This window comes from Anomaloglossus baeobatrachus, chromosome 11, assembly GCF_048569485.1.
Source record: "Anomaloglossus baeobatrachus isolate aAnoBae1 chromosome 11, aAnoBae1.hap1, whole genome shotgun sequence".
Taxonomy (NCBI): Eukaryota; Metazoa; Chordata; class Amphibia; order Anura; family Aromobatidae; genus Anomaloglossus; species Anomaloglossus baeobatrachus.
The window spans coordinates 39,964,690-40,108,868 of NC_134363.1; the positions used below are offsets into that span (position 1 = coordinate 39,964,690).

A 144,179-nucleotide genomic window follows, 5' to 3' on the forward strand; every position below is an offset into this window, starting at 1 on the left:
CTCCGCCCGCGACAACTTCACTTCACATCCCAGTCCCAGCTCCCCAATTATGTACTGGCTCCATTTTCCAGTCTGGGCTCCACCTTCCTGTTCCGGCTCCATATCTCAGTCCTTTTACAACCTTTTAGTTCTGATTTTATATGCCAGTCCTGGCTTCACATACCAGTCTTAGCTAAATCTTCCTGCCCTGGCTTCAAACTCCAGTCCTCTCTCTATGCTTATGTCCTGAATCAACATCCCAGTTCGGGCTCTAACTTTCCGCCTGGCTACACAGTCTAGTTCTGGCTCTGCCATCCTGTCCTTGTTTCACATCCCAGTCAAGGATCCACGTTCCAATCCTGGCTCCACATCCTAGCCATAGCTCCATCCTCCCATCCTGGCTTCACATCTTAGCCATAGCTCCATCCTCTTGTCCTGGCTCCACATCCTAGCCATGGTTCCATCCTCCTGTCCTGGCTCCACATCCCAGTTCTGATTCTACAATCATTTCCTGGTTTCTCATCCTAGTCTGTGCTCCATCCTCATTTCCTGACTTTACATCCCAGTCACAGCTCCATTTTCTGTTCTGAATCCACATCACATTCCTAGCTCTAAATAGCTATCCTTGTTTTACCTTCCTGTCCTCACTCCACATTACAACCCAGGCTTCATCATTCTAGCCTGGCTCCACATCTTATCCATTGCTCCATCCTACTGTCCTGGCTCAACATCCTAGCCATAGCTCCATCCTCCTGTCCTTGCTCAACATCCTAGCCATGGCTCTATCCTCCTATCCTGGCTCCACATCCTAGCCATAGCTCCATCCTCTTGTCCTGGCTCCACTTCCTAGCCATGGCTCCATCCTCTTGTCCTGGCTCCACATCCTAGCCATGGCTCCATGCTCCTGTCCTGGCTCTACATCCCAGTCCTGATTCTACAATCATATCCTGGTTTCTCAACCAAGTCTGGGCTCCGTCGTCATTTCTTGACTTTACATCCCAGTCATAGCTCCATTTTCCGCTCTGAATCCACATCCCAGTCCTAACTCTAAATTGCTATCCTGGTTTTACCTTCCATGTACCAATCCAAGCTCCATCATCCTGTCCTGACGCTATATCCCAATCCTGGTCTTACTCTCCTGTATTGGCTCTACGACCCTGTCTTGTTCCTCATCGCGGCTTCTTCTGGCTGCCAACTGAGAATATTCTGGGGACCTAGATATGTAGATCATCTTTTAGCAAAGACTGCACCTCCGTGCGTAAGTAAATACTATCTTTTCGCCTAAACTATCTTTTCTTGTTTCAATGTAATATTTCTCATTACTATCATCAATCCCAATTCCTTTTGGGAAATATTCTATTGGTCGGGATGTTTACCGTCAAACTACAATGTTATCTTTAAATCAGATAAAATTATTTTATATGAATACCTAGATGACATCCTAAAGAAAATTATCACCTCGTCAAAAGTCTCATTTTCTCGGTTTCATGCTTGTTTGTCAGGAACGTTTTATGTTCTAACCTTCTATTTATATCTGTTTTTCTTTACGTTGACATTTCATTAGATTTTTTCGTTTTCGATTTGTTGTCTAATTTATGTTTATTTCTGACAGATGAGTCAATTTCACACGTAACCAAAGATAGTTGCAACAAATACCCCCGGGCACCAAATATAGTCACCTGCGCTTCAAATCTGTTTTACAAAGATGACACCCTCCGCGAAAAGGTAATATTCTTGTAGGAACCCATCCCTTTTACAAGGGACCATAATTGATTGACTATCATTGGTCAAACATGGTAGCGAGCAACTGATAAATGAGTAAAACCGCCATTTGTCAGCTGATCGCATAATTTATGGTGCTTAGAAAATCAACGTAGTCTGCAGCACAGTATGTTAACAGGGGACGTGTTTCTGACAATATGCACTGTATGGGGATCGAAAGTCCTTGTGTCATGGGTTTCTGGCAATAGAAGGTCACAGCATTTGGCTGTGCAAAATGCTCCCTGACTTTCTATCGTTCCTGCTGTCAGTATTCATTGTAATAGGTAGCTTTGCTACTGATTTTGCATCTCTTCCTCTTTAAGAGCCAGCAGAGCCTGGAAGTGATGATCTGGTCCCCACAGAGCCCTAGAAGTGATGATCCAGCCTACAGAGAGCCTTGGAAGTGATGATGTGAACCCCCCCCCACACACACAGATCCCTGGAAGTGATGATCTACCCCCCACAGAGCACTGGACGTGATGATCCAGCCCCCACAGAGCCCTGAAAGTAATGATCCAGCCCCCACAGAGCCCTGAAAGTGATGATCCGCCCTCACATAGCCCTGGAAGGGATGACTCGGCCCTCACAGAGCCCTGGAAGTGATAATCCGGCATTCATAGAGCCATGGAAGTGATATTCTGGTCCCCACAAAGCCCTGGGAGTGATGATTGGGCCCCTACATAGCCTGCAAGTGATTTTTCGGCCTCCACAGAGCCCTGAAAGTGATGATCCGCCCTCACATAGCCCAAGAAGTGATGATCCGGCCCCAACAGAGCCCTGAAAGTGATGATCCAGCCCCCACAGAGCCTTGAAAGTGATGATCCGCCCTCACAGTGCCCTGGAAGTGATAATCCGGCATTCACAGAGCCATGGAAGTGATATTCTGGTCCCCACAAAGCCCTGGGAGTGATGATTGGGCCCCTACATAGCCACAAGTGATTTTTCGGCCTCCACAGAGCCCTGAAAGTGATGATCCGCCCTCACATAGCCCAAGAAGTGATGATTCGGCCCCCACAGAGCCCTGGAAGTGATAATCCGGCATTCACAGAGCCATGGAAGTGATATTCTGGTCCCCACAAAGCCCTGGAAGTGATGATTGGGCCCCTACATAGCCTGCAAGTGATTTTTCGGCCTCCACAGAGCCCTGAAAGTGATGATCTGCCCCCACATAGCCTTGAAAATGATCATCCAGCCCCCACAGAACCATGGAAGGGAAAATCCAGTCCCCACAAAGCCCCGGAAGTGATGACCGAGCCCCCACAGAGCCCTGGAAGTTATAATCCAGCCCCTACAGACCCCTTGCATCCACAGAAGATCTGTGGTTAGTTCTCCAAGATGTTGAAACCAACCTCTTGCCGTGTTTTTTTCAAAAACTGTATAGGTGTATATAGAAGAACTGATGAAGGCAAAGGGTGGTGGCCACCAAATATTGATGTGATTTGGTTCTTAAAACCATTCTTACTTTGCATTATATTTATTTATTCTTCTAGATGCATGAATTGCTATCTTAACCAAAGAAAAGCTTAACGGTTACTCTTTAACAAAGCTCCAGCCTAAATTATTGCATCTCGTTCCTTAATGGACATAACACAAATATCATCATATTTAATGCGGAATTATCCTGACGGAGAATCTCTCCGCTGAAAGCATTGCAGTTGCTTTAATCAATAGCCGCTAATGTCGTAAAAACAGTTTGACTTCCCCCATGATAAAGAGGTGTTTCCAGCTAATGCTGCATAATTAACAGCACAAACAGGAATATTAAAATGTGCACTTGAAATCAAACTCATTGTTAAAGAACTGAATGATGAAAAGATAGAAGGGGGAATTATTACAAAGCTCCCTGGGCTTGTGCCGGCGAGAGATAAGAGGAAGGCACGCGGAGAGCTAACGCACAGCGGGGGCACCTGTCGAAGATTACAAGGGGTAAAACACTTACTAAATTATTCACATAGGTTATCGTAACAAATCACTCGCTACCAAAGAGACCGTTGGCTGAAAATGTAAATCATTGGCTCCTTTTCTGTCTCTTCGCGGGTCGTCTCTTCGCGCTGACTCAGCAATAGCGGTCTTGCTCCTGGCCACTTTATGACTCGAATATATCACAACCTATATTACCGATGTTGACTCTTATGACATAAAGGGAAACACACGGAGCCAACAAAACCCTTTCAATAGATTACTGGAAGCATGAACCCGATGCAATTTATTTAATGGTTTACACCCACATTCAACCCACGACGCGAATATGAAGGTTTATGTTTCTGTGGTTAACCCTTGTCTGAAATATCGTGCTGTGCTCCAATAAACGTTGCTAATGATATGGCCATGGTACCATGCACAGCTTGTGTTCCTGCTAAGCCAGAGAACGTTTAGCTGTATTAGTATTGAATTAGCATTCAAATGGTCTTTTCAGGGAGGAAGGAGAAAAACTCTAGCGCCACCTATTGAAAGTAGCAATCCTAAAAGTCAAAAGTGACTCTCCAATGAGCCTTTTCATATGACCTAGGATTTATGCCAGATCAGAACCTTAATTTGCAGACATGGTGTTTCGTAATGATTGTCCCTCGTCAGTGCAAAGTATGAGATCTGATCTTGCTGTATGAGAAGCTCTGAGAAATATTCAAATTGTCTCTTCAGGGAGGAAGGAGACGAACTCTAGTGCCACTTATTGGAAGTAGCGATCCTAAAAGTCAAAAGTGACTCTCCAATGAGCCTTTTCATATGACCTAGGATTTATGCCAGATCAGAACCTTAATTTGCAGAAATGGTGTTTCGGAATGATTGTCCCTCATCAGTGCAAAGTATGAGATCTGATCTGGCTGTATGAGAAGCTCTACTGGGGTCCCAGGGGAATACTTTTCTCCTTGTGGAGACTGACAAACCGATCTGGCTGTCAGTGGTGAGGAGTCTTATAGCTGTAATGCTCCTCTGGGAAATATTAAATTGTCTCTTCAGGAAGGACGGAGACAAACTCTAGTGCGACCTATTGGAAGTAGCAATCCTAAAAGTCAAATCTGACTCTCCAATGAGCCTTTTCATATGACCTAGGATTTATGCCAAATCAGAACCTCAATTTGCAGACACGGTGTTTCGGGATGATTGTCCCTCGTCAATGCAAAGTATGAGATCTGATGTGGCTGAATGAGAAGCTCTACTGGGGTCTCAGAGGAAAACTTTTCTCTTTGCAGCGAGTGACAAACCGATCTGGCTGTCAGTGATGAGGAGTAGAGTTGAGCGCGGTTCGAGGTTCTCCAGTTCTAGGCTCGAGTGATTTTGGGGCCTGTTCTAGATCGAACTAGAACTCAAGCTTTTTGCAAAAGCTCGATAGTTCTAGAAACGTTCGAGAACGGTTCTAGCAGCAAAAAAAACAGCTAATTCGTAGCTGGCTTTCCGCTGTAATAGTGTAAGTCACCCTGTGACTCACACTATTATGACATTTCAGTGTATAGTGTGCGGGAACAGTGCATTCAGATCACTGCTGTATGGATAATGGCGATCGCCATTTTTTTTTTTTTTCCTTGTCTTCCTTCCCTAAGCCCGCGCATGTAGTGGGGAGGGCCAGCATGTCAGCCAATCCCAGACACACACACAGCTAAGTGGACTTTTAGCCAGAGAAGCAACGGCATGTGTGATAGGATGTCCATGTCACATGTCCCTGCCATTATCTCTTCTGCGTCCTTGGTGTCAGACATCACTGGCGCAGCTCCGTCCTTTGTCCTATCGCCGATACAGCTGTATGCGCTCCATACACAGCGCTGGACAGCTTAGGGAGAGCACTTTCTATCAGTCCTTTTAAGGGCTCGCACCGGCAGGGTCAGAGCCATAGGTGACAGGTCCTGAAAACAGAGACAGCATCTGTGTAGCTAAGGTCAGGGATTTCCTCGCTGCATTTCCCCATTAGGAGGGAATAGAAAGGCAGGCTTCCTTTCCTCTACCCAGAGCCCCACAACCCTGGCACTGTACCCTCCTGTCCTCTGCACACTCCAACTCATTATAACTAAGCCATTATACTAGCAAACACTCAGTGTACCTAGTGGCATCCTAAACGTGGCTGTTGGACTTCTGTATAGTCCCAGTAGTGCACAGATATTTGCAGCACGTCTGCCTGCATTGCACACTCCAACTCATTGTTACTAAGCCATTATACTAGCAAACACTGAGTGTACCTAGTGGCATCCTAAACGTGGCTGTTGGACTTCTGTATAGTCCCAGTAATGCACAGATATTTGCAGCACGTCTGCCTGCATTGCACACTCAAACTGATAGTTACTAAGCCATTATACTAGCAAACACTGAGTGTACCTAGTGGCATCCTAAACGTGGCTATTGGACTGTTGTCTAGTCCCACTAGTGCAAAGACATTTGCAGCACCTCTGCCTGCATTGCACACTCCAACTCATTATAACTAAGACATTATACTAGCAATTTATGCTGCCAGTTTAAGGGCCGTAGTTGCATTGTCAGGGATATTTATTATTTATTATTCTGCTGTTAATAAAGCTAGACCACCGCTGCAATCTACACCACCTCTCAATTTTTACTACCACATTTTCAGTGCACAATCTTGTCGAAATCAACATGAGTGGCAAAATGACAGATGCTGGTAGAAAGGGGAAGAGGCATGGTGGAAAAGGAAAAAAAGGGTTTGTCCGTGGGGAAGGTGGCAAAGCTCCATTATCATCTGCTGAAGATAGACCATCTACCAGCAAAAGTAAGATGTCTACTACTTACCGTGGACAATCCGATGTGCTCCCTTTTTTACGGACACGAACAACAGGAACAAAGGTAGATGATGGCCAAAAAAGGAAAATGCTTGAATGGATCTCAAGTGGTCCAACAAGTGCCCTCTCAGCCACTTCAAGTACCGCATCCAAAAAACACCAGTCCTCTGAGTTGTCATCCCAATCAAACTTGCTTTCTCCCAGCTCTGAAGTCTCCATCAGCCCTGCACAGTATGGTGGAACTGAGATGGCTGAGTCTGCAGAGCTGTTCAGTCACACTATAGCCTGGGAATCAGAGGTCTGCTCCCAAGCTACAGTGAGTACAGACCAGGAAATGGTCTGCAGTGATGCCCAGAACCTTTGTGACTCTGATTCAGGCCGTGAGGACCAAGTTTCTGAGCATAATGTTGACCCTTTGTCACAAACTGTAACACCTGTGGTTATAGACAATGAGGAACATACTGATGAAGATGAAACACAGATACCCGATTGGGATGACAACTTAAATATTCGGTCAGGGCAAGAAGAGACTCGGTCTGAGGGGGAGGGGAGTGCAAACACAACAATTGATGATGAAGTTCTAGATCCCACCTACTGTCAACCCACAGTCAGGCACTCGAGGAGGTCAACAGAGGCGGTGGAGGAGGATGCAACCGACGACGAAGTTACCTTGCGCCTTCCTGGACAGAGTCGGAGTACTGGTAGCACGTCTACAACTGCATCCTCAGCCACCACTCTGCCTCTGAGCACTAGTCGGGGTGGATCAACAGGTCGCATGCCCTCTAAGCCTTGCCTAGCCTGGTCCTTTTTTGACATAGCAAAAGATCGCCCAAATTATGTGATTTGTAAAATTTGTCATGGTTCTCTTAGTAGAGGTCAAAACCTCAGCAGTTTGACAACTTCTTCCATGAATCGTCACATGAATAAATATCATATGTCCCAGTGTGAAGCTCACCGTGCTGCAATGCGGCCTAGCGGAGCGAACCATCCACCGCCTGCCCCTTCCAGTGCATCCGCGCTCTTCATCTTCTAGGACTGTGGGGACAGCTGTCACACCTGTTTTTCCACGCACAACTTCCACCACTGTAACCACAACAGGCAGTTTGCTTGGTAGGTCGTCAGTTGGTTTGGAAGGGGAAACAAGTGAGTGTGTACAGCTCTCTCAGACATCGATAGCACCAACGTTGGATGAAGGCAACATCATGTCTCCGCCTGCACTTTCCTCACAAACCTGCATTTTTCCAGGGACACTCTACTCAACACCGTCTACACACAGCAGCCAGATCTCTGTCCCTCAGATGTAGTCAAATAAAAGGCCACTTCCTGCGACCCATGACATAGCTAAGAGGTTGACTATATCCCTCTGTAAGATCTTGGCTACCGAAATGCTGCCTTTCCGTCTAGTGGACACACAGGATTTTAGAGACCTTATGTCTGTCGCTGTGCCCCAGTACCAGATGCCTAGTCGCCACTACTTCTCTAAGAAAGGTGTGCCCGTGCTACACCAGCATGTCGCACACAACATCACCGCTTCCTTGAGAAACTCTGTGTGTCAACGGGTGCATTTCACCACCGATACTTGAACCAGTAAGCATGGACAGGGACGTTACATGTCGCTGACTGGGCACTGGGTAACTATGGTGATAGATGGTGAAGGGTCTGCTGCACAAGTCTTGCCGTCCCCACGACTTGTGTGTCAATCCTCTGTCTGTCCAAGTTCCGTCACTGCTTCTGCCTCCTCCACCTCATCTGGGTCCTCCACCTCTGCCCCAAGCCTGCCTGGTCAGGCCACCAGCGTTCTCACTGCGCAGAAGGAATCACGCACCCCTCATTACTATGCTGGCAGCAGAGCGCAACGGCATCAGGCGGTCTTTAGCTTGACATGTTTTGGGAATATGAGTCACACAGCTGAGGAGATGTGGTCAGCTCTGCGGTCCGAGTTTAATAAATGGTTGTCTCCACTCAACCTGCAGCCTGGTAAGGCCGTGTGCGACAATGCTGCAAACCTGGGTGTGGCCCTTCGCCTGGACAAGGTGACACATGTACCTTGTATGGCTTACGTGTTAAACCTTGTCGTCCAGCAATTTTTAAAACACTATCCCGGCCTAGATGGCCTTCTGAACAGGGCACGAAAACTGTCTGCTCACTTCCGCCGTTCAAGCGCCGCAGCTGAGCGACTTGCATCGCTCCAGAAGTCTTTCGGCCTGCCGGTTCATCGCCTGAAATGCGATGTGGCGACACGCTGGAATTCAACTCTCCACATGTTACAGCGACTGTGGCAGCACCGCCAAGCCCTGGTGCAATACGTCATGACGTATAGCCTGGGCCAACGAGATGCAGAGGTGGGGCAGATCACCCTGATGGATTGGTCTCAGATCAAGGACCTATGCACCCTTCTGCACAGTTTCGACATGGCGACGAATATGTTTAGCGCTGACAATGCCATTATCAGCATGACAATTCCAGTCATTTACATGCTGGAGCACACGCTAAACACTATTCGGAGTCAGGGGGTGGGACAACAGGAAGGGGAGGAACTACAGGAGGATTCATATGCGCAAGACACAACATCACCAAGGTCCAGACGTTCATCATCACCAAGGCGGCAAGCATGGGACCATGGGGGACAGGGATCAACAAGGGCGCATGGTAGCAGGCGAGATGTTGAGGAAGGTGCAGGAGAACATGAAGAAATGGAGGACGAACTGTCCATGGACATGGAAGACTCAGCAGATGAGGGAGACCTTGGTCAAATTTCAGTTGAAAGAGGTTGGGGGGAGATGTCAGAGGAAGAAAGAACGGTTAGCACCTCTATGCCACAAACACAGCGTGGACTTGGTCCGCATGGCTGCGCCAGACACATGAGTGCCTTCTTGTTGCACTACCTCCAACATGACCCTCGTATTGTCAAAATTAGAAGTGATGATGAGTACTGGATTGCCACACTATTAGATCCCCGGTACAAGTCCAAATTTTGTGACATAATTCTAGCCATAGAAAGGGACGCACGTATGCAGGAGTATCAGCAGAAGCTGTTACTCGATCTTAGCTCAGCTTTTCCACCAAACAACCGTGCAGGTGCAGGGAGTGAATCTCCCAGTTGTAACTTGACAAACATGGGACGGTCTCGTCATCTTCAACAGTCTACCCGTACCAGTAGGACCGTATTTGGTGCTGGTAACAGCAATTTTATGGAATCTTTTCATAATTTTTTTAGACCCTCCTTTGCAAGGCCACCAGAGACAACAAGTCTGACACATAGTCAACGGCTGGAGAGGATGATACAGGAGTATCTCCAAATGAACATCGATGCCATGACTTTGCAAATGGAGCCTTGCTCCTTTTGGGCTTTAAATCTAGAAAAATGGCCAGAGCTCTTCACTTACGCCTTGGAGATTTTGTCGTGTCCAGCTGCCAGCGTTGTCTCTGAACGTGTCTTCAGTGCTGCTGGGTGTGTGCTGAAGGATAAGCGCCCGCGTCTGTCCAGTGACAATGTGGACAGACTAACGTTCATCAAAATGAACAAGTCATGGATCCACAAGGAATTTACTACCCCTGTGTCATCCTGGGGAGAGTAAATGCTTGTGGATTTGGAATGTGCTTGATGCAAATCAAAACATCCTGTTTGCAACTAGGGCACAAGTGCTGCCACTGAAGGGGTGTCTGTGTGGGGCCCAATTTTTGGAAAAAAGGGAGACTCCGCTTGGAGTAACCCTTGCTTACATTGTTTTTAAAAGAAGCCAAGATGAACAGAGCTGGTGTCACGGGCGGGGAGGAGGGTGTCAGCACACCGCGCTCACCCCTTCTGCTCGGGTCCGGCAGCTGCTCCTGGTGGCTCGAGCCGTAGGCCGGATCCCGGGGTTTCTCGAGCGACACTCCTCGCCCGTGAGTGAAAGGGGGGTGTTTGTTGGGTGTGGGGATTGTTATAGTTCGTGACGCCACCCACGGTGGTGGTGATTGCACCACCGCTGCTCAGTGTGGGGGTCCCGGGGATGGTGATGCGGAGCAGCCAGGTGTTGTGTTGCCCCTCCGTGGGTAGGGGTTGGTGATCCCGGGGCCCAGTGAAGAGATGTAAAGTGTAGGGCCTGGAGGGCGCAGGGACGCGGGGGCAGCGCTGTGCCTTGCGGCACTGTGGTACTCACTCAGCCTGAGACTGGGACACAGTTTGTACGGTAAACCAAACGGCTGGTAGGACGGTCCCACAGACGGCTGAACCTGCACTCACGGTAGGTGACGGTGATGTCTCTCTTCCTTGCACCTGTGTTGACTGATGGTAGCGGTGGATTCCCTCCGGTTACCCGCTCCCCGAATGCAATCTGGGCCGGAGGAGCTCTACACTTTCCCGCAGGCGCTGGCCCTGGGGAAACTGGTGCCCTGGCGGTGGCGGTGTCTCCCCTGTAATGGTCGGGCTGTTGCCGTCAATCGGGACTTGGTTGCTGGGGGATCTACGTCCCCTTCACTGACGGATTCGGCAAATTTGGCGACTCCTAGCCTTGCCGGGGTCCGAGAGGCCCCTGCCCTGGTGCTGACTGTCCTTCGGAACACTGCTCCAGACCACCGGGCACACAGCCAACGGGGTCCTTCCAGGAACTTCCAAACGGTCCCCCTCCGGACAGTCACCGCCGTCGCTGACCTTGCTGTTCTGGCCCTACACAAAGCTGGGCTCTCAGGCGTTGCACACTCTCTGCTCTGTCACCACTTCTTGCTTTTCTCCTTTACTCCTTTTCTTTCCTCCACTTTCACTTCTTGGTTGTTTACTCTAGCCCTCAGCTAGACTTCACTCTTGCCCTCCCCGGGCTAATCTTGTTTACACAAGCTCGCCCTGAGCTCAACTGCCTGGTTTTCCCGCCTCCAGAGTTGTGAGCTCCTTGGTGGGCGGAGCCAACCGCCTGGCCCACCCCCTGGTGTGCATCAACAGACTCCTGGAGGAAGGCAACAAGGATTTCTGGTTAGCAGATGTGCCTACCTGGAGTGTGGGGTGTGGTGATGTTGTGACCTGTGTCCCCTGGCTTGCCCAGGGCGACACATTCCCCCTTAGCAAAATGCAGACCGTCCGCGGGCTGCCGTCCTACACCGGTTTTATTTTTCTGTAAAAAGGGGATAACAGGGTTAAACAAACATGCATAACATTTTTAATAACTTCTTCCCAAGACGGGAGGCACATTTACTTTTAACGTTTCAACGGTATACGGTCACGGTTTCCGCTCTCTCCCACCCAAGTAACCTGGCCCTGATGCTGCCCCTAAAGCCCAGGCAGCACCCCTTGACCCACAGTCCAGCACACGGTACCCGAGCGGGATCTGTCCTTCCCTCCAGAGGGTAGCCACCGGTTCCTTTGGTGGCTGGGCCCTGGCCTGCTCTGCTCAGGGCCCTCCCTCCAACCTGCCTCTCCGGAGGCGGCATGCGGAAACGGTAACGGTACCCAACATATTTACAAGCCACTAACGTTTGTGGTTGCCCTGCAGAGTTCACGGGCTTGTCCATGGCTAGTTCCCATGCATAAACTTTTAACGGTCCCCACGGGGACAACGGTGCCGGCTCCAGCCGGTTGCAAATCAACAAACAAATCAGGTTACTTCTTCGGTGTGATCATTTTCATTATTGGCAAAACTTTCAAACTTTTCAACTTTTTCAAACTGACAACAAACTTCTGGTGGTCCCCACGGGGACGGTGCTGCGGGCATCCATTGCCCTACTCCGGTCCTCCTGCTGCTTCATCCGAGGGAGGGGGTGCAGAGCTCACCTTGCTCTCCGGGCTGCCCCTAAGCTTCACATCCAGGGCAAACCACCCCCTCTCTCCGCAGTGCCGAGTATACCGCACCATATCTCCCGGTATTAGATTGCGGCCAGGATGCTCCTCGGGCAGATGGGCATTCACGTCCCGCCGGGCCACAAACACCTCAGCCTCCAGGCCCGGTTCGTATATGAATCCGTAGCCCCGGCGGACATCAAAGCGCCGCACCTGCCCCTCGTAGAACGGGCCCCGGACACGGAAGGTCACTTGCCGCAGGTTCTCCTTTTCCCGAATGGCTCGGGCCACCAGCTCGGCTTTCCTTCGCTCCCTCTCCGCGATCTCCAGGCCCAGCTTTGTCGGCTCCCTGTCCCAGTATGGCGCTGCTGCCAGCTCCGGCGCACGGGTTGAGCCCCGCGGGACATCCAGCACGTTACCCACTGTCAGGAAGGTGGGTAGCGTATCCCGCGGTGTCATGGCCTTGGGCGCTGCCTTGCAGCAGCAACCCGGCGCCACCTCAGCCGAGGTGTGGGGGATGGGCACAGGGGCTTTCCGCAACTGGACCTTCTGCTCGGAGCGGGACATCGGCTCCGGCTCGGGGAACTGCTCGGGGACTGTCTCTGGCACAATCTTCGGGGCCTTCCAAGGCAATGCCTCCGGTTTGCTACGGGCTCCGGCTACAGGTCGGTCCGCTGGGGCGGACGGGCTGGGTATCGCTACCGGTTGCGGTGGCAGCGGGCCTAGTGGCGGGGTCACAGCCCCCGAGACGGGTGGCGAGGGAGGCAACGGGGGGAGAGGGCTTGGACCGGGTCCCTCAGCCGCAGCGACCGGTCCCTCCGGGACATAGGGGCGTGGGTCACTCACCCTCCCTTCCTCCGCTTCCTCCTCGCGTCTCCGCACGGTGGCTATAACGTCCGCCATGTCGGTCTCCCACTCCTCCAAGAGGAGCTGCATCTTGACCTGCAGCCTTAGATGGAGCTGCGCGGTCCGGATTTCCACCCACGCTGCGGTTCCCGGTGCGGGGGCCACGGTGTTTCGGGACGGCATCCACATGGTGTCTTTGCTGTTTGCTTCCAGGAACGGTTTTCTGGCAAGGTCCTGGCGTCCCTGCTTTTATAGTGGCGACTACATGCCGCCAGCCGCCATCGCGTCCCCCTTAGCTCTTTCCGGCCCCTCCTCTCTCGGGGCGGGGTTTTGGCCTTCGCGCCTCTACTGCTCGAGAAGACGCTTGAGCGGGAACTTTTCGCGCCAAAGATGGCGGCTTCTGAAATTTTTCTGCCGGATACCTCCGGCGGTAACAAGGCGCACCTCTACCAGACGGCAGAGCGGTAAGATCCTGTTCGTGACGCCAAGTTGTCGCGGGCGGGGAGGAGGGTGTCAGCACACCGCGCTCACCCCTTCTGCTCGGGTCCGGCAGCTGCTCCTGGTGGCTCGAGCCGTAGGCCGGATCCCGGGGTTTCTCGAGCGACACTCCTCGCCCGTGAGTGAAAGGGGGGTGTTTGTTGGGTGTGGGGATTGTTATAGTTCGTGACGCCACCCACGGTGGTGGTGATTGCACCACCGCTGCTCAGTGTGGGGGTCCCGGGGATGGTGATGCGGAGCAGCCAGGTGTTGTGTTGCCCCTCCGTGGGTAGGGGTTGGTGATCCCGGGGCCCAGTGAAGAGATGTAAAGTGTAGGGCCTGGAGGGCGCAGGGACGCGGGGGCAGCGCTGTGCCTTGCGGCACTGTGGTACTCACTCAGCCTGAGACTTGGACACAGTTTGTACGGTAAACCAAACGGCTGGTAGGACGGTCCCACAGACGGCTGCACCTGCACTCCCGGTAGGTGACGGTGATGTCTCTCTTCCTTGCACCTGTGTTGACTGATGGTAGCAGTGGATTCCCTCCGGTTACCCGCTCCCCGACTGCAATCTGGGCCGGAGGAGCTCTACACTTTGCCCGCAGGCGCTGGCCCTGGGGAAACTGGTGCCCTGGCGGTGGCGGTGTCTCCCCTGTAATGGTCGGGTTGTTGCCGTCAATCGGGACTTGGTTGCTGGGGGATCTACGTCCCCTTCACTGACGGATTCGGCAAATTTGGCGACTCCTAGCCTTGCCGGGGTCCGAGAGGCCCCTGCCCTGGTGCTGACTGTCCTTCGGAACACTGCTCCAGACCACCGGGCACACAGCCAACGGGGTCCTTCCAGGAACTTCCAAACGGTCCCCCTCCGGACAGTCACCGCCGTCGCTGACCTTGCTGTTCTGGCCCTACACAAAGCTGGGCTCTCAGGCGTTGCACACTCTCTGCTCTGTCACCACTTCTTGCTTTTCTCCTTTACTCCTTTTCTTTCCTCCACTTTCACTTCTTGGTTGTTTACTCTAGCCCTCAGCTAGACTTCACTCTTGCCCTCCCCGGGCTAATCTTGTTTACACAAGCTCGCCCTGAGCTCAACTGCCTGGTTTTCCCGCCTCCAGAGTTGTGAGCTCCTTGGTGGGCGGAGCCAACCGCCTGGCCCACCCCCTGGTGTGCATCAACAGACTCCTGGAGGAAGGCAACAAGGATTTCTGGTTAGCAGATGTGCCTACCTGGAGTGTGGGGTGTGGTGATGTTGTGACCTGTGTCCCCTGGCTTGCCCAGGGCGACACACTGGGATCAGGAAAGACTTTGCTACCTACCCCGGTGTCATCCTGGGGACGGTTAATTATGGCACATTTTTGAATGTGCTTGATGCAAATCTAGCTGTGAAGTGTACAACTGGGGCACAAGTGCTGCCACTGAAGGGGTGGGTGTGTGTGGGGCCCAATTTTTGGAAAAAAGGGAGACTCCGCTTGGAGTCACCTTGCGGTGTTTTACATGATTTTAGAAGGGCGTGCCATGCCTATATCTTTGTGTCCTCCACTTTTTCCTTGTCCTGCTCTTTTGTTTTCGCATGAGTATATGTCCTTGTCACTTTCCCATGTGTTTGTGTTGTGTTGTGAGTTGTTTGTCACCTTTTGGACACCTTTGAGGGTGTTTTCTAGGTGTTTTTATGTGTTTGTGATTGCCTGCCATTGTTTCCTATGCAGATCGAGTTCGGTTCGTCGAACGTTCGACGAACCGAACTCGAACGGGACCTCCGTTCGGCGAACCGACCTCCAGCCGAACTGGGACCGGTTCGCTCATCTCTAATGAGGAGTCTTATAGATGCAATGCTCCTCTGAGAAATATTCAAATTATCTTTTCAGGGAGGAAGGAGACAAACTCTAGTGCCAACTATTGGAAGTAGCAATCCTAAAAGTCAAAAGTGACTCTCCAACGAGCCTTTTCTCCCTGGGTTCCCTGGGTCACATGAGGTGTCTGTGAAAAATTTCGTGATTGTAAATGCGTCGGTGAGGATTCCTTTAGCGGACATACATACATACATACACACATACACACATACACTCAGCTTTATATATTAGATTTTTGATATTGGTGGATTTTACACTAATGACTTTTGAAAAGGTACAAAACATTCCAAACATATGATATCACGAAAGACCCAACCGCGTTCCTTATCTTGGGATGACGGCAAAAAGTAAACAGTTCCGGCATAATGAACAACCCGCTTCCAATTTAAGTAAAAGAGATATTATAAGATCATTACAGATTATACAGCCACCGCAAATGACGAGTGGCCTCCGCATCCCATCAAGAAAAGGCAAAGGACATAAAATCTCACTTAGCATCGAAATTCTGGTAGAAAGATATTATTTGATATCTTCTCCGTGGCCCGAGGGAGCATTTCCAAACCTAGGATGTTATCTATGGTATGTAAAGTATCGTCAGTGTGATGAGATTCGTATCTCCTCCGTTACACCTTTCCTTCCCGAAAAAAAAAATATAAAAATTCAATTTTAGAAGTCATGATGTTGCTACATTTTTGCAAGTTTAGGTGCTAGATAAATATATCTGTTAATTATGTCTAATCCCGTTACTGTAAAGTGTCATCAGCCGAAACCGGCGGGAAATCCTTCCGATGCCATTTGAAGTAAAATGCCATTTAATTTATTTTTTTTTAATCTTGTAATGGAGAAACGATTCATTTCTCTCAATGGACAGAAAATCTGAGCCGGGGCTCTCTCTCCGACTCTGTGATATTATCTATAGAGCACTTGAAGTATCATAAAGGTTGAAATGTGATGAGATTCATAGCTTTCCTCCCAAGTTCCCTGTTGATGTATCTTCAAATATATTTGTCCATTAAGGGGGGACCGTTCACCTCGGATACAGATCCACTTTTGTTAACGGCCGCCTTTGAAAAGCTTGAAACAAACCACTTCTGAAAGATGAGAGGTAAATGGTTCTGGAGTCTAACTACCGTGTCTATGATGACAAATCTAGATGTACGGTATTAAAAAGTTAGGTCCCGAATAAGTAATTCCTTCTAAATATTTCCTAGTATGGCATTCGGAAGATGTTTTTTCTAAGCAACCTCATAAATAATTATATTGATAAGGTTGCTTAGAAAATACACCAGGATTACACAAGCCACGTTGCGTTGACGTTCATTGTTACATTCATCGAAAAGTCTCAGGTTGGTCAAAATCAACCCATCTCGATCAATTATAAATCATTGATTACTACAATGATTGAACCCTGGATATCAATAGTTATTTGAATAGAATCCAAATGCCACTATTGTCCTGAATCCGGCATTGTTTTCCTTTTCTTCCTGCGCCTCTTTATTCCTGAGATATGGCCCTTTATTTCCTGGATGCATATCTAGCAATTTTATCAAGTGGGTGTGATCATCAACTTTTCCTTATGGGAGTTTTCTTAAGATATGGGCTTCTGAATTTATTGTGTGCAATATGTGAATTTGCCCATCAACCAAAAGGGCGGTGTTACAGGGGGCTGTCTGATAATAAAATCTAAAGGAGTATCAGACAGTCAGGGTCCACCGTGCAAAGACTCTGCTGCAGACTATGGCAGAGTGCAATACCTCTGTTAAACTCACAGAGGAATATAATTAGTAAATAAGGCAATTCCTCCCTTACTTGGAGGGTGTGTGGAATGGTCTGTGTTAATAATCACAGAGACAAAGGCAGTGAGTGTGATATGGCACCTACCTAGGTCCGTTCCTCTAGTGGTGCCAGGAGATGGACAGCAGCGTAAGCCGCACAAAGCTCCTACCTGAGTTCGCTCCACTAGTGTGCGAGGACACGAACCACTAGATATGGCACCTGCCTAGGCCCGCTCTTCTAGTGGTGCAAAAGAGACGGACAGCAGCATAAGCTGCACAAAGCTCCTACCTATGTTCGCTCCCCTAGTGTGCGAGGATACGAACAACTGCCAGACGCAGTATAAGGAACGTTACCCTAGCGGCAACGTCCACCTACGAGTAGAATCACAAGGCCCAGCCGGACCATGTGCCTCAGGCACCTGCCTATGTCCGCTCCCCTAAGAGGTAAGGATACGGACTGCAGCCGAAGCTGTAAGGTATAAGAACGCTACCCTGCCGGTAGCGCTCACCTAGCATAGACAGAGAGATGCCTAGAGGAACGTGCACAGAGCGTCTACTCTCATGCATGAACCAAGAGGACTGAGCGGCGTGCAGCGTGCGTCAGGGTCTTATATAGACTCTGTGCCTCATCCAAGATGGAGGACACCAGAGCCAATCCGCTGCCAGAACGACAGGAATGACGTCACGCTGGCCTATCACCGAGCAAAGCGTCACAAGCACATGACCTGCGACCAATCGGCATAGAAGGTGTCAGAGACATGTTACCACGTGTCACAAGCACATGACCAGTGGCCAATCGGCATAGAAGGTGTCAGAGACATGTGACCTCGTGTCAGCGATGATGTCACCCGCACATGTGCAATGGCTCCAAGATAGGACTTAGTCTCCAGCGCTTGCACATGTGCAGTAGCAAGAAGTCTGGACATAGTCTCCAGTGCTCGCACATGTGCAGTAGCAAGAAATCTGGACATAGACTCCAGTGCCACAGCAACCGTAACAGGCGGTAACAGTTATTCTCCTCTTGGAGTGTTTACTTTCTCCCCTCTATGTTATTAGCCAGTCATGAGAAAGCAGCCTTAAAAAGTGGTAAAAATTAGTGAGGAGCGGGCACTACCATATTCCAGTGCTCAGTACTAGTAACTAGTGATGAGCGAACACTACCATGCTCGGATGCTCGGTACTAGTAACTAGTGATGAGCGAACACTACCATGCTCGGATGCTCGGTACTAGTAGCAAGCAGTTGGATGTTCAGATGGGTGCGACTCGAATACCTGAATATAATTGAAGTCAATGGGGAACTCGAGCATTTTTCCAGAAGAGATCATGGAAAAATTATCGAGTTCCCCATTCGAGCATCAAAGCATGATAGTGATCGCTCATCACTAGTAAAAGTCTAAAGGGTACTTTGCACGTTGCGACATCGCAAGCCGATGCTGCGATGCCGAGCGCGATAGTCCCCGCCCCCGTCGCAGCTGCGATATCCTTGTGATAGCTGCCGTAGCGAACATTATCGCTACGGCAGCTTCACATGGACTCACTTGTCCTGGGACGTCGCTCTGGCCGGCGACCCGCCTCCTTATTAAGGGGGTGGGTCGTACGGCGTCACTGCGACGTCACACGGCAGGCGGCCAATAGGAGCGGAGGGGCGGAGATGAGCGGGACGTAAACATCCCGCCCACCTTCTCCCTTCCGCATATCCTACGGGAGCCGCGGTGATGCCGGTAGGAGATGTTCCTCGCTCCTGCGGCTTCACACACAGCGATGTGTGCTGCTGCTGGAGCGAGGAACAACATCGGACCATCGCGTCAGCGTAATTATGGATTACGCCGATGCTACACCGATGATACGATTACGACGCTTTTGCGCTCGTTAATCGTATCATCTAGGCTTTACACACTACGATTTCGCCTGCAATGCCGGATGTGCGTTACTTTCAATTTGACCACACCGACTTCGCACCTGCAATGTCGTAGTGTGCAAAGTACCCCTAACAGCTCATGAAGATGGTCAAAACAGACATTTTCAGCATGATCAGGGAGACTTGATGTATCTCACGTGACCACTCTGAGGACTTCTCACACCCATGACTTCATGTCATTACAGTGCCGGGAGAGGAGAGCTGCAGCGTTGGAGCACTGGAGAAATGAAGATCATCATGAGAGCAGCGTTTGTGACATACAACGCTCTGAACCTAGTACAGGTGTCGATAAGTAAGGAGTTTAACAGTATTGCTTAATACCTGTAGTAGATTCAGAGCATTGAATGTGACAAATGCTGCTCTCATGATGAGTCTTCACTGCTCTGGCGCTTCAATGCTGCAGCTCGCCTCCTGTGCTGGTGCTGTAATGTCAGGGAGTAACAGGATTTAGAAGTTCTCAGTGTGGTCAATTAAGATGCATCAAGTCTCATCATACCACACTGAAAATGCCCATTATTACCTTTGTGGGAGTGTTTTCTTTTTTTCCACTGTATGACACTGCCTTTTTATGATTCGGCAACAACACAGAGGGGAAAAAGTAACCTCCTCCAGAGAAAATCTGTGCTAATGCCTCCTTGGTAAAAGGGAAAAAGTAGTGTCAAGATTCCTCTGTGTAGGGCATCTTGCACACAGGTGATGCTCTGCTGTGCCTTTCCGAATTGTCTAAGCTGGCAATGACTTGATTCCTTTGTACAGAGCATTTTGGATTTGTAGATGCTCTGCTGTGTTTCTTTGAGCACTAGCTGACAGGTTGTTGACAACACAGGATTTCATGCTGGTTCTGGGAGGTGCAGATTACTCAGGTGTTCCTCCTTCCTGGTAATTGCTCTGTTTCACTACTGAACATGCTCTCCCAGAACCTCTCCAGTCGTACTCTCTGGTTCTGCAGTTGAGCATTTGCCTTATATTTGTGCTTGTGTTCTGATCTAAGTTTATTGACTCTGGACCGTTCTTTGACTCCTCTCTGCCCACTCCCTGCTCTTGTGATTACCTCCTGACTTCTGACCTTGGACCGTTACCTGACCACCTCTCTGTCTGCTCCCTAATTTAATACGTGATTTCCTGGAATTTTGATCTTCGGCTTGTGATTTCACTGCCCACTCCCTGCTCTTGTGAATACCTCCTGGCTTCTGACCTCAGACCGTTACCTGACCACGTCTCTGTCTGCTCCCTGAATCTAATACATGATTTCCTGGAATTTTGATCTTCGGCCTGTGATTTCACTGCCCACTCCCTGCTCTTGTGATTACCTCCTGGCTTCTGACGTCGGACCGTTACCTGGCCACGTCTCTGTCTGCTCCCTGAATCTAATATGTGATCTCCTGGAATTCTGATCCTTGGCCTGTGATTTACTGCCCACTCCCTGCTCTTGTGATTACCTCTTGGCTTCTGACCTCGGACCGTTACCTGACCACCTCTCTGTCTGCTTCCTGAATCTAATACGTGATCTCCAGTAATTCTGATCCTCGGCCTATGATTGACTGCCCACTCCCTGCTCTTGTGATTACCTCTTGGCTTCTGACCTCGGACCGTTACCTGACCACTTCTCTGTCTGCTTCCTGAAACTAATACGTGATCTCCAGGAATTCTGATCCTCGGCCTGTGATTTGACTGTGTGTCTGCTTACTCCCTGTGTCCTGTTGTATCCTCCTGTTTCCTGACCCTGGCTTGTCTGACTATCCTTCCGTCTATACTATCCGTAAGTAGTGACTAGTATCACATGTAGATATTGGGTGCAGTAAAATTCAGAAGCCCATATGTCCATAACGGAGAAGATAAAAGGGAAAAAAAATAATCAGCACTTTAGTAACAAATAAAAAAGTACTGAATGATTCTATCTAACACCATGGATAGGACATAACACATTTTTTGGAGTGTAAACCTTTAGGATGATCCATTAGTAATACTGATGTCCTATGTGGCAGAGACGCCTGGGGTCCTGTGTGTGACTCCTAATCCTAAATTATGTTTGTACTAACGAGCACCAAGCCAAAGTTGGAATTTTCTGTGATTTCTGTTTGTTTGTATTTGGCTGTTCGGAGGGTAAATGGCACGTCTATCGTAAGCAAACACTGGCTGAAACCTGCTTAAAATTCCATTCACCGACTGCACCATCTGTTTGTGCTTTTAGGAGGAAAGTGCTCCCTATTTATCAGAGCGGTTTATAGTCATTTTATTTTTTGCACAAATTCTGAGAAACACATGGACTAATTTTTTGTGAATAGTCCTAGTCTTCCTAATATTTGCATTTTTTTTTCCTGAATATTCATTCTGTCAAGCTTCAGATAAAATAGGAGGTAAAACAAATTAAAATTAGATCACAAATATGAAATTGAAGAATTATTATTATTATTATTATTATTATTTATTTATAGAGCACCATTAATTCCATGGTGCTGTACATGAGAAGGGGGTTACATACAAAATACGTATACAAGTTACAGTAGACAGACTAGTACAGAGGGAAGAGGGCCCTACCCTTGCGGGCTTACATTCTATAGGATTATGGGGAGGAGACAATAGGTGGGGTGTAGGTCAGGCGGCAGCTCCGCACGGTGGTCGGGCGGCAGCTCCGCACGGTGGAGAACTTGGATCAGATCACAACATTGTGATCTAAATGTAATTAAAGGGTAATTCCCTTATTATTATTAATAATATGGATAAACAAATCAATAAGATATTAATCAAATCTTTGACGAATTTTAGGAGATTTGCTTAAATGGAATAATTTGTGATTTGATTTGTAACAAAATCCCTACTGGTAAGTGATGGACTCCAAAGGCATCTTCAGATGTTGTTTTCTGTTGGACCTTTGGAGCCAATGATCGTGTCAAAGCCACCAGGGTCCACCAGACAGTCCAAACCTGCCCTTACATTATCATGTTCTAACTAGCTGTAGTACCCGGTGTTGCCTGGGATAGTAACTGTCTGTCTCTCTCCCAGTCTCTGTCTGTCTTCCTCTTTATCTGTCTCTCTCACTCTGTCTGTGTCTGCCTGTCTGTCTCTGTCTGTCACTTTCCCTGTCTGGCTCTCTATCTCTTTCCCTGTCTGGCTCTATCTCTTTCTCTGTCTGTCTCTCTAGCTCTTTCCCTGTCTGTCTGTCTATCTATTTCCCTGTCTGTCTCTCTATTTCTTTCCCTGTCTGTCTATTTCCCTGTCTGTCTCTTTGTCTGCCTCTCTCACTCTGTCTGTGTCTACCTGTCTGCTTCTGTCTCTGTCTCTTTCCCTTTCCCTGTCTGTCTCTATCTATTTCCCTATTTGTCTCTCTATCTCTTTCCCTGTCTGTCTCTCTATCCCTTTCCCTGTCTGTCTCTCTATCTGTCTCTCTATCTCTTTCCCTGTCTGTTTCTCTATCTCTTTCCCTATCAGTCTCTCTATCTCTCTCCCTGTCTGTCTCTGCTTGTCTCTTTCCCTGTCTGTCTGTTTCAGCCTGTTGCTGTCTGTATCTTTCCCTGTCTGTCTCTTTCATTGTCTGACTGTCTCTTTCCTTGTCTGTATCTTTCTCTTTCCTTGTCCGTCTCTCTCTCTTTACTTGTCTGTCTTTGTCTGTCTCTTTCCCTGTCTGTCCGTCTGTGTCTCTCTGTCTGTGTCTGTCTCTTTGTCTGTCTCTTTGTCTGTCTTTGTCTATCCTATCTGTCTAGGTCCGTCTGTCTCTTTCCCTGGCTGCATTGTGACATGCCAACATTCACTCAAGGGTGTGGCTACGCATTGTGACACACCAACATTCTTCTGAAGTTGTGGCTGCATTGTGGCTCCCGGCTCCTTTGACTTTAATGGAGGCGGGTTTTTGGTGAATAACTGTAAATCGTGGGGTTAAAATTTTCCCTCAAAACAGTCTATGACATTCTATGAGTCAAATTTCGTGATTGTAAATGCGATGGTGCAAATTCCTTTAGTGGACATACGGACATACACACATACATGCACACATACACACATACATACATACATATACATACACACATACACTCAGCTTTATATATTACAGATAGGAGAGTCAACAATAGGTTGATCAAAGTGTTGAAGTCTTTAAAGGCTGTAATAAAATCTATTCCTAACATTTCTGATTGGTGGAGGTCTGTTTGGTGGAGGAACCTCCATAAATCTCAAGAATGGAGCTCTAAAATATCTCATTTAAATTGTGTGATGTCAAATCTCTATTCATTCTCAACCAGAAAAATAGCTAAGCGATGATGGAACATTTCTGATCTCCATTCTCGGAATTCATGGAGGACCCAGTGGTAAATGATCCTCATCGATCCCCATCATCATGAGATAACTTTTAATGGAGTTTTTAACAGGTCTTCAGAACCTTCAAAATATCTCCCATAGTCCTAGATGCCTCCAGTTGCCTATGAATGGACCAACATTAGGGTTTTTTGCTAGGTTTGTCTAGTTTTTCCTATAACTGTTTTCTAAATTTGGCTTCTTGATCTTCAATCAAAGCTTCAGCACATTTTTAGTCTCTAATCAAACCCGATAAATGTATGATATGACTAATCCTGTCATGATGGCGCCTTACACAGCGCTTTTCTTTCTGATCCGGACTGTTCAATGTTTCAGATGAGAAACTTTATTGGGGATTTAAAAATAACCTTGATTTATGCTAGCATACAATTTTTTTTTCACCTAAGGTAAATTCAGTGATTCAGAATAGATTTTCCTGCCATCCACAATGAGTCATGCTCAGTCTCGTATTTTCTTTTCTTTTTTGTCCGAAAACCATGGTTAACTAACACGAAGGAATTTATCCGCCTTGGGCCATCAAGATGAGGGTATTATCCAACTCTTGCCCAATTTATACCGCCCCTCATTCGTCTGTCACATCTCAAACCCTTGGAAAATCTCGTAGAAACAACCATAGATCATGTTGACACTCTTGGCTCGAAGACTTTCATCCAGGGCAGAGAACGAGATATACAATATAGTCACATCACCCCTTGGGAATGGATTTGCAATCATTTTCACCGTTGCATTGTGGCTTGTTAGTTTTAGAGTCAATATTATTTTTTTTGAAGATGTCTAAAATCACTCTCTATGGCAACTTCTAGAAGACATAATGGAAAAATGTAAACAAATAACAAAAAATGGTTGGTTGGGTAGAGTAGATAGTATACTTCGATATCTTGCATCACTCATTAGCTTCAGTGCTTAATTTGGTGCTACCTTCTATGTCAAAAAACATATTTAGAAGAGTATTTGGGTTTAGAGACGTTTATTGGTTAACTATGCATTGAATAGGTAATAACCAAGAGCATCACTAGGCAGGGCGTAGAGATGGTGGTAGCCATCGCATCACTGATGTGGCCAGTGATTGGTTGCGGGGTCATGTACCATCTCCGCCAAAAAAATAAAGTATCTGGACAGCAGTATGGATGAGTAACAGTAGATTGGTGTCACAGGGTACGTAATGATGGAACAGGGGCCCCTAGGCTGGCCCTCAGACTTGAGACCCTGCGTTATCCCTTATCTCAGAGGTAGGCTTAATAGTAGCCAGGTCCGAGCCCCCAGCATGTTCTACACAGCAGCCTGGGCTCTTATATACAGCATGTTAGAATGCTGTATATAAGAGCCCACTGGTGGTGGCCGCCGCAGCTTATAGTCACCAAAGCTGGTGACAGGTTCCCTTTAAAGAGGGACTCAACTTAATGACTGTAACCAAAAAATGGCAAGATGTCATCAATGTTATTGCTGAATCTAATGCATTCCAATATGATGATGTCACACAATAGAACTTCTTTGTGGTGATGTCACACAGTGTCATTCTCATTAATGCAAACTGTAAATTGATAGATAAGTCAACTCCGATATTGATTTGAGCCACCTAGGACTGCTGGCTTGACATATTTGTGGTCAGTTCCCATTAAGCTTTAATCTGGGTTTAGGATTTGTAATATGAGCCATAAAATGGCAAAACAAATATCCAGTCCACTCGACCATGAGATAGTGCTCGAAGTCTGAAGATGCAGTTCTGTAGAAGTATCCATCCAAAAGAAAAGTGTTTCGGCATCCAGGTATCATAAACAACGTCAACAAACTTATTCCAAAAGATGTAAAATCACAAAAAGGTTCCTCGAAAGCAGAGTATAAGAACCATGTAGAACACAAACGCGTTTCGGACAGGTACAATGTACAATGAATAAGCACACCTGTCCGAAACGCGTTTGTTCTACATGGTTCTTAAACCTTTTTGTGATTTTATATATTTTGGAACAAATTTGTGTTTTATGATACCTGGATGCCAGAACTCTTCTATTGGATTAATAATAATAGCCATAGGTCACAAAAACAGAGGAGCAAATTCTGAAAGAAAGTAGACCTGTTTTTCTATGTTATTTAAAGGGTTGTCCCATTTGGGACTTTTAGGACATATCGATAAATGTCAGATATTTTCAGAACTTGGTCCAGGGATGGAGAGCTGACCACACATGGTGCTGGTTGATCTTTTCACTTCTATAGGAGCTCAGAAAATTCCAAAAGTACCAAGGTCCCATTCTTCAGAAACTGTAGATGTGGGTTAAAATAGTTATACATTTATAACATATTCAATCAATATTCCATATATCTCCCCCATTTGAATACCCATTTAAAGGGGACTAGTCACTGAATATTTTTACTTAAACTGACACCCTCCTCCAATTTTCACTGTTCCCCTGATTCTGGAACAGTTTTCCTTTTTCTTCTGTGCCCTTCGGTTCCAAAGTTATGACCTCTGGAAATAAAGATGCAAATTTTCCCTTCAACAAAATGGGCGTGTACCATAAAACGCCTCTGGTGTTTTAATTGGCTAGCATCAGAGGAGAAAAATCAAATGTCTGAGGTATGCGCCCAGATGGCTGAAGGGATAACATCCACCTTCTTTATAAGGAGATATAACTTTGGAACAGAGTGGTGCAGGAAAAAAAAGAAAAACTGTTCAAGAATCAGTGGAACAGTGGCAATTGTAGGAGTTACTAGATTTAAATCAAAAGATTTGGGAATTTTTTTTATAAAGGGCTAATCTCATCTGGGATATGGAATATTGATAGAATTGTCACAATGACTGGGGGAGAGTGGGGCTCCTAGACTGGCCCTAAGACTAGGGGGGCCCTGACTATTCTTTATCTCAGAGTTACCTCTAATGGTGAGGATGTCTGGGCCGCCATCCTACCCCTACTCCTGACCAACCCTGATCTAGTACCCCCTACCCACTGAAGGAAAGGAGTGGCCGGGACAGAGATAGACAAACGGGAAACCAAAACTCTATCGCGCAACATGCTAACACAGAGTTATCAGACAACAAATGATAAGGAGAAAAACTAAGAGCAGGGAGGAAATAACCGGATGAAAGGAAGAATTGCACAGCACACCTTGCAACATACAGTAAATCACTAGCTACTTGAACGCAACAGCACACGGAGCAGTTTAGCAAAAAGCTATAGTCGAAATGGGAAGACAAATTCCTCCATCTTATAAAGGTGGAGAGAAAATGTGATAGGTCTCCCAAAACATGTGATCTAAAAGGTAACCAGAAACCTAGCAGAAATAAAGAACAGCGAGGAAATAACCAGACAATGACAGGATTTCCACAGCATATCAAGCAGCACACAAAAAAATCACCAGCTAGTGGAACGCAACAGCACACGGAGTGGTTTAGCAAAAAGCTATAGTTGGCATGAAAAGACAAATTACTCCATCTTAAAAAGGTGGTAGTAACTATGATAGGTCTCACACAACATGTGATCTAAAGGGTAATTAGCAAGCTAGCAGAAATAAAGAAGAGTAAGGAAATAACCAGATGATGAGAGGAGTTCCACAGCACATCAAGCAACATGCAGTTAATCACCAGCTACTGGAACACAACAGCACACTGAGCGGTTTAGCTAAAAGCTATAGTCGGCATGGGAACACAAATTCCTCCATCTTAAAAAGGTGGGAAGAAAACTGTGATAGGTCTACCACAACATGTGATCTAAAAGGGAACCAGCAAGCTTGCAGAAATAAAAAACAGTGACGATATAAGCAGACGATGAGAGGATTTCCACAGCACATTAAGCAATATGCAATAAATCACCAGCTACTGGAACTCAACAGCACACAGAGCGGTTTAGCAAAAAGCTATGGTCGGCATGGGAAGACAAATTCCTCCATCTTAAAAAGGTGGTAGTAACTATGATAGGTCTCACACAACATGTGATCTAAAGGGTAATCAGCAAGCTAGCAGAAATAAAGAACAGTAAGGAAATAAACAGATGATGAGAGGATTTCCACAGCATATCAAGCAGCACACAAAAAAATCACCAGCTACTGGAACGCAACAGCACACGGAGTGCTTTAGCAAAAAGCTATAGTTGGCATGGGAAGACAAATTCCTCCATCTTAAAAAGGTGGGGAGTAACTGTGATAGGTCTACCACAACATGTGATCTAAAAGGTAACGAGCAAGCTTGCAGAAATAAAAAACAGTGACGATATAAGCAGACAATGAGAGGATTTCCACAGCACATTAAGCAATATGCAGTAAATCACCAGCTACTGGAACTCAACAGCACACGGAGCGGTTTAGCAAAAAGCTATAGTCGGCATGGGAAGACAAATTCCTCCATCTTAAATAGGTGGTAGTAACTATGATAAGTCTCACACAACATGTGATCTAAAGGGTAATTAGCAAGCTAGCAGAAATAAAGAACAGTGAGGAAATAACCAAACAATGAGAGGATTTCCACAGCACACCAAGCAGCATTCAAAAAATTCCCAGTTACTGGAACGCAACTGCACACGGATTGGTTTAGCAAAAAGCTATAGTCGACATAGGAAGACAAATTCCTCCATCTTAAAAAGGTGGGGAGTAACTGTGATAGGTGTACCACAACATGTGATCCAAAAAGGCTAGCAAAAATTAACTCCTGCTAGTCTGAGCACTAATGAGCACACAGCTGGTCGATGCCCGAGCCTGCCTGTGCAACTCAGAAGCACCAAAGAAAGTATAGTGAGGAGTTTCAGAGTCTGTGGTATGAAAAGCGTCTGATTACGCCGGCGAGTTTAGAGCCAAACATCATGTGACCATAAAAAGGTCAAAATGAGTAAAACATAGATTCAAAAAATAAAATAAGAGCTCTTCCATGATCCACCACTCTGCTAAGGAGGCCTTCAGCATCCATGGTGCATATGGCTTGAAGAAGATTGAGTTATCTCGGCTCTGCCTAGAATTAATCTTCTACAAATAGGGGCCATGGATGGAAGGCAGCTGCTAATGCTCCCTGGCATCGTATCTCATTAAGGCTTCCATAAAGCTGGTAAGAAGACTGTAATGAGACGCCTTAATTAATGCCACCGTTGGCTTTGCATTTTACAATCACTGGTATTGTCAGAATGACAGGCTCCGCAATGATCCACCATTATTTTATTATTTCATGCATCATTCAAAACCTTTCTGTTCCCAGACGGAATCACAAGGTAATGTGTTTGCCATCGAAACAGCCTCTGGGTTAATCGGAGACAAGTTCGGATTGTGCTGCAGATGAGATAAGGAATAAATTAGAAGAAATTCACTAATATCAGATAAAGACTGTCATGTCTTCCCGGTATAGGTAATTGGCTTTGCCCTCAAAAGGAAACTTGGATAAAACTAAACTTTTTCTTAGTTTCTTAAAGGGACAAATACATAGTTTGTACTAAGGAGCATCATCCACATGTTAACTGGGAGGGAAGACCCTACTACTGTAGGTGAGATAGTTAACAGAGACCCTGATTCCAGCGATGTGTCACTTATTTGACTGATACAATCACTGTTTCATTTGTTACAGAAAGTTGAGCTCTTTATAACCCCGCCCACACCACTGACTGGCAGCTTTCTGTGTGCAGTGTGCATAAGCAGAAAGCAGCCAATTTGTCGTTGTGTGGACTATATGAATATAGAGGACTATATGACATCAGGTTTACTAGTCCTTTAGTGATAATTTTCTGCTGTTAAAACATTGATTCTATCAACACTGCAGCAAGCAGCCCAGTAAGTGACCCATCGATGGAATAAAGATTTCTGCCCCAAGATTAAACTGCTCTCAGGTCAGGTTAGATGGCAAAAACCTGATGACAAATTCTCCTTAAAGGGGGAACTGTCACGGGGATGTACAGATGGAACAGGGGCTTCTAGGCTGACCCTAAGACTGGGGCCACTGTGCTGTCCCTTACCTTAAAGGTAGACTTTATGGTAGTCAGGTTTGAGCCTCCAACGTGGTCCTGTGTCCTGTCCAAGCCCTGACACTACTTTCCCCCACCCAGGGAGACGGCCGGAAACCCAGTAACCAAAACCCCCACAAATAGGCACAGGCAAGGGTAAAGAGTCCGACGCCACCATGACACCCAGTGCGTACAATGCTGAACACCGCACAAAAGGAATCTTCAAAAAAACAAGTGTCACCTATCCACTCATAGATGATTACTAGTAGTTTGGAAGGGGGAAGCTTCTGAGTACTGCACCATATTGCAGAAGAGCTTGTCAAGTTTAGAGAGAACATCGGAAGACCCCAATAAGATTTATAGTCAATTTTCAGTAGGTAAGTGGGGGGAGTCCACTGTTCAGGATATCTTTCTTAAAGAGACAGTAGAGAGTTGCCACAAGAGTGTCTCTGGCTTTGGTGGACCTCCCCTGCCCTGTATTACTTAGACAACCCAACAATGTGAATCAGGTCTGTGTGCTGCATAATTCCTCCAGTGGGGACGCAGCAGGGAAATTGAAGTCGTTTTGCCATGTTTCCATGCAGAACAAAAGCTAATTCATGGGGTCCATGCAGGGGGAGGATCAGATTATCACTATTGATGGACGTTACACAATTCAAGCTTGTCGAACACTCGGAAGAGCTCTACGCGAGTAACAAGCTTTATGGAAAGTCAATGCTTGGCCTTTTCGGGTCTCTGCCCACATACAGCCAGCCATAAACAGAGCATTTCCAGTGGGAGGGAGGACGGGGGGAGAAGTTGTAACACTACATCCCGAGTCGTTTTATTCCCTGGAATGGCTCTCCCTGGGGTGCCTGCACAGATCATGAAGTGAAGCAAGCCTGTGCGTTGTGGCCATTGTTTCATGGTTGAAATATTGGAGCACCCATGAGAAGCCAAGCACCCTGATGCTCGATTGAGTAACGAGCAGTGCCGAGCATGCTTGCTCATTACTAATTGTTACTATAGGGGTTGTTCCATTTCAGAAAATTATAAACTAGAGTAGTGATATTGAAAAAAAAATTGAGTATTTCTCTCCCTCCGTGGGTCCAACACCGGAAAGTCTCCTTTGCACTGGTCTTTGTTCTTTCTTTGCTGTGTAGGTAGTGTCCCGACTGGGTACACCTTGTCGCGATGGGACGGCTTTATGCTTTTTTTTTATCAAAACAGTGTTTACTAAGTAACCTATGTTTTTTTATATGCATGATACTTTTATAAAGTTACAGCAGGATATACTTCCCTATTATTTTTGTCTTTGGTTTTCCTTAGAGTTGTTTTCTTTGCAGACAGACACACTTTTCAACTGAAGACTATCTTATGCTGCCCGCTAGGGTTCTAAGCAATTGATGTGATCAACGAACATTAAAAAAGACAAAAACAAAACTTGGAGAATGAAGAAAAAGAAAAAGAAAAGGTAGGAAAGAGGGAGACAATCGGAAAGAGGGTGTGGAGGGTAAGGAATGCCTGAGAAACCATAAAGTCTGAGATTGCTCCAGATTGAACTTGAGTAGAGATGAGCAGACCCATGGAAGTTCAAGTTCTCCTGGTGCAGATGAACTTTTTTAAAGTTCGGTTTTGGACCCAAACTTGACCCAAACTTCATTGTCATTGATTGGCAGCTCATAAACAGATCACTTCCGGGGGCAGATGGGTGGGTTTTTTACATTTTTTTTGGTGCGCACTACATTCATTAACACTGTTAGTACCCCCGGTGTGTGCCGTTATAACACTTCAAGCTGCTCACACTGGGATGAGCACCAAGTGTACCTGAGCACAGAGATGTTCACGCAAAGGTTTCCATTCATAAAGCATCAGAACTCTGGACTAGAACTTTGTTTTCTGAGTTCCTACAAAAATGCTGAACTTCAGGTTCGCTCAACACTAAACTTGGGTTGTAGGTTGGAAGAACTGCCAACAGGCTCAGGTATCTGCAACATTTTTATACTCTCCTGAGTCTTCCACAAATAATTCTTCCAATCTAATAATGTGGTTTATTTCGTTGAGTTACTAAAGAATGATTGGTGGTTCTGCCATTTGCCAGTTGTGAGGTATGACAGAAGGAGCTGCAGTGTCGGAGATTTCCTTTATTGCCAAAGATATTGGTCCAGGAATGGTGGACAAAAGCGCAATTTGGGGGTGATTTTTCTTTAGAAGATTCCACATATTCTGTATGGTAGATGTGAAACATCTTATTCCAAAAAGGTTTAAGTCTGGAAGAACTTCACCAGATGTGCGTCTTAGTACCAATCCCTCCACACTCTGTCAGTACAAGGCCAACATAGCGAAGAAACTAGAATGAAGATAGTAAGGGTCTGAAAATCATATTTGGGATTGGGTTTCTTTAAAATTTTTGCACTGTGTACCTTAGAGCCTCTGCGTTAGACGCTGAATTGTTGGCTGGAGAATAGACTCCGCCAATGAGCTCCTGACAGCTGACAGACAGTATGTAACTCCTTTATCCCTCTTCTTCTCAGCTCCTTTCAGCTGATTTTTCAGGACAGTTACATCTGCAGAGAAACAAAAAGTGTGAAAAATTCAAATGGTGAAAAAAATTCAATAGTATATCCAATAGAGGTCTCAGATCACATCTTCTGATGTCAATTTGCCTCATAATGGCCACTTTTTGTTGCAGCTTGTGTAGCTGAGGTATTAAATCTGCATGGATCAAAGGTTGAGGGCCCAAGGTCTACACCATGGCTCTATCCATCTTTTCTTCTCATATTTTCCAAAGGGACCTTTTACGCCCCCGTACGGTTTTCGTTTAGACTTTAACGCCTGCACTAGAGATGAACAAACCCAAACTTTAAAGTCTGGTATTCCAATGGAGCACAGACTTTACAAAAAAAATCAGTATTTGAGTTTGGTGGTCAGGTGGTTTACGTACTGTATGCAAACCACTTGCGCGAGCATTGCTTTGCTTGGGTGCGCTCGGAGCTCAGCCCAGTGCGATCTGCTTGTAGTCTCTGAATGGCTCAGTGTAATTGGATGCAGTGTGCGCACACAAAAAAAAAGGGAAAACCCCATCCACTGCTCCCCTGAATTACGCAGTTTATGGGTGGCTGTATGTGGGTGGAAAGCCGAACTGCTCAATTAGTGACTTCCAATTGGCTTCAGGTCAAGTTCGGAACCAAAACAGAAGTCCAGCTGAACCCGCCAAACCGAACTTCCACTGGTCTGCTCATCTCTACCCTTCAGCCAAAGCTATGCCCCTGCTCTGAAAATTTCACCTTCCATCGTTTTGGCACCAACAGGAATGTCATACAGATGCCCAATTTGGCACACATGGCTGTCTGTGACATGCTCTTGTGTACAGACCTGGGTGGATCGTTTACTCACTAAGTTCTTGCATGTATTAACCAAGGAAGTCAATTATTAAGACCTATCTGTTATGGTCAGGAGACCGCTGACATTTCCATAGATATCTCATTCAAGGGTAAACACCTTCCCTATCCATAGATAGTGGCAACCTAAGAACTAAAATCCACTACCCCAAGAGTCCAAGAGGAAAAAACCTGGTAAACTACCCAAAAAAAGCTCGAGTGGTTGGTAACTAACAGGTAGCAACCCCCTGACTATTTTATGCACAAGAAGAAATAGCGGTGGAGCGTGCCTACTCTACTTTGATGGCTTTTGAGGGACTGTGACCTTGGTTTCCTAAGCATTGGGGTGAGGAACAATGAACTTTATCCTGGATATCTGCCATCTTTTTAGCATCACTGATAGCTTCAATTCTCTTTTGTGGTCCGGGTCTATATCTAGCATGTTTACATGTACTTGTCCTCTGGACGTCCTTTCAGTAAATGAGTTAGTCACGTCTTCGAGAGCATCAGAGCCGTCCGTCATCTTCTATCACTGAGCAAAAGATCTCAGGATCGCAATGTGCTGCAAATCCTATTCGTTCAGATTTTTTTTTCCTCTTCATCTTTTATGTTTGGGGTGATCTTATTATCATGGAAATGTCTGTGGATTGTAAGACTCATTTTTTCCGGAGATAACACAATAAATATACACATGCTCATACCTAGTATTGACTTCAAGTCATAATTTATCTGAATTCTGTAAGACACTGATGTGGAACAAGACCTATGAGACTTTCTTAATAAAAACAAATTGGATAAAAAGAAAATAAATGTCTTAGCAAATGCTGCCAACCATTAAAATGCACAATTTGCCATTTTGAGGCTCAATCGATGCATTTATATATGGATTAAACTAAATGTCCCCTTGTAATTGGATCAATTAATTAATTTCTTATTTTAATTACTGAAAACTAATAAAATTGCATCCACTTTCCAGAAACAGAACCATTCATGTTGTTTCCGGTAGTGAAGTTTAGTCCTACGAATTTGAATACTGCAAAGTTGCAATACCAGACACCACCCTCTAACCCAGGGGTCTCAAACTCAGCTGGGTGTATGGGCGGCATATAGAAAAAAAAAATTAGAGGGGCCGCATTCTTTGCAGGCAAAGTGACATTTTTAATGATTTCATGTTTTTTTCCTATACACTATTGGATCACTTTTTTGAACATTTTTTGCTTATGATAACAAACCTGCACTTTTTTTGTTTAGTTAAGTTTAAATAAAAAAGCATTTTTAATGGCAAAAAAAGTCATGCTTTATTTTGAATTTTTTTTTACATTTTATCACTTTCTTGTAATATTGTTTTAAAATTAGCAGCATCATATAGTAATCTCAGCCAACATATTGTAGTAATGTCCCCATGCTGCAGTAATGTCCCTCATCTGTGTGCCCTGTAGTAAGGTGCTCATTCTTGTGGTATTGTGCCCAGTAGTATTCTGCCCATCCTTGTGCCCTGTAGCATTGTGCCCATCCGTGTGCCCTGTAGTATTGTGCCCAGTAGTATTGTTCTCATCCTTGTGGTATTGTACCCATCAGTGTGCCCTGTAGTATTGTGCCCATCCTTGTGGTATTGTGCATTGTAGTATTGTGCCCATCCGTGTGCCCTGTAGTATTGTGCCCATCCTTGTGGTATTGTGCATTGTAGTATTGTGCCCATCCTTGTGCACTGTAGTATTGTGCTCATCCTTGTGGTATTGTACCCATCCGTGTGCCCTGTAGTATTGTGCCCATCCTTGTGGTATTGGGCATTGTAGTATTGTGCTCATCCTTGTGCACTGTAGTATTGTGCTCATCCTTGTGGTATTGTGCATTGTAGTATTGTGCCCATCCTTGTGCCCTGTAGTATTGTGCCCAGTAGTATTGTTCTCATCCTTGTGGTATTGTACCCATCCGTGAGCCCTGTAGTATTGTGCCCATCCTTGTGGTATTGTGCATTGTAGTATTGTGCCCATCCGTGTGCCCTGTAGTATTGTGCTCATACTTGTGGTATTGTGCATTGTAGTATTGTTCCCATCCTTGTGCACTGTAGTATTGTGCTCATCCTTGTGGTATTGTGCCTATCTGTGTGCCTGCCCTGTAGTATTGTTCCCATCCTTGTGGTATTGTGCCCAGTAGTATTGTGCCCATTCTTATGCCCTGTAGTAGTATTGTGCTGTTTCTTGTAGTATTGTGCCCATCCTTGTGCCTTGTAGTATTGTGCTCATCCTTGTGGTTTTGTGCCTATACTTATGCCCAGTAATATTGTGTCCATCTTTGTGCCCTGTAGTATTGTGCCCAGTAGTATTGTGCCGATCCTTGTCTCCTGTAGTATTGTGCTCATCCTTGTGATATTGTGCTCATGCTTGTGCCCTGTAATATTGTGCCCAGTAGTTTTATGGCCATCCTTGTAATATTGTGCCCAGTACCTTTGTGCCCATCCTTGTAGTATTGTGCCTAGTACCCTTGTGCCATCCTTGTAGTAGTGTGCCCAGTAGTTTTGTGCCATCCTTGTAGTGGTGTGCCCAGTAGTTTTGTGCCATCCTTGTAGTGGTGTGCCCAGTAGTTTTTTGCCATCCTTGTAGTAGTGTGCCCAGTAGTTTTGTGCTATCCTTGTAGTAGTGTGCCCAGTAGTTTTGTGCTATCCTTGTAGTAGTGTGCCCAGTAGTTTTGTGCCATCCTTGTAATAGTGTGCCCAGTAGTTTTGTGCCATCGTTGTAGTGGTGTGCCCAGTAGTTTTGTGCCATCCTTGTAGCAGTGTGCCCACTAGTTTTGTGCCATCCTTGTAATAGTGTGCCCAGTAGTATTGTGCCATCCTTGTAGTAGTGTGCCCAGTAGTTTTTTGCCATCCTTGTAATAGTGTGCCCAGTAGTGTTGTGCCATCCTTGTAATAGTGTGCCCAGTAGTTTTGTGCCATCCTTGTAGTGGTGTGCCCAGTAGTTTTTTGCCATCCTTGTAGTAGTGTGCCCACTAGTTTTGTGCCATCCTTGTAGTAGTGTGCCCAGAAGTTTTGTGCCATCCTTTTAGTAGTGTGCCCAGTAGTTTTGTGCCATCCTTGTAGTAGTGTGCCCAGTAGTCTTGTGCCATCCTTATAGTGGTGTGCCCAGTAGTTTTTTGCCATCCTTGTAGTGGTGTACCCAGTAGTTTTGTGCCATCCTTGTAGTAGTGTGCCCAGAAGTTTTGTGCCATCCTTTTAGTAGTGTGCCCAGTAGTTTTGTGCTATCCTTGTAGCAGTGTGCCCAGTAGTTTTGTGCCATCCTTGTAGTGGTGTGCCCAGTAGTTTTTTGCCATCCTTGTAGTAGTGTGCCCAGAGGTTTTGTGCCATCCTTGTAGTAGTGTGCCTAGTAGTTTTGTGCCATCCTTGTAATAGTGTGCCCAGCAGTTTTGTGCCATCCTTGTAATAATGTGCCCAGTAGTTTTCTGCCATCCTTGTAGTAGTGTGTCCAGTAGTTTTGTGCCATCCTTGTAGTAACACACACACACAGTGAGGAGACCACAGCGCTCCGAACCCTGATCGCAGGCATGGGCAGCTGCGGTCTCCTGCGGAGGAGACATGCAACCCCACAGGTCAGGACCCGCGGCATCCAGGATGCAGCAAGAAATGATCATGAGCACGTACCTGCTTGTTGTGGCTCATGACGATGGCAGCTCTATGCCCGGGGCCGGGGTCAGCAGGACTTTACTAAAATCTAATCATTTGCGGTGTCGCGCAGAGGAGATGGCTGCTGGCCACCAATCAGATGCAAGGAGGTGGCGTCATACAGCAACGTCACTTCCTTGCATCTGATTGGCGACCAGCAGCCATTGGTATACGGACAGCTCCTCTGCGCGGCAACGCAAAGGATTTAATTGTAGTAACGTCCTGCCAGTGTCGGCCCCGGGCATAGGGCTGCGATGGTCATGGGATCTGCGGGCCGCAACAAGCAGCCTCAGGGGCCGCATGCGGCCTGCGGACTGTGTGTTTGAGACCTCTGCTCTAACTTTTAACCCTAACCCTGCCCTTATCAATTAATTAATTTCTAATTATTAAAGACAAATAAAATTTCATCCAATTTTCAGAAACGGAACCATTCATGTTGTTTCTGGTAGTGTAGTTTAATCTTATGAATTTGAATAGTGAAAAGTTGCGATACCAAACACCACCCTCTAACGCTAACCCTTAACCCCAACCCTAATCAATTAATTATTTCTTATTTTAAGTATTAAAAACTAATAAAATTGCATCCATTTTCCAGAAAGTGAACCATTTATGTTGTTTCTGGTGGTGTAGTTTAGTCCTATGAAAAGTTGCAATGCCAGACACCACTGTCAAGATCCAGGCCGGTATGTGCCACTGTTTTTTCACCCAGCTCCGGCCTGGTCATGTCATGGATTAACTCCTCTCTGCCTCCCTTTGGTTTCTGGGACACCATTTTCTGGTGCTGCACCTCCGGTTCAGGGCCAGTGATAGTGTATGCTCTGCAGCCTGTATTGCTGGCTCTGGTGGGTCACCTGATCTGTCCTGCGTCCCTGCTACCTGGTTCTGGCCCATACCCTCCTCAGTTCGTCTGTCTGTCCCAGTCCCTAACTACCCACTTCTGTTTACTGTGCATCCTTCCCTGTCTGTCTTATCCCAATATTGACCTGTTTGTCCTCCTCCCTTGTTTGTACTTGGACTTCCTGGAATCTGACCTGTATCCACATTCCTGACCCCGACCTCCGTCTCTCCCTTCAGCTGTATCTGTGACTTCTCGGCTTCTGACTCTTGGCTATCACCTGACCACGATTTGTCTATCCCTGTGCTATTGACGAGATATCCTGCTGCTGACCTGGTATTCCGACTACTTTATTGCCCTCTGGTGGTTTACCTGCTAACTGCACTCTTAAGTTACATTGCTTGTAACTTCAGTTTCTCCTAGTGCAGCGTGACAACTACCCTCTAACCCTAATCAATTAATTATTTTTTTTATTTTAATTACTGAAAACTAATAGAATTGCATCCATTTTCCATAAAAAGAACCATTCATGGTTTCCAGTAGTGCAGCTTAGCCCTATGAATTCGAATAGTGCAAAGTTGCAATACCAGACACCACCTTTCAACAAGAGTGGCGCTATTTCATAAAAATAATCAATTTTTTTTTTTTTAATCAGATTTCACTTCTGCTGCCATATTGACTTTATGAATGCAACATTGAATGTTAGAAATGAACAAATCAGTTCAAATAGAATCAAATTTATTTCTAATTTTCCTTAAAAACTTGGATTCACACATTTGATTCACATGTAACAGATTCAATTTAAAATTCAAACGAATATGGACATTTGAATTTTTGCAGGTTTTCTCATTTGTATTGAAATAATTCTTAAAAAGTTAACACATCTTAGTTGGAAAGGATTCTTTACAGTTAGTGTAGTCAGACTGCACTAACACGAAAAAGTGCTAACGGAAGATACTATAATAGCATTGGAGATGAGTAAATGTATTGAGTGGTATTGAATTCTCCTCGAATTTTACTATGGAGGACCTGATCAAGGGCAGGGGCGGTGGGACAAGTGAGCATTTAGACAGGAGAGTGGTTAAGTGAGAATTATTTTTTTCTTTTTTCACATCCTACTTTTGCCATGATTTGATTACATGACCCTGTATATCATTAAATATGCATTCCTCTACATCAAGTGATTGCTCTAATCCATCGATGAACGTGTGTGACTGTTTTAATCATCTACAGGACCAAAAAAACATCGATGGAGGACAACAAAAATAAGAAAACTAGGAGTAACTGGGTAATTGGAGGTAAGAGACTCACAAAACATGGAGTATTATATCAATGGCTTCCATGATTTTTATTACTGGGCATATATGTGTGCACATGTTTAAAGGGAATCTGTCAGCAGGTTTTTGCTACCTCATCAGAGAGCAGCATGATGTAGGCAAAGAGATTCTGAATCCAACGATGTATCACTTAGATTACTGGGTGCAGCCGTTCTGATAAAATCAGAATTTTTAGATTTAGCAATACAACAGAGCTGAGGGAGCAAACCCCGCCCACACCAGGCTCTCTATAAAGATATACATCGAAAAGGAGGCATGCACGTGACATAGTTTGAGCAATGAGAAGTCCTTATGTTTAAACCAACATAGCAAATAAGCAACAGATCGGACCTTGACAATACAGGCATCCCTGAATTCTCTGTGTTAACCCCTACAGCATGCTGTCTTCAGCTTACATAGCAAAAACCTACTGACGAATTCCCTTTAACTTTTATTAATGATTCCAAATTACTGATAGAAATTCTTCACTTTATTGTGACATGAACATAATGGACCTTGACAAGACAGGCATCCCTGAATTCTCTGTGTTAACCCCTACAGCATGCTGTCTTCAGCTTACATAGCAAAAACCTACTGACGAATTGCCTTTAACTTTTATTAATGATTCCAAATTACTGATAGAAGTTCTTCACTTTATTGTGACATGAACATAATGGACCTTGACAAGACAGGCATCCCTGAATTCTCTGTGTTAACCCTTGCAGCATGCTGTCTTCAGCTTACATAGCAAAAACCTGCTGACAAATTCCCTTTAACTTTTATTAATGATTCCAAATTACTGATAGAAATTCTTCACTTTATTGTGACATGAACATAATGGACCTTGACAAGACAGGCATCCCTGAATTCTCTGTGTTAACCCTTGCAGCATGCTGTCTTCAGCTTACATAGCAAAAACCTGCTGGCAGATTCCCTTTAACGCTTATGATTCTAAGTTAATGATAAAAATTATATACTTTATTGCGATGTGAGCATAAATATCACGTGTCTAGGACAGGCTCAGGGCTAACCTTTTCCTTACCATCTGAGACCATGCACTTTAAACGTGTTTTTTCCTTCAGGCACTCTTCCTCTAGTGTAGCAGCAGTTGTTGTTCAGTGGTTAGCAGTTAATCACTTTAGGCTTGGACATAAGCCCTCTGCTTCCTGGAGAGTTTGCTGGTTATTCAATTCAGTTTGGAGCTAGCCTTTAGCAGAGAGGACGTGGTTTTTGCTGTAAGGCTTTGCTCACACTAAAAAAAGGATTTTTCTCAAGAAATTTCTTAAGAGTCTGAAAGATTAGAGCACTTGCAGTTAAAAACCGAACCAATACCATACCAAAAACCGCATGCATTTTAACGCGGTTTTGTGCGGTTTTGGTGTGTTTTTTTCCGCAGGTTGGTCCCTGCGGTTTTTTACCATTATCTATTGTAAAAAACGCAGGTACCTGCAGAAAAGAAGTGATATGCACATTCTTTTTCTCAAGAAATTCTGCAGAAAGAATGTTCTTGAGAAAAAAACGCAGTGTGCGCACAGCTATTTTTTTTCCATATGTTTTGCTGGGGAATGTCTGCAGAAGGCCCTGTGCGCACGCTGCAGATTTACCGCGGATTTTTCCGCAGATTTGCCGCGGAATTGCTGCAGAAAATGTGTCTAACATTGCTGCAGTCATTCCCCAGTAAATCCTATGGGTTTTAAAAAATGCTGTCCGCACACTGCATTTTTTTATACCCGCGGATTTTCCGCTGCGGAATTAATGAGCATGTCACTTCTTTTCCGCAGGTATCTGCGTTTTTTGCCATAGATAATTGTAAAAAAAACTGCAGGCACCAACCAGTGCGGTATTGGTGAGATTTTTGACCCCAAGTGCGCTCAAATCCAACCTGCGACAAATCCAGGGTAAATCCGCGACAAACCGCAGTACAACCGCATGCGGATTTCGCTGCAGTTTTGGTGCGGTTTTTTACCGCGGGTGCGGGATTCTTTAAGAGGGTCCGGATTTTTCTTAAGAAAAGGCACTTTCAAGAGCGCACATGGCCGAAAGGTTACAACCATTTTCTTGAGAAATTTCTGCAGCAGAACCTCAAAAAAAGCGGGTAAAACCACAGTGCGTGAACAAGGCCTTACTGTTTGGTGTGAGTTGTGGTTTGTTAAAAGTAGTCTCTTTTTGTTACTTCCACCTTTCTCTTATTACCCATTCCCATATATGCTTTGGTTGCTCCGCGGTGTAGGTTTTAGGTGTGCATGAGTTTTGATTTACCCTTGTCTTTTGTTGGTGGGGTTTTTTTGATCTACATCCTGGTCAGTCCTCTGGGTGGTGGGTGTGGTGGGGACTTTGTCATCAGGGCCAGGACAGGAGTAAGGGCCAGGTCGGGGGCCCAGACCTCCCTACCTTCAAGAGTACCTCTGGGTGGGAGGGTGAGATCAGGGACCCCAGCCTTAGGGTCTGCATAGGATTTCCTGTGTTCCCTGGCCATCTGTTACACACATGTCTCTGAAATGAAGCTCAACTGGTAGCATCTTACATCCTAACAACTTGGTGGCCACACACATCGTAGATTAAAATAACAAAATCATCTCTTGGCAGAGTATCAGGAAATCTTTTTGGTTGTTTTGCGTTACATATCTCAGGATAAATTAAGGTAAGAGGTGACGATGCAGAAGAACAATCATAGTAATATGGAACTCACCAGCTGTTGACAATCAAAATTTCATTCAATTCCGGTCTAAATAGCATGACTACACTAGGGATGACAAGGTGAGGGGGATGTGCGCAATCAATAGTTAGGTTAGGCTTCTCAAAGGTGAGGAAGGACATTTCTATTTTTACAAATTTGGAAGTTTGGAACTTTTCTTTCAAATGTGCCAAATTTTGCCAGATCCGTTCCGTGAAGTTCTTGAGAACTTAATTTCCGAACTTCATTGAGATAGACTTTATATTACAAAATGTATGAGCTCTCAATATTGAACATATTTTGATATATATTTGACCTATTTTATCGTTTGTCTTCATAAGTTTTTATCTCCATATCCTGCCTAGATCACAATGACTTGGGCCGAAAAGTTCAGAAGCTACATTCAGAAATTGCTCTTCTGACAGAGGACATCAACCACCAGAACATCGGTCTTCCCAAAATGTTAAAAACCAAGTAAGACTAGTATATATATATATATCTACTATTACAGAAGTTGTGCATGCGCGATCGCCATTAACATGATAGACAAACCACGGCTGTCAAAGCCAGGAGCGGTGCGTGCACCGCCCCGGGCTGTTTAGCCCTTTAAATGTCGCAATTGGTGTCAATTGCCAAATATTGGAGGCTGACAAAGGAAGGAACTTCCCTCTTCCATCCAATTGGCATCACCACTACGTCATAGCAAGTATGCAATCTTTGCGCAATGGCAACTTGAGGTTCTCATGATGACCTCAAGGTCAGCAAGCTATGACAAGCCTGTTAGACCATGCCAGGAGCATGGTCTAAAAGGCTTATGCCAGTGCTAGTGCATGGCAATGCATTATATCAGTAGAATAATGAAAGCTAAAGTCCTAAAGAGTGACTAAGTAAAAAAAGTTTAAAAAAAGTAAAAAAAAAATTGTAAAATATTTAAAAAAAATCACAAAAAAATGTAAAAATATTATATCAATAAATACGTATATTTATATAAAAACAAAAAAGTAAATATATTTGGTATTGCCGCATTGGGAATAACCCGATATATAAAACTCTCAAACTATTTAACCCCTCCAGTGATAAAAAAAAAGATACCGTAAATAAAAAACTAGGCATAAATCTATCCTCGAGCAAAAAGTGAAATAAAACGCAAACAAAAAGACAAATGTAAATAAAAATGGTATCACTCGAAACTTTATCTTGTCCTGCAAAAACCAAGCTGCCAAACATCTCCATCAGTGGAAAGATGCAAAACTTATAGATCTGAGAATATAGAGATGCAAAAACAATTCCTCTCAAAGATCTCAGTAAGGCTCAGCTCACATTTATCCTACCCTCTACATTGAGCACTTACACCAAGGATTGCATGTAAATATCTGAAATACGTGATTCAGACAGACCACCTGATGGAAGATTCCCTATAATGAGGCAGATGGAGTCCCTGTGGACTTTGTCTGGCCTGTGATCCAGTGGTGTCCATCTCTTTAGGTGTGCACAAAAGGAGGTCAACCTCAGGTTTGCGCACCTCCTGAAAAGCCAGACACTACTAAACAGACACCAAAAGGAGTCCATAGTAACTTTGCTGCCCAATTAGTGAATAGATTCATGGAGGGTTTCATTTGAATTACATGTTTCAGATATTTAGATGGAAACCCCAATGTAAGTGCTCAGCTTAGAGCACCGGATAAATGTGAACTGATCCAAAATTTTCTATACCCCAACATGCCACCAATAAATGCTTCAACTGAAACCACAAAAAAAACAAGTCCCCACCTGTTTACAGAAATATAGGGGGTGTCCAAATTACTAGTAGCACAAAGGCCATGGAAAAGTGATGTGGCTCCCACCAAAATAAATCTAGTGAAATCTGTTCTCTTAAATATAAATGCCCCCTCTCTTCTGAGCCCCACAATGGGCCTAAACTGTATTTTAGAAATACATGTTTAACATTAACATAGTGAGGAGAGTGCACTTATTTTGTAGGTACGTGGTTCTAGAAACACAAGCTGGGCACAATGTATTGGGCACTACAATGTATTGAGCACTACAATGGCATATTGTCATTGGCTTTCCTCTGTTGCAGATTTTGGTGACAGGTCCTGGGTCGGAGTTTCACTTCATCTTGTGGGACTCTGTTTTGTAAATGGATTCCCTTTCCTTTGGGGAGGAGAGGGTTAATGTCAGTTGTCCTTCCAGCAGCTCGTAACTCCTGGTCAGGTGTTTCCATTTGGGACCAGATCCTATAAATACCCTCAACTTCCACCAGAGGGTGCAGTTATTTTCATTAATTTGGTAGCTTGGCCAAGAGGAGGAAGGAGCTGAAGAAACCCTCTTTGTGACTTTCTTTGTGGGCTGCAGCATTTAGTGCTTGCTGCAGCAATTCTAGGTGTGCTGGTTGAATTGTATGGATGTTACCCAGTAATCTGTTTTCTTTCCTCCCTTTTATATTGTCCCCCCTCATGCACTTTTAGTGGCTTCTTTGTGTGTGGTTGCCATGTGTACGAGTTGTAGTCATTGTTACCCCTGTTTTCTCCATATTTGTCGATGAGGTGTAGATTTCTGTTCTTGCCCCTTCTTCCCGGGTGGTGGGTTGTAGAGAGGGGTCTTACCATCAGGGACAGGGACAAGAAATAGGTACAAAGGAGAGAGGGAGATGCGCGGAGTAGCACCCGGTGGTGAAGGGGATTAGGGAAATACCTGGAGGCTGCTCACCTCAAAAGGTTGTGCACCCGTGCATAACCCCGGTTATTGCAGTAAAGGATCCACTGGGTCCCGCTGAAGCCTGGAGCTGTCTGAAAATCCTGGGGAGCAGAGTGGAACGAATCCTTCCGGGTTGGTCACGTGACAGCGAGCACCCGGAAGTACGTCACCGCAGGTCCTGTGCAGTCAGAACAACCCAGTATCGCAGCAACCGTGGGTCCTGGTAAGTGTTGTGGAGGCTCACCGCACCCAGAGCTGCGACTGCCGTTAATCCTTCAAGGGGATAATGCAAGTGAAGATATCGGAGTGGCGGTCAGATAGGAGCGCTAGGAAGCAGGAAGACAGGGAGGATTTAAGATTACAAACCTTTTATTTGATTTAAAAACTCTCTAATGGCCACTACGTGTTTCAACAGCTGATAGCTGTCTTCATCAGGTATCACCTGATGAAGACAGCTATCAGCTGTTGAAACACGTAGTGGCCATTAGAGCATTTTTAAATCAAATAAAAGGTTTGTAATCTTAAATCCTCCCTGTCCTCCTGCTTCCTAGTGCTCCTATCTGACCGCCACTCCGATATCTTCAAGGACAGGAGATAGGGCCTAGGTTGGAGACCTGGCCCTTCCTACCTTTAAGTGTATCTCCGGGTGTTAGGGTGAGCGCACGGGCCCCAGTTTTAGAGCCAGAATAGGCTTCCCCATGTTCCCCAGTTCACCTTTGACACATATTTGCAATTTTCACTCTGCAACTTCCACTACTTATTTATTTCTGTAAAACGTCCATAAAATAAAAAAAGTCTCTACATCTATAGATGAGTTCCTGAGGGGTGTAAATTCTAATGAGGGGTCACGTGAGGGGGTATTTTCTACATTTTTGACAAACTTCAGATTTTTATTTTTTTTTTACAAGTGAATGCAAAAAATATCATCCTAAAATTACTGCTATCATGAAGAACAATATGTCACGAAAAAACAATCTCAGAATCACCAGGATCCGTTGAAGCGTTCCAGAGTTATTACCGATAAAGTGACACTGGTCAGAATTGCAAAAATTGGCCAGGTCAGAAAGGTAAAATCCGAGTCATTGTATAGTAGCAAAGAATGTTTTGTGTGAGCCATACAACTATTAGAAATCATATAGGATGAAGCAAGTCTGTTGGATTCAGTAGTGAGCAGGTTAATAGCTTTTAGAAATATTATGTAAATTTCTGCAGTAATGTAGTAGGGGACCACATGGAATGGATTAGACATGCTCCAGTTGGAATAGTCAACTGCAGGGCACTTATGTTATCTTCTTTTTCCATTTCTTTGCTAGAGAACGTCACCTGAAAAAGATTGTTCACAAGTATGAGGAACTGAACCCTGAAAAGCCACTTATAGGAAAATTCCAGAACCCTCCTCCTCCTCAGCCTCTCACCCTTTGTATGGAGACTCCGGTTAGTAAATGGGAACTATGCGCGGCAACAAATTAGGGGTTACCGATAAGTAGAGAAACTTGTTAGATTTGCTGTCATGTTAGCTTCGGGAAAGTACCAAGAGAACAGCGAAAGGGAAGGGAAACTCTGTATCTATGGAAGGGGGAGATATGGCTGCTGCATTCCCTGCCTTTGCTTTTATACAGTCTATGATAGTTCCTCTTGATTGGCTGTACTGTTGTCACTTTTTTGCGTTTTTGTTTTTTTTTCTTTTTCTATATATTAGAAGTAGATTCTGGGGTTTAAATTATTTAATATGTTACTTGTTTTAATAAGGACAAATTTGACTATGCAAATTAGAAGGGTGTTAAGGCAGTGTTACACGCAATCGCCAGGGTCATGGATTCCGTGACGCACATCTGCCATCGTTAGCGACGTCGTTGCGTGTGACAGCAAGGAACGACCGTTATCGATGGAAAATACTCACCATATCGTCCATACCGTTCCTTTTTAAAAAATTGTTGACTGTTGAGGACGCAGGTTGTTCGTCGTTCCCGAGGCAGCACACATCGTTATGTGTGACACCTCGGGAACGACGAACTGCAGCTTACCTGCAGCCGCCAGGAATGCGGAAGGAAGAAGGTGGGCAGGATGTTACGGCCGCTCATCTCTGCCCCTCCGTTTCTATTGGGCGGCCGCTTAGTGACATCGCTGTGACGCTGCACGAACCGCCCCCTTAAAAAGAAGGCGGTTCTCCGGTCACAGCGACATCGCTAGGGAGGTAAGTACGTATGACGGCTCCAAACGAAATTGTGCGCCACGGGCAGTGATTGCCTGTGGCGCACAAACGACGGGGGCGGGTGCTTTCACCAGCGATTTTGCTAGCGATATCGCTGCATGTAACACCCCCTTTACTCTCACTAGGATCATGAACCTCTGTTATTTAGTGTGGGAACTTTGATGCAGTGATTATCTTTTGTTTGAGAAAGGCTTGTGCTCAAGCCGAAATACGGGTTACATTGTGACGACTGTCCATGGAATTGAACAATTAAAAGATTTGTTTTCATAAAGAATACAAGGAGTGCTGGTCTTTTTCTTCATTTCGATTGTGAATACCTTCTATAGACCTGGCACCATTTACTTTTGAGTGTCACCTGGAACTTTTTTCCTGTGGTCATGTTAGGTACAAGGAAAAAGCAAGCGAACGGCGAAAGGGAAGGGATACCCTGTGTCTAGAGAAGGGGGAGAGAGGGCTGCTGCATTCCCTGCCTTTGCTGTTATACAGTCTATGATACTTCCTCTTGATTGCTTATACTGTTGTCACGTTAGGTACAAGGAAGTACTAAGCGAATGGCAAAAGGGAAGGGGAACCCTATATCTAAGGAAGGGGGAGATGGTGACCCTTGACCAAACCTACCCTTGGTCCCTGGGGTCCCTCACCACCCTAGATAGGTTCCGCACCTATGCGCCGAGCAGGATACCTGACCTAGATATCCCCAGTACTTAGCACTAAATAAGGAACGGATGGGATGAGCTCTTAGTCAACCCCACTGAACAATATAGAAAACACAAGGAGGACACACAGGGGGAAAATGCATGAACTACTTATCCACAGATGACTCAGGTAGAAATTTGGAAAATCTTTCCGCAACGATACCACAGAAGAAAAAAAACACCAAAAAACTGAGCTGAAACAAAAAACCAGTAAACATGCAACGTTCCAAGCATGTAAATGGCAGCCTCTAGACAAGAAAAAAAACAAAGAGAAAAATTGTATGAAAAATGCCCTGACTAATAATGAATAAAATGCAAGTGCTTAACAACAGGGTACTTACTATATACATTTTTGCAAAAAGGTAAGAAGCCATCCCACCTCGTCAAGGTGTACCCATCTGGGATGGTCCCTAACCAACTAAAGTTAAAACCATACTGGTGCTATCATGCTGATTCTAAACATATCTTTAGTTGTGAGATCAGATGTATAGTCTCTGAAATACAGGCAAGTAAAGTTTGTGACATGCACTGTTATTTGATTGATAGGTGCAACGGAATATCTGCCGCTCTCTGCCTTCCTGTCCTTCCTCACTAGAGATGAGCGAACCGGTCGCAGTTTGGCTCGAGCGAACGGAGGTCTCGTTCGAGTTCGGTTTGGCGAACCGGTTCGGCGAACCACTCGAACAGCATAGGAAACAATGGGAGGCAATCACAAACACATAAAAACACCTAGAAAACACCCTCAAAGGTGTCCAAAAGGTGACAAACAACGCACAACACAACACAAACACATGGGAAAATGACAAGGACATATACTCATGCGAAAACAAAAGAGATGGACAATGACAAAGAGGAGGACACACAGATATAGGCATGGCACGCCCTTCTAAAATCATGTGTAACACCGCAAGGTTACTCCAAGCGGAGTCTCCCTTTTTTCCAAAAATTGGGCCCCACACACACCCACCCCTTCAGTGGCAGCACTTGTGCCCCAGTTGTACACTTCACAGCTAGATTTGCATCAAGCACATTCAAAAATACGCCATAATTAACCGTCCCCAGGATGACACCGGGGTAGGTAGCAAAGTCTTTGCTGATCCCAGCGCTGTGCATCTTGGATCATTTTTAAAAACACAGCAAGCAAGGGTTACTCCAAGCGGAGTCTCCCTTTTTTCCAAAAATTGGGCCACACAGACACCCCTTCAGTGGCAGCACTTGTGCCCTAGTCGCAAACAGGATGTTTTGATTTGCATCAAGCACATTCCAAATCCACAAGCATTTACTCTCCCCAGGATGACACAGGGGTAGTAAAGTCCTTGTGGATCCATGACTTGTTCATTTTGATGAACGTCAGCCTGTCCACATTGTCACTGGAAAGACGCGTGCGCTTATCTGTCAGCACACACCCAGCAGCACTGAAGACACGTTCAGAGACAACGCTGGCAGCTGGACACGACAAAATCTCCAAGGCGTATGTTACGGGGGGCTGTCTGATAATAACCTAAAAGGAGTATCAGACAGTCAGGGTCCACCGTGCAAAGACTTTGCTGCAGACTATGGCAGAGTGCAATATCTCTGTTAACTCACAGAAGGATATAATAAGTAAGTAAAGCAATTCCTCCCTTACTTGGAGGGTGTGTAGAATGATCTCTGTTAATAATCACAGAGACAAAGGCAATGTGTGCGAAATGGCACCTACCTAGGTCCGCTCTTCTAGTGGTGCAAAAGAGACGAACAGCAGCGTAAGCCGCACAAAGCTCCTACCTGCGTTCGCTCCACTAGTGTGCGAGGATACGAACCACTAGATATGGCACCTGCCTAGGTCCGCTCTTCTAGTGGTGCAAAAGAGACGAACAGCAGCGTAAGCCGCACAAAGCTCCTACCTCTGTTCGCTCCCTAGTGTGCGAGGATACGAACAACTGCCAGACGCAGTATAAGGAACGTTACCCTAGCGGCAATGTCCACCTACGAGTAGAATCACAAGGCCCAGCCAGACCATGTGCCTCAGGCACCTGCCTATGTCCGCTCCCCTAAGAGGTAAGGATACGGACAGCAGCCGAAGCTGTAAGGTATAAGAACGCTACCCTGCCGGTAGCGCTCACCTAGCATAGACAGAGGAATGCCTAGAGGAACGCGCACAGAGCGTCTACTCTTATGCAAGAACCAAGAGGACTGAGCACCATGCGGCGTGTGTCAGGGTCTTATATAGACTCTGTGCCTCATCCAAGATGGAGGACACCAGAGCCAATCCGCTGCCAGAACGACAGGAGTGACGTCATGCTGGCCTATCACCGAGCAAGACGTCACAAGCACATGACCAGCGACCAATCGGCATAGAAGGTGTCAGAGACATGTGACCTCGTGTCAGCGATGATGTCACCCGCACATGTGCAATGGCTCCAAGATTGGACTTAGTCTCCGGCGCTCGCACATGTGCAGTAGCAAGAAATCTGGACTTAGTCTCCAGCGCTCGCACATGTGCAGTAGCAAGAAATCTGGACATAGTCTCCAGTGCTCGCAGCAACCGTAACAGTACCTCCCCCTCAAGGGCCCCCCTCCCGGCGACGCAGGTAATCGGCAACTAAGTCGGGAGCATGGACAGCCTCCTCAGGCTCCCAAGAGCGATGTTCCGGGCCATAGCCCTCCCAATCTATCAAGAAGAACCTGCGCCCTCTAACCATCTTAGAACCAACTATGGCTCGTACCTCATAGCTAGAGCGAGAGGAATCAGAGGCAGGAGAGTGCACTTCACGAGCGTGAGGTAAAATAGCCGGCTTTAGCAGTGAGACATGGAATATGTCATGAATCCTAAGATGGACAGGTAACTTCAATTGATAGACTACAGGATTTACCTGTCGAAGAACCTCATAAGGACCCAGGAAGCGAGGAGCAAATTTGACAGAGCTCACTCTAAGTCTCACGTGTTTTGCAGAGAGCCACACAAAGTCCCCTGGAGAAAAGACAGGAGCCGGGCGACGAAACCGATCGGACACCGTCTTCATACGGTCCTTAGCTGCTTGGATCGACTCTTGAGTCCGATCCCAAACCTCTCTGGCATTAGTTGCCCAGTCGGCCACAAGAGGAGGAGGTGCAGCAGCGGGAAACGGTACCGGTACCCTAGGGTGTTGCCCATTATTGAGTACGAACGGTGTCTGCCCAGTGGCCTCAGCCAGCGAATTGTTAAGGGCAAATTCTGCCCAGGGTAGGAGGGAGGACCAGTTATCGTGGTTCTCAGCAACAAAGTGTCGAAGGTATATAATCATAGATTGATTGGTACGTTCAACCAAACCATTAGTCTCCGGATGGTATGCCGAAGAGAGATTCAACTCAATTTGCAGAAGGCTACAAAGATCTCGCCAGAAACGGGAAGTAAATTGCGGGCCTCTATCACAAATGATACGATCTGGCATCCCGTGAAGCCTAAAGACATGCTTGAGGAATAGTTTGGCTAGTACCCTGGAAGATGGGATTCTCGATAACGGTACGAGATAAACCATCCGGGAGAAATGGTCCGTAATGACCCACACAAATCTATGTCCCTGTGAACATGGAAGATCACCCACAAAGTCCATGCCTACCACCTCCCATGGTCTATCTGGCACTGGTAAAGGATGCAAGAGACCAGCCGGTCTCTGCCGTAATGGACGGTTGCGAGCACACGAGTAGCAGGAACCGACATATCTCTTGACGTGGCTGGCTAAGTGTGGCCACCAATACCACCTCTCCAGTAACTCTCGTGTCCGCCTAATACCAAAATGCCCACCCACCTTTGAGGTGTGGGCCCATGACAGTATATCATTCTGTCGATCAGGCGGAACAAAGGTCTTGCCCGGTGGGATTTGGTCTAACGTCACAGGGGAGAGCGTATGAAAAACCCTGGAGGGAAGGATAAGACGAGGTTCGTCAATCTCTTCCTGGGTAGAAAGCATAGAGCGAGACAGGGCGTCTGCCTTGTTATTCTTACTCCCAGACAGATAGTTGATGGAGAAGTGAAAGCGGGAGAAAAACAAGGACCAGCGGGCTTGGCGAGGATTCAGACGCTGAGCGGTTTGTAAGTACGTCAGATTCTTATGGTCTGTATAGACCTGGAAAGGATGTTTCGCTCCTTCCAGCAAGTGACGCCACTCCTCCAAGGCTAATCTCAAGGCGAGCAGTTCCCTATCCCCAATGGTATAGTTTCTCTCTGCCGGTGAAAAGGTTTTAGCAAAGAAGAAACACGGCCTTTTTCTACCTGCACCGTTCTTTTGATACAAGACCGCACCAGCACCCACTGAAGAGGCATCAACCTCTAAGAGGAAGGGCTTATTCTCATCGGGTCTTTGAAGAACGGGAGCAGTTGAAAAGTGTCTTTTTACTGCCTCAAAAGCCTGAGATGTCTCAGTAGACCAGGCTTTGGGATTAGCACCTTTCTTAGTCAAGGCCACCAAAGGGGCCACCAAAGTAGAAAAATGGGGTATGAACTGCCTGTAATAATTTATGAATCCTAAGAAGCGTTGCACCGCCTTCAAGGAATGAGGTTCGGACCATTGCAGGACAGCAGAGAGCTTCGCAGGATCCATAGCCAGACCCTCTTGTGAGATAATGTAACCCAAAAAAGGCAATAAGGACTGCTCGAATACACATTTCTCGAGTTTAGCAAACAATGAGTGCTCCCTTAAACGGGAAAGGACACGAACGACATCCTGACGATGAGTCTCCAGATCAGGAGAAAAAATCAGGATGTCGTCCAGATACACCACTACTGAGGATAACAGTAAATCCCTGAACACATCGTTTACGAAGTCCTGAAATACTGCGGGTGCATTACATAACCCAAAAGGCATGACGAGGTATTCATAGTGACCGTCTCGGGTGTTAAAAGCGGTCTTCCATTCGTCACCCTTTCGAATTCGTACCAAGTTATACGCACCCCGCAGATCCAACTTCGTAAAAACTTGAGCGCCTCTCAGTCTGTCAAAGAGCTCCGAAATTAAAGGTAATGGGTATTTGTTCTTTATTGTGATTGCGTTGAGACCCCTGTAATCTATGCAGGGACGCAAATCACCCTCTTTCTTCCGAACAAAGAAAAACCCAGCTCCCGCGGGAGAGACAGACTTACGAATGAACCCCTTCTCTAAACTCTCTCTTATATAGGTCGACATGGCCTCCGACTCAGGTATCGACAGGGGGTAAACTCTGCCTTTAGGTGGAACCGAACCTGGGATAAGGTCTATGGCACAGTCATACGGCCTATGGGGTGGAAGAACCTCAGCACCCTGTTTGGAGAACACGTCAGCGAAATCCAAATAGGGTGTAGGTATGGGAGAGAGATCAGTTGATGCAACCGCAACGACCTTAGGTGGTAAGGGAAGACATCGGGACTGACATTTCGAACCCCAACTAATAATGCTGTCAGACTCCCAGTCAATGTGAGGAGCATGAGTCCGAAGCCATGGAAGACCCAGAAGGACGTTGTCTATACCCTCAGGCAAAACAAGAAAAGAAATCTCCTCTATGTGACCCTGAGACAGGGAAAGGCGCAAGGGAACTGTCCTCAATGTAATGGAGTCAGACAACATAGTTCCATTAACAACACGGACAGGAAATGGGCGCCTCTAACATGATAGAGGGAATATTGTGTCCCTTTACAAATCCTGAGGACACAAAAATCCCGTCAGCTCCGGAATCCACAAAAGCCATAATAGGCCATGTATTCTCAGATAACGAGAGCTGACCTGGGATACAACACTTAGAGGGTGCAGAAGACGTCTCTAGTAACCCCCCTCTAATGGTTACTAGGCCAGGGAGTTTCCCTGACGACTAGGACACTTGTTGGCATAGTGCCCAGCCTGACGACATACGTAACATATAGGAGGACCAGACTTGCGTAGTCTGGAGGACGTATGACCTAACTCCATAGGAGTGGGAGATGTTTCAGATGCTGAGGAAGATGGTAGTGGACCCTCAACAACTGGAATAGCCCGATGCTTAGGGCGTGAGGAAGAGACCTCGAGTCTACGTTCCTTATGGCGTACATCGATCCTCGTTGCTACTGTGATCAAGTCCTCCAGAGAAGCAGGGACCTCACGAGTAGCAAGAGCATCCTTGACATAGCCTGCCAACCCTCTCCAGAAGATAGGAATCAAAACCTTCTCTGGCCAATCTAGTTCTGCCACCAGAGTTCTAAAAGCAATGGCATAAGAACTAGTGGATAACGAACCCTGAGATAGATCTAACAGTCTCAGGGCCGCATCATGGGTAACCTGCGGACCCATGAATACCGCCTTAAGAGCATCAAGAAAGTCTTGATGTCTCAGAGTAACCACATCAGAGCGCTCCCATAGGGGAGTCGCCCATTCTAAGGCTTTGTCCTGAAGTAAGGAGATGATAAAGCCTACTCTGGACCTCTCCGTAGAGAAGCGAGAAGAGTTGACCTCTAGGTGTATCTGACACTGACTAATGAAACCACGACATGATCTGGCATCGCCAGAATATCTGTTTGGCAGAGCAAGTCGAGGATCATGTGCAGCTGTCACCATGGTCTGAGGTTTATCCTCTATACTCTTGAGCCATGACTTAAGTACTTGTATGTAACGGTGTAACTGCTGATATTCTGCCATAACTGCCAGACCCTTGGCTCAGTCCTAATGTTACGGGGGGCTGTCTGATAATAACCTAAAAGGAGTATCAGACAGTCAGGGTCCACCGTGCAAAGACTTTGCTGCAGACTATGGCAGAGTGCAATACCTCTGTTAACTCACAGAAGGATATAATAAGTAAGTAAAGCAATTCCTCCCTTACTTGGAGGGTGTGTAGAATGATCTCTGTTAATAATCACAGAGACAAAGGCAATGTGTGCGAAATGGCACCTACCTAGGTCCGCTCTTCTAGTGGTGCAAAAGAGACGAACAGCAGCGTAAGCCGCACAAAGCTCCTACCTGCGTTCGCTCCACTAGTGTGCGAGGATACGAACCACTAGATATGGCACCTGCCTAGGTCCGCTCTTCTAGTGGTGCAAAAGAGACGAACAGCAGCGTAAGCCGCACAAAGCTCCTACCTCTGTTCGCTCCTCTAGTGTGCGAGGATACGAACAACTGCCAGACGCAGTATAAGGAACGTTACCCTAGCGGCAACGTCCACCTACGAGTAGAATCACAAGGCCCAGCCAGACCATGTGCCTCAGGCACCTGCCTATGTCCGCTCCCCTAAGAGGTAAGGATACGGACAGCAGCCGAAGCTGTAAGGTATAAGAACGCTACCCTGCCGGTAGCGCTCACCTAGCATAGACAGAGGAATGCCTAGAGGAACGCGCACAGAGCGTCTACTCTTATGCAAGAACCAAGAGGACTGAGCACCATGCGGCGTGTGTCAGGGTCTTATATAGACTCTGTGCCTCATCCAAGATGGAGGACACCAGAGCCAATCCGCTGCCAGAACGACAGGAGTGACGTCATGCTGGCCTATCACCGAGCAAGACGTCACAAGCACATGACCAGCGACCAATCGGCATAGAAGGTGTCAGAGACATGTGACCTCGTGTCAGCGATGATGTCACCCGCACATGTGCAATGGCTCCAAGATTGGACTTAGTCTCCGGCGCTCGCACATGTGCAGTAGCAAGAAATCTGGACTTAGTCTCCAGCGCTCGCACATGTGCAGTAGCAAGAAATCTGGACTTAGTCTCCAGCGCTCGCACATGTGCAGTAGCAAGAAATCTGGACATAGTCTCCAGTGCTCGCAGCAACCGTAACAGCGTAACTGGATAGCTCTGGCCATTTTTCTAGATTTGAAGCCCAAAAGGAGCAAGGCTCCATTTGCAAAGTAATGGCATCGATGTTCATTTGTAGATACTCCTGTATCATCCTCTCCAGCCGTTGACTATGTGTCAGACTTGTTGTCTCTGGCGGCCTTGCAAAGGATGGTCTAAAAAATTCTGAAAAGATTCCATAAAATTGCTGTTACCAGCACCAGATACGGTCCTACTAGTACGGGTAGACTGTTGAAGATGACGAGACCGTCCCATGTTTGTCAAGTTACAACTGGGAGAATCACTCCCTGCACCTGCACGGTTGTTTGGTGGAAAAGCCGAGCTAAGATCGAGTAACAGCTTCTGCTGATACTCCTGCATACGTGCGTCCCTTTCTATGGCTGGAATTATGTCACAAAATTTGGACTTGTACCGCGGATCTAATAGTGTGGCAAGCCAGTAGTCATCATCACTTCTAATTTTGACAATACGAGGGTCATGTTGGAGGTAGTGCAGCAAGAAGGCGCTCATGTGTCTTGCGCAGCCATGTGGACCAAGTCCACGCTGTGTTTGTGGCATAGAGGTGCTAACCGTTTTTTCTTCCTCTGACATCTCCCCCCAACCTCTTTCAACAGAAATTTGACCAAGGTCTCCCTCATCCGCTGAGTCTTCCATGTCCATGGACAGTTCGTCCTCCATTTCTTCATGTTCTCCTGCACCTTCCTCAACATTTCGTTCTACCATGCGCCCTTGTTGATCCGTCCCCCATGGTCCCATGCCTGCCGCGTTGGTGATGATGAACGTCTGGACCTTGGTGATGTTGTTGTCCCTTGCGCATATGAATCCTCCTGTAGTTCCTCCCCTTCCTGTTGTCCCACCCCCTGACACCGAATAATGTTTAGCGTGTGCTCCAGCATGTAAATGACTGGAATTGTCATGCTGATAATGGCATTGTCAGCGCTAAACATATTCATTGCCATGCCGAAACTGTGCAGAAGGGTGCATAGGTCCTTGATCTGAGACCACTCCATCAGGGTGATCTGCCCCACCTCTGCATCTCGTTGGCCCAGGCTATACGTCATGACGTATTGCACCAGGGCTCGACGGTGCTGCCACAGTCGCTGTAACATGTGGAGAGTCGAATTCCAGCGTGTCGGCACATCGCATTTCAGGCGATGAATCGGCAGGCCGAAAGACTTCTGGAGTGATGCAAGTCGCTCAGCAGCGGTGGTTGAACGGCGAAAGTGAGCAGACAGTTTTCGTGCCCTGTTCAGAAGGCCATCTAGGCCGGGATAGTGTGTTAAAAATTGCTGGACAACAAGGTTCAACACGTGAGCCATACAAGGCACGTGTGTCACCTTGCCCAGGCGAAGGGCCGCACCCAGGTTTGCAGCATTGTCGCACACGGCCTTACCAGGCTGCAGGTTGAGTGGAGACAACCATTTACCAAACTCAGTCTCCAGAGCTGCCCACAACTCAGCCGCTGTGTGACTCTTATTTCCAAGACATTTCAAGCTAAAGACCGCCTGATGCCGTTGCGCTCTGCTGCCAGCATAGTAATGAGGGGTGCGTGATTCCTTCTGCGCAGTTAGAACGCTGGTGGCCTGACCAGGCAGGCTTGGGGCGGAGGTGGAGGACCCAGACGAGGTGGAGGAGGCAGAAACAGTGGCGGAACTTGGACAGACAGAGGATTCACACACAAGTCGTGGGGACGGCAAGACTTGTGCAGCAGACCCTTCACCATCTATCACCATAGTTACCCTTTGCCCTGTCAGCGACATGTAACGTCCCTGTCCATGCTTACTGGTCCAAGTATCAGTGGTGAAATGCAACCGTTCACACACAGAGTTTCTCAAGGAAGCGGTGATGTTGTGTGCGACATGCTGGTGTAGCGCAGGCACACCTTTCTTAGAGAAGTAGTGGCGACTGGGCATCTGGTACTGGGGCACAGTGACAGACATAAGGTCTCTAAAATCCTGTGTGTCCACCAGGCGGAAAGGCAGCATTTCAGTAGGCAAGAGCTTACAGAGGGATAAAGTCAACCTCTTAGCTTTGTCATGGGTCGCAGGAAATGGCCTTTTATTTGTCCACATCTGAGGGACAGAGATCTGGCTGCTGTGTGTAGATGGTGTTGAGTAGGGTGTCCCTGGAAAAATGCAGGTTTGTGAGGAAAGTGCAGGCATAGACATGACGTTGCCTTCATCCAGCGTTGGTGCTATCGATGTCTGAGAGAGCTGTACACACGCACTTGTTTCCCCTTCCAAACCAACTGACGACCTACCAAGCAAACTGCCTGTTGCGGTTACAGTGGTGGAAGTTGTGCGTGGAAAACCAGGTGTGACAGCTGTCCCCACAGTCCTAGAATATGAAGAGCGCGCAAATGCACTGGAAGGGGCAGGCGGTGGATGGTTTACTCCGCTAGGCCGCATTGCAGCACGGTGAGCTTCCCACCGGGACCTATGATATTTATTCATGTGACGATTCATGGAAGAAGTTGTCAAACTGCTAAGGTTTTGCCCTCTACTAACAGAATCACGACAAATTTTACAGATCACATAATTTGGGCGATCTTTTGCTATGTCAAAAAAGGACCAGGCTAGGCAAGGCTTAGAGGGCATGCGACCTGCTGAGCCCCCCCCCGACTAGTGCTCAGAGGCAGAGTGGTGGCTGATGATGCAGTTGTAGACGTGCTACCAGTGCTCCGACTCTGTCCAGGAAGGCGCAAGGTAACTTCGTCGTCAGTTGCATCCTCCTCCACCGCCTCTGTTGACCTCCTCGAGTGCCTGACCGTAGGTTGACAGTAGGTGGGATCTAGAACTTCCTCATCAATTGTTGTGTTTGCACTCCCCTCACCCTCAGACCGAGCCTCTTCTTGCCATGACCGAATATTTAAGTTGTCATCCCAATCTGGTATCTGCGTCTCATCGTCATCAGTATGTTCCTCATTGTCTATAACAACAGGTGTTACAGTTTGTGAATAAGGGTCAACATTATGCTCAGAAACTTGGTCCTCACGGCCTGAATCAGAATCACAAAGGTTCTGGGCATCACTGCAGACCATTTCCTGGTCTGTACTCACTGTAGCTTGGGAGCAGACCTCTGATTCCCAGGCTATAGTGTGACTGAACAGCTCTGCAGACTCAGCCATCTCAGTTACTATTATTATTATTTATTATTATAGCGCCATTTATTCCATGGCACTTTACAAGTGAAAGAGGGTATACGTACAACAATCATTAAGGCCATGTGTCCAAGCTGCGGAAAATGCGCGGATTTTGCCTCGGATTTCTCGCGGAAAAGCTGTGGATTTTCCGAAAATCTGCAGCAGCGGCACTTCCCAGCCATTTCTATGGCATTTTGGAAATGCTGTGCCCGTGCTGCAGATTTTTCCGCAGTGGATTTGCCGCGGATTTTGATCCGGAAAAATCTGCAACATGTCAATTACTGTTGCGGATTTTGATCCGGATTTTGGCTATAGAATTGGGAAAAAAAATCCGCACCTAAATCCGCGGCAATTCCGCGGTAAATCCGCGGCAAATCCGCACCTTTGAAAAGGTGCGGATTTGCCGGGAAAGTCGCGGATTTTCATGCAGAAAAATCCGCAGCAACATTCTACCGTGGACACATAGCCTAACAGTACAAAACAGACTGGTATAGGAGGAGAGAGGACCCTGCCCGCAAGGGCTCACAGTCTACAGGGAATGGGTGATGGTATGATAGGTGAGGAGGTCAGTTCCACCATACTGTGCAGGGCGGATGGAGACTTGAGAGCTGGGAGAAAGCAAGTGTGATTGGGATGACAACTCAGAGGACTGGTGTTTTTTGGATGCGGTAGTTGAGGTGGTGGAGAGGGCACTTGTTGGACCACTTGAGATCCATTCAAGCATTTTCTTTTTTGGCCATCATCTACCTTTGTTCTAGTTGTTCGTGTCCGTAAAAAAGGGAGCACATCGGATTGTCCACGGTAAGTAGTAGACATCTTACTTTTTCTGGAAGATGGTCTATCTTCAGCAGATGTTAATGGAGCTTTGCCACCTTCCACACGGACAAACCCTTTTTTTCCTTTTCCAACACGCCTATTCCCCTTTCCACCGGCATCTGTCATTTTGCCACTCATTTTGATTGCAACAAGATTGTGCACTTAAAATGTGGTAGTAAAAATTGAGAGGTGGTGTAGATTTCAGCGGTGGTCTAGCTTTATTAACAGCAGAATAAACAACAATAACTATCCCTGACAATGCAACTACGGCCCTTAAACTGGCAGCATAGTTTGCTATTAGAATGGCTTAGTAACAATGAGTTTGAGTGTGCAATGCAGAGGTGCTGCAAATAGCTTTGCACCAGTGGGACAATAATGGAAGTCCAACAGCCACTTTTAGGATGCCACTAAGTTTACTCAGTGTTTGCTAGTATAATGGCTTAGTAACAATGAGTTTGAGTGTGCAATGCAGTGGTGCTGCAAATAACTTTGCACCAGTGGGACACTAATGGAAGTCCAACAGCCACTTTTAGGATGCCACTAAGTTTACTCAGTGTTTGCTAGTATAATGGCTTAGTAACAATGAGCTTGAGTGTGCAAAGGGCAGGAGGGTACAGTGGCAGGGTTGTGGGTCAGTGTACAGGAAAGGAAGCCTCACTTTATATCCCTCCTAATGGGGAAATGCAGCGAGGAACTCCCTGAGCTTAGCTACACAGACGCTGTTATCTGTAGCTGTTAAAATCTGTTTCCACGGACCTGACTGTCACCTATGGCTCTGAGCCTGCTGTAATTAACCCTCACAAGAGCTGAAAGAAACTTCTATCCCTATTCTGTATAGCGCTGTGTATAGAGCGTACACAGCAGTATCGGAGACAGGAGCTACGCCAGCGGTGACTGACACCCAGACGCAGAAGAGATAATGGCGTCCGGATGGGCAGATACCCGTTTTTATAATGCAGGGACATGTGGCATGGACATCCTATCACACATGCCGTTGCTTCTCTGGCTAAAAGTCCACTTAGCTGTGTGTGTGTCTGGGATTGGCTGACATGCTGGCCCGCCCCACTACACGCCCGCGCTTAGGGATGGAAGACAGGGAAAAAAAAAAAAATGGCGATCGCCATTATCCCAGCAGCAGTGATCTGAACGCGCTGTCCCCGCACACTATACGCTGAAGTTTCATAATAGTGTGAGTCACAAAGTGACTTACACTATTACAGCGGAAAGCCAGCTAGTAATTAGCTTGGCTTTTTGCTGCTAGATCCGTTCTTGAACGTAACTAGAACTATCGAGCTTTAGCAAAAAGCTCGAGTTCTAGTTCGATCTAGAACAGCCCCCAAAATCACTCGAACTGCAAACTGGAGCACCACGAACCGCGCTCAACTCTATTCCTCACCCTGTCTCTGTTATTACAGGGGGAAGAAGGAGGTAGGAAGGACATGGGGGAGGAAGGGCAGGCAGGCACACAGGGGCAGGAATAATTAGTAAAGCCCGACCCACCTACCGGTATTAGATATTCCATTGCACCTATCAATCAGATAACAGTGCATTTCACAAACCTTACTTCCCTATATTTCAGAAAGTATACATCCGATCTCACAACTAAAGGTATATATAGAATCAGCATGATAGCGCCAGTATAGCACTGACTTTAGTTTATATAGGAAAATCCGGGTGGTTGGTCCTCTTTAAGGAGATAATATTGGTGTATGGAGACTAAAGGCCGCTTTACACGCAACGACATCGCTAACGAGATGTCGTTGCGGTCACGGAATTCGTGATGCACATCCGGCCTCGTTAGCGACATTCGTTGAGTGTGAAACGCACGAACGACCGTTAACGATCAAAATTACTTACCTTATCGTTGATCGTTGACGCATCGTTCTAATCCCAATTATCGTTGCTGTTGCAGGACGCAGGTTGTTCGTCGTTCCTGCATCAGCACACATCGCTATATATGACACCGCAGGAACGAGGAACAACATCGTACCTGCAGCAGCCGGCAATGAGGAAGGAAGGAGGTGGGCGGGATGTTATGGCTGCTCATCTCTGCCCCTTCGCTTCTATTGGGCGGCTGCTTAGTGATGTCGCTGTGACGCCGTACGAGCTGCCCCCTTAGAAAGGAGGCGGTTCGCCGGACACAGCGACGTTGCTAGGTAGGTAAATCCGTGTGACGGCTCCTAATGATTTTGTGCGCCACAGGCAGCGATTTGCCAAATGACGGGGGCGGCTGCTTTCACCAGCGATATCGCTAGCGATATCGCTGTGTGTAAAGCCCCCTTTAGGCTAATATGACTTTTCTTCTTTATAGAGGAGATCAAATTTGCCAAAATTTTTGCTCAGTAGAAATACTTATATACAGTACGTCTCCATACACCAACGGGAACACCATGAAAGAAAAATATTCCCCAAGAGGTTTACCATAGTCATCTCATCCGGGCAACCAGAACCTTGTTCTGTCCTTAAGAGGTCAAAGGACTTAAAAATAGTGGTCTACAGATCTGGACTTATATAGTTTTCTTCCCTTCTGGATGAAACCAACAGTAATTTGTACACTTTTTTCATGGATAAGTAATAGGGAAGATCGAATACCTCAAATATTCGGCTTTGTAGATATTTTCCGAATAGGTCGCCGTTATGCGAATATTCGATGCGCAATGTAAGTCTATGGGAAGCCCGAATAGTTCAGGATAGTTGTTATTTGGGGTTTCCCATAGACTTTCATTACGCATCGAATATTCGCGAATAGTCAAATAGTGGAAACTTATTCGGCAAATATTCGCGAAGCCGAATATTTGAGGGATTTGATCATCCCTAATAAGTAAACCTCAATATACTAACTGGACATCCTCAAGAGAGCTGTATCCCGGAAGACTTTCAAAGACAAAATAACGCGAATGATGGAAAGTCACCAACAGTTGGATTTTCTAGATAAAAGTCCCAGTTATCAAACAAGATGTAGTTATGGGAAAATGATTCCAAGAAGACGACGATACACCTGGAAAGTCTTTGGACAAAGATACTTACCATCATTATGGTTCTAAAGATTGTAATCGTCCAATCGGAAGCATTTACGTGCCGCGTTCCCCCTTAATAAGAGTTAATACTTCTAAGTAAAGAACGCCTTTGTTGATAGTAAACAAGAAAGAAGATAAAAGCCCTACCAGATTACAGCTGGAATAACATACAATTAAGTGTATTTTTTTTTTTCACTTTCTTTTTCCTTGAGTCTTTTAATGTAAAAATCTTGTAGCCGAGATGAAAGGATCCGGCTAATCACAGAAGCAGTCTGTCCCAGTAACCCGAATACTGAGCAACAGCTGTGATCATTATAGAAAACAATGACTACTACCGGCGTGAGGCTGTATCTGTGGTAATTACCCAACTAGAGAATGCGGTGGAATAAGAAAAGATCGATGTTACTGGAAGGTGAGGAATAAATTCTACAGTTCAAGCCAGAGGTCACCAACAAGACCATGACCCAACAAAATGCTGCGTTTCTAGGTATTGACTGAGGATTACTCTGGAGGACTGTCATCTAAATCAAGACACTAAGCTCGATCATTTGTGAGTTGGCCATACATATTGGATGAATTCGGCCAAACCTGATGGTTTTCTGACCAGTTAACCATCTAATATGAATAAGAGAGTCCTTGGCGTCCTCCAACATGGTTAATCATGTTCAATGTCAACTTTCCCTTTCCTTTTGTTCGTAAAGAAGTTGTCCACCACCTTTTCTTCGAACAAAGGACCCAATATGGTCTAAAAATGTTAAAAAAATCATACCTTTTGCTCTGCACAAATCTCTTTTCTTTCTCTGAGGATGGGCATATGACCACTTTAACCCCTTCAGCCCCCAGCCTGTTTTCACCTTAAAGACCCGGCCATTTTTTGCAATTTTGACCAGTGTCACTTTGACAGGTTATAACTCTGGAACACTTCAACGGATCCTGGCGATTCTGAGATTGTTTTTTCGTGACATATTGTACTTCATGTCAGTGGTAAATTTAGGCCGATATGTTTTGCGTTTATTTGTGAAAATTTCATAAATTTGGCGAAAATTTTGAAAATTTTGCAATTTTCAAAATTTGAAATTTTATGCCCATAAATCTCAGAGATATGTCACACAAAAAAGTTACTAAATAACATTTCCCACATGTCTACTTTACACCAGCGCAATTTTTGAAAAAAAAAATTTTCCGTTAGGAAGTTAGAAGGGTTCAAAGTTCATCACCAATTTCTCATTTTTCCAACAAAATTTACAAAAAAAAATTGTTTAGGTACCACATCACATTTGGAGTGATTTGAGAAACCTAGGCGACAGAAAATACCCAAAAGTGACCCAATTCTAAAATCTGCACCCCTCACTCTGCTCAAAACCACATCCAAGAAGTTTATTAACCCTTTAGGAGCTTCACAGCAACCAAAGCAATGTAGACAAAAAAATGAAAATTTTACTTTTTTAACACAAAAATGTTACTTTAGCCATAAAAATTAGTATTTTCACAAGGGTATCAGGAAAAATGCATCATAAAATGTATCGTGCATTTTCTCCTGAGTACGCAGATACCCCATATGTGGTGGTAATCAAATGTTTGGGCACACGGTAGGACTCGGAAGGCAAGGAGCGCCATTTGAATTTTTGAGTGCAAAATTAGCTGCACTCATTAGCGGACACCATGTCGGGTTTGAAGACTCCCTGAGGTGCCTAAACAATGGAGCTCCCCCACAAATGACCCCATTTTGGAAACTAGAGCCCTCAAATATTTTTTCTAGATGTTTGATGTGCACTTTGAACCCCTGGGGGCTTCACAGAAGTTTATAACGTTGAGCCGTGAAAAGAAAAAAAAATTTTCTTAACAAAAAACTGTTGCTTCAACCAGGTAGCTTTTTTTATCACAAGGGTATCAGGAAAAAATGCACCATAAAATGTATTGTGCATTTTCTCCTGAGTACGCAGATACCCCATATGTGGTGGAAATCAAATGTTTGGGCGCACGGCAGGACTCGGAAGGCAAGGAGCGCCATTTCACAGCAAAATTGGTTGGAATTATTAGCGGACGCCATGTTTCATTTGGAGACCCCCCTGAAGTGCCTAAACAATGGAGCTCCCCCACAATTGACCCCATTTTGGAAACTAGACCCCTCATGGAATTTATCTAGCTGTTTAGTGAGCACTTTGAACCCCTGGAGGCTTCACAAACGTTTGTAATGTTCAGCCGTGAAAATATTTTATTCTTTTTTTTACCACAAAATTGTTTTTTCAAACAGGTAGCTTTTTTTTCCACAAGGGTATCAGGAAAAAATGCACCATAAAATGTATTGTGCAATTTCTCCTGAGTACACAGGTACCTCATATGTGGTGGAAATCAATTGTTTGGGCGTACGGCGGGGCTCAGAAGAGAAGGAGCGCCATTTCACAGTAAAATTGATTGGAATTATTAGCAGACGCCATGTTTCATTTGGAGACCCCCTGAGGTGCCTAAACAATGGAGCTCCCCCACATGTGATCCCATTTTGGAAACTAGACCCCCCCCCCATACAAAAAAAATTAGTTTGGCGAAATAAAAAATACAGACATCAGTAAAAAAAAAAAAAAAAAAAAAGAGCGCCTGCCACTAAGACCAGTGCCAAACGTGAGAGCAATGCACGAGTCTCGCATCGCATCATCCACTGCAGTCTGGAAGCGAGCAACTGCGCTGGATAATGCGATGCGAGAGGGCGGGGTGGCAGATGAGAAAGGGCGCAGCGGATGGAAGATGGGAAAGGGCACAGCGGGTGGAGGAGCGGCAGAGGATGGGAAAGGGCGCAGCGGAGGGATGATGGGAAATGGCGCAGCGGATGGATGGGAAATGGCGCAGCGGATGGATGGGAAATGGCGCAGCGGATGGATGGCAAATGGCGCAGCGGATGGATGGGAAATGGCGCAGCGGATGGAGGAGCGGCAGAGGATGGGGGGGGGAAGGCGAGATGGGGATACCTCCCTTACAGGATGGATCTAGGCAGCAGGATCACAGCAGACAGAAGAGGCAGCAGATGAAGGAGGCAACAGATCGATGAGGGTGAGAGGGGGCAGTAGATGGAAAATGGGAGAGAGCAGGCAGCAGATCGGGGAGGGGGGCAGAGTCTGATGGGAGAGAGAGATGGCACATGGAGGAGGGGGGGCCCCGGGGGGAGGGTGGCTTGCAGCACATGTGGGGGGAGGGTGGCTTGCAGCACATGTGGGGGGAGGGTGGCTTGCTTGCAGCACATGTGGGGGGAGGGTGGCTTGCTTGCAGCACATGTGGGGGGAGGGTGGCTTGCTTGCAGCACATGTGGGGGGAGGGTGACTGGCTTGCAGCACATGTGGGGGGAGGGTGGCTGGCTTGCAGCACATGTGGGGGGAGGGTGGCTGGCTTGCAGCACATGTGGGGGGAGGGTGGCTGGCTTGCAGCACATGTGGGGGGAGGGTGGCTGGCTTGCAGCACATGCCAGCCACCCTCCCCCCACATGTGCTGCAAGCCAGCCACCCTCCCCCCACATGTGCTGCAAGCCAGCCACCCTCCCCCCACATGTGCTGCAAGCCACCCTCCCCCCACGTGGGGGGAGGGTGGCTTGCAGCACATGTAGGGATAGGTGGTGTGGCGATGGAGAAGAAGGGGCAGCCGATGAAGGAGGCGGCGGCGGCCGCCGATCGGGAACAGTGGGGGCCGATTCGGGGGCAGCAGCGGCTGAAAAAGGTGGGTGCGGGGACAGTGGCGAGCATGGCGGCGGGGACAGCGGTGGATCGGGAGCGGCGGCGGGGACAGCGGTGGAGCGGGAGCATGGCGGCGGGGACAGCGGTGCATCGGGAGCATGGCGGCGGGGACAGCGGTGCATCGGGAGCATGGCGGCGGGGACAGCGGTGCATCGGGAGCATGGCGGCGGGGACAGCGGTGCATCGGAAGCATGGCGGCGGGGACAGCGGTGCATCGGGAGCATGGCGGCGGGGACAGCGGTGCATCGGAAGCATGGCGGCGGGGACAGCGGTGCATCGGAAGCATGGCGGCGGGGACAGCGGTGGATCGGGAGCGGCGGCGGGGACAGCGGTGAAGCGGGAGCATGGCGGCGGGGACAGCGGTGAAGCGGGAGCATGGCGGCGGGGACAGCGGTGCATCAGGAGCATGGCGGCGGGGACAGCGGTGGATCGGGAGCGGCGGCGGGGACAGCGGTGAAGCGGGAGCATGGCGGCGGGGACAGCGGTGCATCGGGAGCATGGCGGCGGGGACAGCGGTGGATCGGGAGCGGCGGCGGGGACAGCGGTGCATCGGGAGCATGGCGGCGGGGACAGCGGTGCATCGGGAGCATGGCGGCGGGGACAGCGGTGCATCGGAAGCATGGCGGCGGGGACAGCGGTGCATCGGAAGCATGGCGGCGGGGACAGCGGTGGATCGGGAGCGGCGGCGGGGACAGCGGTGAAGCGGGAGCATGGCGGCGGGGACAGCGGTGCATCGGGAGCATGGCGGCGGGGACAGCGGTGCATCGGGAGCATGGCGGCAGGGACAGCGGTGCATCGGGAGCATGGCGGCGGGGACAGCGGTGCATCGGAAGCATGGCGGCGGGGACAGCGGTGAAGCGGCAGCAGCGGCGGGGCAATCGGAGACAGCGGCAGCAGCGGCGGGGCGATCGGAGACAGCGGCGGGGACAGCGGTGAAGCGGGAGCAGCGGCGGGGCGATCGGAGACAGCGGCGGTGAAGCGGGAGCAGCGGCGGGGCGATCGGAGACAGTGGCGGTGAAGCAGGAGCAGCGGCGGGGACAGCGGTGAAGCGGGAGCAGCGGCGGGGCGATCGGGGACAGGGGCGGGCGGCGGGGACAACAACTTACCGCTCTCCTCGGCTTCCAGGGACGGTCACAGGCCGCAGATCCACATTGATTGGAGAGAGCGGTCACAAGACCGGTCTCTCCAATCAGAGCTGGGGGCGGGTGAAGCATTGATCACCCAGCTCCAGCCAATGGCCAGTGCTACAGCAGCACTGATCAGGGCTGGATTTCAATGTTCCAGCCATTTTCAATGGCTGGAACATTACAGTGGCTGTAATTGGCTGAGCGGCGTTCGTCAGCCAATCACAGCCTCTGTAGGTTCGGGGAGGAGGCACCACCCCTCCTGAGGTCAGGCAGAGGTCCCCTCCTTCCCGAATCTACCGTTTAAGTAAACAAATTTCACTCCCCGGGGCTCCGGGACCGCGATTTCGCCATGACTTACTGAGTACGTCATGGGTCGTTTAGCACCATGTCACCATGACGTACTCAGTACGTCCAAGGTCGTTAGGGGGTTAACTAGTCATTGGCCATGACATGTCTTGCAGCTATAGTAGTTACATGCTCGTAGGGGTAGAAAAGGATGTACATAAACCAGCCTCGGTCATCAGTGGTGTCACTGACTGGTTGCATTGATCACATGTTCAACCAGACTGTCAAATGGTGTTTGGATCTAAACTCGCCAAGTGTCATGGCGGCATCTGACGCTTTTCACACTGCAGAGTCTGACAGACCACACTATGCATACTATGGTCCTTCTGAATTACTCAGACAGACTCAGGCGTTGATCAGTTGTGTTCTCATTAGTGATTGGGCTTCCAGGAGTTAATCTCTGCTGTCCTGCTGGTTACTTCTTGTATCACATGTTGTGGGAGTCCTATCACAGTCACTCCTCATCGTTGTAAGATGGTGGAGCCTGTCTACCAATGACGACTATAGCTTTTGCTAAACTGGTCCATGTGTTGTTGTATCCCAGGCCTGCTGTAGATTATATCACTTTGTACATGAAGGGTTACTTTTTAAATCACATGTTGTGGGAGTCCTATCACAGTTACTCCTTGCCATTTTAAGATTGTGGAGCCTGTCTACTCATGACAACTATAGCTTTTGCTAAACTAGTCCATGTGTTGTATCCCAGGCCTGCTGATGATTATATTACGTTGTGCATGAAGTGTTACCTCTTGGATCACATGCTGTGGGAGTCCTATCACAGTCACTCCCCACCTTTTTAAGATGGTGGAGCCTGTCCTCTCATGCCGACTATAGCTTTTGCTAAATTGCTCCATGTGCTGTTGTATCCCAGGCCTGCTGGTGATTATAATACTTTGTGCATGAAGTGTTACCTCTGGGATTATATGTTGTGGGAGTCCTATCACAGTCACTTCTCACCTTTTTAAGATGGTGGAGCCAGTACCCATGACGACTATAGGTTTTGCTAAACTGGTCCATGTGTTGTTGTATCCCAGGCCTGCTGATGATTATATTAAGTTGTCATGAAGTGTTACCTCTTGGATTACATGTTGTGGGAGTCCTATTACAGTCACTCCTCGCCTTTTTAAGATGGTGGAGCCTGCCTTACTATGCTGACTATAAATTTTGCTAAACTGGTTCATGTGCTGTTGAATCCCAGGCCTGCTGATGATTACTGTATATTACTTTGTGCATGAAGTGTTACCTCTTGGATCCCATGTTTTGTTAGTCCTATCACAGTCACGCCCCACTTTTTTAATATGGTGGAGCCTGTCTTCCCATGCAAACTATAGCTTTTGCTAAACCGGTCCGTGTGCTTTTGTATTCCAGGAATGCTGATGATTATATTACTTTGTGCATGAAGTTGTTGTGGATTTTGACTGTTGTTTTGCTTTTCCTTACTGCTTTTTGTTTCCTTGTAAACTCTTTTCATCTTATACCTCTGTGTCTGTGCTCTGAGATAGAAATTTGGCTTCCCCTGTTTGCTATTTCTGTTGGCTTTATCACTCCTGCCCTGGCCCTCCCCAGGGGTTGGGGAGAGGGGCTATAAGATCATGACAGGTCATGAGCAGGGGAAGGAAGGCGGCCAAGATATCCTCACCATTGGAGGTAACTCTGGGATTAGCTATAGCTACAGTCCCCTAGCTTGAGCGCCAGTCTAGGAACCCCTGCCTCCTGTTATCTCCTAATACCCTGTTCTTATTAACCAAGAACGCAAGTTGTTCGAAACACATTGGTGCCTCACATCTACCTTTATGCTTATTCATGTAATCCACATCTGAATACTTCAGTTTAAAGCCTATTTTTTCATCAAAAGTTAAATCTTATCTAAAGAAGTCTTTTCCGGAAGCTGGATCATTCTCAGTTTTCAAAAATGAAGTATGACACCAGGATCAAACAACAATGGATTTTTTGTGGTCTAGAACCATGGAGACTCATAGATCTGGAAAGGGACCCACCAGAACAAATTAATGCAAAATTTTTCTTAAACGCTTTTTAAAAAAATTGCCCATTTTTTTTTTTTTATGCATGAGGACAATAATTATATTGGCCAAGGGGGACAACCCCAAAAGTCACCAGTGGCCAATGCTCAAGTTGCCAATCTCTAGGCTCTTTGGCGACCCATTGAGATTTGCCATGTCCTACATTAAGACAAATACAAGAGGCAGCAGCAAATGTCAGCATTTCTTGCACTTGCTTTACATAGTAACAGTGTACAGTGGACATTATATTGGCATCTCATAGCGAGACTGTAAATGGCTGTCACTTAAGCCACTTTATTTCAGAGTAAGCAGCCGCGGCTTGGATGTTAGGCAGCCTCATTTGCAATGTACCAATATGAATTGAAAACGGAACGTCACATAAAACCTGACATATACAAGGTTTCAATCCCTTCAGCTGACACTCGCAGCTGAGCAGACAGTAAATACTAAGTGTTAAATTTATCATACAATGTGAAAAGCAAATCACCGTCTCCACTGTTTACTCTCGTTTCTTGCAGCAGGAAACCACGGGATATTTTCAGCATTTTTTTCTGTCTTAAAGGCACTGTTTAAAATTAGAACATAACCCTGATTTTTTTCTTTTGTCTATTGATTGTTTCTGGTATTGCAGCTGGTTCCCATCTACCTTTGATGGGGCTTGGTTGCAATGCCAGACACAGCCAATAAATAAGACGGGGGTAAGCAGAGGGCAGGATTTGATGGTGCTTGGTTGCAATACCAGACACAGCCAATAAATAAGACGGGGGTAAGCAGAGGGCAGGATTTGATGGGGCTTGGTTGCAATGCCAGACACAGCCAATAAATAAGACGGGGGTAAGCAGAGGGCAGGATTTGATGGGGCTTGGTTGCAATACCAGACACAGCCAATAAATAAGATGGGGGTAAGCAGAGGGCAGGATTTGATGGGGCTTGGTTGCAATGCCAGACACAGCCAATAAATAAGACGGGGGTAAGCAGAGGGCAGGATTTGATGGGGCTTGGTTGCAATACCAGACACAGCCAATAAATAAGACGGGGATAAGCAGAGGGCAGGATACTGCAGGGGGAGAACCAGTGGTGGAGGGGGAGGCTGCCACAAGAAATGCGGGGCATCTAGATGAGACCTCACTGCAAAGTTCTGCCACCGCTGCAGGGGGGAACACTCAGTTGAGATTGGGGCTGTTCCAAGAGCGGAAAAGCTCCCAGGTAAGATCCTCTGCAATGAGGTGTCAGGAGGCAAGGTAAGTCCACCTGAACCGGTGACTTGTTCAGAAACAGAGGAGAATCAGGCACGACCCATGGTATCAGCAGCCATGGCCGCTACCCCATTGTTTGTATTTCGTGGTCCCCTGGAGAGGGGATTTTTGCACTATGTAGGCCTTTAAATCCAGATGAAAATGGGACTTTTATGGTGGGTATTTTTCTCTCATTTAAGCCTCATATAATATAGTTGGTTGAATCCTGTTAGATATACTTGCTAACTATCCCGGAACATCCAGGTGGTTTCTGAATGAAGGGGAGAACTTCCAGACTCAAAGAGGAGTCAGTAAATCTCATGGCCAAAACCAACCTTCTCTGAAACCTCTGGCAGTTGGGAAACTACATGTGGAGAGGCCAGAAATGGACCATCAAAAGCTCGAGAATGGGCATGAAGGGGTGTTGTTTAAAAATGTAATTGGTTCCTCTTGAGGTTCACCGGCTGTGCACCTGGCTTGATACAAAAAGATTGTAACCTATAGTGGGCTGTTATCTCTGCAAATAGGACATACTGTATATCTAGTGATGGGTGGACTCGCAGATAACTGGGATCGGCGGATCTAATTGGATTTAAAAAACAAAACTAGATCCAGCCCGGATATCTGGCCAGGATGTTGGTCCCCATATAGGTCTATGGGTGCCAGAATACGGCGCTTAAAAATAGTGGTAGAAGGGATAGGGAGATAGCAGCGAGCGCTTTATACTTGCTGAGTCTCCAGCATGGCTGTACACTCCTTCCTGGGTGCTCATTCTATTCCTGGAGCCTCTCATTATCGCTCATGCATATTTACTGCTTCCCCCGCCCACTGGCAGTCGTCGCATCTGTGATTGGTTGCAGTCAGACAGCGCCCCCAGGCTGTGTAACAGCATTTGGCTGCAATCACAGACCCTGTCTGCATGTCAGTGTAGATTGGAGTAAAAATAAATAAATAAATTGGCATAGGGTCCCCCTATATTATGATACCCAGCACAGATCAAGCAGCCCCCAGCCATGTTTTTATCTTGGCTGTGAATCAAAATAAGTGGAAACGCATGTGGCTTTAAAAAAATATATTCAAATAAATAAATAAAAATAGCAGCATGCGGTCCCCCAATTTGCATAACCAGCCATGATAAAGCTGACAGGTGGGGGTGGGGGCTAGTATACTCAGGCTGGGGAGACCCATTCTTATTGGGCCCCCCAGCCTAAAAATTGCAGCCTGCAGCCGCCCAGGATTTTCACATCCATTAGATGCGACAGTCCCAGGCTTATCCCAATTGCCTGGTGCGGTGGCAATTGGGGTAATAAGGGGTCAATGGCAGCTCACAGTTGTCACCAAGACCTAGATTAGTAATTGGAGGGTCTATGAAATTCATAGGATCAATGAGTGCTGGTAACTTATTTGTGCAATTAAAGGCCAAAAAGGATAACCTTTTTCCTATTGAAGCAGCACATTACAATGTAAGGTCCTTTGGCAGTCTAGTCCAACCTTGGATTCACAGGAAAAATGGATAGAAGGTCTAGAACATTCCCGTGGGACACGATGCACATCTTTAATGATACTGATGTGCGTAAAGCCTCATGTGATCATGTGGGCCAACTTAACAGCAGCTCCAAAAGAGAAAAGACCTAAAAGTGGTCAGAAGGGAAATAAGACTTGGGCGAGACAGGTATGGGGAAGGCTGAGGACAGGTGATGTCTAAATAATGAACTCTTAAACTCACCTTTCCTTGACCAGAAGGTCCAGAACAGTCACATAGGATGCGTTGCACATCATTAATGGCACGGATGTGAGTAAAGCCCCATGTGACTATGTGGTCCAACTCAACGACTGCTTCAAAAGAGAGAAGGCCTAAAAGTAGTCAAAAGGGCAATAAGACATGGAAGAGAAAGGTATGGTGAAGACTGAGGACAGGTGAGGTCTCAATAATGAACTCTTATACTCACCTCTCCTTAACCAGAAGGTCCAGACCATTCACGTGGAATGCAATGCATATCATTAATTGCACAGAAGTGCATAAAGCCCCGTGTGACTGTGTGGGCCAACTCAACGGCAGCTCCAAAAGAGGGAAGACCTAAAAGTGGTCAGAAAAGAATAAGACCTTTGTGAGACAGGTATGGGAAAGGCGGAGGACGGAGAGGTCTAAAAAATGAACTATTATGCTCCCCTCTCCTTGACCAGAAGGTTCAGAACATTCACGTGGGATGCGATGCACATCATTAATGGCACTTATGTGGGCCAACTCAACAACAGCTCTAAAAGAGAGAAGACCTAAAAGTGGTCAGAAGGGGAATAAGACCTGGGCGAGACAGGTATGGGGAAGGCCGATGATCGGTGAGTATAACAGTTTTTTTAACCCCATATGGGCAGATTTATGATTCTCCTCAGAGCACCACGAACTAAGCAAATCTGCACAAATTGAATTTTAGGACATTTTCTCAACATTATTGATGTTGTTGTGTGATGCCCTGGTGCCGCCAGGTGGTCACACACCAAATAGGCCCCCACACAACACCTTCCCTCACAGGGTTACACCAGCCAACAAAACCCTAGTCACCCCCCCAGGGTAGGACAGGCACACCAGTGGGCGGGACCAGGCGGATGGAGAACACCCACCTAGGGGTTTAGAGAACCCGGGGCGGGAAAAGCAGTAGTTTAAGTTAAGTTAAGTTGAAGCTCAAGTGGAGGTGGTAGTAGAAGTAGTAGTGGAATTGGAAGTGAGAGAGGAGAAAGTGCAAAAGAAGTCAGAGAGGAAAGGCGTCGGGGTTGGAGCCCCGGCGTACTGGCTAGGTGGCAGATGGTGGTCCGTGTCTGTCAGGAGATGGGAAGACGACTGCCAGAGATCCGAGGTGGACCGGGACAGGGTAGGAGCCCGCCGGTACCGACACCGGAGAACCGACTCGGAAACAGTGCACAGAGGAGGTACTTGGACCCTGAAGCCAGGACCAAAACCAACGGCCTTGCTAATTAACCAATTGAGGACAGGATTACAGGTCCTGTCCCACCCAACGTCCCAAAAGGCATACAACAGCCCACCGTGGGGGATAGGGCATCCGCCAGGGCCCGGTAGATCCCAAGGGTCAGCGTCTGCGGGCAAGGCTCCCTTCCATAGTTCTGGGAGCGGACTCCCGAGTTCCATACCGAGAAGTCCAAAGAGAACTAAAATAGTGCAGAGGAAAGTGACACAGACCATCCCCCCGGGTGAGGGACCAGAATACACCCGGCCGCGGCGGCCGGCCAACAACACCTTGGTTTACCATTGGACTCGTGTGATTCATGCAACCGCCATCCTCAGCACAGAGACACTGGGCCCCACGGCATCCATCCCTACCCACGGAGGGGTTAACATCCAGCTGCAATCCCATCGCCCCCGGGTGCTCCCCAGCAGCAGCGGTGGTGCTACATCTCACCACACCCCGTGGGTGGCGTCACGAAGTACCTACGGCAATACCGGTATATAAATGTCCCCTTTTTATTGGAAGTGTCCGCGCGACCCCCGGGTCCGGAAGATCGCTCAAGCCACACTGAGGGTCCGGATCCGACCAGCCCGGCTGCTGGCGTGGGGATGGCATAGTTGCATGTCTGATGCCCTGGCAAAACCAGGTAGTCACACAGTGTAGGCCCCCGCACAACACCCTCCCACACGGGGTTAAACCAGCTAACCTGAAACCCTAGCCACCCCTTTAGGGTAGGACAGACACACCAGTGGGTGGGACCAGGCAGAAGGGAACGCCCACCTAGGGGTTTAGAGCACCCAGGGCGGGAAAACAAGTGGAGTTGAGATGAGTCTGAGCAAGAGTCAAGTGCAGATTAAGTTTGGAGTTAAAGTGGAGTGTGTGAAGGTGAAGCTGACAGGTGCCGTGGTTGGAGCCCTGGTGCTTTGGCTAGGTGGCAGACAGTGGTCAGGGTCAGTAGGAGACGGGAAGACGGCTGCCGGAGATCCGAGGTGGACCGGGACAGGGTTGTAGCCCGCCGGTACCGACACCGGAGAACTGACCCGGAACCGTGAACAAGAGGGTACTCAGACCCAGAAGCTAGGACCGGCACCGACGGCCTAGCTAATTAACCGATTGAGGGTAGGATTTCAGGTCCTACCCCAACCTAAGTCCCGAAAAGTGACAACCACCCACCGAGAGGGATAGGGCATCCACCAGGGTCCAGGAGATCCCACGTGTCAGCGTCGACGGGCACGGCTACCCACAAAAAGGACCAGGAGAAGACTCCCGCGTTACACACCGGGAGGTCCAGTTAAGAAAAACACAAAAGTGCAGAGGAGAGGGACACTGACGACTAGCCCGGGTGTGGGACCAGATACACCCGCCAGCGGAGGCCGGCCACCACCACCTTGGTTTACCAAAGAACATTGTATTTATTGTCTCCATGCTGCGGCCCAGCCTTATCGAGCACCAGGAACACTAAACCGTAAGTGTGCTGAAACCTGCAACCCTGCACAACACTGGGCCCCGGGGCATCCATCCCTACCCACGGAGGGGTTAACATCAAGCTGCCATCACATCTCCCCGGGTATCCCCGAACAGCAGTGGTGGTGCTACAGCTCACCACACACCGTGGGTGGCGTCACAGACAGTTTACAACAGATCCCGTACATTTACGTCCTCCCTTTTATTCGACGTGTCCGCGCAACCCCCGGGTCCGGAGCACCCCTCGAGCCGCACCGTAGGTCCGGATCCGAGCAGCACCGGCTGCTGGTGTGGGGGTGGCACACCTCGAAACTTGGCGTCACGAACAGGATTCTTACCCATCCACTTACCTGGTGGAAGTGCGCCTTGCTCTGGACTGTCAGCGCTCCGCTGCAAAATTTTTGAAAACCGCCATCTTTGCCGCCATTTTTGGGTGCAAAAAAAACAACAACCCAGCGTTTTCTTCCCCGAGAAAGGGCGCAAAGACGAAGCCACGCCCCCTGGGAACAAGGCCGGATGGAAGAAAGACCCTGAGGCTGAAAAGGAAACTAGCAAGCCACGTCTAGAGAGTGCTCCCGAAAAATCAGGGGGGGCGGGCGGAAAATTCCGGCATGTGATCCGAGGAAATAAGAAGCAGGGACACCAGGACTCTGCCATCTTCCGTTCCTGGACACCACCTCGAGAGGATGTCTGACCGGTCCGGCAACCCAAAGATGGAAGGATTTGCCCCCGGGACTGCTGACTGGGTGGAAGCCCAGACTAAGCGAATGTGCCAAATAATCCAGGCCCAGGCTAACTTTCTACTTAAGAGATGGACGGCCGAGATGCATTTACTGGCTGCAGCTGTCCGGGCCCGCAAAGTAGAGGTGACCTCGGAGGAGCGGGTAAGCGACCCACGCCCCTATGTCCCACCAGGACCGGCCCAACAGGCTGAGGAGCTCGGTCTGCCCCTGTCCGATACGCCGCCTCCCTCTCTGCCCGTACCTGTGGCTGGCGCCCCGCTCGGTCCGCTACCACAAGCAACGGCAGCGGTACCCATTCGATCTGCCTGCGAGGACCCGGCAACGGGGTCCTCGGGCCACGAGCACGCCACCGCTCCGGCATCAGTAGCAACCCCGCAAAAGACAAAAACCCGGAAGACATCCCGTCTGGCCCCGAGCCCGGCTGCACCAGAGATGACATCATCCCCGATCCTGGAGAAGGCAGCGCACTTGATGACGACGACCCCGGCAATCCGCCCGGCTGCAGCAGAGGCGACGCCCGACCGGAAGTCAGCAAAGACGCCGGCCGCTCCCCAGTACCTGGTCCCGGCTGAGGCGCAGCCGGGATGCACCTGCGGGGCTGCAGAGCGGGCCATGACACAGCGGAGCCCTCCACGGCAAGTGAGGCCGGTCGTAGCCGGCACGGAGGACATCTGACTGGGCCCAGCCCCTGAGCAGGAGGGAGCGGAGTGCGGAACCCGAACTCCGTATTGGGAGCGGCAGCGGCAGCAGCTGAAGACAAAGATTGCGGCCCGGGAAAAGAGGAAGGTCGAAGTGCTGAATCGAGCATACAAAGAGAAGGATAACCTCCGGCAGGCAACCTTCCGGGTGCGGGGCCCGATGTATCAAGGACAGGTCCGGCATTTTAATCCCCAGAAGGGTTGGGGCCTTATATACGAGCCGTGCCTGGAAGCCGGGATTTTTGTGTCCCGAGGGGATGTGGCCCCACACTTGCCTACGGGCCACCCGGACCAAGACCTAAAGCCCGGAGAGTTGGTCTCATACACCCGGCATTGCGGAGAGAGGGGATGGTTTGCCCTCGATGTGAAGAGGTGGGTGAAAGTTGGAGAAGAATTTTGCCTCCACCCCTCTCCGCCATCTGCAAGCACCTGTGAGAAAGATTAAGGTAGCGGTTCCCGGCTACCCCAGTTAACCCCAGTTGTACAGTTATAAAGTTAAAAAAGACCATGGCTCAGGACTGGCGATCCAACCCAAAAATTTTTGGGTCTTGTAAATAAACCCTGATCACCTTTTACATCCCGTCGCAGTCTCTGGAGAGGCTGATTGGAGGAAGGGCCTGCGGTAGAGTCGGCCGAGGCCCAGTCACTACCAAAACCGGTGACTAACCTCCAGGCCAGGGGTCCCTGGACTTGGGACCCGTGACAAAGACTGCCGGGTAAGGAACTTTTTACCCAGCCCGTGTGGGCGTCACCCGGACCCGTTCCTGGACTTGGGCAAAGGGGTGCCAACCAGTTTTTAGAGGTGGCACCAAGGAATAGGTTTGTTTGGGTGGGAGCGTGGTAAAAAGGTGGTCCGGTCCGTCCCGTTCTGTTTAAATGTGCAATGTTTAAGAAATGTGCCTCCCATAAGGGAAGAAATTGTATATATGTTATTATACCTGTAATTATGTTTTTCTATCCTTTTTCCAGTTCCGGTTAAAATAAATGGTGGTGGTCGGACAGCCCACGGACAGTCTGTATTTAACCAAGGGGGAATGTGACGCCCTGGCAAAACCAGGTAGTCACACAGTGTACGCCCCCGCACAACACCCTTCCCACACGGGGTTAAACCAGCTGACCTGAAACCCTAGAGGTGGACCGGGACAGGGTTGTAGCCCGCCGATACCGACACCGAAGAACCGACCCGGAAACCGTGCACAAGGGGGTACTCGGACCCTGAAGCTAGGACCGGCACCGACGGCCTAGCTAATTAACCGATTGAGGGTAGGATTTCAGGTCCTACCCCAACCTAAGTCCCAAAAAGTGACAACCACCCACCGAGAGGGATAGGGCATCCGCCAGGGCCCAGGATATCCCACGGGTCAGCGTCGATGGGCACGGCTCCCCACAAAAAGAACTGGGAGCGGACTCCTGCGTTACACACCGGGAGGGCCAGATAAGAAAAACACAACAGTGCAGAGGAGAGGGACACTGACGACTAGCCCGGGTGTGGGACCAGATACACCCGCCAGCGGATGCCGGCCACCACCACCTTGGTTTACCAAATGACGTTGTAGTTATTGTCTCCATGCTGCGGCGCAGCCTTATCGAGCACCAGGAACACTAAACCGTGAGTGTGCTGAAACCTGCAACCCTGCACAACACTGGGCCCCGGGGCATCCATCCCTACCCACGGAGGGGTTAACATCAAGCTGCCATCACATCTCCCAGGGTATCCCCGAACAGCAGTGGTGGTGCTACAACTCACCACACACCGTGGGTGGCGCCACAGACAGTTTACAACAGATCCCGTACATTTACGTCCTCCCTTTTATTCGGTGTCCGCGCAACAACCGGGTCCGGAGCACCCCTCGAGCCGCACTGTAGGTCCGGATCCGAGCAGTGCCAGCTGCTGGCGTGGGGGCGGCACTCATGCATGCATGCACAAACTTATAAATATACATGACATTGCACATACAGTATATGCATACATAGTCATCTTCATACATATATACATACATGCACAGACTAATGTATATATGGTATGCACACATAAGGGTAACCCTTGTGTATAACACAATCTGCCAATCGCACAGGCTCTAAGCACCTCTCTTATCCTCACAATGAAACTATCTGCTTTCCTTTATTTTTTTTCCTGCCTCGATATCAGCGAACTAACACATCGCGAAGAAAGTGGCGCCCAAAGGAAAACTGAACTAAATGGTCTGAGTCTGTCAGTCAAGAGCACCCTGTTACCATGGAAACCTCGGAATGTCTATTATAAGTGGAGCGCGCCGCATTCTATATCTGTGTCTCCGTTACTTACAGTTTAAAAGATTTGTAAAAAAAAAGAACCAAAGCGGAGTCTGAATGCATACAGATCAAATGTATTAATAGCGTTAAATTACCATCGGAGACGTATTCAACTTGGCGGAATTATTTTAATGATTTTTTTTTTTTTCGCCGGCGTACGGGGATAATCTCCAGAAGGTCAGGAGGTTGATTTGAATTTACAGCATTCGCTTCACACGGCTTTTTTGAAGTTGGAATCATTAGAAGATGTTGCCGTTCTGGAATTAAGTAGATTGCTTCAAAAACACTTTTATGTTTTTTATTTATTTATTTTTTTTTATTATTTTTTTTTTTTTTTCATATTTTGTATTCTTAAACTGTCTCCCTGCCATTTTTACCCCGGTGCCTGGGTGATGTGCGCCGGCAGTCGGAGCTGTTGGAGATCATTACTTGTCACTTCTCATTTCATACGAAATCTCATTAACACATTATCTAGCACAGGGAGAAGTGGTGTGCCGCGCTCCTGCTGCGATTGTACTACACTTCCCATGAAGCTCAGCCAGTCATCCCAATTTCTCACATTTGTCAAACGATCACGTCTATTAAACACTCAATTTAACCATTGTCATAGAATTAAAGGAAAACTCCGGCCATTACAACAGAAAAACAATATTGAATTTAAAAAAAATAAAATAAATTAATATTTTTTTTAAAAAAAAATGTCATCTCAATTTTGTCCCAAAATGTTTTCAATTTCTTTCCTAACGAGGTGGATTTTAAAATTAATATCATGTTTCTTTTTTTTCATCCTAACTTTGTCCCAAATTTTTTGCATTTTTTTTTCCTAACCCAGAGGATTTTAGTTATACTCTAATGATTATGTGACACCCCTGGACTGGACTATCAGGTAGTCACAGGGTATTGCACAATCTGCCCTCCTGTGCAGTATCCATCTCCTTCTTTGTTATGGGTTTCTAACCAAATGGTGTTGCCTCCATCAGCGAATCAAATCCTAGATACACCCTGCACCACACCCACCAGACACACCAGTGGACGGCTTGAGTGGAATAGAGGCGCCCACCTGGGGGGTCAGGGAGGGGAGGTAAGGAAGTGTAGTCAGTAGTAGTAGTAGTAGAGGAGTAGTAGTTGGTAGTCGGAGGTGGAGAGTAGCCCTCGAGCTGTGAGGAGCTCCGAGGAGGTCGGGAGCAGGGACTCCCATAAGAAAACTGTCTAGGTTGCAGACGGTGGTCTGGGCCTAGGGGAGTCGGACCCCCGGTTGCAGGGGATTGTGGCAAGGGGCTCGGATCTGTCAAGCAGGACAGCCGGCGGCCTTGCACCATCACCGGTCCGAGGCATGATGGGGTACGTGGACCCTAGGTCGGGGAGTAGCTGTATGCAACCCAATAATTTACCCGTGGAGAACGGAGCCTTCAAGATTCGTTCCCAACCTCTCCACAATCGGGGCACTAGCGCAACGAGGGGGATAGGACTTTCCACCCAAAACGGTCCAGAAAATCCCAAGCGTGAGCCCTGAGAGCAAGCGCCCACAGTTAGCCACAGTGGGGAGCGGGACCTGGCATGTTTCACACTACTGGGACCACCAGAGAAGTAAATTTAGTGCCAGGAGGCAGGTCACAGATCACCAGGCAGCACCATTGGGGACGGGACCTGAACTAGCTCCCCTCAACGGCAGCAGTGTCCAGAGATTTGGTTTACCCAGTTGTCAGTGTCTGCTTAATGGACTGAGTGAGTACAAGAGTGACCCCTGCATCCCTCGGCCTATTCCCCACACCGAGTCCCGGGGCATTCTCCCTACCCGTGGAGGGTTCTAACACCTTGCTGCCCCGTTCCTTCATCCCCGGGTACTCCCAACTGCAGCGGTGGTACTCCTAATTACCACATACCACTGGTGGCATCACAAACTCTATACTCCCTTGTAAATACCCACTTCATTTGAGCAGCCACACGAACCCCGGGTCCAGAGACCCTCGAGCCACTGAGAATCCGGATCCGAGCAGCTCAGCTGCTTCCATGGGGGCGGCACACTTACATCTTTCAACCACCCTTAGGCTATAGATCAAAAACTTTACTTAGAAAAGGTATAAATATAATGGTGATGCCAATAATCAATATGGATCCTGTGGAAGTGTACAGCATGTATGACAAAATACCTAGTGGTAGATAATAAGGGAAATCCTAGTCACTTACTGTCACGCTATACAAAGGCTAGTAAGACGTAGTACAGCGTATTCCCCACTAGGTGGCAGCAGAGTAGTGAAGGAGAGACAAAAAAACACTGTAATGGAAAGGCAGCTGAAGTACAGCAGAGTAACTTCAGCAGGCAGTTAACAGGCGAACCACCAAGGGGCAATAGAGTAGTCAAACAGTCAGGGTCTTTAGCCAGGAAAGTCGAGTCACTGCAAAGGGAAGATCAATATCAAAGTCAGAAAACAGAAGCGAGTCAGAAGCTGGGAGATCAGGTGTGCAGAGGGAAACACAAATAACAGACAGGAGAGCAAAGTCAGGAACCGGGACAGGCAGAAAAACGGGGGAGGGTCAAAGTCAGGACACAGTAGCAGGGAGGCAGGACAGATCAGGAACACTCACCAGAACCAATTTACACGCTGCAAGGCAGGAATATCACTGCCACTGAGCCATAGGTAGAGAGGCAATATATAGCGCCCCGAGATCCAGAACGAGGCAAGGGAAGTTAATCCTTGACATGACCAAGCCAGAGCTAGGTGTAACCAGCAGCAGGGACAAGCCTGGATCATGACACTTCTCCTTTGGAAAAAGACTACATGTCGAAACGCGCGTAGGGATTGAGAACACTGCACACCTTTCCTTGGTGGTTTTTCTGTTCACCTGCACAACCTCTGGTTATATATAATTCTAACATAGTTATCCCAACTTTTCACACTCAATTGAGATTTAATTAAACACAATTTGGGGTCCTATGTATTATATATATACATTTTTCATTTTAGTGGTGTTATCATTTCTATCACTATTTTGAATTGTGCAATTGTATTTACCTATTATTACTACCTGCCTTTGTGTGGTCTTTGTACTCTCCATTTCCACAGTTTCATGTCCACCCATGTTTTTTAATAATTTAAATAATAATAAAAAATAATTCATTTTAATTTATCTGTCTTTAGTGTATTTTCTTATGATTTTCACCCTTAGGCTATGCGCACAGCGACTTTTTTTTCTGAATTTTTGTAGTAGAAACTCAACATTTGTGAGGAGTTTTGAGATGTGGAGAAAAAATTGAAGAGTTTCTGCTCAGTTTTCTCTGAGACTAGGCTGCTTTTTTTTAGGTGTTTTTGGGCGCAGTTTTCTCACAAAACTCCATGCCTATCCTTATGCCGGCAAGGTCAATGAATCCTGAAGTTTTGTGCACACATTGCTTGAAGCATGTCAATTCTGCAATGTTTTTGTACCCCAAATGCATGAAAAACGCAATGAAAACAAGTAAAAAATGCACCGCAAAAAAAAGGGCATTTTTTTCTGCCAGGAGATGCAGATTTGGTGCAGAAATTTTGGCAAACCAATACTCAGCATTTTTTTGCACTTTTTTTTTATGTGCTTTTGAGCTTAAAACTCCATGCCTATTCTTGTACCAGTATAGTCAATGAGGATCCTGAAGTTTTGTGCATATTTGTTTTTTTCCCTTGCAGATTTGGTGCAGAAATACATCTGAAGTTTGTCAATTCTTTCAGCATTGTTGCAGCATTTTTCTGCCCCAAATGCATGAAAAACACCAGCAAAAAATGCGTCAAAAACACAGAAAATGAGACATAAATTCATCGCAAAAAGAGCATTTTTTTCCCCCATGAGATGCAGATTTGGCGCAGAAATCTCGGCAACCCAATACTCAGCATTTTATCTCTTTTTTAATGCGCTTTTGAGAGCAGCTTTGTCATGAAACTCCATGCCTATTCTTGTGCCAGCAAAGTCAATGAGAATCCTGAAGTTTTGTACATTTTGCTTTTTTCCTTTGCAGATTTGGTGCAGAAATATATCTGCAGTTTATCAATTCTTTCAGCATTTTTACAGCATTTTTCTGCCCCAAATGCATTAAAAACACCAGTAAAAAATGCATCAAAAACACACTGAAAATGAGACAAAAATGCACCGTAAAAAGAGCATTTTTTTCTGCCATGAGATGCAGATTTGGTGCAGAGATTTCTGCAGCAAATACTTAGTGCGCACATATAGCTTTAGAGTGCATTTTTATCAATTTTTTTTTTTTTGCTGCGTTTTTGAGTGCAGCTTTTTCACAAAATTGCATGCAGATTCTTATGTCAGCAAAGTCAATGAGAATCCTGAACGTTTGTGCACATGTTACTTTTTTTCCCCTTGCAGATTTGGTGCAGAAATAAATATCAATTCTTTCAGCATTTTTGCACTAATTTTCCACCCTAGAATGCACAAAAAATGCATGGGGAAAAAAACGCACCAAAAATGCTTCAAAAACTCTTGGTAAAAATGCTAGTCAAAAATGCGTGTTGTTTCTGCCAAGAGATATAGATTTGGTGCAGATATTTCTGCAACCAAATACTCACTGTACACACATAGCACACACAGAAATGAAGGTTGTCTCACACTCAAAGCTGTAGTGGATGATGAGATATGGAACCTGAAAGTCAAAAGTTCTGAACATTGTTACCCTTTTGCTCATCAGTGTAACTCTCAAGGTAGCAACTATACCTATTGTTATGCACCCACATTTACAATTAAAAGGAAACTGTGAGTAGGATCAACCCTCCTAAACCATTTATATGGAATGGTAGGGCATAGAAAGATGAATAAAATGATACTTTGATAGCTGTGATCCAATGTTTTATTCCAGAGAAATCCACATTTTTGTCAATATCCAAATGAGCTGTTAAGATCTATGGGCGGAACATAGAATCTGCCGTTAGAGTTTATTTTGAATAAAAGGGGATGATACCAGTGTGAAACATGTAGATTGGTAGAGCAGACTGTCAGTCATTACATGTCTCACACTGGTAACTCCTCCTTTGATTTACAATAAAATCTGAAGGCAACTTCTCAGGAAGATCTATGTCCAGCCCGTAAATCTAAACAGCTCATTTACATATAAGAAAAATGTGTTTTTCTCTGGAATGACACATCAGATCGCAGATATCAATGTCGCGGGTGGAGGGACCATGATCGCTACGCTTGGGTCCGCGGCTGCTGCTGCTGCTCGGTGGCTCGAGCGGTGGGCCAGACCCGGGACTCGAGCAACGCTCCTCGCCCACGAGTGAAAAGGGGGTGGTTTGTTTTGTTGTTTTGAGAAATAGTTCGTGACGCCACCCACGGGTCGTGGTGATAATGGGCACCACCGCTGCTGGTGACGGGTATCCCGGGAGCGATGGTATGGAGCAGTTAGGATGTTGTCCCCTCCGTGGGTAGGGGTTGGTGGGATTGGAGGGCTGCTGGGCGCAGTGCTGCGGTGCAGTGCCTGATGGCACTATTGTACTCACAAGTAAACCACACAGAGTCACTGGTAAATTAGAAACTGCCGGAGTCCACAGCCTTCGGTGCGGAGGGTGTTTGTGGTCCCACATGCAGTACAGCAGGATCCTGTTCTTGTTTTGCAGCCAGACGCTTCTTTCTCCTTCCTCAGTCGGGAACAGGGAGCCCACTCCCCCTGCAGTGATCCGGGTCGCCCCTTGATGCCGGCGGGCCACTACCCTGCCCCGGCCACCTCGGGCCCCTTCCTCACACTTCCCTTCCTTATAGCAGCCAGGAGCTATCCTCCCCTGGTCTGCTCTCCTCACACTCCAAACTCACTCTGTACCAGCCCCTCCCCTCCTGCTCTGTTTAGCTCTTAGGCTATGTGCGCACATGTGCGCTCTGTGTGGCGCCCTGGACAAGCCAGGGGCCACAGAGCACAACACCCACACACCCCACACTCCCGGTCAGGCTCACCGAAGTCAGACACAAAACCCTTGTTGCCCTCCTCCAGGGGCTGATGTTCACACCAGGGGGTGGGCTAGGCAGTTGGCACCGCCCACCGAGGAGTTCACAGTCCTGGAGGCGGGAAAAGCAGAGAGATTAGTTTTGGAGGTGAAAGGGAGAGGAAGGAAAGTGGTAGTGGAGCAACTATCTGACAGCGTCCGGGTGTGTGGCCCGGGCGGTACAGCAAGGTTGGCAGACGGTGGTGACCGTCTGCAGGAGTGGCCTATCGGAGTCTATCGTAAGGACCGTGGACGGGCGGTGGCCCGGCGGTACCGGACCGGTACACAAAGAGAAGTCAGCACCATCTGGCAGGGGCTTACGGACCCCGGCAAGGCTAGGAGTCGCCGTGAATTTGCCAAATCCGTCAGCGAAGGGAACCTCCTGGGTTTCCCAGCAGCCAAGTCCCGACAGAAGGCAACAGTCCAACCGTGAGAGGGAAACACAGCCACCGCCAAGGCTACCGTTCCCAGAGCCAGCGCCTGCGGGCAAAAGGGGCTCCTCCGGCCCACATCCAAGCTGGGGAGCGGGTTACCGGTGGGAACCCATTGGAACCGTTTACAGTACATAGGTGCAGGGAAAGGCAGTCACCATCAACCTGCCGGGAGAAACAACACTGCAGCCGTCTGTGGGACCCGTCCATCCAGCCGTGTGTTTTACCGAGAACTGTGTCCTCATCATTGGCTGAGTGAGTACCACCGTGCCGTGCGGCACAGCGCTGCCCCCACGACCCTGCACCTCACCAGGCCCCGTAACCCGCCTGCCATTCATCCCTACCCCATCACCGGGCCCCGGGACAACCAACCCCCTACCCACGGAGGGGAGAACCAATATCCAAGCTGCTCCCTGTCACCGCTCCCGGGATCCCCGTCCAGAGCAGCGGTGGTGTCACCAATATCACCACAACCGTGGGTGGCGTCATGGACAATATCCAATCCCCACAATCAAAAACCCTTTTCACTCACGGGCGAGGAGCGCCGCTCGAGTCCCCGGGATCCGGCCCACTGCTCGAGCCACCACCGAGCAGCCGCAGCCAATGCAGCAGCAGTAGCCGGACCCGAGCAGTGGAAGAGCGCAGCGTCCCCTCCTCCGCCCGCGACATCTGCACCGCACCTAAAAGATGCGCTTCAGAGCGCAGCTGAAAAGCTCCATTCTGAAGCACATGGTGCCGGCAGACAACGTGCGCTCTGCATGCTTCCTCTCCCTATACACAGCATGCAAACCGCACGGAAGAAGTGACATGTCACTTCTTAGAACGCAGCGATTCGGGCAGCAGCCAAATCGCTGCGTTCTAATATGCCACGTGCGCACGGCTCCTGCACAATCTCCATAGACTGTGCAGGGGACGCAGGACGCATGCAGTTACGCTGCGGTGCAGAACGCAGCGTAACTGCATGCAATACGCACACGTGCGCACATACCCTTACACTGGGGGGGGGTGTCTGTCCTGCTGCACTGGTGTGGGATCTGATTACCAAGCAGGAGAATGGCCTGCACATTGCTGGATTTATGCAGGCTCTGTGACACCCTGGTTTTGCCAGGGCGTCACATCAAGGTATCATTTTGTTCAGCTTTCTTTGACTTATATACTAATATAGACAGCTTAGGAGGGGTAAAACTGCTGATAGATTGTCTTTAAAGGAGCCTCAGTGGTAAGAAGCCACTGAAGGTGGAAAAGTAAAGCATTGAGTTGTAGAATTTAAAGCACTAATTGGAAAAAGAAGAGCCAAGATAAAGACGTAAAGCATGTAGACCAGGGGTCTCAAACTCAGCTGGGTGTATGGGCCGCACATAGAAAAATATAATTTGGGGGGCCGTATTCTTTTCAGGACAAAGTGACATTTTTATGGTACCATATTTTTTTCTATAGACCTTTGTATCACTGTTTTTGAACATTTTTTGCTCATTTATTATAACAAATGTGCACTTTTTTGTTCTAAATCTAAAGAAAAACAAAACAACATTTTTTTTTTTGATGATAGAAAAAGTCATGCTTTATTTTGTTTTTGTTTAGTTTTTTTTTTTTACATTATATTCTCTTTTGTAAGTAATATAGTTTTACAATTAGCACCATCTTGTCCCCTGTAGTAATGTGCCCATCCTTGTCCTCTATAGTAATGTGCCCATCTTTGTCCTCTGTAGTAATGTACCAATCCTTGTCCCCATCCTTTAGTAATGTGCCCATCCTTGTCCCTATCATGAAGTAATATGCCCATCCTGTAGTAATGTGCCCATCCTGTAGTACTGTGCCATACTTGTCTCCATGGTGTAGTAATGTGCCCATCCTTGTCCTCTTCTTGTAGTAATGTGCCCATCCTTGTCTCCATCCTGTATTAATGTGCCCATCTTTGACCCCATCCTGTAGTAATGTGCTCATCCTTTTCCCCATCCTGTAGTTATGTGCTCATCCTTATCCCCTTCTTGTAGTAATGTGCCCATCCTAAAGTAATGTGTCCATCCTGTAACAATGTGCCCATCCTTGTGTCCATCCTGTAGTAATATGCCCATCCTTCTGTCCATCCTGTAGTAATGTGCCCATCCTTGTGTCCATCCTGTAGTAATGTGCCATCCTTGTCCCCATCCTGTAGTTATGTGCCCATCCTGGTCCCCTTGCTGTAGTAATGTGCCCATCCTTGTTCCCATCCTGATCCTGTAGTAATGTACCCATCCTTGTCTCCATCCTGTAGTAATGTGCCCATCCTTGTCTGCTTGTAGTAATGTGCCCATCCTTGTTCCCATCCTGTACTAATGAGCCCAACAATGTCCCCACCCTGTAGTAATGTGCCCATCCTTGTCCCCATCTTGTAGCAATATACTCATCCTTGTCCCCATCCTGTAGCAATGTACTTATCTTTGTCCCCATCCTGTAGCAATGTGCCCATCCTTCTGCCTATCCTGTAGTAGTGTGCCCATCCTTTTGCCCATACTTTAGTAATGTGCCCATCATTCTCCCCTTCTTGTAGTAATGTGCCCATACTTGTCCCGATCCTGTAGTAATGTACTCATCCTTGTCCCCATCCTTTAGTAAGGTGCTCATCTTTGTGCCCATCCTGTAGTAGTGTGACCCAACCTTGTGCCTATACTTTAGTAATATACTATATATACTATATATTGTCCCCTTCTTGGAGCAGTGTGCCCAAACTTGTCCCCATCCTGAAGTAATGTGCCCATAATTGTCCCTATCCTGTTGTAATGTGCCCATCATTGTGCCCATCTTGTAGTAATGTGAGCATCCTGTAATAATGTGCCCATTCTTGTGCCTATCTTGTAGTAATGTGCCCATTCCTTGTGCCCATCCTATAGTAATGTATTCATACTTGTCTCCATCCTGTAGTAATGTTCCCATTCTTGTCCTCTTGTAGTAAAGTGCCCAATCTTGTCCTCTTGTAGTAAAGTGCCCAATCTTGTCCTCATCCTGTAGTAATGTGCCCATCCTTGTCCCCATCCTGTAGGAATGTGCCTATCCTTGTCCCCATCCTGTAGTAATGTGTCCATCCTTGTTCCCATCCTGTAGTAATGTGCCTATCCTTGTCCCTATCCTGTAGTAATGTGCGTATCCTTGTCCCCTTCTTTTAGTAATGTGCCCATCCTGAAGTAATAAGCCAAATCTGTAATAATGTGCCCATCCTTGTCCCCATCCTAAAGTAATGTGCCCATCCTTATCCCCTTCTTGTAGTAATGTGCCCATCCTGGTCCCCTTGTAGTAATGTGCCCATCATAGTTACATAGGTTGAAAAAAGACCTAGGTCCATCTAGTTCAACCTTCCTCCATCAATTCTATGAATCATGGTCCCCATCCTGTAGTAACATGCCCATCCTTGTCCCCTTCTTGCAGTAATATGCCCATCCTTGTGCCCCTGATGTAAACTTTGGACTCATTCGCTGCTCGTCTAGTCGATTCTGAGTTTTCAATAGTTACTTGGTAAACCCTTGGCTGAAGGAAAAAAAAAACCTTTTAACCCTTAATTCCAGCTCACAAAGGCTTCCCATCCCCCGGATGGCACTTAGACTGTCCTTTAGTACTTAATTCAATAATGCACCTAATCTAGCTGCGGGCTCTGGCTCCAGGGGGTCTTAATAGCTCTTAGAACAAATACGATTTCTTTATTTATTTATTTATTTATTTATGTACTAGCTGTACTACCCGGCTTCGCCCGGGTTAATAACTGCTGTTAACAAAATAGAATGTATTAACAAAAATGTATTCTGCACACAAAAATCACAAAACAAATAGATAGAAATGTAATTATTAAAAGGCAAAAACTAAGCTAATAGAAGCATTTCACAACATATATTTCAACACCACAGATATTCCACACAGATTTAACTAAATTGGCCAAGTAATGTGCTCCGTCTGTCTCTTTCCAGATCTGTCTCTTTCCCCGTCTGTCTCTGTCTGTCTCTTTCCGCATCTGTCTCTGTCTGTCTCTTTCCCCGTCTGTCTCTTTCCAGGTATGTCTCTTTCCAGGTTTGCCTCTTACCAGGTCTGCCTTTTTCCAGGTCTGCCTGTCTCTTTCTTTGTCTGTCTCTCTCTCTGTTTCTTTCCCCATCTGTCTCTTTCCAGGTCTGTCTCTTTCCCCGTCTGTCTCTTTCCCCGTCTGTCTCTGTCTATCTCTTTCCCCCTCTGTCTCTGTCTGTCTCTTTCCCCGTCTGTCTCTTTCCAGGTATGTCTCTTTCCCCGTCTGTCTCCTGTCTCTTTGTCTGTGTCTTTTCCTGTCTGTCTCTTTCCCTGTCTGCCTGTCTTTGTCTATCTTTATTTCTCTGTCTCTTTCCCCGTCTGTTTTTATCAAGGTCTGTGTCTTTCCCAATCTATCTTTGTCTGTCTCTCTGGCTGTCTCCTCCTTCCCTGTCTGCCTGTCTCTGTCCCTGTCTGCATGTCTGTCTGTCTCTATCCCCATCTGTCCCTTTTCAGGTCTGTATCTTTCCAGGTCTGTCTCTCTTTTTCACTGTGTGTCTCTGTCTCTTTCCCTGTCTGTCTCTGTCTGTCTCTTTCCCTGTCTGTCTCTGTCTGTCTCTCTGTCTGTCGGTCTCTCTGTCTGTCTCTCTCTATCCGTCTCCCCACCGACATCTTATTACCACATATAAGCTTCTTATACTATGAGTCTTTGTTCCTATAGCAACCAATCACAGCTCCTACTAATAACCTGTAGTTCCAGGCTCCATTTACTTTAGTGAAGGCATGTTTTTTGGAGAGTAACTGTAAAGCGCGGGGTTACATTTTCCTGTCAAAACATAGTCTACGACGTTCCCTGGGTCACATGAGGTGTCTGTGCAAAATTTTGTGATTGTAAATGCGACGGTGCGGATACACTTTTCGTTTCACTTTTTCCCCATTATGTAGATAGGGACAAAATTGATTGGTAAATGGGAACGTGCGGGGTTAAAATTTCACCTCACAACATAGCCTATGACGCTCTCGGGGTCCAGATGTGTGAGTGTGCAAAATTTTGTGGCTGTAGCTGCGACGGTGCAGATGCCAATCCCTGACATACACATACACACACATACACATACATTCAGCTTTATATATTAGATTTAGCTATTTATTTATTTAATTTATTTAAATATTTATTTTTCCTCTCCTCTAAATGAAATAACAAATTATTATTACTTTTATCATTATGTTCCGCCTGTGATATTATTTTAATTTTTTTCTGCTTTTTTAGATACCTATTAGAACAAATACTATTTATTTATTTAGTTATTTATTTATTTATTTATTTATTTAAATATGTATTTTTCCTCTCCTCTAAATGAAATAAATTATTATTACTTTTATCATTATGGTCCACCTGTGATATTATTTTAATTTTTTTCTGCTTTTTTAGATACCTATTAGAACAAATACTATTTATTTATTTAGTTATTTATTTATTTATTTAAATATGTATTTTTCCTCTCCTCTAAATGAAATAAATTATTATTACTTTTATCATTATGTTCCACCTGTGATATTATTTTATTTTTTTTCTGCTTTTTTAGATACCTATTAGAACAAATACTATTTATTTATTTAGTTATTTATTTATTTATTTAAATATGTATTTTTCCACTCCTCTAAATGAAATAAATTATTATTACTTTTATCATTATGTTCCACCTGTGATATTATTTTAATTTTTTTCTGCTTTTTTAGATACCTATTAGAACAAATACTATTTATTTATTTAGTTATTTATTTATTTATTTAAATATGTATTTTTCCTCTCCTCTAAATGAAATAAATTATTATTACTTTTATCATTATGTTCCCCCTGTGACATTATTTTTATTCTGCATTTTTTTTTAGATATATTATGCAACTAATAGCCTGTATTCATTACAGTAGAAAAAAAATATATAAAAAAAATTTCCGGCGGTGCAAATTCTCCTCCTAACTCTATTAAATAAGTGTTTCTGTGCCGCTCTTTCCTCCTACCAGCCAGAAAATGATTTCCGACACCGTGATATTTTAAAAGCCATAGAACACATTGTGCCAAAAGCCTTTGAGAAGAAACAAGTGAGCAAGATCCAGTTTGAGAACATGAACGTCATCTACGGAACGGCGGCACGCGAAAACAGGTCACTGCAAAAATTAGACTAAATAAGTGTTTACTAGGTAGAAAAATCCCCAAAAAAAAGCAATTTAGTGAGAGGTGAAAAGCATTAAGGCTATTACCAGGAGAGACTCAACTGCATCCTTTTATGCGGCTGGTAATTAAAATGTTGTGGCTTGAGACCAAACAATAATTTGATATTACCGCACCTCGCTGCCGTGCTGCGGAATGAGAGATTTTAAAGAGGTTAGTAATGGGAATTTTATTTCGCTTGTCCGCCCTGTATAGAAAACTGCAGAAAAGGGAAAGAAATAATGAAATTGTGATGTCTGGAGACGTTCGGCTCAGAACAAGGCTGACCCTTCAAACTGTAATTGGTGATCTTTATACAGAATGGATGAAGTTTGGGAAAGGCTGCTCTGTGTGTGTGGCAATATAATTGTCTTTTCCCTGGTGGTTGTTATACTTAAACTTGGCAGTCATCTGACATAGACTTTTACAGTCGTAAGAAAGAAACTGCTCATTTTCCACTATGTTAGGTTCAAAATTCCAATGCCATGAACGGGCGCCTTCTATTGTGGGGAGGTGTCATCATTTTTGTAGCCAACCTTTAAAAAGAGACCATGGACCCCAATATCCTGTCTTTCCCAAACTCAAAGTTGTCTAGGATGCCGAAATATCAGGTCTTGTCAGATCCCACCACTATAGAGCTAATATTGTAACCCAATTGTCTTCTTCTCATATGGGGGAATGCCCACTGGTGACTGAATTTGCTTCCGTCCTCCATGATCAAAAGTCATTGTAGACTTCTTGACTGAAAAACTAGCTCCTCAATGGCCTAAGCAGGCAAAGGGTCCACAATGTGATGACATAAAAAATGACCAGCATATCCAGATAAATGTGAACAGGTGCAAGCTGCTATGACTATATGAAACACTAACAAAAGAATACAGAAGCCCTCTGTACAAAAGAATACAGCAGCACTCTGTACAAAAGAATACAGCAGCACTCTGTACAAAAGAATACAGCAGCACTCTGTACAAAAGAATACAGAAGCACTCTGTACAAAAGAATACAGCAGCACTCTGTACAAAAGAATACAGCAGCACTCTGTACAAAAGAATACAGCAGTACTCTGTACAATAGAATACAGCAGCACTCTGTATAAAAGAATACAACCGCACTCTGTACAAAAGAATAAGAGAAGCACTCTGTACTAAAGAATAAGAGGAGCACTCTGTACAGAATAATACAGCAGCACTCTGTACAAAGAACTACAGCAGCACTCTGTACAAAGAACTACAGCAGCACTCTGTACAAAATAATACAACAGCACTCTGCACAAAAGATTGCAACAGCACTCTGTATAAAAGAATACAGCAGCACTCTGTACAAAAAATAATGCAGCACTCTGTACAAAAGAATACAGCAGCACTCTGTACAAAAGAATACAGAAACACTCTGTACAAAAGAATGCAGAACTCTGTACAAAAGAATACAGCAGCACTCTGTACAAACGAATACAGCAGCACTCTGTACAAAAGAATACAGCAGCACTCTATGCAAAATAATACAGCAGTATTCTGTACAATAGAATGCAGCAGCACTATATACAAAATAATACAGTAGCACTCTGTACAAAAGAATACATCAGCACTCTGTCCAAAAGAATACAGCAGTACTCTGTACAAAGAATACAGCAGCACTCTGTACAATAGAATACAGCAGCACACTGTACAAAATAATACAACAGCACACTGTACAAAAGAATACAACAGCACTCTGTACAAAAGAATACAGCAGCACGCTGTACAAAAGAATGCAGCAGCACTCTGTACAAAAAATACAGCAGCACTCTGTACAAACAATACAGCAGCATTCTGTATAAAAGAATACAGCAGCACTCTGTACAAAAGAATACAGCAGCACTCTGTACAAAAGAATACAGCAGTACTCTGTACAAAAGAATACAGCAGCACTCTGTACAAAAGAATACAGCAGTACTCTGTACAAAAGAATACAGCAGCACTATGTACAAAAGTATACAGCAGCACTCTGTACAAAGAACTACAGCAGCACACTGTACAAGATAATACAACATCACTCTGTACAAAAGATTGCAATAGCACGCTGTACAAAAGAATACAGCAGCACTCTGTACAAAAAATAATGCAGCACTCTGTACAAAAAAAAACCAGCGGCACTCTGTACAAAAGAATACAGCAGCACTCTGTACAAAAAAGGCTTCCCGGAAAGCATAGCTTCCAAAGTATTTGTGTGTGTGTGGCACCAGGAAGGTGTATCATGACAAAGCCATTAGGCAAGACCAAGGGTATAGATATAGCAGTGGCCCAAAAAATAGGATGTGCGACAACAAATTTTAAGAATTTGTTAGAAATGTCATCATATTTGCTCCTCCAAGAACAGACCTATTTTATTAACTCTAGAATTACTGACTATATTTTTTCCGCAGGTGGCTGATAACTACTTCAAGTTTCTACATTCGTGATCTATTGCAACATTCTGGGCTGGAGATTAATGGTGAACTATTTCCTCTACACTGTCATGATGAGGTTCTCATTCAGGATGAGAAGGAGAACCTGAAAAGAGCCCTGACCAAAAATAAGATTCTGGACACACTTATCAATCCTACTAATTAGAACAAAATTCCAATGCCATGAACAGGCGCCTTCTATTGTGGGGAGGTGCCATATTATCCCATGTATTAAAATACTGATAAATAAAGGAAACAATGAAAGTGGAAATCTATTCAGCTATGATGCTAACTTTCAAAAAAAGAAACAAAACAGGAAATATGGGGGTTAAGGTAGTTTCATAAATAACATGAGGAGATGTAAATTTCCTCATGTTATAATTTCTCCTGCGGTGGTGCTGTAGGTGTCCTGCCCCTTCAGCGGTCGAACCGCTCGGATCCGGGGTTGATGTAGCTCGAGGGTCTCCGGACCCAGGGGCTTACGGCCACTCAAATGTAAATGGAACTATTTACAGGGGATAAATGTTCGTGACGCCACCCGTGGCTTGCGGTAAGAGGAGTACCGCCGCTGCCGATGGGAGTACCCGGTGGAGATGGAGTGGGGCAGTCAGATGACGTTCCCTCCACGGGTAGGGTAGGCCCCGGGATTATGGATGGTGAAGGTGTAGGGGAGCGTAGCTCGGGTTGGAATCAGGGGAGGACCACGTACTCACTCAGACAGTGTTGGCAGTAATGCGAACGAAAAGCAGACTCTGACACAAAAGTAAACCAAGTCTCTGGGTGCCGATGCCTCTCTGGGGGAGCTCGTCCGGGAGTCCGCTCCCTATGGTGTTGCAGGTGGTTGGTACCTTGCCTCCATGCACTAGTGTTAGATGTTCTGTGTGACCCCTCGGCCTGAAGCTTTCAGGGTCCCGCTCCCCACGATTAGGTAAGGAAGCTTTGCTCTCGATGGCTGACACTTGGGATTTTAGTGGGCTGCATGGGTTGGAAAGCCCTATCCCCCTCGTTGTGTTGATGCTTTCGATCTCTGAGCTCTTGGGGACAGTTCATAGAAATACTATCCTCCGCAGGTTAATTATCAGGTTGCTTGAAGCTACTCCCTGATCTAGGGTCCAGTACCCCGCCGTGCTCGGTACCGGTTCGGTTACTAGGTACTCCGGTGCCAACCATTCCACTAAACTAAGTCTGGCTCCTTTCTATAATACCCTGCGACTGGGTCTCCGACTCCTCCGTTTCCCAGACCACTGTCTGTGACCTAGCCAAAGTCTCCCAGGGAGCTCCAACTCCCTTAGCTCCTCACTCTCTGAGGGCTACCACCGTTCTGACCTAAGTCCCTCCCACCAGTCTGCCTGACCCCTAGGCGGGTGGCCCTATTCCATCTAGACCACCCACTGGTGTGCCTGACAGGGTGTAGTGTGAGGTGTGACTAGGATTTGAATGCTAATGGAACAACACCAAAAGTCAGGATCCCAGAACAATGGGGGGTTGAGTCCTGCACCAGCAGATAAAAGAAGGTGCAGTATCCTGTGACACCCTGACTAGTTCAGGGCGTCACATAGGCAAATTGATCACTTTGGATTCTTTTAGTGATTTCCAGGATCTTGTGATCAACTTGACCATTCTAAAATCAAAGAGCTGTCCTGCAAATAAGAAGGAATCAAACATCCCTTTAAAATTATAGAGCCATGCGAATAGTTCTGAGAGTACAACATGACCCAAGTCAGTTCTCCCATCATAACCTTGGGACCACGTCTGGGTATTTCGTGGCAGGTCCCTTTAAATGTGTGCCGGTAGCTGTATCTCTAGAAATACTTGTTACCAGTTGACTGAGTAAAATAACACAGATACTGCGAAAGTTACAGAACAGATATTTTGACAGGTGTTTTAATGTGAATTGCTACGATAATGACATGCTGCTGGAATTATCCGAAATAATAATCCCTATCTGAAAGCCGACGCTGAGCTTCCATTTCCTTCTCGTGTCTGATACCGATTCTCAAAATAAACTGGACCCGGTTGTAGCTAAAACAGAAACCAGCCAACAGTTGCCGTCTTTTTAGTTTAGTTTTATAAAGTTATTCAGCTTCTAAAATGTTAGGTAACAGAGCGAGGCTTACACATGGATGGAGATTACCATTTGTGATCCTGTATTGCAGTCAATACAATGGGAGCTGCAGACAGTTGTCTCACCACCAAACCAAAAAGAGAATAAAATACTGAAACTATTAAGCCTGTATCTCTAAAGAACAAACCACTTGGAGATTTTAAGATGCAATAACAAATTTATCTAATACATAAATCTGAGTGTATGTATGTGTGTGTGTGTGTGTGTGTGTGTGTGTGTGTGTATTTATGTCCGCTAAAGGAATTTGCACCGTAGCATGTACAATCACAAAATTTAGCACAGATACTGCATTTGACTCAGGGAATGTTATAGACTATGTTTTGAGGGGACATTTTAACCCCGCACTTTACAGTTATTCGCCAAAAAACCTGTCTCCATTAAAGTCAATGGAGCTGTGAGCCACAGTGCAGCCAGAACTTCAGAAGAATGCACAGCCACGCCCTTAAAAGGAATGTTAGCAAGTCACAATGCAGCAAGGGAAAGAGACAAAGAGATAGACAAATAGACAAAGAGAGAGGGAAAGAGACAGACAGACAGGGAAAGAGACAGACAGACAGGGAAAGAGACAGACAGGGAAAGAGACAGACAGGGATAGAGACAGAAAGGGAAACAGATAGAGAGACATGGAAAGAAACAAAGAAACGGACAGGGAAAGAGACAGACAGGGAAAGGCAGACAGGGAAAGAGATAAACAGGGAAAGAGACAGACAGGGAAAGAGATAGCGAGACAGACAGGGAAAGAGACAGACAGACAAAGAGATAGAGAGAGACAGACAGAGGGAGGGACAAACAGAGATTGGGAGAGAAACAGAGAGAAAGTTATTATCCCGGGCAGCGCCGGTGCTACAGCTAGTTAAATTTAAATATAAATACAGAAAAAAACAGAGAGAGAAAACACCATAGAGAGATATAGGACAGAAAGGGGGTGAGAGACCCTTTCACAACCTAAAGAGGCACTGCATACCAGGTGAAAAATAATATACCATACTGCCCATGAATGGGAACCACCATGAATACGAATCTACTGAAATGAATAGCATAATAGGTACTGTAAGAAAATAAATCACAGTATAAACATTAGTTGTGACCCTATCGGTGCATGCATCCAGAATAGGAGCTGTCTGACAAGAAGACCCCTGAGGAGCCAGAATGGGAGCCACCTGAGGAGGAGACCCCTGATGAGCCAGAATGGGAGCCACCTGAGGAGAAGACCCCTGAGGAGCCAGAATGGGAGCCACCTGAGGAGGAGACCTCTGATGAGCCAGAATGGGAGCCACCTGAGGAGACCCCTGAGGAGCCAGAATGGGAGCCACCTGAGGAGAAGACCCCTGAGGAGCCAGAATGGGAGCCACCTGAGGAGGAGACCCCTGAGGAGCCAGAATGGGAGCCACCTGAGGAGGAGACCCCTGAGGAGCCAGAATTGGAGCCACCTGAGGAGAAGACCCCTGAGGAGCCAGAATGGGAGCCACCTGAGGAGGAGACCCCTGAGGAGCCAAAATAGGAGCCACCTGAGGAGGAGACCCCTGAAGAGCCAGAATGGGAGCCATCTGAGGAGGAGACCCCCAAACATTGTATTATAGAGTTCAGCAAAATTATTTGCTAGACTTTGTGTCGTTTATACTGTTTAGTAGGGTTGACGAAGAGCTCATCCCATCCATTTCTTTTTTAGGGCCCAGAATTAGGGATAGCTAGGACCAGGTATCCTGCTCGCCGCATAGGTGTGGAACATATCTAGGGTGGTGAGGAACCCCATGTACTAGAAGTAGGGATAACTAGGGTCAGTTATCCAGCTCGGCGCATAGGTGTGGAACTTATCTAGGGTGGTGGGGGACCCCAAGGACTAGCGATAGATTTGGTCAGGGGTCACCATCTTCCCTTTCCCTAGACACAGGGTTTCCCTTCTCTTTCGCCATTCGCTTGGTACGTCCTAGTACCCAGCATGACAATCCGGCCACATATGTACATATGAACCCACTTCCAGCTTTTCGGAAAGAATAAATGTTCTTCTGATAGAAATTCAATACATTCTCATGACTTGCTAACAAAACCCTAGACAATTCACATCAAAATATGTGTCCTCATATAGACACCTATTACATAAACATCTCCCAGCAGAGTTCCGCAAAAGCATGTTTTTACCCACGAAGATCATCTTGCATCACACATCTTGGGATATGTTGAGCCAAGAGGAAAGGTGAGTGTCAGTGTCAGTGTGTCTTTACTTTGGCGCTCAGCGTAGCCCTGGCCTGATATTCGCCACGCTCAGTTAGTCTATAAATGACAGCAAACATGACATGTGGAAGTATTTGTGGGAACTATTGAAGTGTTGCATTAGTAGCTAAGAAACGCGTCTCCTCATCAGTGGTGACTGTTCTGCTCGCTGTGAAGCTGAAGTTTCACCGCTCCATGTTCCCTGGCTGTTTACATTGCCCAGAATGCATTTTAAGTCTATTTTCAGATTGCTCTTTCATTTATGCCCTCCCGTCGTTTGCTGTTTGCAGCCTCCAGTGCAGAGCAAAAAATAACATTAGCTATTCGCTCCCCTTGCAGGAAAAACACAGGATTATAACTGGCAAATGATGAGTGTCGTACCTTCGTTGGATTCACATGTTGCTTAAGATCGCTGGATATCTCCATTAAAGGCAGTGCAAAGTATATCATCTGCAGTCTTTATGCTACAGCTCAAAATTCGCCTAGTTTAATGGCAGTATATGGCGCTGTTCACACCACAGACTCTGACACTCTACACTATGGTTTTGCTGCGGCTTCTAAGTTGCATAGGCAGGCTCAGGCGTCAACCAGCTGTGTACTTAATAGTGATCAGGCTAGCAGGGGTTAATCTCTACCTCTAGGATCACATGTTATGAGAAACCTATCACAGCTTCTCCCCGCCTTTTTAAGATGGTGGAAACTGACTTCCTGTGCCGACTATAGCATTAAACAATACCGGACCATGTGCTGTTGTGATCCAGTTGCCGGTGAACTATTGAGTGCTGTTTGCTGCGTTTTGGGAAATCTCTTGTTGCCTGTTTATTCCCTCCCTGCTCTTTATTTCCTCCTGATCACGTATTGTCTAATACCTCTGTGTGTAATTGCTGTGAGTTAGCATTTTGGTTTCCCTGTTTGTCTATTTGTGTGGATTTAACCACTCCTTTCCTGGCCCTTCTCTGGGGTAGGAGAGTGTGGGTATTAGGCCAGAGTAACACTTGCGAGTGACTCGCACGAGTCTCTCATCAGCATCAACAGGCACGGCTGCACACCCTCCTGAAAGGAGTGAGTTGGCTGCATGTATTTCTATGCAGCTCAGATGCTCTTGTCCAGAGAGAGTGCGTCCGTGCCCGTTGATGCCGATGCGAGACTCGTGCGAGTGAATTGCAAGTGTGTCTCTAGCCTTAAAGCAGGGCTGGCCAGGAGCAGGGTTAGATTGGCGGTCCAGACCTCTTCACCATCAGAAGTGTCAAGCTGCCACCAGGGGGAGCCGGAGCTCTGCAGCAGAAGACACTACATGGAGGAACCAGAACCAGGAAGTAGATACACAGTGTGTGCTCGCACACTGCCTCACAGCACAGCTGGGGAGCAGAGCTGCGGGGCGTGCGAGGAATTGTCAGGCGGGCCAAGTCAAGCACAGTACGGGCAGAAGGAGGACCAGAGGAAAGAGCAGAAGCGGAGTCGAGGTCAGGCCAAGGTCAGTACCAGAGGAAGCAACCGAGTGGAGAGGTATGGGGGGACGACTAGGGGATGGAACACAGACAGGGTACGGGGGCTTAGGCACAGACGGATCAGGATAACACTTACAGGTCCAGCAATCACAGGCAAAGCAGCGCTAAGCTTATAGCCGGCGCTGGTTCACTGGAGATGTCAGTTTTTAAAGCATCCAAGCTGCAGAAGTGAGGCCCGGGAGAAGACTCTGCCCCCCAGCCATGTGGACGGGGAGGCGGAACCATGACAAGAAGTACCTCTGAGATAAAGGACAGCTAAGGCCCCCCCGAGCCTGAGGACCAGTCTAGGATCTTCAGTCCCAAGTTATCTCCTTACACTTGATGACAGCATGTCTTAAGGGTATATGACATGGCCCTGATGACCTACGAACCCAAAGCATTCCTAATATATGAAGACCCATATATACCCATGACTACACAGGTAGAAAATTGGCTTTTCAACATTCATAATAACATTCATTTCCAATCATTGGCCAAAGGCCACCAATTATCTGACAAATGAGAAATGCCAGATCGATGCTGTAAAGTATAAAGCAGAGGTGACAGCGCACATAGGTCATCACTGATATAAGTAGATGGTGTCCATAAAATTAGAGCAAAATCAAATATTCCAGTTTTTGTGATTTTTTGGCACTAAAAGTCAGAAATTCATTGAAAACTTGCAAAAAAAACCCAGACAAATTGAAAACTTGGGAAACTTTTGTCCCTGGGGAATTGGAATAAGATGCTCCAAAAAAGTCACACTGAAATGCTAGTTCCTTGACAAAAAGTTTTGTCGGCCCCAATAGTTGACCAGCATGCTAATAACCAGAAATCTGCCAGAAAAAAATTAGTCTTCATTTCATTGGTGTAACTTATAGTAGTGCTATTCAGGCACTGTTGTAATGGCACACTGTATGAAGTAGACTGACAGCTCTAAATTGGGCCTCCACAGGCAGGCTTTGCACTACTCACTCCACTTGGCAGGTCACAGGGGAACCTGGCCATCACAGTTTACATGGCTATGGATTTGAGCAGGGCACCCTGGGTTACTTCATGGAGTAGCTCCTGGCCAGTGGAGCGAGCTGGCAGAGAATTGTCATGGTGCCAGGTCTAAATCAGAAAGTTAAGGTCATGGACAAAAAATTGGGACAGTTGGGTAGTCATAAATATGAGCCAAACTCAGGAACTAATAACCGGGAGATTCCAATTACGGGACCAAAGTAACAATCTATCACTAGCAATTTGTAGCAAGCTGCTGGGGGATTAAATAGGGCGTGGCTCCACCCGAAATTCACAGCACAGAGCTGTTTGGAACTGAAAGCACTCTACGGTAACACATGGCTGTGTCAGCTGTTAGACAGGTCCATGCCTCCATCCAACAGCACATTGCACCCAAGTATCATGTACCACTAAGAGTTTAGCTAATCTCCTATTACTTTATTGTATTTGCAAGGATTTATGCAGCAAACTGATAGCATATAAGGCTGCTATGAGGCCCCTAGTCTTATTTGGGTCTTCCCTTGTTTTTATCGGGGCTTGAAAAGCTATACAATGATGCTTTTATGCTCGTGGGGTGAGCACTGTATTAGTGGGTCCACTGGATTGAAGGTTCCATTCATTTGCCTGGGGGAGCGATCTGGACTGGCCACCGAGTCTTCACTACTGCCGCTGGAGATGGCAGCAGATACACACACTGATAAGCAGCCGGCAGAGGGCAGCCCCAGGGTAATCTGCGGTACCCTATCAGCTGGCTCCACGGACACAGTACAGGCTTAGGTAGAAGCAGTAGCATCAGCAGGCAGAGTAGTGGATCCATCCGGGATGGATGGGTAGATACGGCAGCAGAGACTGGCAAGGATAATTGCAGTGGCAGGTATGGTGGTAGCTGGCCGGTGTGGATGGTAGAGGCAGCAGCAGATCAGCAAACTGGCACAGCACTGCAATATAGATAAATGTTAGCAGCAGCACACAGCGCAATGACAGCAGCAGCACTAAGGGACCTGAGATCTAGCAACATAACTAACTCGATGCCCAGGCACCTCCCTTAAGGGGAAGCTGCTTTAAATGCCTGCAAACTCTCAGCTGACCTGAAAGGCACTTCCAGGTCAGGGTACGCTGACCCTTTAAGAAAAGGGTTGTGGCCACGTGCACCCTTTGGGCAGAATCAGGATACCTGTGAGGTGTACACAAGCTTTGAGAGATGGCAACGTGGACCGAGGACATGGCAACCACTGCAGAAAATGCGGGTAAGTGAGAAAAACGATGTCCCCGCCGGCAGAAGGAGGCAGGACAGTGTGGGTATGCCGGTATGGACGTTACAGATCCTCTCTTCATAGCCCCTACAATATAAGGTAGTCAGCTTTAAGGAATTAACCCATAATCATGGACAGGAGATATTGGGCACACAAGCAACAAGACCTTCTACAATGGCTGCAAAGGGCGCTAATAATCTGTTTGTTATAGGGCTTCTTACCTCTGTGTTTGCCCCCTATATATTCTGATATTCCACATTTCACAGTTTACAATCAATAGGAAACCAGCAGAATTCAGAATGCAGCTCCTGTTGTGACCAAAGAACATCAAGTAACTTTTCTTTCAATCTAAGAAAAGAACATTTGTGATTTGACACATTCATTGGTTGTCCTCTGAGTCTTCACGAGCTCAGTGCTGACATGATAAATATGTTTGGAAGTCATTGCAATGCCCATCTTCGGAATTTTTAGAGTCCAATGAGGAGTGTCTGCAGAGTCAGCAAGTCGTCCCGGTTGCTGTAAAAAGGCCAGTTCGACTTGTCTGGCTTCCCTCCATCTCAATCTGCTATGTATGATGTAATCTCTGGCGGAGGAAGCAAAGTCAGCACAACATTTTTCTCAATCCAAAAAGCCGACAGCAGTGAAGTCTGAAAAGAAGAAACATGTTGATTATAAGTCAAGGGTCATTATAATAGACTTTGCAGTTCTAAATATGAGGTCTTGTTCCGTTACCAATAAAAAAGAAACCGGTGGTGGACTGGAAATTTATATCATGTGCGATCAGGAGCCAGGCATTAATGATAATGCACAACCATCATTCTGCTTTAATGGTGGAGTTCAGAGGAACTTTTGATTGTCACTTGACTTAGGATGTGGTTGAGGCTCATATCTAGTATGTACAGATGGGTCATGGACGATTGAGGGAACCCTAAGGTTGTCTGAATATACTTCCTGCCCTATGTTATACAGGAAGTAGTGGTGTGTCTCTGTACAGTAAGTGGTCATGGGTCTTTGCTCTCTACAGGAAGTTCGGATCGGTCATTGTCTCTCTACAGGAAATTGGGATGGGTCTTTGTCTCTCTACAGGAAGTTGGGATGGGTCTTTGTCTCTCTACAGGAAGTTGGGATGGGTCTTTGTCTCTCTACAGGAAGTTGGGATGGGTCTTTGTCTCTTTACAGGAAGTTGGGATGGGTGTTTGTCTATCTACAGGAAGTTTGGATGGGTCTTTGTCTGTTTACAGGAAGTTGGGGTGGGTGTTTGTCTCTCTACAGGAAGTTGGGATGGGTCTTTGTATCTTTACAGGAAATTTGAATGGGCCTTTGTCTATCTACAGGAGGTTGGGATGGGTCTTTTGTCTCTCTATAGGAAGTTGGGATGGGTCTTTGTCTCTCTACAGGAAGTTGGGATGGGTCTTTGTCTCTCTACAGGAAGTTGGGATGGGTCTTTGTCTCTCTACAGGAAGTTGGGATGGGTCTTTGTCTAGCTACAGGAAGTTGTGGTGGGTCTTTCACTCTCTACAAGAAGTGAAGGTGGGTCTTTGTCTCACTACAGGAAACAAGAATGGGTCTTTGTCTTCCTACAGAAATTGGTGATGGATCTTTGACTGTATAGAAAATGGTGAGTCTTTGTCTTTCAACAGGAAATGTTGGTGAGTCTTTGTCTCTTTACAGGAAAAAGGAGTGCATCTTTGTCTTTCTACAGGAATTTGTGGTAGGTCTTTGTCTCATAACATGAAGTTGGGGAGTGTCCTCATTGCTCTTTAGAGAATAAGGGTGCAACTTTATCTCTCTACAGCACGTGTAGGTGGGTTTTTGTCTTTATAAAGGAAGTTGGTGTGAGTCTTTGTCTTTCTACAGGAAGTGGTGATGATTCTTTGTCTCTCTACAGGAAGTGGAGACAGGTCTTTGTCTCCCTACAGGAAGTGTTATTTGTCTCTCTTCTGGAAGTAGGAGTGGGTCTTTGTCTTTCTACAGGAATCGATGATGGACCTGTCTAGGAAATGGAGGATCTTAGACTCTTTACAGGAAATGTTGGTTCTTTGTCTCTACAGAAAGTGGTTGGTCTTTGTCTCATCACAACAAGTTGAGGAGTGTCCTTGTCTCTCTTCGGAGAATAGGGGTGTGACTTTCTCTATCGTAAGTTTAGGTGGTTCTTTGTCTCTCTAAAAGAAGTTGGGGTGAGTCTTTGTCTCTACAAGAAGTGGTGATGATTCTTTGTCTCTACTACAGGAATTGGAGAAAGGTCTTTGTCTCCCTCCAGGAAGTGTTATTTGTCTCTCTACTGGAAGTTAGAGTTGGTCTTTGTCTTTCTACAGGAATTGATGATGGATCTTTGTCTGTCTAGGAAATGGTGGGTCTTTGTCTCTTTACAGGAAATATTGTTGGTTCTTTGTCTGTACAGAAGGTGGTTGGTCTTTGTCTCATCACAATAAGTTGAGGAGTGTCCTCGTCTCTCTTCAGAGAATAGGGGTGGGACATTATCTCCCTATGGTAAGTGTAGGTGGGTTTTTGTCTTTCTAAAGGAAGTTGAGGTGAGTTTTTGCGTCTCTACAGGAAGTGGTGATGATTCTTTGTCAATCTCTAGAGGAAGTGGAAGCAGGTCTTTGTCTATTTACGGGAAGTGGTGATGATTCTTTTTCTCTCTCTAGAGGAAGTGGAGGCAGGTCTTTGTCTATCTACAGGAAGTGGACTTCGTCTCTCTGTAAGAAGTAGGAGTGGGTTTTTATCTTTCTACAGGGAATTGGTGGTGGATATTTGTCTCTATAGGAAGTGGTGGGTCTTTGTCTCTGTTCAGGAAATGTTCATGGGTCTTTGTCTCTACAGAAAGTGGTTGGTCTTTATTTCATTACAAGAAGTTGTAGAGTGTCCTTGTCTCTCTGCAGAGAATAGGGGTGAGACTTTATCTCTCTACAGTAAGTGTAGGTGTGTTTTTGTATCTCTACAGGAAGTGGTGTTGATTCTTTGTCTCGCTACAGGAAGAAGAGGCAGGTCTTTGTCTTTCTACAGAAATTGGTGGTGGTGGATCTTTGTCTTTATAGGACGTCGAGGATCTTTGTCTCTCTATATGAAGTGGTGGGTCTTTGCCTCCACAGAAAGCGTTTGGTCTCTGTCTCATAACAAGAAGTTGGGGAGTGTTCTCATCTCTTTGTAGAGAATAGAGGTGGGACTTTGTTTCTCTACAGTAAGTGTAGGTGTGTTTGGGTCTCTCTAAAAGAAGTTGGGGTGAGCCTCTGTCTTTCTACAGGAAGTGGTGTTGATTATTTGTTTCTCTACAGGAAGTGGGGGTTGGTCTTTGTCTCCCTACAGGAAGAAGACGAAGGTCTTTCTCTCTGTACAGGAAGTGGTTTTTGTCACTCTACAAGAAGTAGGAGTGGGTCTTTGTCTTTCTTGAGGAGTTGGTGGTGAATTTTTGTCTCTATAGGAAGTGGTGGGTCTTTGTCTCTCTGCATGAATTGGTGGTAGGTGTGGGTCTTTGACTTTCTACATGCATTGACGGTGTTTTTTTCCCTTCAGAAAGTGGTGGGTTTTCATCTCATCACAACAAGTTGGGGAGGGTCCTCATCTCTATGCAGAAAATAGGAGGGGGACTTTATATCACTACAGGAAGTTTTGGTGGGGCTTTGTCTCTCTGCACCTGCTCTTGTCATGGTTCAACTCCAGGACTCGTACCAGTGATCTCTAGTTGTGTGATCCTTTTCCCTCTCTGTTGGACCACAGCATGTTTTTTATCTGTCCAACTACTGATAGTTCTCTTGTCTTTCCTTTGCCTTGTCTTTCTGTTTTATTTCCACTCAGGTGTGTTCTCTTCCTTGTTTTGTTTGCCCTGTCACATTTTTGGAAGGACTATTTATATTCGCCATACACATGCCTCAGTGTTGGCTATATTCTAAGGTTGATGGATGTTTGTAGTCCAGAGTTCAGGATAATATTGCTGTGTTATGATTTTTGCTTTTTCCTGTGCTTTGTTTGTGTGTTTCTCTTCCCAGAATTCTTCCATTCTATTTAATTTGGGATTTGGAGGAGATCCGCTTAATCTGTAAGTCTTTTTATTTTTTTGTCTTTTTGTTTTTTTTCTCAGTTTCTTCCATCTTCCATGTACGACTATGTCTTTAGTCCTGTGTCTCACCCTCAGCCTGTGTACACTTCTCTTACTTCTATTGGTTTATAGGTTAGGGTGCAGTTAAGGACACTCAAGGTCAGCCAACGGTGAGTGGGGGCTCCATTGCATAATTTTAGGGTGCCCACCTCCACATTCAGGCAGGGACAAAACAGGGTCAGGTTTAGGGTACTCCTAGTCTGTATAGGGATCTGTGGTTAGCACCTCCCCTAGTTTGTTCATCCCCATGTGAGTGGAAGGGCTCAGTCATAACAGCTCTCCTATCTGTCAAATCACATATAATAGCTAAAACAGAGGGGTAAGCTTTTAGTTCTAACCAAGTAGGCAATTGAACAATAGGGTAACCAGTATATGCTGTGAAAATGTAAAGTCGCCACTAAGGGGAGCCTGAACCCTGGTGTGTGTAATAGGACTATGATGAATCCACAAGGTGTCACAGAAGGAAATCATCAAATGATTTCAACAGAGAAGTTGTACAAGCATGGTCAGAGCCAGGAGGTCACGCAGTATAAGGGAGTAGGCAAAGTCAGTGTCAGGGGCGAGCCGGAGGTCGGGAACCTGGAGAGCAAGCAGTAGGAGGGTGGCACAGGGACTGAACAATAAACAAGGAGCAGGAGAGGAAGACTGGAAGGTAAGACAAAACGAAGGGGACAGGAGTCAGGGAGACCGGATGAAACGGGGAGGACGGGAGTCAGAGAGGTCGTACAAGATGGAGAGGACGGGAGTCAGGGAGGTTGGACGAGGTAGCGGGCAGAATCATTGAAATGACAGGGATCAGGCACGCACACTGCAGAGCAGGGCTATAACTGGCGCTGAACCTATGGCGGAGACATCTTAATAAAGTGGCGTGATCCCGGGAACGAGGCACAAAAGGATAGGCTCCTCCCACCGGCCTAGAACAAGGAAACATTGACTGCAGGAACAGGTGACAAATACAACTCTGCAACAGTAGAGTCCAAACTGAATTGTGAAAGAAAGTAGGAAATGAAAGCTCCTGCACCTCTAGTGCTGGCAGAATGCTGATATAGAGGAATGACCAACTAAAAAAAATTGATGATAAGTTACAAACCATGAAAATCAGCAGAGTTCCTGGAAATTTTAGCCTGCTGTGTGCACCAAAAACAGTTTTCACTTGTTGTGGGGAATGAGTGTAGCAATGTTTTGTGTGGGTGGACAGGTACGCTTCACTATATAAACTTTCTACTTCTTTTGAGTCTTATTATTCAGTTCCTGTAGATCACCCACGTAGCCCGATTGTGTCAAGTTGCTTTCCATAGAGTTTAACTATAATTATCTTTTGCTGCTATAAATGTTTAAACAGATGGACAAAGATGGTGGGAACAGATGGATTTGCTACTGTCCATGTATGAAAAAGAATCTAGAAAAAATACTGTCACTTAGCAGCATTATATACCGGCTGAATGTGAGATATACCACAAAGACGCCCTATTCTCATTAGTTCCCTGTACTAAATGCACTCACTGCATCCATCCTGATTACTACGCGCCTTCAACAGTGGTCAGTCCTGATGTAATGGGGCCCCTGGTAGGGTAAGGACTCATTCAGACATCAGTTGTCATGATTCTGCTCAGCTGTGCTCTGCTCTCCTACAGAGCCTATGCTGGGCCTCCTACTTTTCCCCGGTTCCTGGTCGAGTCCTGTGCGGTGTGGGAGGGGTCTGTTCTTTGGAGCCTCGTTCCAGTGGATTACTCCGCTTTATCTGGGAGCTGTTTCACCCAGAACGCCGCCAGTGATAGTTCCTGTTGTGCAGTGGTCGTCTCTGGTTCCTGTAAGTGTCTGATCTGTTCTTGTCCCGCTGCCTAGTTTCGCTTTTCCCCTCCTGTCTCCTTAACTACTAACTTGAATCCCTGACTCCCTGACCTCGGCTTGTTCCCTGACTCCAGCTCTACTTGCTCACTTGTATTTACATGACCTCTCTGTTTACCGACCCCGGCTCGTCCCCTGACTCTGGCTCTGCTTGCTCCCTTGTACTTACGTGAACTCTGTTTACCAACCCTGGCTCGTCCCCTGACTTTGGCTCTGCTCGCTTCCTTGTACTTACGTGACCTCATTGTTTACCAACCCTGGTTTGTCCCCTGAGGCTATGTGCGCACAGTGCGTTTTTCGTGGCGTTTTTGCGCGTTTTTCGGGTGCGTTTTTGGCCTCAAAACTGCATGACTCCCCAGCAAAGTCTATGAGTTTTCATTTTTGCTGTCCGCACACAACTTTTTTTTTAAGCTGCGCTTTTGAGCTTGAAAAAAAAAAATGGACATGTCAATTCTTTCCTGCGTTTTTCTGCGTTTTCCGCCCATGCAATGCATTGGAAAAACGCAGCAAAACGCAGAGATCAAAAACGCAGCAAAACGCAGCCAAAAACGCACCAAATCGCGGTAAAAACGCATGCGTTTTTGACGCGTTTTGTTCGACGCGGGTGCGTTTTTATCGGCCAAAAACGCACAAAAATGCAGCGTCAAAAAAACGCAGCGTGCGCACATAGCCTGATTCTGTCTCTGCTTGCTCCCTTGTACTTACGTGACCTCTCTATTTACCAACCGCGCCTCATCTCCTGACTCCAGCTCTGCTCGCTCCTTTTGTCATTTTTGTTATTGTGACACCCTAGACTAGCCAGGTTGTCACAGGTAGGCCCTTACACCCCCCCACCCCCCCCCCCTTAATAAGGTGACAGCAGCCAAACTACAAAATCCCTTGTCACCACCCTCCAGGTTTGATGTTCACACCAGGGGGGCGGAGCCAGGCAGTTGGCTCCACCCACCGAGGAGTTCACAGGCCCTGAGGCGGGAAAAACAGTACTCTAGTCTAGTTTAATCTTGACAGTGAAGTGGAGTGGAGTGAAGTTCAAGGGCAGACCTGTCTCCGGGTCTGCCATGGTCTACACCAGGTGTCTGGGTTGGAGCCCAGTCACCTCTGTCAAGGAGGCAGATGGTGGTGGCCACCTGCAGGAGCTGGGATTACAGCCGGTGGAACTGTAGGGACCGGGGACGGGCGGTGGCCCGCCGGTACCGAACCGGGGAACCGATTGGAAACCGGAGCACCAGGAGGGGTACTCAGACCCAGTACGAGGCCCAGAAACAACCGGGCTGAGTCAAATCAACTGATTGAGGACTGGACTTTAGGACCTTTCCCGCCTAAGACCCGAGTGAAGACAACAGCCCAACCATTAGGGTAAAGCCACCGCCCAGGCATAGAGACCCGACGGGCCAGCGTCTGCGGGAAAAAGGGGCTCTCCCGGCACATACCAAGCTGGGGAGCGGACTGCCATTGCTCAGGCATAGGAGTCGACATTTCTACATAAGTGAGGTGCAGGAGAAAGGCGGAAACCACCAACCTGTTAAGGGGAAAACCGCAGCCGTCTGCGGGCACCGTTCACCATTTTGTTTTGTTTACCAGAGACTCCAGCATGTTTGTAATAGTGAGTACAACAGTGCCTTCGGGCCGCGCACTGCGCGGCACCACACCGACACGCCAGCACACATCCATTCCCGCACCTCAGCACCTCCCTCGGGCCCCCGGGACCATCATCCCCCTACCCACGGAGGGGTTAACACCAAGCTGCGCAACACCGTCCCAGGGAGCCTAGTCAATGGCAGCGGTGGTGTCCATCCATTCACCACAACCCGTGGGTGGCGTCAGGAACTCAAATCCCTCTACAAACTACTGCGGCTCCGGCCGTGGACCTCCCCGCCGGAGTCCCTACGTGTAGCGCCAACCCCCTTTCAGAGCGACGTGACTCCCAGGTCCGTGAGGAGCTCGAGCCACCCACCGACGAACACAGATCCAAGCGGCTCGGCAGCCGGCCGAGCCCCGGGGCGGTACATTATCTCCTGGCTTTTGACCCCTGACTTGTTTGACACCCCCAAATTAGGGCTTTTATTCAGTGTTTACAGATAGGTTAAATGATTCTATAGTCTTATAGACCCAATTTTTACAGATTTTTTTTTTTTGTACTGGGAAAAGGGGGTTATTCAAACTTTTATGTTGTTATTACTTTTGAATATTTTTTAAACTTTTTTTTCCCACCGTTTATATATATTTTTTACTTGCCCTGAGGAATAAACAAATCAGTGATAATTTGAGAACTTGTCCTATATACTAAAATAATTTTGCAGCATGTAGTAAAAATTATGGTCTTTTGGGAATAAAACATAGCTGATGGCTGTAAATGTAAGGAGGTGGACTGTTGCTGCTGCATTCCTTTGCCTGAAGACAACAATTGTTGTATTGTCATGTGACTTGTATTCTACATCTTTGTAAATAATGTGTCATAGTGATGGTAATGTGATGTATTGTATTCCTGTATAATGTTTAGCACTTTTATTTGTACAGGGCAAGAACTAGTTAAGTGTTAGGACTACCCCACATTGGGAGGGGTTAGATGATAGGGAAAGAGATGGTTCCTTCTAGAAAGTTAGTGGAACACCCAGTGTGTGATAGATGCAGATATATTGTCTGTAGGTTGTCAAGGCTGCATGCAGTGGGTGACCTGTGGCAGCAAAAGGAGAAAGGAGATCAAATTGAGATAGTGTGACCCTGAAGTGTTGACCGACAAACAGAACACAAGACAACCCTGAGGATAGAGACCAGCCTTCTAACATAGTGGCCCCACGCAGAAGGGTGCAGAGGATGGGACTTTAGCAACAAGGTCCCAAGCCTAAAAGGTAACGGGTCAGGATGGACTGGTAGGTGAATGGAGTCGACTTTCCCGGGCAGAGTCTCCCCAAGTGTCTGAGAGCATAAGGCTCTGATACTACTGGCAAGGCCCCTACCTTCTCTTGTACGAGGAGAAGAGATGTGGATACGGAAGCATTTTGAGCATAAGAGTCTACTTTGGCCATAGTGATCAAGACCTCCCTACACACTACTCTACGAGGAGAATAGAAATAGAGCCATGGAAAGGGAAAGTGAGTATCATAGATTCAACTATTGAGCTGGGTTGGATTGTGCTGGGACTCCCAGGACCAGTAAGATTGAGAACTACCCAGAAGGAGATGAGAACGTGTCTGAAGATGTGCTATAAAACTGGAATGAATTGGAAGTTATGTGCCCGCTACCTTGTGTGTAAAGTTGTCATGGAAGAACTGTTAAGTAAAGAGGTGTTGTTGAAGCTGAACTGTTGGTCTTCTTGCAGAAGTGAGTTATCATCTGGTCCTGGTCAGCCGATGCCAATGGTAACATGTGGCCTACATGGGCATATAGCCCACACAACAAAAGTCCACATACCCAGCCAGTACCATGTCTTGCATGTAGTGTGCTGCGGCATCTGGAGTCAATCCCTTGGCCATGACTATTTCCATGTGCCACTCTTCATAAAGACAACCCATTAGCACTCTGACAGTAAATTGCAGGTAACCCGATGAGCTTTGGAATGGACTCTCCACCGGCACCACACAATTTAAATATCAGCGATCATAGGAATCACATTGGAGTTAAGGGGCCAACTGTATAACCAAATCAGATGAAGGAAAGAAAAATTCTTCAGCTCACCTGTTGCCCGGACTGCTGGGCCTTGCGGGTGCCTAGGATCCGTCAGTGGGTCCCAACCGGTTAGTGGATGAAGGAAATAGGAAAAATGATCCGGCACTGATTTTCCTTTTAGGATAAAATCTCCAAAGTCTTTATTAGAAATATTAAAAACATCGTGAAGGCCGAGTATGAATCTTTACATGGAAACGTTACGCGTTTCGGACTACACCATAAAAACAACTAGAGTCCTTAATCATAAGTCTTATGATTAAGGACTCTAGTTGTTTTTATGGTGTAGTCCGAAAGCGTAAATTTTCCATGTAAAGATTCACACTCGGTCTTCACGATGTTTTTAATATTTCTAATAAAGACTTTGGAGATTTTATCCTAAAAGGAGAATCAGTGCCGGAACATTTTTCCTATTTCCTTCGCCAACTGTATAACACATCACAGCCTGAGCCCCACCTATTCATCTGCACCAAAAGTGTGATGGTCATGTATGTCACATGTCAGGAATGCGTTAAAAAGATGTGGTATGAAGTTTTGTTTTTTAAAGCTAATCATTTCACGCCCCACATCTCTTTGAGGTTGAAGTGTTGCCAATTTTTTGAGGTAAAAAGCCTATGGTATGATCATGACAATTTATGGTGCCGAGACATTTGCTGGCAGAAAAGTCGAGTGTAGGAATGGGGCGATGATAGGTGATTCCTCCTTTTGCAAGGGGCTAAGGAGATTCCTGGAAGCTCAGGGTGTCACGCTAAGTACAGGGATGTACCAAGTGTTACGGTTGCTGCGAGCACTGGAGACTATGTCCAGATTTCTTGCTACTGCACATGTGCGAGCGCTGGAGACTAAGTCCAGATTTCTTGCTACTGCACATGTGCGAGCGCTGGAGACTAAGTCCAGATTTCTTGCTACTGCACATGTGCGAGCGCCGGAGACTAAGTCCAATCTTGGAGCCATTGCACATGTGCGGGTGACATCATCGCTGACACGAGGTCACATGTCTCTGACACCTTCTATGCCGATTGGTCGCTGGTCATGTGCTTGTGACGTCTTGCTCGGTGATAGGCCAGCATGACGTCACTCCTGTCGTTCTGGAAGCGGATTGGCTCTGGTGTCCTCCATCTTGGATGAGGCACAGAGTCTATATAAGACCCTGACACACGCCGCATGGTGCTCAGTCCTCTTGGTTCATGCATATGAGTAGACGCTCTGTGCGCGTTCCTCTAGGCATTCCTCTGTCTATGCTAGGTGAGCGCTACCGGCAGGGTAGCGTTCTTATACCTTACAGCTTCGGCTGCTGTCCGTATCCTTACCTCTTAGGGGAGCGGACATAGGCAGGTGCCTGAGGCACATGGTCTGGCTGGGCCTTGTGATTGTACTCGTAGGTGGACGTTGCCGCTAGGGTAACGTTCCTTATACTGCGTCTGGCAGTTGTTCGTATCCTCGCACACTAGGGGAGCGAACAGAGGTAGGAGCTTTGTGCGGCTTACGCTGCTGTTCGTCTCTTTTGCACCACTAGAAGAGCGGACCTAGGCAGGTGCCATATCTAGTGGTTCGTGTCCTCGCACACTAGTGGAGCGAACGCAGGTAGGAGCTTTGTGCGGCTTACGCTGCTGTTCGTCTCTTTTGCACCACTAGAAGAGCGGACCTAGGTAGGTGCCATTTCGCACACATTGCCTTTGTCTCTGTGATTATTAACAGAGATCATTCCACACACCCTCCAAGTAAGGGAGGAATTGCTTTACTTTCTTATTATATCTTTCTGTGAGTTAACAGAGGTATTGCACTCTGCCATAGTCTGCAGCAAAGTCTTTGCACGGTGGACCCTGACTGTCTGATACTCCTTTCGGTTATTATCAGACAGCCCCCCGTAACATTAGGACTGAGCCAAGGGTCTGGCAGTTATGGCAGAATATCAGCAGTTACACCGTTACATACAAGTACTTGAGTCACGGCTCAAGAGTATAGAGGATAAACCTCAGACCATGGTGACATCTGCACATGATCCTCGACTTGCTCTACCAAACAGATATTCTGGCGATGCCAGATCATGTCGTGGTTTCATTAGTCAGTGTCAGATACACCTAGAGGTTAACTCTTCTCGCTTCTCTACGGAGAGGTCCAGAGTAGGCTTTATCATCTCCTTACTTCAGGACAAAGCCTTAGAATGGGCGACTCCCCTATGGGAGCGCTCTGATGTGGTTACTCTGAGACATCAAGACTTTCTTGATGCTCTTAAGGCGGTATTCATGGGTCCGCAGGTTACCCATGATGCGGCCCTGAGACTGTTAGATCTATCTCAGGGTTCGTTATCCACTAGTTCTTATGCCATTGCTTTTAGAACTCTGGTGGCAGAACTAGATTGGCCAGAGAAGGTGTTGATTCCTATCTTCTGGAGAGGGTTGGCTGGCTATGTCAAGGATGCCCTTGCTACTCGTGAAGTCCCTGCTTCTCTGGAGGACTTGATCACAGTAGCAACGAGGATCGATGTACGCCATAAGGAACGTAGACTCGAGGTCTCTTCCTCACGCCCTAAGCATCGGGCTATTCCAGTTGTTGAGGGTCCACTACCATCTTCCTCAGCATCTGAAACATCTCCCACTCCTATGGAGTTAGGTCATACGTTCTCCAGACTACGCAAGTCTGGTTCTCCTCTTGTGGCCGACTGGGCAACTAATGCCAGAGAGGTTTGGGATCGGACTCAAGAGTCGATCCAAGCAGCTAAGGACCGTATGAAGACGGTGTCCGATCGGTTTCGTCGCCCGGCTCCTGTCTTTTCTCCAGGGGACTTTGTGTGGCTCTCTGCAAAACACGTGAGACTTAGAGTGAGCTCTGTCAAATTTGCTCCTCGCTTCCTGGGTCCTTATGAGGTTCTTCGACAGGTAAATCCTGTAGTCTATCAATTGAAGTTACCTGTCCATCTTAGGATTCATGACAAATTCCATGTCTCACTGCTAAAGCCGGCTATTTTACCTCACGCTCGTGAAGTGCACTCTCCTGCCTCTGATTCCTCTCGCTCTAGCTATGAGGTACGAGCCATAGTTGGTTCTAAGATGGTTAGAGGGCGCAGGTTCTTCTTGATAGATTGGGAGGGCTATGGCCCGGAACATCGCTCTTGGGAGCCTGAGGAGGCTGTCCATGCTCCCGACTTAGTTGCCGATTATCTGCGTCGCCGGGAGGGGGGCCCTTGAGGGGGAGGTACTGTTACGGTTGCTGCGAGCACTGGAGACTATGTCCAGATTTCTTGCTACTGCACATGTGCGAGCGCTGGAGACTAAGTCCAGATTTCTTGCTACTGCACATGTGCGAGCGCTGGAGACTAAGTCCAGATTTCTTGCTACTGCACATGTGCGAGCGCTGGAGACTAAGTCCAGATTTCTTGCTACTGCACATGTGCGAGCGCCGGAGACTAAGTCCAATCTTGGAGCCATTGCACATGTGCGGGTGACATCATCGCTGACACGAGGTCACATGTCTCTGACACCTTCTATGCCGATTGGTCGCTGGTCATGTGCTTGTGACGTCTTGCTCGGTGATAGGCCAGCATGACGTCACTCCTGTCGTTCTGGAAGCGGATTGGCTCTGGTGTCCTCCATCTTGGATGAGGCACAGAGTCTATATAAGACCCTGACACACGCCGCATGGTGCTCAGTCCTCTTGGTTCATGCATATGAGTAGACGCTCTGTGCGCGTTCCTCTAGGCATTCCTCTGTCTATGCTAGGTGAGCGCTACCGGCAGGGTAGCGTTCTTATACCTTACAGCTTCGGCTGCTGTCCGTATCCTTACCTCTTAGGGGAGCGGACATAGGCAGGTGCCTGAGGCACATGGTCTGGCTGGGCCTTGTGATTGTACTCGTAGGTGGACGTTACCGCTAGGGTAACGTTCCTTATACTGCGTCTGGCAGTTGTTCGTATCCTCGCACACTAGGGGAGCGAACAGAGGTAGGAGCTTTGTGCGGCTTACGCTGCTGTTCGTCTCTTTTGCACCACTAGAAGAGCGGACCTAGGCAGGTGCCATATCTAGTGGTTCGTGTCCTCGCACACTAGTGGAGCGAACGCAGGTAGGAGCTTTGTGCGGCTTACGCTGCTGTTCGTCTCTTTTGCACCACTAGAAGAGCGGACCTAGGTAGGTGCCATTTCGCACACATTGCCTTTGTCTCTGTGATTATTAACAGAGATCATTCCACACACCCTCCAAGTAAGGGAGGAATTGCTTTACTTTCTTATTATATCTTTCTGTGAGTTAACAGAGGTATTGCACTCTGCCATAGTCTGCAGCAAAGTCTTTGCACGGTGGACCCTGACTGTCTGATACTCCTTTCGGTTATTATCAGACAGCCCCCCGTAACACCAAGTGAATGGCGAAGGGAATCCCTAGGTCTAAGGAAGAGGGAGATGGTGACCCCCTGACCAAACCTAACTCTGACCTCTGACTTCCCTCATCACCCTAGATAGGTTCCGCACCTATGCGCCAAATAGGATACCTGACCCTGACTGACCCTGAAAAAGGCCTTAGGTAGGGAGTGGATGGGATGAGCGCTTAGTCAACCCCAATAAGTACTAAATAACACACAGGGAGTACACACAGGGGAAAGTAAACAAATAACTTATCTCAAGATGACTCAGGGAGACAACAACAAAGTTTCTCCAGATGAATACAAGCAGACGGCTTGCAGTCAAGACCTGTATAGACCGCAGAGAGCAGTGTTTCTCAACTCCAGTCCTCAAGACCCAACAACACATCATGTTTACAGGTTTTCCTCAGTATTAGACAGGGAATAATTCCATCACCTATGCAACATTTAAGAAAACCTGAAAACCTGATTGAGGAAAACATGAAAACATGATCTGTTGGTGGGTCTTGAGGACTGGAGTTGAGAAACACTGGCATAGAGTAAGGGGAAATGAGAGTACTTAAAGACACAAAGGGAAGTGCTGATGATTAACAGCTGAAAGGTGAGGAAATCTTCAGGGTCCTAAAGAGAACGGGATTAACCCCAAAAAAGGGAAAATGGAAAATCAGGAAGCAGATTGTGCAGCCAAACACTGTGACCTTCTACAGCCAGACACCACAGGACTGTCTGTCAAGCATGCCCACCCCTGACACAGGGAGAGTTAAGGAATGGATAACATGGGAGACGATAATTAAAATTTGTGCAGGCCTTCCACCTACCATCCTTCATCAAAAATCCAGGTACCATTGCTACACCTGTACAGCGGGCTTTACACGCAACGATATCGCTAGCAAGCGTACCCGCCCCCGTCGGTTGTGCGTCACGGGCAAATCGCTGCCCGTGGCACACATCGCTTACACCCGTCACACATACTTACCTGCCTAGCGACATCGCTGTGGCCAGCGAACCGCCTCCTTTATAAGGGGGCGGTTCGTTCGGCGTCACAGTGGCGTCACTAAGCGACCGACCAATAGAAGCGGAGGGGCGGAGATGAGTGGCCGTAACATCCCACCTACCTCTTTCCTTCCTCATTGCCAGCGGCCGCAGGTACGATGTTGTTCCTCGTTCCTGCGGTGTCACACATAGCGATGTGTGCTGCCTCGGGAACGTCGAACAACCAGCATCCTGCAACAGCAATAATCGGGATAGGAACAACGGGACAACGATCAACGATATGGTGAGTATTTTTGATCGTTCCTGTGGTGTCACACGCAACGACGTCGCTAACGAGGCCGAATGTGCGTCATGAATTCCGTGACCCCCAACGACATCTCGTTAGCGATGTCCTTGCATGTAAAGCCCACTTACTTCTTAAATTTACACCAATGGCTGATAAGGAACATATAGAAGTCTCAAATTTCCTAAAATTCTCCAAATTTCTGGATGATTATTATGATATATTAGGGATTTGCAGGTTATAAAATCACCTAGTACAGAATGTTTGCTGTGAATAAACTGTGATGTCCTCGAAGAACTGTACAGAAGCTACAGAGTCTTTGGATCAAAGATTGACCTCAATTTTTTTACATTACATGTCAGCAAGGGAATATACCGTGAATGTTTTTAGATCCACATTAGAGCGTCTGTGCAGTTCCAGGCGATGTCAATATGTCTTGTGAGCAGAGGAGTTCTAGCAATTAGAGAAAAAAAGAAACGGTTAAGAAGCGGTTCTACTCAAGGACGGTTTCTTGGCAGTGGAACGTTGCGTGTCTTTGTTTCTAAAAAAAATCTCTTGAGTTTTGATTTATTTTTTCATTTTCTTGTATATAAACTATGGCTCCGGTAAAATAAAATAAAAAGTTTGAGGATAACTATCAGGTCCAGTGTCTGCCAAAACGCCGGCTCCGATGGCAAGCACTGGATGTTTCGAAGACTTCAGTCGGAAAAAAGCCTAAGGCTTTGCAAATTATCCATTGCGCACTGGGAATTAGTTTAATAAAGATTATTAAAAGGATTTTCATTTTTAATTTATATGTAGCTGATTTTTTCCTGCTTGAAATTCGGCAAGTGCGTCGGATTATGCCCATGAGCACAGGATGCCTTTTGGTGTCCAAAAAAGATGCCTAAAGGCCTAAATGTTACTATTCTTTAAAGACTTGATGTACGCTCTATATGTCAGCTTAATATAGTTGACTATAAATTAATTAAAATTTAGCGCCACATTAGCCATAAAATGTAGCGGTGTACAGCCAACCCCTCGTGACCGGACATCTAATTTATTATGCAAAGGACCTTGGTGTTCTAGAAGTCTGTGGGTGTCACGGTTGACTAGTGAAAGCCTTGGGACTGGAGCCTCTCATCTCCATCTTGACTCCTCATTTAACACTACAAGTCCCAGAGAGGGGTCATTTGACATTTCTACCATTGGAACCCTATGGAGATCGAAATTCCTGGGACTTCTAGTGTTAAACAGGTTTCTCTTCCTTTGGCATCTCATCAGTTAATTTAAATTTTGTTGCCAGCAGCTCTGAGCAGGGCAGGTCAGCTGTATCTGCTTTGGCCCTATGCTCATTTAGGTTAAATACTGTAGTTTTCCCAGCAGTCCTTACTGCTGTTAGAATCATTTCTACTCTGGCCAGCCTGGTGGAAGGAACTGCTGAGGTATTCTCCTGAGCCCATCCATCTGATACTATTGAGTCCATCCGCTATGGTAAAATATGGTGCTTTGTATCCTTCTGTTTATTCCCTGATCTGTATTTCCTTTCCCTCCATGTTTATTAGTTGAGTGGCGAGTCTAATGTACTCGTTGGTCTACTCACTAGACAGGGTGAGTTTATGGACAGCTGAGGGACTCAGGTATCCTGCTCGCCGACAGGTTGAAAGAACCTGTATAGGGACCCTAGGGAGCTCAGGAGTCAGCTTTCGGTGAGTGCAGAAGGTGCCCCCTCACCCCTCTCCCTAGCGGCAGGGACCTCCATTGTATTGTGACCCCGGTGTTTCCCCCTTTTTGTGGTGTTTTTTGGTAGTGCATCAGATGGTCTATCGCAAGTGTCACGCATTATATACTGACATATCTACTCCGTGTGTGACAATGGGATTCCAAATGTCAGGATCCCCACATTTCGTTATAGTGAATTAGACATTTTTGCGCTAAATGCTTCAAAAAGGGAGCAGGCGGTTCAGAAATTTTGCACAAAGTCAAAAGTGTTTTGCAACTTTTTAGTTTCACAAACGGCATAAAATTGGATACCCAAAAAAATGTGTTTTATAAAAATATTCTAGGAGGCTGGAGTTCAATTGTGACAAATTTTAAAAAAAGTTACAATTGATGAATCAGTCAAAAACATATGGAAACCCCAAAACGTCTTCCACAATGGTGAATAAACAGGCGAAAGTATATGCAATAAACTTAAAAAAAATTGTGTCAATTGGGCACAAATGAAAAATAGATCAAAAACACCAAAAAGTTGACAAGAATCCGGCACAAATGCCATAACAATAATAATAATAATAATAATTATTATTATTCATTTATATAGCGCTATTAATTCCACAGCGCTTTACATACATTGGCAACACTGTCCCCATTGGGGCTCACAATCTAGAGTCCCTATCTGTATGTCTTTGGAGTGTGGGAGGAAACTGGAGGAAACCCACGCAAACACGGGGAGAACATACAAACTCCTTGCAGATGTCGTCCTTGGTAGGAATTGAACCCAGGAGCCCAGCGCCGCAAGACTGCAGTGCTAACCACTGAGACACCACAAGACTGCAGTGCTAACCACTGAGACACCACAAGACTGCAGTGCTAACCACTGAGACACCACAAGACTGCAGTGCTAACCACTGAGCCACCGTGCCGTCCAGGTTTAATTTTTTTTAAAGTTCTTTGGCAACAATGAGAGAAAACAATTTGATCCCTTGATTTGTCACATAACTGTAAGATAAGCAGAGTTCAGTGTCGATGGTGGAGAGACTAGAAACTAGAGTCGGGGTGACAAATTGAAAACGCAACAAATGAAAGGGAATTGTGTGCATGCAGGGAGAGACCTGTCATTCAAAGGGAGTGAGCAGGGAGAAGCCACGAGGGACCTACTTGACAGACTAGTCTTCCGTGAAGCTCATGCACATGCATGCAGGGAGAGACCTATCATTCAAGGGGAGCAAGCAGGCAGAAGTCACCAGGGACTCACCTGTCCAACTAGTCTTTCGTATGGCCCACGCATGCAGGGAGAGATATGTCATTCAAGGGGAGCAGGCAGGGAGAAACCGCCGGGGACCCACCTATCCGACTAGACTTCCATGCGGCTCAAGCATATGCATATGGGGAGACCTGTCACTCAAGGAGAGCGAATGGGCAGAAGCCACCAGGGACCAACCTTTCCGACTAGTGGTGTTCCATGCATCTCATGCATGCAGAAAGAGACCTGTCATTCAAGGGGAGTAGGCAAGGAGAAACTGCTGGGGACCCACCTGTCTGACTAGTCTTCCATGAAGCTCATGCACATGTATGCAGGGAGAGACAAGACATTCAAGGGGAGCAAGCAGGCAGAAGTCACCAGGGACTCACCTGTCCAACTAGTCTTTCGTATGGCACATGCATGCAGGGAGAGACATGTCATTCAAGGGATTCAAGGGGAGCAGGCAGAGAAAAACAGCCGGGGGCCCACCTGTCCGACTTTCAAGGGGAGCAAGCAGGGAGAAACTGCCAGGGACTTTCATGTCTGACTAGTTTTCCTTGCGGCTCATGCATGCTGTGAAAGACCTATCACTCAAGGGGAGCGAGAGGGGAGAAGCTGTTGGGGACCTGCATGTCCAACTAGTTTTTCGTGTGGCTCATGAATGCATAGGTAGAAATGTCACTCAAAGGGAATGAGCAGGGAGAAGCCGCAGGGGACCTACCTGTCCAACTAGTCTTTGGTGCGGGTAATGACTTGTAACTCAAGTGGAGTGAGGAGGGAGATGCTTTCATGGATATACGTGTCTGACTATTCTTCTATGTGGCTCATGCATGTAGGGGAATACCTGCCACTCAAGAGGAGCAAGAGGGGAGAAAGCACAGAGGACCTGCCTGTCCAACTAGTCTTCTGTGTGGCTCATACATGCAGTGAGGGACCTGTCACTCAAGTGGAGTGAGCTTGTAGATGCCACCAGGGACCTGCATATTCGACTAGTCTTCCATGTGGCTCATGCATGCATGGGAAGACCTGCCACTCAAGGGGAGCATGCGGGGAGAAACTGCAGGGGACCTATCTGTCCAACTAGTCTTTAGTGCGGCTTGATCCCCAATGCTTTTTACAGTAAGATTTTCTCTGAAATGCCACAGTGTTTCAAAGCCAAATATACTGTATCTGGCTGAAATCATGCAACCACTGTCTGATTTATGCTGCCCCTTGAACGGGCAACATGTATCCACTGTCAGGGTCCCTTTAACTATACCTAAGGAGTCGCCAAATACATTCTATCCAAGAGTCAAAGGAAGGAATAAAGCAAACGAGGAGACGGAAACATGACGACAGACACAGTGGAATCACTCAGCTTCCATTAATTAGAACTCCTTGCCTATGTCCAAAACAGGTAATTCTCAATCAATGCGGCTATTACTTAGCAGTTTACACTCTGACGAGAATATTAAGTATTATGCAAAACAAGATAATGAGCGATTGAGCACTGGAGAGGAGACGAGACTCAAGCAGACAAGCACTGGAGAGGAGACTCAAGCAGACAAGCACTGGAGAGGAGATGAGACTCAAGCAGACAAGCACTGGAGAGGAGACGAGACTCAAGCAGACAAGCACTGGAGAGGAGACGAGACTCAAGCAGACAAGCACTGGAGAGGAGACGAGACTCAAGCAGACAAGCACTGGAGAGGAGACGAGACTCAAGCAGACAAGCACTGGAGAGGAGACGAGACTCAAGCAGACAAGCACTGGAGAGGAGACGAGACTCAAGCAGACAAGCACTGGAGAGGAGACGAGACTCAAGCAGACAAGCACTGGAGAGAAGAGACTCAAGCAGACAAGCACTGGAGAGGAGACGAGACTCAAGCAGACAAGCACTGGAGAGGAGACGAGACTCAAGCAGACAAGCACTGGAGAGGAGACGAGACTCAAGCAGACAAGCACTGGAGAGGAGACGAGACTCAAGCAGACAAGCACTGGAGAGGAGAAGAGACTCAAGCAGACAAGCACTGGAGAGGAGACGAGACTCAAGCAGACAAGCACTGGAGAGGAGACGAGACTCAAGCAGACAAGCACTGGAGAGGAGACGAGACTCAAGCAGACAAGCACTGGAGAGGAGACGAGACTCAAGCAGACAAGCACTGGAGAGGAGAAGAGACTCAAGCAGACAAGCACTGGAGAGGAGACGAGACTCAAGCAGACAAGCACTGGAGAGGAGACGAGACTCAAGCAGACAAGCACTGGAGAGGAGACGAGACTCAAGCAGACAAGCACTGGAGAGGAGACGAGACTCAAGCAGACAAGCACTGGAGAGGAGAAGAGACTCAAGCAGACAAGCACTGGAGAGGAGACGAGACTCAAGCAGACAAGCACTGGAGAGGAGACGAGACTCAAGCAGACAGGCACTGGAGAGGAGACGAGACTCAAGCAGACAAGCACTGGAGAGGAGACGAGACTCAAGCAGACAAGCACTGGAGAGGAGACGAGACTCAAGCAGACAAGCACTGGAGAGGAGACGAGACTCAAGCAGACAAGCAGTGGAGAGGAGACGAGACTCAAGCAGACAAGCACTGGAGAGGAGATGAGACTCAAGCAGAGAAGCACTGGAGAGGAGACGAAACTCAAGCAGACAAGCACTGGAGAGGAGATGAGACTCAAGCAGACAAGCACTGGAGAGGAGAAGAGACTCAAGCAGACAAGCACTGGAGAGGAGAAGAGACTCAAGCAGACAAGCACTGGAGAGGAGATGAGACTCAAGCAGACAAGCACTGGAGAGGAGACGAGACTCAAGCAGACAAGCACTGGAGAGGAGACGAGACTCAAGCAGACAAGCACTGGAGAGGAGAAGAGACTCAAGCAGACAAGCACTGGAGAGGAGACGAGACTCAAGCAGACAAGCACTGGAGAGGAGACGAGACTCAAGCAGACAAGCACTGGAGAGCAGACGAGACTCAAGCAGACAAGCACTGGAGAGGAGACGAGACTCAAGCAGACAAGCACTGGAGAGGAGACGAGACTCAAGCAGACAAGCACTGGAGAGGAGACGAGACTCAAGCAGACAAGCACTGGAGAGCAGACGAGACTCAAGCAGACAAGCACTGGAGAGGAGATGAGACTCAAGCAGACAAGCACTGGAGAGGAGACGAGACTCAAGCAGACAAGCACTGGAGAGGAGACGAGACTCAAGCAGACAAGCACTGGAGAGGAGAAGAGACTCAAGCAGACAAGCACTGGAGAGGAGACGAGACTCAAGCAGACAAGCACTGGAGAGGAGACGAGACTCAAGCAGACAAGCACTGGAGAGCAGACGAGACTCAAGCAGACAAGCACTGGAGAGGAGACGAGACTCAAGCAGACAAGCACTGGAGAGGAGACGAGACTCAAGCAGACAAGCACTGGAGAGGAGATGAGACTCAAGCAGACAAGCACTGGAGAGGAGACGAGACTCAAGCAGACAAGCACTGGAGAGGAGATGAGACTCAAGCAGACAAGCACTGGAGAGGAGACGAGACTCAAGCAGACAAGCACTGGAGAGGAGAAGAGACTCAAGCAGACAAGCACTGGAGAGGAGAAGAGACTCAAGCAGACAAGCACTGGAGAGGAAACGAGACTCAAGCAGACAAGCACTGGAGAGGAGACGAGACTCAAGCAGACAAGGAGAGGAGACGAGACTCAAGCAGAGAAGCACTGGAGAGGAGACGAGACTCAAGCAGACAAGCACTGGAGAGGAGATGAGACTCAAGCAGACAAGCACTGGAGAGGAGATGAGACTCAAGCAGACAAGCACTGGAGAGGAGACGAGACTCAAGCAGACAAGCACTGGAGAGGAGACGAAACTCAAGCAGACAAGCACTGGAGAGGAAACGAGACTCAAGCAGACAAGCACTGGAGAGGAGACGAGACTCAAGCAGACAAGCACTGGAGAGGAGACGAGACTCAAGCAGACAAGCACTGGAGAGGAGACGAGACTCAAGCAGACAAGCACTGGAGAGGAGACGAGACTCAAGCAGACAAGCACTGGAGAGGAGACGAGACTCAAGCAGACAAGCACTGGAGAGGAGACGAGACTCAAGCAGACAAGCACTGGAGAGGAGACTGGCCGAGATTCGGGCATCAATTCAGATGAAAAAATATTTAGTCCAATGCTGAATACACATTTTGGGGCTTGGAATTATCAATTCAGGTGTTTACTTTTTCAACAAGATTTTTTATGTTGCTCGAATGTATCTAAAATACAATATGGAGCAACTTTTCATTTAGTACTTGTCTTACCAGTTTGTGTATAGTTTACAATGCGTCTCTATGGTAACAGACTACAATCAAACTCTGCGTAGTCTGATGCTGTCGGGATAGATAAGCAGTATGGTGCAAAAGTTTTAGGCAGGTGTGAAAAAAATCTAAGAAATCTAAGTCCCATCAATATTTGGTAACCATCCTTTGCCTTTAAACGGAACCTGTCACCAGTTTTTCGGCCTATAAGCTGCGGCCACCACCACTGGGCTCTTATATACAGCATTCTAACATGCTGTATATAAGAGCCCAAGCTGGGGGTATAACATAAAAAACACTTTATAATACTTACCTAACAGTCGCACTGTGGGCCTTATTGGTGTCTCCGTTGTCCGGTGCCGGCGCCACCTCTTTTGGCCATCTTTGTTCTCCTTCGTCTCTAGCCGCGGTGCATGATGGGTTCGACGTCATACACACTCGCCAGCATTCAGGTCCTAAGCAGGACCAGCGAGTGTGTATGACATAGCCGAGTCATGCACCCAAGCTTCAGAAAGAGGACGAAAATGGCCGAAAGAGGAGGCGCCGGAACCGGATAACAGAGACGCCCATAAGGCCCACAGCATGACGGTTAGGTAAGTATTATAAAGTGTTTTTTATGTTATACCCCAGGCCTGGGCTCTTATATACAGCATGTTAGAATGCCGTATATAAGATCCCTGTGGTGGTGGCCGTAGCTTATAGGCCAAAAAAGTGGTGACAGGTTCCTTTTAAAATGTCAGGGGTTTTGTAGGACAATAGTTTGGGTGAATGAACCAGTTATACCAAACAGGTGTTAATGATCATCATTTTCATATGAAGTTTGAAGCACAGTTATATACTAAAACAGAAATAGGTGTGTAGGAGGCACTGAGTGAAGAACATCTAAACTTAACTACAAAGGCGAAGTTGAAGAAGACAGATTCATGTTTCAGGTTATACACCATGGCAAGAATGAGCAAAGCAACATGATGCAAGGTAGTTATACTGCATCAGCAAGGTGTCTCCCTGGCTAAGATTTCAAAGCAGACTGGGGTTTTAAGATATGTTGTTCAAGGTTTTTTGAAGAAGCACCAAGAAATGGGCAACGTTGAGGACCAGAGATGTAGTGGTCGGTCAAATGCAGCTGATGTCAGAAACATCACCTTCAAACCTGGAAAATGTCCAGCAGTGCCATCAGCTCAGAACTGAATAAATAGAACAACTGAGGAGACTAAGAATAGGGTCTTATCTATGATGGAAAAGAAGTACAAATCAGGAAATGTGTTCACCTGAAAAAGTTGTGAAAGTCACAATCACAAATAATGAAGACATGAAACGGCTGCAGCAGTGTGGTGAGATAAATGCTGAGCAAATAGAGAGAAGGGGTTAATCTGAATCCGTGCTACCATAGGAATGAAAGCTAAGAAGAACAGATCCTGTATAGTAATTTATTGTCAGCACGTTTCGGAGTAAAAACAACTCCTTCTTCAGGACAACCACAAAACTATCTGGCTGACCTGAAGAAGGAGTTGTTTTTACTCCGAAACGCGTTGACAATAAATCACTATCCAGGTTCTGTTCTTCTTGGCCTCTATTCATACAGCAGTGTGGATTAACCCCTTATCTCCAGTTCAGAATCAGCTCAGAACTGGCAGCAACAAGCGGGACATGTCCGAGTTCAGCAGAAGCATTTAAAAACATTCATCTTCAATCTGAGCAAATTTGGGGCTGTTGGCAACTCAGAAGGGGCGGATAAAATTGATACACATGTCACTTAAAGATTTGACTTTGTTGTTATTATTTTACTATGGAAGCATATAGTTCTATACAAGGACTGTATACACCAAATGTTAGGAGTTTTACATTTATATTATTTGAAAAATGTCTCACCTTTTTATTTTAGATGCATTAGAGCAATAAAAGTTGAAAAATGAATTTATGGAGAGTGATTTTTTTATGTCCAGGCTTAAAAATGAGCCATGCTACAAAAAAAAAACATATTTACAGTAAAGGGAATTCATTAACAAGGGTATCTGTCCTATGCCTTACCTCTTCTACAGTTGGATCATGTTTTACATAAATTAAACGTTTTGGCCACCAATGTCAACTCTATGTCTGGGGCAAAACTAACACAGCTCATCACCTAAAGAATACCATCCCCTCAGTGAAGCATGGTGGAGGCCGCACCATGCTGTGGGATTTTTTTTTTCAGCAGCAGGGAAAGGGAAAATGGTCCGCCGTGAGGGTAAGATGGATAGTGCAAAATACAGGGATATTCTTGAGCAAAACCTTTTTGTCAGTGCTCAGAGACCTGGACGGAGGTTCACCTTCCAACAAGACAATGACCCAAAGCTACTGCTAAGGCAACACTTGAGTGGCTTAAGGGGAAACATGTAAATGTATTGGAGTGGCTGAGTCATAGCCCAGAGTTTAATCCAAGTTAGAAACTGTGGTCAGACTTGAAGATCGCTGGTCACCAGAGGAAACATCTAACCTGAAGGATCTGGGGCAGTTTTGCCTTGAGGAATGGGCAAAAATCCCAGTGGCAAAATGTGGAAAGCTCATAGAGTCTTATCCAAATTGAATTGCAGCTGTAATTGCCGCAAAAGGAGGCTCTACAAAGTATTGACTTTAGGGGGGTGAATAGTTATGCACACTGAGGTATAAAAAGAAAACCAAATGTAGCTATGTTCTTTAGATGAATTGATGTCAACCCTAAAAAAAACAGTGAAATTCCAGGTTGTGAGGTAGCAAAACCCAAAATATACCAAGGGGGTGAATACTTTCGTAAAGCACTGTAGTGGAATCAAGACTGTCTCTAAGGCAAAAACCATAACTGCATTACATATTTAGACCTTAGATCTCTTCTATGAATTTTTGCACAAATAATCAGTAGGAAACCCTTGAGTTGATCTTCCGATAATGGCTGAACATGCCGGACATCTCTGACCAGATCCGGTGGAGCTTAGGGCTCCCGTCCTAGATGCACCATGGCTGTTTCCCATCACGGTTGTCACGCCTGTGTCTGTCATGACCCTGCTTCTTGCCTTACGCTTTATCTCCATCCTGTGGACTTCATCTGTGTTGCAGCTCTGTCGAGAAATGGATTTCTTTCAAACGCTAAATGCCTGGTGGTATTAAGAGCTCAGCCAGTCTGACAGAGGCCTGGGAAGTAAAGTACGAGAGTTTAAGATGCATCATCATCACTGATACCGGGCTTCTACTAATATTAACTCGTACATAGCCGGTGAGATGAACGGAATATGACTATGTAGTCATGGGAAAGTGTGAACGTCAGCAGGAGGGGAAGAGATTGCAGACTATGGCCTAAGGGACCCCAGTGGTCAGGCTGCCAGGACAGACCATAGGCCTCATCACTGTATTTTAGATCAGGTAAAATAATAAAGCCTATACTGACCTCCCGTATAGGCCCCCTTCCAGTGGTGCTACGGCTCACGGTGAGGTTTTGACGTTACGCGAGTCTGCTTCCAATCAGCGCTGACTTCTTTCTCCTCGACTTCGGACCAAATGAGTTAATCAACAGGAAGTGAGCGCTGTGGCTGACCTCACTTCCTGTTGATTGTTTGTTTGGTCCGAAGGCGGGAGAAAGGAAGCTGCTAATAGTACACCGGGCTTGCCTGATGTCACAACCTCTCGTGAGCCCCGGCACTGTGAGCCGTGGCAACACTGGAAGACCACAAGTATCCCTGTACTGTGACATGACTGTGTGTATTACCCTGTACTGTGACATCACTGTGTGTATTATCCCTGTACTGTGACATCACTGTGTGTATTACCCCTGTACTGTGACATCACTGTGTGTATTATCCCTGTACTGTGACATCACTGTGTGTATTATCCCTGTACTGTGACATCACTGTGTGTATTATCCCTGTACTGTGACATCACTGTGTGTATTATCCCTGTACTGTGACATGACTGTGTGTATTACCCTGTACTGTGACATCACTGTGTGTATTATCCCTGTACTGTGACATCACTGTGTGTATTACCCCTGTACTGTGACATCACTGTGTGTATTATCTCTGTACTGTGACATCACTGTGTGTATTATCCCTGTACTGGGACATCTCTGTGTATTATTCCTGTACTGTGACATCACTGTGTGTATTATCCCTGTACTGTGACATCATTGTGTATATTATCCCTGTACTGTGACATCACTGTGTGTATTATCCCTGTACTGTGACATCACTGTGTGTATTATCCCTGTACTGTGACATCACTGTGTGTATTATCTCTGTGCTGTGACATCACTGTGTGTATTATCCCTGTACTGTGACATCACTGTGTGTATTATCCCTGTACTGTGACATCACTGTGTATATTATCCCTGTACTGTGACATCACTGTGTGTATTACCCCTGTACTGTGACATCACTGTGTGTATTATCTCTGTACTGGGACATCTCTGTGTATTATCCCTGTACTGTGACATCACTGTGTGTATTATCCCTGTACTGTGACATCATTGTGTATATTATCCCTGTACTGTGACATCACTGTGTGTATTATCCCTGTACTGTGACATCACTGTGTGTATTATCTCTGTACTGGGACATCTCTGTGTATTATCCCTGTACTGTGACATCACTGTGTGTATTATCCCTGTACTGTGACATCACTGTGTGTATTATCCCTGTACTGTGACATCACTGTGTATTACCCCTGTACTGTGACATCACTGTGTGTATTATCTCTGTACTGTGACATCACTGTGTGCATTATCCCTGTACTGTGACATCCCTGTGTGTGTTACCCCTGTACTGTGACATCACTGTGTGTATTATCCCTGTACTGTGACATCACTGTGTGTATTATCCCTGTACTGTGACATCACTGTGTGTATTATCCCTGTACTGTGACATCACTGTGTGTATTATCCCTGTCCTGTGACATCACTGTGTGTATTATCCCTGTACTGTGACATCACTGTGTGTATTATCCCTGTATTGTGACATCACTGTGTGTATATATCCCTGTACTGTGATATCACTGTGTGTATTAACCCTGTACTGTGATATCACTGTGTGTATTACCCCTGTACTGTGACATCACTGTGTGTATTATCCCTGTACTGTGACATCACTGTGTGTATTATCTCTGTACTGTGACATCACTGTGTGTATTATCCCTGTACTGTGACATCACTGTGTGTATTATCCCTGTATTGTGACATCACTGTGTGTATATATCCCTGTACTGTGATATCACTGTGTGTATTAACCCTGTACTGTGATATCACTGTGTGTATTACCCCTGTACTGTGACATCACTGTGTGTATTATCCCTGTACTGTGACATCACTGTGTGTATTATCTCTGTACTGTGACATCACTGTGTATATTATCCCTGTACTGTGACATCACTGTGTGTATTATCTCTGTACTGTGACATCACTGTGTGTATTATCATGTACTGTGACATCTCTGTGTGTATTATCTCTGTACTGTGACATCACTGTGTGCATTATCCCTGTACTGTGACATCACTGTGTGTATTATCCCTGTACTGTGACATCACTGTGTGTATTATCCCTGTACTGTGATATCACTGTGTGTATTATCTCTGTACTGTAACATCACTGTGTGTATGATCCCTGTACTGTGACATCTCTGTGTGTATTATCTCTGTACTGTAACATCACTGTGTGTATGATCCCTGTACTGTGACATCTCTGTGTGTATTATCTCTGTACTGTGACATCACTGTGTGTATGATCCCTGTACTGTGACATCTCTGTGTGTATTATCTCTGTACTGTAACATCACTGTGTGTATGATCCCTGTACTGTGACATCTCTGTGTGTATTATCCCTGCACTGTGACATCACTGTGTCTATTATCCCTGTACTGTGACATCACTGTGTGTATTATCCCTGTACTGTGACATCACTGTGTGTATTATCCCTGCACTGTGACATCACTGTGTGTATTATCCCTGTACTGTGACATCACTGTGTGTATTATCCCTGTACTGTGACATCACTGTGTGTATTACCCCTGTACTGTGACATCACTGTGTGTATTATCCCTGTACTGTGACATCACTGTGTGTATTATCCCTGTACTGTGACATCACTGTGTGTATTATCCCTGCACTGTGACATCACTGTGTGTATTATCCCTGTACTGTGACATCACTGTGTGTATTACCCCTGTACTGTGACATCACTGTGTGTATTATCCCTGTACTGTGACATCACTGTGTGTATTATCCCTGTACTGTGACATCACTGTGTGCATTATCCCTGTACTGTGACATCACTGTGTGCATTATCCCTGTACTGTGACATCAGTGTGTGTATTATCCCTGTACTGTGACATCACTGTGTGTATTATCCCTGCACTGTGACATCACTGTGTGTATTATCCCTGTACTGTGACATCACTGTGTGTATTATCCCTGTACTGTGACATCACTGTGTGCATTATCCCTGTACTGTGACATCACTGTGTGTATTATCCCTGTACTGTGACATCAGTGTGTGCATTATCCCTGTACTGTGACATCACTGTGTGTATTATCCCTGTACTGTGACATCACTGTGTGTATTATCCCTGTACTGTGACATCACTGTGTGCATTATCCCTGTACTGTGACATCGCTGTGTGTATTATCCCTGTACTGTGACATCACTGTGTGTATTATCCCTGTACTGTGACATCACTGTGTGTATTATCCCTGTACTGTGACATCACTGTGTGTATTATCCCTGTACTGTGACATCACTGTGTGTATTACCCCTGTACTGTGACATCACTGTGTGTATTATCCCTGTACTGTGACATCCCTGTGTGCATTATCCCTGTACTGTGACATCACTGTGTGTATTATCCCTGTACTGTGACATCACTGTGTGTATTATCCCTGTACTGTGACATCACTGTGTGTATTATCTCTGTACTGTGACATCACTGTGTGTATTAGCCCTGTACTGTGACATCACTGTGTGTATTATCCCTGTACTGTGACATCACTGTGTGTATTACCTCTGTACTGTGACATCACTGTGTGTATTATCCCTGTACTGTGACATCACTGTGTGTATTATCCCTGTACTGTGACATCACTGTGTGTATTATCCCTGTACTGTGACATCACTGTGTGTATTATCCCTGTACTGTGACATCACTGTGTGTATTATTCCTGTACTGTGACATCACTGTGTGTATGATCCCTGTACTGTGACATCACTGTGTGTATTATCCCTGTACTGTGACATCACTGTGTGTATATATCCCTGTACTGTGACATCACTGTGTGTATTATCCCTGTTCTGTGACATCACTGTGTGTATTATCCCTGTACTGTGACATCACTGTGTGTATTATCCCTGTACTGTGACATCACTGTGTGTATTATCCCTGTACTGTGACATCACTGTGTGTATTATCCCTGTACTGTGACATCACTGTGTGTATTATCCCTGTACTGTGACATCACTGTGTGTATTATCCCTGCACTGTGACATCACTGTGTGTATTATCCCTGTACTGTGACATCACTGTGTGTATTATCCCTGTACTGTGACATCACTGTGTGTATTATCCCTGTACTGTGACATCACTGTGTGTATTACCCCTGTACTGTGACATCACTGTGTGTATTATCCCTGTACTGTGACATCACTGTGTGTATTATCCCTGCACTGTGACATCACTGTGTGTATTATCCCTGTACTGTGACATCACTGTGTGTATTATCCCTGTACTGTGACATCACTGTGTGTATTATCCCTGTACTGTGACATCACTGTGTGTATTATTCCTGTACTGTGACATCACTGTGTGTATGATCCCTGTACTGTGACATCACTGTGTGTATTATCCCTGTACTGTGACATCACTGTGTGTATATATCCCTGTACTGTGACATCACTGTGTGTATTATCCCTGTACTGTGACATCACTGTGTGTATTATCCCTGTACTGTGACATCACTGTGTGTATTATCCCTGTACTGTGACATCACTGTGTGTATTATCCCTGTACTGTGACATCACTGTGTGTATTATCCCTGTACTGTGACATCACTGTGTGTATTATCCCTGTACTGTGACATCACTGTGTGTATTATCTCTGTACTGTGACATCACTGTGTGTATTAGCCCTGTACTGTGACATCACTGTGTGTATTATCCCTGTACTGTGACATCACTGTGTGTATTACCTCTGTACTGTGACATCACTGTGTGTATTATCCCTGTACTGTGACATCACTGTGTGTATTATCCCTGCACTGTGACATCACTGTGTGTATTATCCCTGTACTGTGACATCACTGTGTGTATTATCCCTGTACTGTGACATCACTGTGTGTATTATTCCTGTACTGTGACATCACTGTGTGTATGATCCCTGTACTGTGACATCACTGTGTGTATTATCCCTGTACTGTGACATCACTGTGTGTATATATCCCTGTACTGTGACATCACTGTGTGTATTATCCCTGCACTGTGACATCACTGTGTGTATTATCCCTGTACTGTGACATCACTGTGTGTATTATCCCTGTACTGTGACATCACTGTGTATATTATCCCTGTACTGTGACATCACTGTGTGTATTATCTCTGTACTGTGACATCACTGTGTGTATTATCCCTGTACTGTGACATCACTGTGTGTATTATCCCTGTACTGTGACATCACTGTGTGTATTATCCCTGTACTGTGACATCACTGTGTGTATTATCCCTGTACTGTGACATCACTGTGTGTATTATCCCTGTACTGTGACATCACTGTGTGTATTATCCCTGTACTGTGACATCACTGTGTATATTATCCCTGTACTGTGACATCACTGTGTGTATTATCTCTGTACTGTGACATCACTGTGTGTATTATCCCTGTACTGTGACATCACTGTGTGTATTATCCCTGTACTGTGACATCACTGTGTGTATTATCCCTGTACTGTGACATCACTGTGTGTATTATCCCTGTACTGTGACATCACTGTGTGTATTATCCCTGTACTGTGACATCACTGTGTGTATTATCCCTGTACTGTGACATCACTGTGTGTATTATCCCTGTACTGTGACATCACTGTGTGTATTATCCCTGCACTGTGACATCACTGTGTGTATTATCCCTGTACTGTGACATCACTGTGTGTATTATCCCTGTACTGTGACATCACTGTGTGTATTATCCCTGTACTGTGACATCACTGTGTGTATTACCCCTGTACTGTGACATCACTGTGTGTATTATCCCTGTACTGTGACATCACTGTGTGTATTATCCCTGCACTGTGACATCACTGTGTGTATTATCCCTGTACTGTGACATCACTGTGTGTATTATCCCTGTACTGTGACATCACTGTGTGTATTATCCCTGTACTGTGACATCACTGTGTGTATTATTCCTGTACTGTGACATCACTGTGTGTATGATCCCTGTACTGTGACATCACTGTGTGTATTATCCCTGTACTGTGACATCACTGTGTGTATATATCCCTGTACTGTGACATCACTGTGTGTATTATCCCTGTACTGTGACATCACTGTGTGTATTATCCCTGTACTGTGACATCACTGTGTGTATTATCCCTGTACTGTGACATCACTGTGTGTATTATCCCTGTACTGTGACATCACTGTGTGTATTATCCCTGTACTGTGACATCACTGTGTGTATTATCCCTGTACTGTGACATCACTGTGTGTATTATCTCTGTACTGTGACATCACTGTGTGTATTAGCCCTGTACTGTGACATCACTGTGTGTATTATCCCTGTACTGTGACATCACTGTGTGTATTACCTCTGTACTGTGACATCACTGTGTGTATTATCCCTGTACTGTGACATCACTGTGTGTATTATCCCTGCACTGTGACATCACTGTGTGTATTATCCCTGTACTGTGACATCACTGTGTGTATTATCCCTGTACTGTGACATCACTGTGTGTATTATTCCTGTACTGTGACATCACTGTGTGTATGATCCCTGTACTGTGACATCACTGTGTGTATTATCCCTGTACTGTGACATCACTGTGTGTATATATCCCTGTACTGTGACATCACTGTGTGTATTATCCCTGCACTGTGACATCACTGTGTGTATTATCCCTGTACTGTGACATCACTGTGTGTATTATCCCTGTACTGTGACATCACTGTGTATATTATCCCTGTACTGTGACATCACTGTGTGTATTATCCCTGTACTGTGACATCACTGTGTGTATTATCCCTGTACTGTGACATCACTGTGTGTATTATCCCTGTACTGTGACATCACTGTGTGTATTATCCCTGTACTGTGACATCACTGTGTGTATTATCCCTGTACTGTGACATCACTGTGTATATTATCCCTGTACTGTGACATCACTGTGTGTATTATCTCTGTACTGTGACATCACTGTGTGTATTATCCCTGTACTGTGACATCACTGTGTGTATTATCCCTGTACTGTGACATCACTGTGTGTATTATCCCTGTACTGTGACATCACTGTGTGTATTATCCCTGTACTGTGACATCACTGTGTGCATTATCCCTGTACTGTGACATCACTGTGTGCATTATCCCTGTACTGTGAGTGACAAGACCCTCTTTTCTAATCCCACACAGCCCCTTTTATTAGAATGCAAGGATAACTCATCGTTACAGATATTCCAGGCTTCCAGCCATTTCTGCACAAGCCATGACACACAGTAACACGTCCATTGTGTTTAGTGTACATTACCCAAAGGGAAGGGTGCACGTACAGACTCCCCCGACCAGGAGCCGCCTGCGTGCTGCAATTAATATATGTAGTGATAAGCAAGGGCAAGGCAAGGACTGACATGAGAGATTCCAGTAAACATGAATAACCGGGGTCTATTTCTGCTCCGTCTGGTGCGTTCCTTATATAAATTATACATTTATGATCCTCATCCCCGATACAAATCTTCTGTCCTAAATGCTCACTGCTTGTAACGTAATAATAAAATATATATATTATTAAAAAGCTTCACGTGGCGCCCCAACAGCGTCACATCAAGGAGATGGACGGCGGGCTGGAGAGCCTTTCGCCTCCCATAGGGCTCCTTCACAAAGGTCAACGAAGAGTCACTGCCGTAAAAATCTCATTACTAATGACTTGCTCACATGGGAAAACCTTGTTAAGGGAAAATGCAAAAATTCCTTTAAAAAGTCAAAGAAGGGTTAAACCGGTCATTCGTAGCATTGCCCTTATATTAATGTTATAATTCTTTAAAATGGTCATCATATTGGGCTTCGATGACCTCAGCTGTTTACAACTCCCTCTGCACCAGTAGATAAACAGTGTACGGTGCTGGAACAGCACAGCACCATTCACTGTGTAGTGGCCATTCTAGGGCACTGCAGATTACTATTTCATTTTAATAGGACCTGGGAAAAACCACTAGAATGTATGGTGCTGTGTTATTCTGGCTCCATTGTCCGACCAATCTCATATTGATGACCTATCCTCAGCTGTTTACAACTCCCTCTGCACAAGTGCACAGTGTACACAGCTGGAACAGCACAACGCCATTCACTGTATAGTGGCCGCTCAAGGGTACTGCAGATTAATATTTCATTTTAATAGGACCTGGTAATGACCACTGCAATGTATGGCGCTGTGTTATTCTGGCTCTGTTCCCCCACTACTCTCATATTGATCACCAATCCTTAGCTCAATGACCTCAGCTGTTTACAACTCCCTATGCACCAGTGTGTAAACAGTGTACAGTGCTGGAACAGCACAGCGCCATTCACTGTGTAGTGGCCGCTCAAGGGTACTGCAGATTACTATTTCATTTTTTTAGGGCCTGGGAATGACCACTACAGGGTATGGTGCTGTGTTTCCTCAGCAATCTCATATTGATGATCTATCCATAGCTTCGATGACCTCAGCTGTTTACAAATCCTTCTGCACCAGTATATAAACAGTGTACAGAGCTGGGAATGGCCACTACAATGTATGATGCTGTGTTAAGGCCATCTATCGATGTCGCTGCCGCTCACACCCGCCCTCGACGTTTGTGCGTCACAGGCAAATTGCTACCCGTGGCGCATAATATCTCTATTACCCATCACAAGGACTTACCTTCCCAGCAACGTCGCTGTGCGCAGCGAACAACCTCTTATCTAAGGGGGTGGTTCGTGCAGCGTCACAGCGATGTCACATGGCAGGCGTCCAATAGAAGCGGAGGGGCGGAGAGCAGCCGCATCAAAGACACGCCCACCTCATTGCCGGAGGACGCAGGTACGGTGTTGTTCGTCGTTCCTGCGGTGTCACACGTAGCGATGTGTGCTGCCTCAGGAACGACCAACAACCTGCGTCCAAAAGCAGCAACGATATTTGGGATTAGAACGACGTGTTAACGATCAGCGATTAGGTGAGTATTTTTTATCGTTAGCGGTCGCTCGTACGTGTCACACGCAACGACGTCGCTAACGAGGCCGGATGTGCGTCACGAATTCCGTGACCCCAACGACATCTCGTTAGCGAAGTCATTGCGTGTAAAGTACTTTTTATTCTGGCTCTGTTCCCCCACTATTCTCATATTGATGACCTATCCTTAAGGGGGCTTTACACGCTGCGACATCGCTAACAATATATCGTTGGGGTCACATCGTTAGTGGCGCACATCTGGCGCCGGTAGCGACATCGCAGAGTGTGACACCAAGGAGCAACGTTCAACGATCGCAAAAACATGAAAATTCGTTGCTCGTTGACACGTCGTTCATTTCCTTAATATCGTTGCTGCTGCAGGTACGATGTCGTTCCTGAGGAAGCACACATCGCTGTGTGTGTGACCGCAGGAACGACGAACATCTCCTTACCTGCCTCCACCGGCAATGAGGAAGGAGGTGGGCGGGATGTTCCGGCCGCTCATCTCCGCCCCTCCTCTGCTATTGGATGGCTGCCGTGTGATGTTGCTGTGACGCCTGACGAACCGCCCCTTTAGAAAGGAGGCGGTTCGCCGGCCAGAGCAACGTCGCAAGGAAGGTAAGTCCGTGTGACGGGTGTTAGTGATGTTGTGCGCCATGGGCAGCGATTTGCCCGTGACGCACAACCGACGGGGGCGGGTACGCTCGCTAGCGATATCGGTACCGATATCGCAGCGTGTAAAGCAGGGCCGGCTCCAGGTTTTTGTGGGCCCTGGGCGGAAGAGTCCCGGTGGGCCCCATCCACACGCAGACACACACATACATACACATACATATACATATTTAAAGACAAACTCACAAAAATACGTATAGAACTGACATATCTATACAGTCATATACACTGACATACATAGATACACATCATACATGCATACAGACACACACAACACAACTCTGCTAGATACATACATACAGTCACACACAGCTCTGCTGCATACATACACATATAGCTCTGCTGCATACATACACAGCTCTGCTGCATACATACACACAGCTCTGCTGCATACATACACACAGCTCTGCTACATACATACACACATAGCTCTGCTACATACATACACAGCTCTGCTACATACATACACACATAGCTCTGCTGCATACACGCATAGGTCTGCTACATACACGCATAGCTCTGCTACATACAAACACACATAGCTCTGCTGCATACATACACACATAGCTCTGCTACATACATACATGAATCTGCTACATACATACATACAGACACAAACGTGGCTCTGAGGGGCCCACACATGCGGCTTTGGGGGGCCCACACACAGCTCCAGGGGCCAGCACATACAGCACGGGGGGGCAGGGCATACACTTAAGGGGGGAGAAGCCCACCAGGGCCCATAAATCGGGGAACGAGGAGGGCACATACTGCTCAGGTCACGGTGGAGAGGGGGCCCACACAGCGCCGGAGAGAAGAGCTGTGCTGGGGGTCGCTGGCTGGCACTGCAACTCCTTCATCTGTGGGACTGAGCAGGCCGGTCGGTAGCTCCGCCCACAGATGAAGTTCAAACCAGGAAGTCTGCGCGCCTTAAAGGGACGGCGCTGCAGATTCCTGCCGAGGACTGCGGTCCCCGGAACTCGGCCCGGGGGCAGCAGAACTAAGGCGAGGGGGCCCCGGCCAAGGGGCACCAGAACTGACGAGGCCGAGTGGGCCCCCCCGGCTCTCCAGGGCCCCGGCATTTGCCCAGGTATGCCGCGTGCTAACGCCGGCCCTGGTGTAAAGTACCCTTTAGTTTTGATGATCTCAGCTGTTTACAACTTCCTGTGCACCAGTAGATAAACAGTGTACAGAGTTGGAACAGCACAGCGCCATTCACTGTCCAGTGGCCACTCAAGGGTACTGCAGATTACTATATAATTTTAATAGGAGCTGGAGATGACCACTACATTGTATGGCACTGTGTTATTCTGGCTCTGTTCCCACACCAATCTCATATTGATGACCTATCCTTAGCTTCGATGACCTCAGCTGTTTACAACTCCCTCTACACCAGTAAATAACACTGGGGAACAATTTGAAAAACAAATTCTGTTGAGTTAGGTTTTTGAGCTGATTTATACTAAAATTGGCATGCTGATTCCAAAAATGTAGTCAGTTTTTTTCTATCACGTCAAGTTTTTCCTCCTCAAATTACCTGCCATAGAAGCACAATTGCACTGATTTCTGTAATAAGACTTATCTGAGTACAATTCGACTCATATAGAGCTACGTGGCAACTTGTAAGAGTAGTCACAAGTGAGACAGTGGTGAGAGGTGTGTGCACCTCATTATCAATATCTTTACACAAAAACTGTATCATAGTAGGAATAAATAGGATTTGTGATAGCTTTTCTCTTTACATTGGGCGCTTAGTTGTAATTTATATATCTTTTATGATTTTTTTCTTTGTTAGTTTCCATCTCAGTGTTTTATTTACTTATGTACATATTTCCTTTGTTTCGGATCATGTCTGCTCCTTCTTCCTCTCGTCGTAAATGCCTAAACAACCCTGACTCCTTCTGCTATATTTGTGGTGTTTTCACCATTCCAGTTCAAAGGGCAAACATCAGTGCATTTGTCAAACAAGCATATTTTGCATAATTTAAAGTAAAACTCGGTGATCAAGATAAGCCATGGGCCCCTCACATAGTGTGCAAGCAGTGTGTCGAGAGTTTACGGATGTGGACCAAAGGAACACGTGAAAAGTTGGCATTTGGTATCCCCATGGTGTGGAGAGAGCAAAAACGTCATTCCACAGACTGTTACTTCTGTTTAGTGAAAACATCAGGATTTAACAGGAAAAATAAAAGTAAAATAGAATATCCAAATCTACCGTCAGCTATCAGACCAATGCCTCATTCAGCTGAAATTCCAGTGCCAGTGAACAGCTACCATCTCTAGAAGTTCTGAGTGATGTTGAGGAACACAGTGACAGCAATGATGCAGAATTTGAAATTCACAAGGATTCAGTTCGTAAGGGATTTGATCAGCACGAGTTAAATGATTTAGCACGTGAATTGGGTTTATCAAAAAAAGCTTCAGAATTACTAGCATCAAGGCTGAATGAGAAACAGTTACTTGAACAAGGAGCGAAGGTATAATACTTTGGTACTAGAGAAAGTACATTTTTGCAGTACTTTCGGTGTGACAGCGGTTTTGTGTTTTGCCATAATATTCCTGGTTTACTACAAGAATTAGGGCTTTCAATGTACAATCCAAATGAATGGCGACTGTTTATTGATAGCTCAAAGCGGAGTCTTAAGTGTGTCCTTCTACACAATGGCAATTTATTTGGTGCAGTCCCTATTGGGCATTCTGTCTCTCTTCGTGAAGAACATGGAGATGTAAAGAGAGTTATTGAGTTATTGAAATATGACACACACAATTGGATCATCTGTGTTGACCTTAAAATGGTTTGCTTCCTTCTTGGTCAGCAACGTGGGTACACAAAGTATCCCTGCTTTCTCTGTATGTGGGATAGCAGAGCTCGAGAAAAGCATTGGGTTGAGTCATTTTGGCCTCCAAGATCTGGTCTTAAACCTGGAGATCCTAACATTCTACATCAGCCGCTTGTTGACAGGAAGAATATACTATTCCCACCTCTGCACATAAAACTAGGTCTCATGAAGCCATTTGTAAAAGCATTGCCAACTGACGGCGACTGTTTTAAGTACATCATGTTGGCACTTCCTGGACTGTCCATTGAAAAAATCAAGGCTGGTGTGTTTGATGGTCCACAAATTCCACAGCTCATCAAAGATGAACATTTCACCAGGACTTTGTCAGATCTTGAGAAGAATGCTTGGTTATCATTCAAAGACGTCGTCAAGAACTTTCTTGGAAATACACGTGCAAGTAATTACAAAGAAATTGTTCAGAAACTATTGGAGAGCTACAAAGCGCTTGGTTGCAACATGAGTATTAAACTACATTTTCTGCATTGCCATCTTGCCAACTTTCCGGAAAATCTTGGTGCTGTTAGCGATGAGCAAGGTGAACGATTTCCCCAAGATTTGAAGGTTATGGAAGACCGTTACCAGGGTAGATGGGATGTACATATGATGGCTGACTATTGCTGGAGCATCAAACGTGATTGTCCTCAAGTTAAACACTCCGGAAAAGCTATAAATGTACATTTTTACCTTAAATACTTGCATATATATATATATATATATATATATATATATATATATATATATATATATATATATAATATATATCCTTTGTAAAAAAACATGATAGTGTTAAAAAACATTTGTCATGCCTATTTCTTATATATTTCATTTTTTGTTCATATTTGTACTATTTAAAAAAAAACAAAAACACTTTTTAGATACAGTAGTTTGCATATTTTTGAGAAGACAAAAATCCTATAGTTCAAAAACTTGACGCGATAGAGAAAAACTGAGATCATTTCTGGATTCAGCATCCAAAAATTAATTAAGAACAGTTGTCTGACCTAACTCCTAAAAAATTGCGTTCCCCAGTGTAATCAGTGTACAGAGCTGGAACAGCACAGCACCATTCAAATTCAAATTCAAATTCAAATATGCTTTATTGGCAGAACCAAAATACAATTAGTGTTGCCAAAGCAGGAGAAATACAGTAAGTGTGGTGGGAGGGGATCAGGGTTATGGGGAGTTGGGGGCACAATTTGGGCTCTGAAAGTCCATTTAGGGGCCTTATGTTCCCCTCAGCTTATGACATGTGGTGACATATTGGGCGGCGATCTCCACCATTGATTCCTCTTCCCCCAGTAGGAAGCGGAGTTTCATGTCCGTGTCCATGGATGGAAAGCCCGGGGTATGGGTGGTAAATTTCTGGAAGTGGGAGGCCCTCACTGCTGAGTATTTGTCACAGTGCAGCAGGAAATGCGCCTCGTCCTCCAGAGCCCCCTGCTGGCAGTGCTGGCACAGTCTGTTCTCCCGTGGCTTGTATGTCTGTCGGTGCCGCCCTGTTTCCACCTCTAGGCTGTGGGCACTCAGTCTGTACAGGCTCAGAGTCTGCCTGTCTTTGGGGTGGCGTAGCCTTTCCAGATATGGGGCCAGAGTGTAGTCCCTCTGCAGTGACCGGTAGATGGCGAGTTTCTGGGAGTTCTCTAATTCACTCTTCCAGTCCTCTATGTATTGCATCTTGCAGCTCTCAGAGATCTCTTTTATTTGGGCTTTTGTCAGTGTGTGTTGCTGACTTTGGCTGCCGCAGTTCCTGGCTTGCTCTGGGCTCCGGCTCAGCAGGGCTTTATGATGGTAGGAGCTGGGGTTGCTGTTCTGTATGTGCGCCTGGTGTGATAGCGCCCTCTTGTGTATAGTGAACCATAAGGGGAATCGGCCCAGCTCTGCCCAACAGGCTATGTTTGAGGTGCTGCGATGGACTTGGAGGAGATATTTACAGAACTCCATGTGGAAGACTTCGGTAGGGCTGGAATCCCACTTTGTGTGGTCTGGGTAGGTCACTGGGCCCCATACCTCGCTGCCATATAGCAGTATAGGGGTGATGACGCTGTCAAATATCTTGAGCCAGACTCTCACAGGTGGTTTGAGGTGGTACAGTTGTCTTCTGATGGCATAGAAGGTTCTGCATGCTTTTCCTTTCAGGGCCTCTGCTGCTTGCTTGAGGCTCCCGTTATTGCTTAGCTCCAGACCGAGGTAGGTATAGCTGCTGGTTTTCTCCAGCGTGGAGCCATTTAATGTGAAGAAGGGAGTGTTTATTTTGTTCTGGTTCCTCTTCTGAAACACCATGACTTTGGTCTTCTTTTGGTTGATGGGAAGCGCCCATGTGGTGCTGAATGTTTTCAGTACTGCCAGGCTATCTTGGAGGCCTTTCTCGGTTGGGGAGAGTAGCAGGAGGTCGTCTGCGTACAGCAGGATCTTCACCTCTCGGTCATGCAGACTGAGGCCTGGAGTGGGGGAGGACTCTAGAGCTGCTGCTAGTCCATTTATATAGATGTTGAATAGAGTTGGACTGAGGCTGCAGCCCTGTCTGACCCCACGGCCCTGTCGGAAGAAGGCCGTCCTCTTTCCGTTCACCTTCACGCTGCACCGGTTCTCAGTGTATGAGCTCTTGATCACGTCATAGGTTCTGCCACCTATTCCGCTCTCCAGAAGTTTCAGGAACAGGCCTGGATGCCACACTGAGTCAAATGCCTTTTTGAAGTCCACGAAACATGCAAATATTTTCCCCTGTTTTTTGTCGTGGACGTGGATCTTGATGAGGCTTTGCAGGGTGTAAATGTGGTCCGTGGTGCGGTGGTTTGGCATGAACCCAGCTTGGCTTCTGCTGAGGACGTCACCCTGGGTGAGGAAGGCGATAATCCTTTTATTAATAATGCTGTTAAACAGTTTTCCCAGAATGCTGTTGACACAGATCCCTCTGTAGTTTGCTGGATCATATCGGTCTCCATTCTTATAGATGGGCGTTATGAGACCTTGATTCCAACTTTGAGGGAAGTAGCCGGCACTCAGGACGTGGGTGAATAGTTTTGCCAGTGCTGCATGTATTTCTGGGGAACTGTATTTGATCATCTCAGGCAGGATGCCATCACTGCCCGCGGCCTTCTTACATTTTAGCAGTTTGATTCTGTCTTTTATTTCCAGCACACTGATTGGTATGTCCAGAGGATTTTGAAAGTCCTTGATTGTCTCCTCCATGTCCCTCAGTTTATTATCACCATTCACTGTGTAGTGGCCGCTTGAGGGTACTGCAGATTACTATTTCATTTTAATAGGACTTGGGAATGACCACTACAGTGTATGGCACTGTGTTATTCCAGCTCTGTTGCCCCACCAATCTCATACTGGTGGCTATTCCTGAGGATCAGTCATATATATATATATATATATATATATATATATATATATATATATATATATATCTCCTGGACAGGCAAAAAGGCATAAAACCCAAGAAAGCTTGTAAAACCTCAAATGGTAACTAAATCAAGTGTGAATACTGAAAATAAACTCAAAAAAGAGATGGCTTCACAAATCCATAGGTCAGGGTGGGCAAGAGGATATATTGAATGGCAGGGCATTGGTACAGCAGATTGGAAGATATAAGTTAAAAGGAAAAGTAAGGACTTAGACAGTTGACTATATGAAGTGGCAAACAAACAGTAAGACAAAGTAAGGCAGTATAAAGAAGCAAAGATAGATGCAGAATTACACTGCATAAAAATAATTTTAATTAATAACAAGTCTAAAAAACACAATGCAATAGAGAAGGTTAAAAACAAGCACACTGTAAGCCAAAGAAGCAGGCGAGCAGAAGAAAATGTCAGGTCCAAAGCACAACTTAAATATAGGTAGTAGAATCCCCAGCAGAATGCAATATATTGTGTTCCAGTTTGTAATGCTTACAGCAAACGATAGGTTATCCAGAGATCTGAAAAGCAGGAGATGAAAGCTGTAGAATCCATAGGAGATTGTAGTGTGATGTGAGCAGTCTTTATAAACAGTTCGTAATGCTTGTAGTAAATGATTAGTTAACCAAACGATTACAGAAGTAGTCGATGCACAAGTTGATGAATCTAAACCAGATTTTTAACTGCGAACAGATTCTAGCAACAGTTTGTGATGCTTACAGCAAATGATAGGTCATCCAGAGATCTGAAAAGCAGGAGATGACAGTTGTAGAATTCATAGTAGAATATAGTTTGATGTCAGCAGTCTTTAAAAACAGTTTGTAATGCTTACAGCAAATGACAAGTTAACCAGCAGCTCTTATAAGAAGTAGATTCAAATTGAAGAATCTAAAGAAAATTTTTAATGTAATGTGAACAGATTGTAACAACAGTTTGTAATGCTAACAGCAAGCAATATGTTAACCAGCAGGTCTTGTGGAACAGTAGGTACAAAATGAAGAAATCAAGGAAGTCTAAGGAGATGACAGCAAAAAAATAAACTGGATAGTGCCAAACTTCAAACCAACAACAACTGAACACATACATTCATGGCCGAAAGTGTTGGCACCCTTGAAATTGTTACAGAAAATGAAGTATTTCTCAAAGAAAATTATTTCAGTTACACATGTTTTGTTATATAGATGTTTATTTCCTTTGTGTGTATTGGAACAAAAAAAAAAACAGAGGGGGAAAAAAGACAAATTGACATGATTTCACACAAAACCCCAAAAATTATTGGCACCCTCAACTTAATATTTGGTTGCACGCCCTTTACCTTG

The 144,179-nt window shown here is 46.4% G+C and overlaps 1 protein-coding gene across 3 annotated transcripts; it reads left to right on the forward strand.

The window, feature by feature from the left end:
• The first annotated feature begins 24,919 nt into the window (after positions 1 to 24,919).
• C11H19orf81 (chromosome 11 C19orf81 homolog) lies at positions 24,920 to 93,304 on the forward strand. Of its 3 annotated transcripts, none has more exons than XM_075327877.1 (7): positions 24,920 to 24,987; positions 30,618 to 30,745; positions 38,378 to 38,442; positions 41,476 to 41,608; positions 45,145 to 45,265; positions 90,438 to 90,577; positions 93,026 to 93,304. In XM_075327877.1, exons 2-7 carry the CDS (start codon positions 30,723 to 30,725, stop codon positions 93,210 to 93,212), a joined length of 669 nt encoding a protein of 222 aa, XP_075183992.1. In that variant the 5' UTR covers positions 24,920 to 24,987; positions 30,618 to 30,722; the 3' UTR covers positions 93,213 to 93,304. The 3 variants fall into 3 exon arrangements, with proteins under 3 accessions (XP_075183992.1, XP_075183994.1, XP_075183993.1); XM_075327879.1 differs by having other exon boundaries at positions 41,500 to 41,608; XM_075327878.1 differs by having other exon boundaries at positions 24,930 to 24,987; positions 30,601 to 30,745.
• The last annotated feature ends 50,875 nt before the right edge of the window (positions 93,305 to 144,179 follow it).

What these genes read in the sequence shown, in the direction of transcription:
- C11H19orf81 (XM_075327877.1), top strand. Translation starts at nt 30,723, where the DNA reads ATGAAGAAAAAGAAAAAGAAAAG. An exon ending in GAGTAACTGGGTAATTGGAG is followed by an intron (nt 38,443 to 41,475) that starts GTAAGAGACTCA and finishes TGTCTTCATAAG; the next exon opens with TTTTTATCTCCATATCCTGC. An exon ending in CCCAAAATGTTAAAAACCAA is followed by an intron (nt 41,609 to 45,144) that starts GTAAGACTAGTA and finishes TTTCTTTGCTAG; the next exon opens with AGAACGTCACCTGAAAAAGA.